At 32.2% G+C, this 120,379-nt stretch overlaps 13 protein-coding genes and 1 pseudogene across 17 annotated transcripts; 5 read left to right on the top strand and 9 right to left on the bottom strand.

The window, feature by feature from the left end:
• Window positions 1–4,375: 4,375 nt before the first annotated feature.
• On the top strand, window positions 4,376–8,397 carry LOC113865577 (cyclin-A2-2-like). The gene is made up of 12 exons (XM_027500245.1): window positions 4,376–4,621; window positions 4,857–5,013; window positions 5,074–5,139; window positions 5,591–5,724; window positions 6,068–6,160; window positions 6,436–6,569; window positions 7,050–7,125; window positions 7,234–7,310; window positions 7,408–7,441; window positions 7,548–7,697; window positions 7,794–7,928; window positions 8,302–8,397. The coding sequence occupies exons 1-12, from the start codon at window positions 4,376–4,378 to the stop codon at window positions 8,362–8,364; spliced, it is 1,365 nt and encodes a 454-aa protein (XP_027356046.1). The 3' UTR covers window positions 8,365–8,397.
• Window positions 8,398–10,365: 1,968 nt separating this feature from the next.
• Window positions 10,366–13,492, bottom strand: LOC113865276 (serine/threonine protein phosphatase 2A 57 kDa regulatory subunit B' kappa isoform-like). Its single transcript, XM_027499719.1, has 2 exons — window positions 12,035–13,492; window positions 10,366–11,121 (listed from the first exon to the last, which is right to left on the bottom strand). Exons 1-2 carry the CDS (start codon window positions 13,202–13,204, stop codon window positions 10,783–10,785), a joined length of 1,509 nt encoding a protein of 502 aa, XP_027355520.1. The 5' UTR covers window positions 13,205–13,492; the 3' UTR covers window positions 10,366–10,782.
• Window positions 13,493–17,977: 4,485 nt separating this feature from the next.
• LOC113865277 (E3 ubiquitin-protein ligase At1g63170-like) lies at window positions 17,978–21,564 on the top strand. Its single transcript, XM_027499720.1, has 5 exons — window positions 17,978–18,196; window positions 18,337–18,873; window positions 19,633–19,758; window positions 19,880–20,165; window positions 20,948–21,564. The coding sequence occupies exons 2-5, from the start codon at window positions 18,359–18,361 to the stop codon at window positions 21,179–21,181; spliced, it is 1,161 nt and encodes a 386-aa protein (XP_027355521.1). The 5' UTR covers window positions 17,978–18,196; window positions 18,337–18,358; the 3' UTR covers window positions 21,182–21,564.
• Window positions 21,565–23,244: 1,680 nt separating this feature from the next.
• Window positions 23,245–29,694, top strand: LOC113865275. Of its 3 annotated transcripts, none has more exons than XM_027499717.1 (6): window positions 23,245–23,356; window positions 23,451–23,495; window positions 23,836–26,179; window positions 27,562–27,682; window positions 28,339–28,395; window positions 28,480–29,694. In XM_027499717.1, the coding sequence occupies exons 3-6, from the start codon at window positions 23,880–23,882 to the stop codon at window positions 29,437–29,439; spliced, it is 3,438 nt and encodes a 1,145-aa protein (XP_027355518.1). In that variant the 5' UTR covers window positions 23,245–23,356; window positions 23,451–23,495; window positions 23,836–23,879; the 3' UTR covers window positions 29,440–29,694. The 3 variants fall into 3 exon arrangements, with proteins under 3 accessions (XP_027355518.1, XP_027355517.1, XP_027355519.1); XM_027499718.1 differs by having other exon boundaries at window positions 23,312–23,356; window positions 23,865–26,179; XM_027499716.1 differs by having other exon boundaries at window positions 23,290–23,495.
• Window positions 29,695–31,814: 2,120 nt separating this feature from the next.
• On the bottom strand, window positions 31,815–34,103 carry LOC113865564 (dnaJ homolog subfamily B member 1). The gene is made up of 3 exons (XM_027500221.1): window positions 33,907–34,103; window positions 32,861–33,210; window positions 31,815–32,253 (listed from the first exon to the last, which is right to left on the bottom strand). Exons 1-3 carry the CDS (start codon window positions 34,063–34,065, stop codon window positions 31,815–31,817), a joined length of 948 nt encoding a protein of 315 aa, XP_027356022.1. The 5' UTR covers window positions 34,066–34,103.
• Window positions 34,104–36,380: 2,277 nt separating this feature from the next.
• LOC113866210 (polyadenylate-binding protein-interacting protein 5-like) lies at window positions 36,381–37,474 on the bottom strand. Its single transcript, XM_027501090.1, has 3 exons — window positions 37,169–37,474; window positions 36,559–36,623; window positions 36,381–36,480 (listed from the first exon to the last, which is right to left on the bottom strand). The coding sequence occupies exons 1-3, from the start codon at window positions 37,472–37,474 to the stop codon at window positions 36,381–36,383; spliced, it is 471 nt and encodes a 156-aa protein (XP_027356891.1).
• Window positions 37,475–39,153: 1,679 nt separating this feature from the next.
• LOC113865063 (psbP domain-containing protein 5, chloroplastic) lies at window positions 39,154–44,001 on the top strand. The gene is made up of 11 exons (XM_027499418.1): window positions 39,154–39,252; window positions 39,378–39,535; window positions 39,983–40,091; window positions 40,346–40,395; window positions 40,820–40,887; window positions 40,970–41,068; window positions 42,104–42,163; window positions 42,472–42,531; window positions 42,620–42,674; window positions 43,054–43,103; window positions 43,627–44,001. Exons 1-11 carry the CDS (start codon window positions 39,194–39,196, stop codon window positions 43,723–43,725), a joined length of 867 nt encoding a protein of 288 aa, XP_027355219.1. The 5' UTR covers window positions 39,154–39,193; the 3' UTR covers window positions 43,726–44,001.
• Window positions 44,002–45,168: 1,167 nt separating this feature from the next.
• Window positions 45,169–68,838, bottom strand: LOC113866209. Its single transcript, XM_027501089.1, has 23 exons — window positions 66,962–68,838; window positions 66,418–66,616; window positions 66,267–66,326; window positions 65,425–65,529; window positions 62,756–62,896; window positions 60,882–60,944; window positions 60,204–60,434; window positions 60,029–60,112; window positions 59,293–59,450; window positions 58,551–59,082; window positions 57,733–57,903; window positions 57,528–57,587; window positions 56,455–56,577; window positions 55,656–55,931; window positions 53,472–53,537; window positions 53,151–53,279; window positions 52,252–53,070; window positions 51,852–52,132; window positions 51,459–51,682; window positions 47,244–47,467; window positions 46,947–47,114; window positions 45,866–46,138; window positions 45,169–45,309 (listed from the first exon to the last, which is right to left on the bottom strand). Exons 1-23 carry the CDS (start codon window positions 68,836–68,838, stop codon window positions 45,169–45,171), a joined length of 6,405 nt encoding a protein of 2,134 aa, XP_027356890.1.
• Window positions 68,839–71,991: 3,153 nt separating this feature from the next.
• On the bottom strand, window positions 71,992–75,741 carry LOC113864928 (general transcription factor IIF subunit 1). Of its 2 annotated transcripts, none has more exons than XM_027499175.1 (3): window positions 74,991–75,741; window positions 74,094–74,352; window positions 71,992–73,733 (listed from the first exon to the last, which is right to left on the bottom strand). In XM_027499175.1, the coding sequence occupies exons 1-3, from the start codon at window positions 75,303–75,305 to the stop codon at window positions 73,345–73,347; spliced, it is 963 nt and encodes a 320-aa protein (XP_027354976.1). In that variant the 5' UTR covers window positions 75,306–75,741; the 3' UTR covers window positions 71,992–73,344. The 2 variants fall into 2 exon arrangements, with proteins under 2 accessions (XP_027354976.1, XP_027354977.1); XM_027499176.1 differs by having other exon boundaries at window positions 71,992–73,712; window positions 74,991–75,724.
• Window positions 75,742–76,929: 1,188 nt separating this feature from the next.
• LOC113865164 (syntaxin-32-like) lies at window positions 76,930–82,332 on the bottom strand. Its single transcript, XM_027499549.1, has 5 exons — window positions 81,681–82,332; window positions 81,348–81,598; window positions 81,090–81,265; window positions 79,193–79,390; window positions 76,930–77,337 (listed from the first exon to the last, which is right to left on the bottom strand). Exons 1-5 carry the CDS (start codon window positions 81,919–81,921, stop codon window positions 77,178–77,180), a joined length of 1,026 nt encoding a protein of 341 aa, XP_027355350.1. The 5' UTR covers window positions 81,922–82,332; the 3' UTR covers window positions 76,930–77,177.
• A 1,536-nt stretch (window positions 82,333–83,868) lies between these two features.
• Window positions 83,869–88,410, bottom strand: LOC113865163 (syntaxin-32-like). 2 transcript variants are annotated; one of them, XM_027499547.1, is made up of 5 exons: window positions 87,838–88,410; window positions 87,539–87,797; window positions 87,279–87,454; window positions 85,963–86,160; window positions 83,869–84,168 (listed from the first exon to the last, which is right to left on the bottom strand). In XM_027499547.1, exons 1-5 carry the CDS (start codon window positions 88,110–88,112, stop codon window positions 84,009–84,011), a joined length of 1,068 nt encoding a protein of 355 aa, XP_027355348.1. In that variant the 5' UTR covers window positions 88,113–88,410; the 3' UTR covers window positions 83,869–84,008. The 2 variants fall into 2 exon arrangements, with proteins under 2 accessions (XP_027355348.1, XP_027355349.1); XM_027499548.1 differs by having other exon boundaries at window positions 87,539–87,789; window positions 87,872–88,410.
• A 7,053-nt stretch (window positions 88,411–95,463) lies between these two features.
• Window positions 95,464–102,311, top strand: LOC113864327. The gene is made up of 5 exons (XM_027497922.1): window positions 95,464–95,702; window positions 95,850–98,346; window positions 98,554–100,296; window positions 100,917–101,172; window positions 101,256–102,311. The coding sequence occupies exons 2-5, from the start codon at window positions 95,926–95,928 to the stop codon at window positions 101,831–101,833; spliced, it is 4,998 nt and encodes a 1,665-aa protein (XP_027353723.1). The 5' UTR covers window positions 95,464–95,702; window positions 95,850–95,925; the 3' UTR covers window positions 101,834–102,311.
• Window positions 102,312–108,807: 6,496 nt separating this feature from the next.
• On the bottom strand, window positions 108,808–110,379 carry LOC113864329 (annotated as a pseudogene).
• A 4,457-nt stretch (window positions 110,380–114,836) lies between these two features.
• LOC113864328 (molybdate transporter 1-like) lies at window positions 114,837–116,576 on the bottom strand. The gene has a single exon (XM_027497924.1). The coding sequence runs from the start codon at window positions 116,502–116,504 to the stop codon at window positions 115,065–115,067; it is 1,440 nt and encodes a 479-aa protein (XP_027353725.1). The 5' UTR covers window positions 116,505–116,576; the 3' UTR covers window positions 114,837–115,064.
• Between the last annotated feature and the right edge of the window lie 3,803 nt (window positions 116,577–120,379).

Here is a 120,379-nt window from a genome sequence, read left to right as displayed (position 1 = left end):
CTGCAACCCCTAAAAAAGAACTCAGATGTGACTTCTCTATCTGAGACTTGAAAGATACGTCTAAGGTTGCTTTTACTCAACAAAAAGAGATAAAAACAAGGTTGTTTGAAATTATTGCCACTTTTTTTCTTTATGGGGATGAAACTCGAAGCCTTTCATTCATTGGCCCTTCTTCAAAGGCACACAAGATGCCAATCCCTCCCTTTGCAAAAGACCACACTTGTACCCTCACATTGAAATCAATTGCTTTCGCAGATCATTCCACTAACAAATGTTAAGCTCTCAAATGAAATTAATAAATAAAACATCTACTCAAATTTCTTATAAAATTAAATTATTATTGTTTTAATTAAATAGTTAATTTATATTTCATTCCTACAAAAATTGTACAATTTATACTCAAATGTGAATTTAAAAACAAAATCGAAATATCTTTGTCATAAGACATTTACTTCTTATTTGTCTTTTTCTCCCAATTTTTAGTGCTCTTCCCATAAAATTGTTCACGTGAGCATTATATACATCAAAATATCCCTGTAACTTGTACTGTGAACAATTAGCACCTCAGGTTGCATGTAAGGTGTGTTTATTCTCACCTTCCAAGATGTTCATTATTAGTTTTATCTAAATGATTAAATTTAAAAACACTCGTTTATCTTCATTATAAAAATGGGAGGGAAGTGAAACTCTAGCTAGTGTGATTAGCTCTGGTGTAGTTGGCAATTACGGTGGCTTGGGCTTTGTTGGGGTGTCCATACATGAATTTTATGATTTTGGGGTCACTATTAATGTAGTTGGAATAATTCAATCCGATGAATCTATCGGTTAGAAGTTGGAAACTCTTTGCCAGGTTCCGAGTTTATGCTTTATTTTCAAATCTACCCACCTCCAATACCTTGTTCATTCTAATTTCCATCACGTTTAGGTGGGCCAAGGCCAGTTTCATACTCTCATATATATGTACAATAAAAATTGGGCAAAAATGCAATGAAGGAGTCAATTATATAATAGACATAATTTTATTAAATATTCAAAAAATATTTAAAAAGAGATAGAATCTTTTTATACTGAGAGTATAAATTTAAAATTTTTTATATCTGAACCTTTTATTTAACTTATATCTAATAGTTACTAAAATAATAAATTATAACTTGTTAAATAAAAAATTTGAATTTATTAATGTGAAATTTTTTTTAATTATTTAAAAATAAAAGAAAATCAAATTTAGGCGGAATGATGTTTCAAAGTTTAAACAAATTTAAACTCACAAGGAAGTTTTCGATGCCTGATCTCTCCCTCTCCCCCATCCTTAAAAAAAAAAAAAAAAAAAACTCTCTCCTTGTTGGGAATTTTTTATCACTGAATCAACGGTGAGTATTTGAACATTGAAATTTGAATGTTAAACATTGTGCATAGTTGACGTGTTTCGAGTGCTTTATGAGACAAATCATGCTTTCACAACTTTTTTTCTATCTGAGTTTCTATTCTGGGACTTATCGATATGATAGAGACAAAAACATTATACAAGGAGTCGTTAGATTGGTCAAACCTTGGGATTTTCCATTTGAACAGTTGATGCGAATCAAAGGTTTGTTTGTTTTATAGTTAAAAAACTATCTTTTACATTTTTTTAATAATAAGTAGATTTTTAATTAAAAGAGTAAAAATTACATTCAACAACTGAAAATCAATTATACTAATTTTAACCAAACAAACATTAAATCACAAGAAAGTAAAAAGTTAATCACAATTTTTTTATGGTAAATAATTGGTGCAGTTTATAAAATTGTAGATTATCTAAAACCTTTTGTACTTAGTTTGAACACGCGAAACAAAATTGATATAGACTGGAGCTAATTAAGATGTGATTATGAAAGCCACTCATCAACGTCAATTTTCTCTGTTAAGGAGGGAAAGCTCAAAATGTAATTTCTTCAACTGTGAAATTTTGAAACCATACTAGCCAGGACACAAAGATTCATTTAAACAAACATGGTTTGATTGGTTCAATGAAACTTAACATTTTTTAATGTAGAATCTAGTTATTTAGACACTTAGGAGCCACAGCCTACTAGGCCTGTTTTAGACAATTCAAAAACTAATCAAATAAACTAATAATCAGTCACAAATTTGTAAAAAAGAAAAAGAGATTAGAGTTGGGCTAGCTAGCATCTTTACATTTTCAATAAACACCAGATAGACATGAGTAAAAATGAAAAGCGAAAGAACAGTTTAAAAATACTACACAAAATATATAGATATTCAATTGGTAAGAAAAGCAATCAATGATGTCATTTATAAGGTTACATTTTATAATGTTTTGGGTTTTAAATTTTTAGTTTTTTAAATACAAAGTTTAAATGAAGTGTGTTTGACTGTGATGGAATTGAATTATTTTAATCATGTTTTAAAATAATTTAAATTTAATTTTATATATTGAATTATAAAAATATGTCATTCCATTTTCTTGATCTCTTTCAAAGAATTTATATTTTACTATTATTATTACTTTCACCTGTTGTCATTATAAAATTTATTATTGTAACCATTTGTACCGACTACCATTATAAGTTTCGTTATTATTACTATTATTAATTCACCGTTGTTAGCAAAAGTAAAATGTAATTATAATTGGCAATAATTAATAATAGTGAACAGTTATTGTAGAAATAATGGTTAAATCGTCTCTTAGATCATCTTCGTGTTAATCACATTTGGCGGGTCACAAACTGTATTATGTTATTCATTCACCATTTTTTGGCTTAAATGGATAAGCAATTTACTGCATGTTTGAATAAGCATCTGTAAATTTATATTTGAATAAATTTAATTTCATAAAATTTAATTTTTTTAAAAGTGAATTTAAATTATTATTATTATTTTATTTAAAATATCTCTTTTAAAAATAAACTTGTAATAAAAACCATTCTGAATTTTGTTGACTTAACATAAAAGTTACAATTAACTATTTTAATTCAAATGTGAATTTAAAAACAAAATCAATTTTAATATAGAAACATTAAAACATTAATATTTTTTAAAATAACATAATTTTATACTAATTTAAGATGCAGTCAAACATGTACTTAATGGTATTTTCATACATGCCTTTTTAATATTAAACACTTATTTTGATGTTACATTTCGGTGGCTTTTGCATTCCACGCGTACATGCTTAACATGTGTCCAAACATGCATTAAATTTACAAAAGCCTAGAAAGGTTAAAAAAAATGACCACATAGATTTCACGCTGTTCAATGTTGGCAAAATAATAATTTATATATTCACCAATATTTTTTTTAAGAATAATAATATTATTCTTATAAAAAATTTATAGTATTTTTTATAGTTTATTTCTTATTTATTTATTTTCATCTCTCGCTTAATTGTAAGAAATGGTGTACAAAATCATTATATAAATAAAATGGTCATTTTAGAATTTCATTTCTGTAAACAATTAAACATAATAAAAAAAGGTAAAGGTCAAAAAAGGATTTGAGATAATTTACTTTATATTATTTTTTAAAACACAGTTTTTCTTTTAAACCTCTTAATTGAATCTGACTTTTAGTTATTGATTATAACATTATCAAAATATTTATTTATTTAATAAAAGTTTCATTATATTTGTTTTAAAATTTAAAAACATTTCATGAAATTTTCAGAATAAGAAAATAGTTATAACTATATTATACTGACTAATATAGTTATTTTCCCAATAAAACATTTATACATTTAACAACCAAATACTGGTAAAATAAAAATTTGTACATTCACTGATAGTATTTCATAAAAAAGAAATTAATATTATTATAAATATATTTTGCAATACCTTTTATTTTTTTAATTTTCTATTACATTATTTAATTTATTTTATGCATTTCTCTCTTGTAAGAAAGTGTACAAAATTCTAACGTAAATGCACTCTGTCTTTTCAGAATTTAAATTGTGTAAATTATTACACGTAATGGAAAAGTGAAACGTCGCTATTTTTCACTTTTCAAGTTTTGAACTGTGTCTCCGTCCCGCTCATTGACGCTCCTATGCTTATATCATTCACTCTACTCGCTCTCTCTTACACGCCATTCCAAGGTAACCACACTCTTGTTCTCTTTCGAAATTCAATTTCGTTGTTTGTTATTAGAACATGATTTTAAGTTTTTTCAATAACCTTATTGAGTTTTGTCTTGGTGTATGGATCTGGAACTGAACTGTGTTACTTATTAATTTTGTTTATTTTTTATTTTGAAATTTTAGGGAATTCATTTTGTGATTTATGTGATGCTATTATCTTATGAATGGTTGTTTGAAGAACAGGCATGAGCAAGATTTTCATTTGAAATAATTGGATTGCTCTTCTTCAAGGCACACACAATGGATAGAGTAAACACATTCTGTGCCAAAGACGAAGAGCGTCCACTTCGAATAACCAGAGCAAGGGCTAGAGCATCGAGAGGGATTCCTCCCAATGCAAAACCTTCTTTGCAAAAGGAGCGCAAAAATGCACAGTGCAAAAGAGCAGCTTCTCCTGTTCTTGTTCCAGTTGTTCTTCAGTATAAGAGAAGGGCGGTGCTTACAGATGTAACTAACATATGTGATGATAAGGCATCGAAGTATCGGGTAAATACGAAATACTCACTTTGTCGCACGTTTGAAAATTGTTAATATTTTGTAATTCTAGTGATAAGGAGAATAAATTTTATTTGTGGGTTATTTTTGTTTGGAAATGAAAAAAAAAACATTTTATTCTGTGTCCTACAAAATGATTTTCATAATTATACAATGCTGCAAATTCATTTACATGTAAGTCTCATAACTGTTTGTTGGTGATGCTGATTGATAATCCACTATGTAGGCTAAAGGAGTTTATGAGAAGAAAAACACAAAGCTAGCTTCAGGTGTTTATATTGAAGTTTCGTCATCGCAAGAGGATGTTAGAGCAAATTTAGCTGAAGAATTATCCGCAATAAGGATGGTAGAATCAAATGAAACCATTGCTGCAGCTACTTTGGGCAACGAAGAGGCAGCAGGGCATTGTATGTCCAACAGTGTAAGAGAATGTGTTATAGCAGCAGACACTGTGCATTCAATGCAAGACTCTCTGAATTCTGATGAACTCCTAAGCTTGCCAAACGAAGGTTTTTCTATAATCCCATATGTTACTACTATTATGCAAAAGACTTTAGGTATATAATATGGCATGCTAAATTACTTTTTGTACAAATGAAATTCGTGTAACTCTCTGATTGAACATGCAAAGTACTAAATGTTACTCGACTCAGGCTTTAAAATTGAGGTTAACTAGCCTTTTACCTTACAGACTCTGCCTCTTGCTCAAAAATAGGTCTGTTCCTTGTGTTTTTCTTAATTGAACAGTATTTCTCGTGATATATTGTTGGAGAATGCAAAATACTAGCATTGTTATACATGGAACGTTTGAGTTTAAGGAGTTACAGTGTTACATGATTGCTCTTTTGATTGCACATGAAAAAGATGTTATGAGAAGTAACCCACATATTCACTTGACAGATAGTCTTTGATGTAAGGATCCTATAATTACTGTTTTATTCTCTTGATTGGATTGTGCAGACATAGATATGATTTGTGAGAAGCTAAGAACTTCAGACTGCCTGACCATTGTGGACATTGATTCAGAGTTAAAGGATTCTCAAGTTTGGAGTTCTTATGCCCCTGACATATACAACAAAATTCGAGTCACAGAGGTTTGTGATGTAGTAATGTAATTATTTTTTTCCTTGAGTGTTGCTAATGTACTATTAGTTTGTGTGGCTAGTGACAATTTCAAAAGCTTCTATTAAACAGTGTTATGATGTAAACCCCAACTGCTGCTTTCTCTACTGTTGTCAGTTTACTGCATTATAACACTAGGCAAGTATTCTTGGATAGTAGCCAGCACATTTTATTTAGTGACATAAAATAGTATAATTATGATATTAACGTTGCTGCTTAACTTCACAAAGCAATACTGTTTTAATGCTGAGAAAAGAGAAGGATACTTAGGTTCAATACAAAAAAATTAACTGAACTTTGGTGAAATCTCTCCAGCTTGAAAGGAGACCATTAACCAACTACATGGATAAATTGCAACAAGATATTACTCCAAGGATGCGTGGAATTCTGGTTGATTGGCTTGTGGAGGTTTGTCTCATGGCTCTGGCATTATGTAGATTTCAATACTTGAGCACATCTAAGCTTTTCCTTTTCGTTGGTGTAATGAATTCTATGTACTTCCTTTCAACCTAAATACGGTTGAATAGTGGGATATTGACAACGTGCTAGGTATCTACCATTCATTATGATTATCACATTCCTTCTATAGTCACATTTAAAATACACAATCTGTAATTACTGTCTAAGTTGACCATCAAGCTTTGGTTGTGGGTTTGCTGAAGGTTTCCTGTATTTCCTTTCAGGTTTCTGAGGAATACAAGTTGGTCCCGGACACTCTTTATCTCACGGTGAACCTAATTGATCGGTGTCTCTCAACAAAATTCATTCAGAAGCAAAGGCTCCAGTTGCTTGGTGTTACTTGCATGCTGATTGCATCGTAAGTACCAAACTTTGTAATTGTCCTATGATGGAAGTTTCACAAGCTCGAAGTTATACTTCTTCATGCTTCTCTTTGAACTATGAACTGGGGTTTAAGGCTTCTAAAACGATAAAATTGATAACGACAATCAGTTTTTCATCCTCCGTCTAGTATGATGGTGATAATTTTTACTTTTTCATAGTCCTGTACATAGTTATTTTGCTTGTTGGTATTGGACTTATATGTGTAGATAATTTTACATATTTCTCATCATATGATTTAGTTCTCGTTATTGTTTCCATAGTTTTGTTAACTAGCTAGTAAAGAAACTTTATTTGGACATTTATAAATATGAAATGAACTGCTAATTTGATTCATGGAACTCTTGATTTGGAGTGTATTCGGTGATACTGATAAGTGTTAATGTAACACATCATATCTATTTTTTTTCTAAATCAATTAGTCTTAGATGTGCTTCTTTCTTTTCATGGCTTGAAGAAAGTATGAAGAGATTTGTGCGCCTCGAGTGGAGGAATTTTGCTTCATCACAGATAATACATACACAAAAGAAGAGGTAGTCCGGTCGGATCCTTCATCTTTTTTTTTTCTTTTTTTTATTTTATTTTCTGAGTATATTCACGATGACCGATATACAATACACCTAATCAGTGTTATTTGACAGGTATTAAAAATGGAGAGTGAAATTCTAAACCTTCTGCATTTTCAGCTTCTTGTTCCCACAATCAAACCATTTCTCAGGTATGCACTATATATACTCGTATATTCCAATTCTTTTTGGAAATATCACTTGGTTAAGAACTTCATTGAACTATGACGATCTTTTCTTGGGTTCCAGGAGATTCATCCAAGCAGCACAATCTTCTTACAAGGTACTACAACTGTTATCCACCATTCGCAATTTAACTTGAGAAAGTGATTTTACTATGATGCTGACAGGAATGCAAATCAACCTGGTAATTTTATCCCCTTGTACAGGTTCCTTGTGTTCAACTGGAATTCCTAGCAAATTATTTAGCAGAGCTTACTCTAGTAGAATATAGCTTCCTCCAATTTCTACCTTCCCTTGTAGCTGCATCTGCTGTGTTCCTGGCCAGATGGACCCTCAATCACTTAGAACATCCATGGGTATGAACTGTTGACTACCTTAATGCAAGTTAACTATTTTCCTTTGACTTTGTGTAAACATAAATAAATTTTCAGTGTCACGTGCATTTATTTTAGAATCCAATTTTGGAGCACTACACAAACTACAAAGCTTCAGACCTCAAAACTGTTGTTCTAGCCCTGGAAGATCTGCAACTTAATACCAAAGGCTGTTCCCTGAGTGCTATACGTGATAAGTATAAACAACAGAAGGTTAGAAGTGTGCATATTACATAACAGTCTTATCCTTCTTTCAATTGACTGAAGTTTTTAAACCCCACGAATCACACCAAATTGATATATATCAGACATACATAATTTTATTGATTATTGAACGGTTCAAACAAATATCTTTTTCCGCCCCCGTTTTTGTCAACGTAAAACGTGTTGAGTTTGGAATATATATGTTAATTTGTATAATTCTTTGGACAATGGGAGTGTTAAATGAGTTCGTATTCTGCTTTCTTTAACATATATTCTCCATCTGGTTAAAGTATATAAACCGGCAAAATAATACGCATGTCCTTATCTTTGCTGAAAAAGGTATTGAGATAATTACATCAGTGACTTCTGCTTCCTGTGACAGTTCAATTGTGTGGCAAACCTCTCTCCAAAACCGATGAAGTCACTGTTCCAAGTTCATGTGTAAATGTTTTTCGCTGTTCCATAAAGACTAAGGACTAAAGGATGACTTCATAATTTATGGTACAGTGATGGTTGATATCATCATCTGTTGGATATATTATACCAAAATTTTTTTCTCATTAATCCCCACAAATTCTGGTTCTGCCAGATCTCTCCTTGTAACGTGAAATTGTTACCTAATGATACAACAAGTAGTGAGTTGAAGTGCTAACAATAACACCGAGTTGGCTTCATTTTGAGGTTGCCATTATGTAACAAAGCCGTATAGCTGCTTTCGAGATTACTTTTGTATCAAAACTTCAGTTTTGTAATAAAAATTACTTATGCTCTACATTTTTTTGGTGATATATAAATGCAGTTCATTTTTATTTATATGTATCTTATAGATCATGCAACTTTGCAGCAATGCGTCATAACTCAAACACAAGGCATGATGCAAAGCGTCCCAAGGATTTTACGAATTGATTTTTTTGACACATGATAGAAAAATTGGGTGTAATAAACTAATAATTCTCCTGCCGTTTAATTTTAATCTTGAAGGATTTAATTTTGAACCAATTGTGTAAAGTGTAAATGGTAATGCATTTCGAGTTGAAAAATAGAGACTTTCCAGTGGGAAAAAGAAGGGAAGGTGGGGCCAAGTGGCTAATGCAAGTCCAGCCTTTCCTTTTGACACAAAAAGAAAAAGAGGCTTTTCACTCAGGTGGTTGCTTTTTGTACCACCTTCCAAAATTTAAATTTTAAAAGTAATTTATTTAATGAACGATGCTAAATTGTACGAAAATTTTGAGTACGAAATTCGACGAAATCAATTGTGTTAGTTTTAGAATTTTAGTTGTTCAAATGATAAATTAGAAAGTAAATAATAAATCAATATTTGACGGAAATGAAGGGTGATGCGTGTTCGTTGGTTTTCGTGAATTACATTTTGCGTACTCTTAAGCAATTTCGTTGTTTAATTTCTGAAAGTGAATAATATCTTTCAAATTTTTATTTTTAAAAAATATGAAAAAGTGGTCTGACCATGATAAAAGAAATACAAAAACCTTTGACTTGTAGGGCTCCAAAATTTCCGATTAGAATTCTCTTTATGTAAATTAACCTGATAATTAGTTAGGCACATTAAAAATCAGTTGCGATTAAAAAGAGACTCCTATTTAGTTAATGAATTGTGTAATAGGAAAAAGTAATACATTCTTTATTCCCTTGTAATTAACATTGTAAATTTACTAACTTTTTTCTTATTTTTTATTTAAATAATATTAATCATGAAAAATAACCAAGAGGATTAGAAAAAAAATTCCTTAATCACTATCCTCTAGTTAAGGCTAATCTCACAACTTATTCAAAGACAAAAATATAAAAAAAATCTGCCTTGTTGCATTGAGTATTTTCAAGTTTTAATAAAACTTTAAAATGAGAAAAAAATATATTTAAAATTATAAAAGATGCATTTGAATTATTTAAAATAAATTGAATTAAAAAATTTTAAAAAAATGTTATTCCTTAAAAAAGTTAAATCACTTTAAAAATATACTATTAATAAATATCTCATTTATTTTATTAATATTTTAAATTAAATAAAATTTTAAAGTAAAGACATAAAATAGATCAATTTTTTTGTTTCAGTTAAAAATTAATGTACCCATCTTAATATTCTTTAGAAACATCCTCATCCAACTTCGTAATAAGCAACTAAAAGTTATAAAGAAGTTTTTATAAATTAAGAATTAAATGTTTGTCTCAATTAAAATACTATCATACAGTAGAAGATAATTAACTAAATTATTCTTGAATTAACTTATTTTCAGAAAAATATTCTACTTTTCACTTTTCTTAAAAAACTTATGAAAAGTAACGTAAAATATTGTTTCTGACATCCTTCAATATGAACCATTCTCACCTGTAGCCTCCATCTCCATTTAATTATCTTTCCAAATGCACAAAATTGTGAGATGGGAGAGACATTGGAACAAGGCTTAGAAAAGTAAAAACTTCTACCTTAGTCGTGTATATAATTCATTAATTAGTTAATACCATAATCTGCAATGCCTGTATAGCAAACCATTCCTGGTTATCCAAGCTCAATTGTCATAAGGGCAAGGACAGAAATAGTGAAGTGCACACAGCAGATTTTGGAAAACAAGCTTACACAGAAAAGGGTTTGATCCGCTGCATGGTCCTTCTCATTACTTATCAGAAGGAGGCACGTTGCTACCATACAGTTACAATCAAAAGCATGTTACAAGTTACAGCATCTGGCTGCCATAAGCATCATCAGCATGTGTGATCCAAAAAGAAAAAGCTACCCTTAGTAACAGCCATTTACCACATTTCTTGTGGTTTTCCACCATAAAAGGAGGAAAAAGAGATAAGGATTGAGGGTCTGACATACATAGATACATACATACATTACATGTTATCATATTGGAGACACTAAAACTGGGGTATTTCCAATCACCGGCTGAAGACTGGCTGCATGCTCTAGTTGTTTCCAGGCTTCCTTTCGCTTCTCAGCTGCTGCGTTTAGCATGGCTTCTTCGTCTATAAACTGCGAATGACACGTTAGGAACAGCTTCTCGTCCATCTCCACGAACATCTTTCTAACATTATGAGTTAAGTTGAGCACTGCCTGGTTCCAGTGGCCTTGAGAATTCTTCTCTAAAGCTGGAAAAACGATGGGCAGGATCACCTGACGGTTGTGAGCAATCAAGTTGACAATATGGTCATTGTTCCACAAGAAAAGAGCCCTTTCAGCTACCTGAAACAATCCATGTTGAAAAAATAAAGAGGTTATCTTTCAGTAATTAACAAGCCTGTCTAAGGAAACAACTGATTCTCAGAAGATACACAAAAGAAATAAAAAAAATTGCAGCAATTAAATCGCTGTTTTAAAAAAGGTAAGAAAGATAGCTGCCATTCGTAAGAGGAAGAAGTTCAAGGAACTTGGAAGTACAACTCAAGAAAATATGGAGAGCTCTGAAGAAGCTAAAAAGAATATCAACTACTTTCACGTCCTATCGGTGACCTCTCACCCAAAATTAAGGCAATAAAATGAATCATCTTTGCAGAAAAATCTCCCAACAAAAATTCCAGTACATTTTAACTTTGAAAGTTGAAACTGTAGCGAAGAATTATTAGTCTCTACCCTATGATGTAGAGGAGTTTAGTGACTCACACCCAACCAACACAGGACTCACTTGTGCATCAATCCCACTACGAATGGATAAACCAGGCTTTGATACCAGTTGAAGCAGAGGAGACAACCCCCTAAACCTTTGTAAAAGTCAGGCTGTGAAAACATGGAATGACTTCAATTTAAATGTGAGTTTGGTGTCTTAGACCAAGCAAATCACACACTTCAATCGCCCTAGTGTTTATGGACTATTCCAACCCAACGGGAACGACATAGATGCAAGAGTCCCATATTGGCTGGGTGTGATGAAAGACAGAACCCCATATTCATAAAAGAGGCTATCTTCTACATCTTAGAGAGATTATACGGCTGTCTTTGCTAGTTTTCTTAACAATGTAATGCCAGAATATGACGGTTAAAGCAGATATACAACAGCACAGAAGCTATAGTTATAAAGCATGGATTTAAAGCCATATAGAACTATGCAAATAGAGACAATTCATCAAACGGATTCATTAGAAGTGAATAACAACCATACCTGAAAGTGTAAACTGTTAATGCAGCATCCTACTCGCCAAAATAAGGGGACCATGACCCTCTGGAACTCAACCATGTTGATTGTTTCCAAAATTTCTTCCAGTTCACCCAGGAACATCACCTCTTTCTGACAATTTGTTATTGGCCAATACTTCAACAAACCCCTTATAACGATGCTCGCCAACTTGGGCTCCTTCTCTATAAACTGCGTAACACAGTACGACAATTGCTGGAAATAGACCCCCATAGACTTAGGCTTGTGCAAGGGGACCAAAACTCTCCACAAGAAGATTTTGTGTTCCTCTTTCAAAGGCAAAGCAAATCCACTTATTATGCTCCCAAAAATCTCCAACAACTCAGCAATACCATTGTGTTTCTCGGTCTCAAACACAAACCTATAAAACAAGTTGTTAATAGATTTTCTTATATAGGGTCTATGCACCATGAACTTCCCATAAACCCTATGCATAATTGTCTTCAAACAGTCCCTTTCCCTAGGATCCTCCGAATCAAACAACTCCAACAACCTTGAAATAAACGAATGGTCAATATACTTCTTTGCAACCTTAGCATCAAGGCACGAAGAAGTGATAAACTTAAGAAACAATTCATAGACAAGTTGCAAGTGGGGCCAAGCAGGGTCAAACGCTGGCTCATCATCATCATTCTCACCGCCACGGTTAGACCTGTAATTTGGCGGGAAAACTCTAAAGAGATTAATAGCACACATTCTACACATAGCAAGAATAGCAGGTTCACCAAACCTCATAGATCCACAAGAAGCCACAAAATCAACCACTTCAACCAAGGTTCTTCTTTTCACCTCTTTCTCCACCGTGTTCTTACCAGGGTCCGTGAAATCGAACGTCACGCAACAAAGGCTCAACTTGCTCACGAACAGGTTCATCTTCTCCGAGTTTGGAACATCCTTAAACGGCACCAACGGTTCAATCACCGACACCGTGCTTGCCGGGAAAACCGCCGACGAGGAAGTTCGTTTCGCAGCGTTGGAACTGCCACCGACACTGCCGTGAGACCTGTGATTTCTCCCGGCGGCGCGCGGCGATTCATCCCGGGAGGAGCTCGAGCGCGACGAGTCGCCTCGGCTTGACTCGTCCGGGTCGGGTTTCGATGCCTTACGAGGCAGTTTACTGAGGAATTGCTTGAGCATGGCCACCCAGAAGCTGAAAGCTACAAATTTCGAAGCTTTAGATGAAACCCATGAAGGAAAAAAAATCAATGAGGCACGAAAACGTCGGGTTCTTCTTCTACGAGTACCGAGAAAGGGAACAATGTGAGAGGAACAACACGAGAAACCCTAGATCTCGGTCATCCAAAGGAAACGAAAATTCCGAGCAATGTGAGAGAAGCAGCATGAGATTGAGACAGGAAATTTAAAAGGGTGGAAAGAAATTTGTGATTTTGTGGCATGCATTGGTGAAAAATCAAATCTTGAGAATTTTGGGTTATGCCCAAGCGCGGAAGAAGAAGGAAAAGGGAAAGAGAAAACGCAAATACAATGCAAAAAAAGAGGGTGGGGAATAATTAACATTTGAAACTCGCCATTTCTGATTTTTCTCGGGAATATAAGAAAAAAAAGAGAAACGAAACTTATTAAGGTTGAATGTAGAAAAAAGGGAAGTTGGTTCTATCTAGGGCACAAATCAAAAGAAGAAATGGCATGCAGATCACCAAGTTTTGTGCTGTGATTTTGGGCAATGAAACCCTCTGAGCTGTTTCTTCTGTTGTCTATGATCCACCGCCATGAAACTCAGAAATAAACAAAAAAAGAAAAAGTACAATGAAGCAAAGGCTGGTTTTAACTTCTTTTTCTCTTGCTTTGGGAGAAAATAATCAAAATATCAAATAATAATGTTACTCCTTATATTATTGCTTTGGCATATATTTAATTGACATAATGGCCTCTCATGATTAAGGGTAATTTTTTGGTTCTGAGATGCATTGTGAAATTTTGTATATATTGGTAATAATTGAAGGAGGAGAAAATGATAGAAGCATGGGTAGAATTTGGACACCAACACGTGTAACTGTGCGTGTGTAAGAAAAGAAAAAAGTGAGAAGAGTAAGCCTGTAAAACTGGGGACATGACATAGTTTGGTGCCCGTGCATGTACAGATATATGAAAATGCAGATACCTATGATGTTTTCTTAGCCATTTTTTGGGTATTATCGTTATAATACCAAATAATTGTTACACCACAATTGTGTGTACAAATCCTTTATTCATTTTTCTTCTTCTTTTCTCTAGTGGATACACTATACAAGGCTTATTTAATGCTAGATAATTTTTTTTAACTTTTATCATCAAAGAATAAAATTTTAACCTCCTCATTTTTTTATAGCCAATAAGTACGTTCCTAATTTTTAAACACTAATGCTAGTATGAAAATTGTGCAGATATAAATTTATTTTATTAGTTAAATAATAAATTTTAAAATAAATGAAAAGTAAAATAATAACGGAAATCAAGCCACGTTTTGTGCAGTTCCATTTGGTACTATTTTGCATTTTCCGTTTTTTATAAGGAGAGGATCAATTTGTAGAGTTTTTTTTTTTTTTTTTTTGGGTGAAGAAAATTATATTTTAAGTATAAGATTAATAAATAATGTTTTGTTTGTGTTTTAAAATTAATTTTATTTTAATTATTTTCTAACTCTTTTTAATATCATACTCGATATAAATAATATGCTGGAATCAACTTTTTAAAAAACACTTCTTTTAAAATTAACTTAAAAATTCTAAAACTATAAATTGATTACATGTCAGTACTTAGAAATTGGATAAATAGATATTATTAACTATAGTAATGATTACAATTTATTTGAGTGGAAGAAAAGTAAAATTGAGTGTTTATATCCATAAAAGTAATAGGCATTGATTATCATTGTTAAACAATTATTTCACTTCAATCAAGGGAAAGAATTCATTAAAATTTTGAACTTTGTTCAGCTGTTTCTGTTGCTGGTTAATCTTTAACCATGTTATGTATCAAAAGTTGGCAGATTATCAGTGTTGTATACAAAAATCACCGAAATCATAAGAATGATGCGTTACAACTTACAAGTGATAATGGCAGATGATAATTAGATATGAGATTTGTTATTTAAAAAAATTACTTTTATATTCTAAAAAAATATCTATTTTTCATTTAGATAATGTAGTTTTTAAATTCTTATTGCTTTAACACTGTGTTTGCTGAAATGTAAACCAAAAAATTTAATTATGTGTTAGTAATTATAAATAGAATAAAGCAAATTTTAAATATATGTTATATGTTGAAGTATTTCTTTCATATATTTTCCCTGACATTTAAAGTTTTATACAAAAACAAATAATAATAATATTATTTTAAATTACATAAAATAATATTGCTTAATTTTTATTACACTATTTATATTAATTAATATTCTGTTTTTTTTTCTATCAGATAAACATTGGTTATTAAATATAAAATTATACAAAAATATTAAATTTTATAAAATCAAAATAACAAAAAATAAATAAAATCATTAAAGCACTAAAGAAAAAAAAAGAAACTGAAGAAACAATTATTATAATTTACTTGACTGAGGGAAAAGTAAACATGAGTGTCTGTATCCATTAAAGGTATCCACGCATTGATCATTTTTGTTAAACAATTATTTTTTCTTCAATGGAGTGAATGAAGTGATGATCATTTTCAACACTGTTCAGCTGCTTTTGTTTATAGTTTGTCTTTAACACACGTTACTTAAGAACCATGGGTTATTGGGTAAACTTGTATAATATATTGTGTACTGTATGATATAATTTAATTGAAAATAAAATTATTAAATAGTTTGGGTTTTAATGTAAATTGATTTTGTATATGAATGTAATTTTTTTAAAAGGTGTTGAAATCCTATTATCAATTGTATTATATAATAACATGGTTATTAAATTATTCATCTCAAAATCACGAGGGCTTGAATTAAAAAAAATTAAAAAAATAGATCTTAATATGTTATATATCAATATTTTCATTAGATTATTTATCATCTCATGCATGTTTGAATATATCTAATAGGAATTGACTATAAATGTTCAACAAGGCAAAAAAATGAAAAATATAATTTAATAAGACTATTTCAAAGTGAAAACAAAAAACAAACATAAAATAAAAAATTTGAGTATGAATGAGAAAAATATTTGCAAAAAACAATAATCTTCTTAAAATATTCCATAATGGTGTATTACAATATATACATAACAAAAAATATTTATCACATTTCTCTTTTGTAGCCATGCAAAACTCATTGAATTTTTTTTCCTAAAATTATGTTAACACCCGAACGTGTAAAAGCTTTTTTAAAAAAACCCTTCAACAATTAGCTTAAACTATCCAAGGCAGCAAAAATCATTAAAAAACCTTAATTTTAAACTATATATTTTTTATATACACTTATTAAACTACATGACTTAAGAAAGATAATAAAGAAATTACATGAGACTATTTGACTTAAAATGTTTTATTTTATTTTATTTTTATTATCATTCACCTAAACTTTGAGGTTCCATGCATTTAATACACTTCAATGGTATTCTTTAACTTGTCTCATCACATGTCTATTTTTATAATAACTAGCAAATTAGACTACCTTAATTCTAATAAAGGCGTATCCAAATATGATTATCTAATCTATTTTGGTAAACTCATAACTCCATAGTTAAACATTTACCCATTACAGCATTACAAAATCACCCTTCTCACCATCTTAAAAGCATCCAATGTGAAAGCATCACATTTAATTTTCGTCTTACATTAATATAAAATGCTTTATCAACATTAAATAACTCGCTAGGCTAAAGAGAATTGAATTTAAAAAAAGGGTAAATTCTTTTTAAATCAAACTAGAATCAGACTTAATTTAGTTCAATTTCTTATATCGAATTTATATTTTTCCTTAAACCCCAATGAAAAGGACAAAAAGTCTTTGGGCGACCAAATACAACGTTTGAAACCCTTTCACCCACTAACAGCCTACCGTCAAAGCCCCTTACGGGGTTAATTAAATTATAAGCTCTCGTTGTTGTTTTTAAGTTTATTTTAACGGTTTCACGTTTCAAAATTAATTTCGATGTATTTTAAAAATGCGTCTAGAATGCATTTTGAACTACCCAACCTAATTTGATATATTATTTTTTATAATTTTTTTTAAATATATGTTAATAACACTTGTTACTTAATAAATATCATTATACTAATATTAATAATTTTTATTTAAAATTTATATTAATTTTTCTTAAATTACAAATATTCTTTACTTAATTTTTTTAACTAAGATAACACTATAAATTCTTGTAAAGTTATAATGCGTACACTAATTTCTTGTAGTCTAAATTTATCTTTAATAAAATATTAATATTTAATAAAAAAACATTATACATAATAAATTTTTTTATTCAAATATTTAGTATAATTATAATAATTGAAAAATAATATTAATATTATTTATTTAAAAAATATATTTTTCTATATCTCCTATATTTTTTATTAGGAGCAATTTTTTTGAATTGAGAAGCAATAAAACTTTCATTTTAAGTATTTAATGAAATTACATTAACTAAAACGCAAATTCAATAACAGATTAAATAAAAACATCTCTTACAGGTTGATTTGTGTATTTAATAATAAAATATATACTAATTTGCAATATATAATTTAAATATTTATCATGTTAAAATGAATACATTAGGTTAATAAATTAAATTGACAAAATCGTATCTCAAATAATATTAAGTCATGATTAAGTCAAAATTAACTGTGAACTTATTGAAATTTCAGATAAAGTAAAGATAAAAAAAAAAAAAAAAACCTGTGGTAAAGTTACCTGCTTCTGTTCTCAACGCTAAGTTAAATGGAAAGAGTGATCTAATCAGAAAAAAAAAAATGCAAACAGTAAACATTGACCTCATAAAAATAAAAGGGGGAGAGAGAGAGAGAGAAGAAATAATGAATTGAGAAATTATGAGGCGATTCAGCAAATGAAGAAAGCAGGGCGGTGGGAAGAGAGGAATGAATGCCACTCTCTCTTTGCCTTTGCCTTTGCCTTCTCCGTCAACAGAGATAAAGGGCCCACTTCCGTGATCGCCAAGAAACGCTGCCGTTTTCCCCCTTATCATGGTCTGTTGTTCATTTGATTCATTCCTCTCTGTTTAAATTGAGATTAAAAATTATAATTATTCTTTGAGTGCAGGATCGTTTTTGAATATGAGTCAACGCGTTAACAAGAATCTAATTAACGTGTAATTGTTTGTTAACAGAACATAAATTTGAAGTTGAGGAATGTTAATGGACTTCGTAAGACCTGAAGAAGCTCAATTTGACACTTACCCGTTGTTAATGGCGCGACCCACGCACCACGTCATTGACATAACCGGAACGGCAACGTTTGAAGCTGCTGCTTCTTCTTTTTCAAATTCTAGAACGAGTAGTAGTAATAATAATAATAATAATACACGTAGGCATAGGAGTCCCTTGAATTCGGGGCTATGGATATGTATTGAGCTAGTCTTGACGTTAAGCCAGATTGCTGCTTGTGTTGTTGTTTTGTCTCTGTCAAAGCACGAGCACCCACGCGCCCCTTTGTTTGCGTGGATTGTCGGTTATGCTTCCGGTTGTGTTGCTTCCCTTCCTCTACTCTTTTGGCGTTATTATCATACTAGTCATGTTCGAGACCAAGATTCCTCTTCCAATTATGATCCTTCTGGAACTCTTCTTTCCAGTTCCACCGTTAATGGAGAGGATGGTGTTATGGTGGTTTCTAGAAGCAATCAAGATTCCTGGTTGATGAATGCCAGGTAATCATTTTTTGTTTTTGTTTGTTTGGGATGTCTTGAATTGTAGGAAATTATTGGCTGTTTTTTTTAAACCCATGTATGCGGTCGTGTTTGTGGAATGCTGAAAGGGATGAAAGTTCTTGTGGTGGATTCACTGTGCAGTTTGATGTTTGTTTAGTTCTTTTTACCATTGTGGAAGAGGGGTTTCAGAGATTGGGATTATTTAAGGGTTTTGATTTGAATTTTGGCCGTTGTTTCACTTTCATTCCCTCGCTTTTCTGTATTGCCAAATACATACATGTGTTGTCAAGTGCTGTTGTGGCCGTGAATCCGTGTCCCTCTCTCCTGTGGTCGTGGTGCTTTCCTTTCAAACTAATTAAATTGTGATGGATTACTTTGATCCTTTGGTACAATCATTGTCTTAGTTTGAATGAGAAATGATATATAAATGGACGACAGGCCTTGTGTGTATTGATCACGTTTGGTAAGGGTAAGGTCTTCCTGATGCTGATTTGCATTGCATCACTGTTTCTTGTACATCCGGAAATTTGGAGGTTGCATTTTTTTTTGTTTTTTTGGGTTGTCTGGAGAGGGCATTCTTGAGAAAATATGATACTATTTCAGCTTAAAGAATTCAAGAGACTTGGAAACCTATATGTGACAATTAAGGAAAGAATTAATGTTGTTTGTTGACTTACTCTACTCGAGAGATTCATTTTTGAAAATTTAGGGTTCATTTAGCTTATGAAGTTGCTAAGCTTGCATGCACCTGTTTAGCAGATTGAAGCTACTTGTCGAATACTTCAAGATTGCCGTAGATTGCTTTTTTGCTATATGGTTTGTTGTTGGAAATGTATGGATTTTTGGTGGACATTCATCTGCTGATGAAGCGCCTAACTTGTACAGGTATAGCCTTTCAACAGCTCTTCCATTGAGTGTAGGGTTTCTTACTTTTAGCTGTATTACCAATTTTCTGATTTTTGGAGCCTCCAGAGTCTATATTATATCTGCTTCCTTTGGCTGGCAGGTTATGTGTAGTGTTTCTTACTTTTAGCTGTATCGGTTATGCCATGCCCTTCATTCTTTGTGCAACAATATGCTGCTGTCTGCCTTGTATAATTTCCATCCTTGGGGTTAGAGAGGATCTGACTCAAACCCAAGGGGCAACCTCTGAATCCATTAATGCACTGCCAACTTACAAGTTCAAAACGAAGAAAGATAAAAGCAGGGATGAAAGCAACTCAAATGCCAGTGAAGGTGGAATTGTGGCTGCAGGTACTGAAAAGGAACGCATGATTGCCGGGGAAGATGCCGTGAGTATAACCTGATCTTCATTTATTCTGGATACTTCAGTAAAACTTTACAATAAACTAGCATTGTTTCGTTGTTTGTTTACTGTCTAGCTACACCATATCCATTTACTTTCTCCCTATGAAAAATCATGGGTCTCATTGCACTGGACTCTTTGGATTTGTCTGTGGAGGAACAGTTTTAGGCTTGTAGGTTATACTTTGTAAGCCTGCTCAAATTCTCATTATTTTGTTTCTTCTAGATATTTAGTATTTGGAAACTTTTTCCTGACCATAGAATCTTAAGAGTTTTTTTTGTCATATATACCAAATCCATTAGGTAATGAGTGGTTAATTTGGTGTTAGTGCTATTTCCTCAACTTTTCATAATTGCAGGGAAAAACATCTCTAGTTGCATGCTTAGTTTCTGTAATCATTTGATATTCTGAATTAAGAGCCAGTTTTGTGGGCGGGTTGCAGTTTCATGATGTAAATTGAAGGGATGAAACTTCTGGACTAGTTTTGCCCATCTTATCTTCTATAATTTTGGAATTGGGGCAATCATTAGATATTGTCTCTTCTCCCTTCTGTGCATTGGTGCATATGCTTACTGGAAATTTGGAAACCCTGATTGCTTGCTACCTCAGCTGTTTATTGAATTATACTCTTAATTTTCAAGTTTCTCTGAATTAGCCTCTCGTGTCCTGTGTCTTATATGCCTTCTTCTTGTACCAGGAGTTTGATTTTTTTTTTTTTTTTTGTGTTGGATGAGTTTGTCTCCTGATCTTAACTGTGATTGTCTTCAGGTTTGCTGCATCTGCCTGGCAAAGTATGAAAATAACGATGAGCTGAGAGAATTGCCTTGTTCTCACCTTTTTCACAAAGACTGTGTAGACAAGTGGTTGAGGATAAATGCATTATGCCCCCTTTGCAAGAGTGAGGTTGGAGAGAACGTAACAACAGGATCAGTCTCTAGGGATGATGCCAGCCAGCATCAGGGTGAAAGCAGGGATGAGAATGGCATCGCCAATACCTCATAATTTGGTTTATACGAATACAGTCATATACAATCTTGTAGTGTTGTAAAGCTTTTCCTACGCTACCCTCTTCCTTGGATGGATGTTTGATTCTGAGGTCATTCATTCCATTTCATTTTTGTCGATATGTTTGCTTTCTCTTGCTGCAATTTAAGTTGACTGTTACGGGAATTATAAGTGAATGGAAATTATACTTAGGCAGGGGCTTTTGTTGTTTTAGCTCACAAAGTTCAAGTGGAACTTTGATGGGAGAGAGAGAATGGGGAGGAAGGGAAAAGAAAAAATGAACGATATAGACGAGGATAATGAATGTTAATCTCTGAAGAGTATTTAAATTTTTTGCGGGTACAAAATTACTCATAAAGTGAAGTTTCTTTACATTCGTACATCTGGGAATTGATATTTTGCCATTTTCATTATTATTGGCCATTATCTTCCCTCCATGAACATGTTTTTATTCCGAATCTTCTTAACAGTAATGCTAATTTCACTGATATTTCTCTCAAAAATATTGAAGAATAACAGAGATAGGGAGAGAAGAAGGAGAAGGGTGGATTAATTGTGATATGTAAAGAGAGAGGGAGAGAAAAAAAAGTGTTGTCAGAATAATATTTTTCCTCTTTTAACGATAGAATAATTATAACAAAACTACAATTGTTATGATATCAAGTGTAATTATTTCAGTGAAATAGAATACATGAAATATTAATGAAAACAAATTACGGCTGGTGATAAAAAAATGTTCCTTTATATTATAAAAGTTGTTCAAGGAACAAAATTTTTGAAAATGTGTATCACGTTCGATGGCCATTTTGTTTGTGTGTGGATTGTCTTTGTTCAAACTCAATTTTTTAAGCATTTGACAAAAAAAAAAAAAAAAGTGGCTAATTTGAAAAGGTAAGAAATTTGAGGTTTACGGGGTTTGAAGTTTAGGTTAGGCACTATTAGATACTTGGATTCACGGTAAAATGTTGTGGAGGAAGATTCATTTCAGTGTTTTAACGATGAATTCATTCTAAAATGAGTGCGGACAAATATTAAGTTAAAAAAATTATCATAATTGAAAATGAAACAGAAAAATTATAATTTTATTAAAATATTTGTTTCTTATATTATTGAAAATTAGGTCATGGAAAATAAATCTTTTCGTTGTTTATCCAAAAATTTAAAATATAATACTTAATAATTTTTACTTAAATTATTTCTTATTTTTTTACCATTAATATTTGCATATATCTATTTTATATCACTGTGTAAATAAAATAAGCTTAACAAGTACTAATGGCAGCATTAATTATTGATTTTGACAAAAAATAATATTAATGAAACATTAATTCTTAATATTAATCGAGAAAAGCACATTTTAAATAATTAATGACACTATATATATTAATCATCAAACAAATTTTTTAAAATAATTCTCAACCCTCCTACTCTTTAATTATTAAATGAAGAAATATTTAATATATTATATATTTTTAATACAATAATAAATAATTTTTTTGTTTAATACTTACCTTACAAAGTACTAAAAGGATTATTAGAAGGATATAGCAAAAATCAAAATTTTATATTCATTAAACTATTGAATGTTAAATTTTTTAATGAAAATATTAATTAAAATCAAATTATTATTCAAAAAATAAAAGTTCACATAATTTTTTAATTTTATGTTTACTGACTAGTTAACAAATTTAATAATCAATATTATTTCTCATAAAAAGTTATCTCATTTAATACAAATAAACACATGTACATGTACCACACTCATGCACACTTTTATAAACCGACAGAAAGAGTATATTTATTTAGTGTGTATAAATTTAAATTTGACACAAATACTATGGTAATAAAGTAAAATTAATTCATACAGTTATTAAATTTCGAATGCATTTATTTATTATATTTCATAAAATGATTAGTATATTTGTATTTATTCATCTTATATTTAATTTTTTTACAGTGTTATTTTAAAAAAATATAAAAAATTCAAAATTTAAAAATATAAAAATTAAAGATGTGTTTAAGCTATAAAAGATATATTTATTAATAAACACGTAAGATTTAGGGCAATTATTGTTTTTTAAAATGTAGAAAAAGTTAAACAAGGTAATGCAACGATGCGTTTAAGGATAAACTTTAGAAGAATCAAGAACGTTGAGATGCGGCTAATATTGGGTGAGTTGTTCATTTCTCTCGCTATCGTTATCGTCTTCTTCCATTCTCCGTCGAACATCGTCTTAGGGTTTGCACTGACGCACTCTGCTTTCAGCGGCGCACACACATAGCAGCTTCCATTCACTTTCGCGGTGTCAAGGTACCTCACAATTCTCCTTCTAATTCATTCTGTCGCTTCGTTTTCTACTTTTCTTCGTTACGAGAAGAAGTAACTCTTTTTGATACCATCGATAATGCTTCTTGCACTTCCCTGATATTGAATTAAATCACGGGGATTGATTTGCGGGAAAAATTACCATATGTTCTTTGATTTTATTCAATGAATTACTTCTTGGTGTAATTTAATTTTCTTGGTACTTTAGGGCTGGGGATGATATTTTGTTTTATGTTGAATGATGGTGTTTTAGTGGTTTCGATGAAACTTGTGTCGTTTATTCGTGGTGTGATTTGTGCTGGCAATGTGTTATGAACTGTTTCAGGTGTTTTTGTTTGTGTTATTCATGGTTAGTGATACTGGTCTGGAATGTCCAACAATCTGGTTTCGGAGCCGATGCCGAGTATGCCAATGGCTCGGTTGCAGCCTGTTTTGAGCAAGGTTGATTCATCGGGGAGACAGATGGAAATGGGGCTCTTGGGTCCTGTAGCTAGTGATCTTGTGTCACAGCCACAGGCGACCTCAAATGTTGGATTACCCCATTCGAGTATGCAAAGTGGGCGGATAGAAGCACAAGCAGGTAATCCAGGAATGCATCAGTTTCTTTTGCCTAACAGACAGTCCGTGCAAATGGGGACTCTTCCGAATAGCACGGGGTCACACCAACAGCCAATGACTCCAAAGCGCAAAGCACCGATGGAATTATCATCTAGTAGTTCCATGACGTCAAGCAAGCGGGCTGCGCAAATGGGAAATAGACCTTGGTTGCAGCAAGTACCTAATGCGTCAAATAGAGGTTCTCCGCAGATGCAATCCCCATCAAATGCCTCCAGGACACAGCACTCGGCAGCTTCTAGTAAGAGAAAAACACAGATGGATAACACTTCCGGTAAATCTGGGACTTCTCGGTCCTTGAATTCCAAAAGTCAGAATACACAGATGAAACAATCCTCCAAGGTTCAAACTGAACCATCTGAAAGTGTTAGGTCCAAGATGAGAGAGTCACTAGCTGCTGCTCTAGCCTTAGTTTCTCAGCAAGGTAAATCTCAGGTCCCTAACAATAACACGTCGAATGATGCTGCCAGTACTCAGAGTAAAGTAAAGAACAGTTCTCAGTGCACTCAGCCAGCATCTGCATCCATTGATACTTCTTTGGAGCAAAAGCAAGATGTTTCTCAATCTGTTAATTCCTCTTTTGCTGCGGGTGAGTCAGTTGACCACGTTGCAGGAGAGCAGAGACAGAGTACATTTAATGAAGATTTTTTGGATAAATGCAAGGATTATGAAGTGGGATCCACTAATGTATCAAACAATGAAAATATACTGAGTTCTATGCAAGCCTTGGACTGTGATAAGCAAGACTTCCAGTCAAGTTACACTTTGACGACTGATGATGTTCCTTTCAGTGACAGTTTCTTTATGAAAGATGAACTTTTGCAGGGAAATGGTCTTTCCTGGGTGTTATCTGATATGGTGGATGTGGGAAATCAAAGGGAAAGTGAAACTAATATAGAGCAGAGGTCAGAACCTCAGGAAACAGGTGGAGTTTGTAGGGAGGAGGTCCCTTTGCATGAACTTTTAGCATCAAGGATAGAAGCAGAACTCTTCAAACTATTTGGAGGTGTGAATAAGAAGTACAAAGAGAAGGGGAGGTCTCTTTTATTCAATTTGAAAGATCGCAATAATCCTGAACTTAGAGAAAGGGTTATGTTTGGTGAAATTCCCCCGGAACAATTATGCTCCATGACTGCCGAGGAACTTGCTTCAAAGGAGCTCTCTCAGTGGCGGATAGCCAAGGCTGAGGAGCTTGCTCAAATGGTGGTTTTACCTGATTCAGATGTTGATATCAGACGTTTGGTCAAGAAAACACATAAAGGTGAGTTTCAAGTGGAAGTTGAACATGAAGACAATCTCTCAGTGGAGGAAGTTTCAGCTGGCACAACCTCAATTGCTCGAAGCCAAACTACAAAAAAGGATGTAGAAAGCACTTCTCCTTCCAAATCAGATGTGATCAAAGGTGATGCGAATACTGATGCTGAGAAGAGCAAGTCAGAGAAGGATAATACATTTTCCATTACCATTTCTTCCAATGATGGTACTGATCCCATGCAAGGGCTTATGACAGATGATGCATTGAAGGACCCTGACTTTCTTCCGCCAATTGTCTCTCTTGATGAATTCATGGAATCCCTTCATTCTGAGCCACCATTTGAAAATTTACCAGTGGAATCTGGAAAAGTGGCACATTCGTCCGACAAGGATGATTCTGGGGCTGGATCTAAATCAAGATCTTCTGCTTTTAGTTTAAGTGCGCAAGCTGATGTCACTCCTGATAAGAAGTCTGAGAAGCTTCAAAGCACATCAGGTTCTGAAGAGGGAAAAAAGTTAAATGCAGAATCTGGGGCCATTTCTTCTAATGCAAGATACAGTGATAGTCAAACTGACGTGAAGCTGACAGATGGTCGTACCAAGGAAAGGTCAACTAATGATGTGAAGTCATCTACTTCCAGTGATGCTGAGTTGAAAGCCAGTCTGTTTCATTTGGAAGAGAGAAATCGCAATAATATGTATTTGAAAGCTACACTCCCCTCTAAGGGTGAATGCCTCTGGGATGGAATGCTTCAACTGAATATCTCTACCACTCATTCAGTCATAAGCATCTTTAAGAGGTAATCTACTGTTTGTTTGAGTATATTTTTATGATATAGTTGGCTTTTTGCTGTAAACTTCTGTGCATGGATTGATCTGATATTGATTGTTCCATTTATCCATCTTCTCATCTACCATGTTTTAGTGAGGAGCTAAGGATCTTGAAATGAATAGTAACAAGTTATTTTTGTCTTGCACAATAAAGGGGTTTGTGTTTTCTTAAAGGAAAGCAATTTCTAAATGAAAAATATATATTTTTTTTAATAATGATATGTGTTTATGAAAAAAAAGAAAAAATCTAACAAAGTTGAAAATAATAGCTTCAGTTTTTTTTTTTTTTTTTTTTTTTTTTTTTTAATAAATTGTATCATAAATCACTTTTAAGCTTAAACAAACAGTCACAATGTTATGGAAGATATTAATGTGTCCATACATGACAGCAGTAAGACAATGGATGGGATGGGCCATCTTGTGTTGGATGGGATTATTTGACTACAGATGCAACTTCTTTGCCATGTATATCCTGCTTCCAGTTCCCAATTGATATTGGAATTTGGAACTATCTATGTCCCTTCCTCATTTTTTTATGCTTCTGTCTTTTAAATTTTGTTTGGCATTGACTTATCATGATTTTGTTTAAGCCTGCATGTAATCTTTCATTTGATATTTTGTAATTTATTTAATGTGATCTGTTGTGTACATTTGATTGAAATTTTGTACGCATATTGAACTCAAGGTCAATTGGGTATAAGCATAGTTTAGTCTTGTGCAGACATTTATGAAAAAAGTGTCTTGCAGTTTCTCTACAGTCTGGAATCTCAGTTGTAAAATTTCCTCCTTTTTTAAGTTCTATGTTTTTTACCTTATGAACTCCTGCATGCTATCTTATGAAAAACAAATTAAGTTTTTGTTGATTGGGAGTTTTTAGTTTAATATGGTTTTGAAATGATTATTACTGTCTTTGGATATGGGTATTGTCTTGTAAATATCCAAGTATCATTCTAAAATCCCTCCTCCCCGCCCCCCAAAAAAAAGAAAGATGTTAGAAAAACTTCTTTCCTTATTGTTGCTGTGATACGTGTAAACATGTTAAATTTGGAATATATATCATTATTCTCTTTTTTTTAATGGATTGTGTGTGCAAACTGTCCAAAAACAAATTTTCTTTCTGATTGTGTTGATAATTGTGAATAATATTGTCTTTAGAGTTGGTTTTTCTTGTGTGTTTTTCTTCTTTTTCAGTTGGATAGGTCAGGGTGGTGGAGTACCTGTCTTATGCTGTGGACCTCTTGTCATTATTTTTTACTAATTGAAAATGTAGTTTTGATACGTACATGTACTTTCTGAAATAAATTAATACTTCTGCCATTTTTTCTGATTTTACATTATGTTCTTTGTGAAGTGGTGAGAAAACTTATGCTAACGACTGGTCTGGCTTTCTCGAGGTCAAGGGAAGGGTTCGACTTGATGCATTCGAGAAATTTCTGCAGGATCTTCGTCTGTCAAGAAGTCGTGCAATCATGGTATCTCAAGTTTCCTTTTGTTGTGCTAGAGCTATAGCTAGGCTTGAATCTTGTCTGTTTTGCACACCATCCACACAGAGAGAATGATTAAAAGGGGAAAAAATTATGTTTGCGGTGTGATACTAATTCATTCGTTTAACCACGTTTGAAGAACCTTGCTGACGAGATAAAGGAGGCAGTGAAGTGGTTGGTGGTTGTGTGTGACAAATGACGCACATATTTTAAGATTGGCAGGATTAGGTATTTTTTGGAGTGAGAAGTTACGAAACCATGAAATGAGTGGTTGAGGGGTGGGGGTGGGGGGATTGAATATTTGGATCGTGATTGTTTCCATGCTACGAAAATTTCAATATTTATAGTATTTTGACACAATGAAACATGGGGTGTAAAAAACTGAAGAATGTGTTTAATGAAAATCTCCCCAAAAATCTCTCCTATTTTAAGTGGAATAACTTTCGATGAGATGCACGGGAACATAAGGATGATGTAAAATAGAATATAGATAAGCGTGGTTAACTGAATTGATTACAACTGAGGGCGATTGCTGCTTGGTGCTAATATTACCTTATCAGAACAAATCTGTGTAATTGATGAAACTTCCTCACATCACTCTTTTGGGCCCTGTAAAATTGAAAAAAACCTTCATTGTATTGCAGGTTTCACATTTTGTTTCCAAAGGGTCATCCCCCGAGGAGGAATCGACTCTCCGTGAGGTAATGATAATGATATTAGTTTGATTCTCATCTCTACTCTTTACTGGCAGATTGTTTTGATTTATTAGATGTTTTTGCACGCAGGTGGCTGACTCGTACATTTTGGACGAGAGAGTAGGATTTGCTGAGCCTGCGCACGGAGTTGAACTTTACTTTTGCCCACCTCATAAGAAAACAGTTGAAATGCTCAGCAACATACTTCCAAAAGAACAAATTGAAGCAGTTAATTCTATCGATAATGGCCTAATTGGTATTATTGTATGGAGAAAAACTAATTTAACTTCGACTATATCACCCACCACTTCATCACACCACAAACATGGCTCTAAAAGACAACACTTTAGTAGGAGACAGCAAGATATAAATGTGAATGCCAATTCCACCCACAAAGCAGTGCCCTCTACGGGCTTTAAGACCCCCGAGACTGGACCCCCATGTGATGATGATGATGATGATATTCCTCCCGGATTTGGGCCACCGGCGGCCCGAGTTGAGGATGACCTACCGGAGTTCAATTTCTCCGGCAGTTCAAATCCATCACAGTTGGTCCAAAAACCCATGGGACCAGGTATGGTCCCATTACACTCGGTTAACCAAGCCCCGTCACGCCCTGTAGAACAAATGAGGGAACTTGTACACAAATATGGGCAAAACAAACCAAATGTATCTTCAGTTAATTGGCAGGATAAATTTGGGGGAACAATTCAACCCTGGAATGATGATGATGATGATATACCTGAATGGCAGCCCCAAACCTCGCAGAATCAGTTTCCTCCCCAACAACAGACAACGATGCACAACTTTCATCTTCGACCTCACATCTTGAATCAATCATTTGCGGGTTCACCACAGCAGTCGATTATCACAACACAATATCTGCAACCCCCTATGAATGTGACACATGGCCAACGAAATTTTGGCCCCCAGTGGGTTTCTTCTACCCAGGGTAGCAGAAACCTGCGGCCAAGCGGTGTACAACCCCATGGAACTTCTTCGCAAGGCACCACCTGGCCTCAACATGTGTCTAGAAGTAGGGGCTATTAGTTTCTTTTAGTATAAAATTTAGGGCCCTTTTTAATTAATTTTTTGATGTCTTAACAGCTGTAGCGTGTAAGCTCATTATAAAGTTTCAAGCTATTTCTTTATGTAGCGCCAATACCGCCTAGTTTAGACGAATTACTGTTTTTCTCCTGTGTTAGTTTGCCGACAGTAGATGTTCCGCCGAATAAATATGAGGGACAACATTTTTGCTTGCTTTAGGTTTTGCGATGGTTTTCTCAATTTTCATGGTGCTTTCGTTACTTTGGCTGCATTATATGCAATGCTACGTCTGACTGACGCCTAACTTGCCGTCGGTTTTAGCATAAATAGGGGTCGTTTATACAGTTAAGAAAAATTAACTTCAATTAATTTTTTTTTTAAAGTTTGGGATGCGTATTCAAATTAAGTTTGAATTGTTTGAAATGTGCATCTAAATTAATTTCAGCCTTTATATTTAAATATGTATTTTTCTTAATTAACAAATGTAAAAATTATTTTAACGCCAAACAAATAGAGGCATGGTGTTTAAAATTCTCGTGCTCTGCTTGGTCTTTGGGATATGCAATAAGGAATGGAACTAGTAATAGGTTATCATCACATGTAATAAGTTTTTATAGCTCATTTTTTTTCATCTCTTTTCTTCCTATTACTCGTCTTTTCCATCATTTCTCCCTCGAATTATAAAAAAATTTATAATTTTATTTTTTAAGAGTCTCATTACTCTTATATTTTCATGCGTGGTTTATAACACCCGTTCTTATGCATCTTTCACTTTAAACTTGTTTGTCTAAACACGGAAGAGAATTTTTAAAGGGGCATCAAAATGAGTTGTTCACCTTGAATTTTACAAAAATATTTGCAACGTGGAATACAATTTCTTTCACAAGTAACCCGATGCAATAAAAAAAAAGGTAGATTTCAATATCGATAAGTTGACAAAGTTGGTTGGTTTAGGATCATATCTATCTTTTTGAGAATTTTGCATATGGTCTCATAGCCAATCTCAAATTCTAGTAAAGGAAATTTATTTTAGGCCATTGACAACCAGTATAATGCTTTCTGAAACTCATACACAAATCACTGATGATAGTATTGTCTATTCTGTATCATAATGTAAATGTTAGGCTTTAAATGGATAGTACGAAAAAAAAAAAGTAAGAGTAGCAAAATAAACATATTAAGATATACATGTGGTCACTCGAGAAAGAGTAAGATAAAAATACCATATACAATAAAATATTGGAGTAATGTTTATTAAGGAGAAGATGACAAAATCAATTTGGACATATGCGAAGACCAAATCTCGTGTTCTTTCGTCTGTGGGTATAATTTGTGTAATTGTAGAAATTCAAAAATGAATTACACAACAAATACTTTAATGATTCTTGCACATTAATATGTAAAGCCCGTTTAGTATATCTTGAGTTGGTATGAAAATGAGACTTTCAACAGCTAAAGATAAGAGGTTTATGTGAGAAAACATAATTAATTGAGCTTATTCATAAATTGCATGATTTTTAGAATTGTTAAAAGATATAGATGAACATAAAAAATATTAAAAAGAAATCATTAAATTTTATTTATTATAAATAGTATTTTAAAAATCTAATTTTTAATCAAGTCTAATAGCAGTCGCATAATCTATTTATATTCTTGATTTTACTTGGTGGGACGGTACATGTATTTTGAGTTAGCTGGGCAAGACTTTTATTATTATTATTATTATTATTTCCGTACATGTATTTTCACACGAGATAACTTTTTTAAACTAACATTTATATGATAATAAAGCTAATTCTCTCAAAATAGTCTTTTTCATAAATAATACTCTAACTCGAGAGATTGCTTTATTCAGATTAACTCCCCAGTGATCTATGAAAATCGTGTTAATTCTTTTCCGAAGAACAAACTATTGTGCATAATATTGACGTAAAAAAGTGTTTTCAGTAACCAAGATAAAAGAAAGACGTCTCAGAATAGCAGAGATTAATATAAAGAACCACAATTTAGCATCGGAATCCATACGTGGCCTCAATGCTGTTCTGCATATGCCCGAATCTTATATCTCCAACAACTGGAAAAAAAACAAAATCTGACAAAATAAAAACAGCGGAAAAAGAAAAGCAAAAGTTAATTTCTCAATTACAACCCAATTGTCGTGTTAGAACCCGAAGAACCATATTACAAGACGTATATGAACACATTTTCTTTCGACTGCTATGTGCAATTTAGAACCTTTTGTACACTACTCTTTACATTTTTAGCAAATAATACAACAAAAAGAAGGACCCATCACCCAAAACATGCACCGAAGAATTATGAACCGTTGAGTAAAACAAACAAACGATTAATAACATGAAAAAGATTGAATAACATGGTCAACTTCCCAATGCTCTCTTGAGTCCTGCTCGTTGCTCTGGGGTCAATCTTGTAGGGAACTTAACATCAAATTTGATCCTCAAATCACCCCTATGACCAGGTTCCTTTGTTATTGGCATGCCTTCATTTGCAACAACTAGTTCATAACCGGGGCTCACAATGTCATTCACTGGAATAGTTAAACTACGTCCATCAAGTGTTGTGAGATTTATTGAAGTTCCTCCAATGGCCTCAGCTAGTGACACCCTTTTACTCACAATGAGGTCATTGCTATCTCTCTTGTAAAAATCATTAGGCTTCTCATCAATCACAAACACAAGATCTGCTGGTAGTTGATTTGGTTGCTGATTCCCTTTATCTGGGAAAGTAATCTTTGTCCCTTTCTTCCAACCAGGCTTCACATCAATGGTTAATATTTCTGTTTCTGGAATTGCCTGTCTGCAATTTTTGCCATCATAGAGAAATGCACCTTAGAAGAATTGACAATGTTTGTGACAGTATTGTGACAATTATTTGAATGATACATAGACTTGTGTCTTAAATAAAGGTTCTAACATGTATCCCATGTCATGCAAAACATGCATTCATCTTTCTAAGGAGGGGTTCTGTTCAATTGAAATATTGGATGTAATGTAACAATGGATTTAAATTACATATGAATTGATCAGGAAGTAGTCAAGAACTTGGAGATAAATAAACCCCAACAATGAAAGGTTTGAGATCACTACTTACAGCTTGGAATGAAAGCCTAGGGAAGACAGACCAAATAAGAGATAATTTGAATAAATTTCTCAACTAACATTTATAAAAGGAGAAATTAAGACGAATCAGACTTCTCATCTAAGTTATAATCAACTTATGCATTTCAACTTATAGAAAAGTTAGACAAGGGAATTTTTAAAAAAGTATAGTGTGTGAATTAATTTGTGAGAAGTTAGAATTACTTAACATCTTTGATTCCTTTAAGTGTTTGTTGAGAAGCTTATCTAATCTGACTATAAAACAAAAAAGAATTAAAAGTAGAGGTTAAGATGACTGTACTTACCCATTGGCATCCATGACAGTCCTTGAGATCTTCATTTTCCTGGTAGATCCAGAGTATAATTCCTCCAAACTGCAAGGCAATTTGGTCTCCACAGGTGGTGGCTTCTTTGGCATACTTCCACTAAATCCACCAAATGTTGCCGCTCCATCAGTGTGGAACATCTTGGACCTCCCTTGCCCAGATGATCCAAAACCAAAAGGGCTACTTCCAAAGAATTCTGCAAAAATATCCTCTGCATTTCTGGGATTAAACCCACTTGATGATGGTTCATTACCGGGTGGTGGCCTATCTTTCAACCCTTCCTCTCCATACTGATCATAAATTACCCTTTTCTGGGGATCACTTAATACCTGAATTCACCAAAATTCTCTCAGAATTTCTTCAGAGCCAATCCCATTAAATCTCAAACTTGACATTTAATAGTACACTATTTCTATTAAAATTGTAGAGACACCTGTAGTTAGAGGAAAAACTTGCATCAAACCGAAAAGTAGTATATTCCGGGTTATATTCTAGTATTAATACAAAAGAAGATAGTTTTTTTTTTTTTTAAATTTCTTTTTCCTTTAAGCATGGATTTGGATAAGAAAACTCAATCTCAAGTGATATTAATAGCACCGACAACAATTGTGAGTGAAAACGTTTTCCATTTCTTTATAAAAAGTTCACATGTAATAGAGCTGTATGATACTTTTACCCAATAAAAACACCTGCAGAATGTCCTTCCTTTACTTGTTTTCCACCATGAATTTATAACAATACTTCAATGCATAATCCACACAGAACAACCCTCAAATTTGATCGTTATTGCCATTTCATTTTTCTACTATGAATATAAAATAATCGATTTTCCAATCATATATATACATTCCTAACCTTTAAAGAATTAAATAATGTGTAACAAGAAACAAAGAGCTGAAAAATTGATTATTCTTTCATTATTTCATCTTCCCTATTCCCATCAACCAGTTTATTTCAAGCGCTATTATAATTCTAATTGCTAAAGAGACATAAAGAGAAAACAAAATATGGGAATAGTTTCTTGCCTCGTAGGCCTCAGAAATTTGTTTGAATTTGGCTTCAGCTTCTTGTTTGTTGGTGGGGTTCTTGTCAGGGTGCCATTTCATGGCCAATTTTCTATATGATTTCTTCAGATCATCCTCTGTAGCATATCTGTCAACCTTCAATATATTGTAGTAATCCATATTTTCTTTTTCCACAAAATCTGAATCTTGCACTTGTTACAATGAGTATCGAATTCCAAAATATCAAATCTTTAAATTTAAATTATTTTCATGGACACCCGATTATGAAATTCAACCATTCTTCCACCAAAGTTCAAAACTTCATCGGAGGGTCCATTGAATATGATGAAGTGACAACAAGAATGGACCAATAAAATCAAATTACAACTCAGAAATCCGAGAGTTTATGAATTGGATTGTAGCGTTCAATGGTTTGGGTTTGTACAGAAAAAAGAACTGAACGGGAAATACATATCAATTGGTTCACAAATCAAACTGATTAATATGCATGCATTATTTTTTTCCCTTACATTTTCAACAGATCAAGAACTCGTTGAAACTAAACGGAAAATTGAGGATAATAAGTGAGACCGCGAATGACGGGAAATATATACGTAATTGAACTCTCAAATTTGCCCAACGGGCATACGCATTAATCGTTGAACATGCAAAACTCTATCTTAGTCTTTATATTGGTTCTTGTTGAAAGATAATGAGAGTTTAATACTTGAAGATCAATACAATATATATATATAGCATGGTTTAGTATTTATATTTGGCCTTTTAATAGACTAATTACGGCCTTCAAAATTTGGAACGAAATATTGTATGTTTAATGCAGCGTTAAATTCAACTTAAAGTAATTTTTAGACATTTTTACGCGTGTTTATAAAATTTTAATGCCAGTCCAAATTCACTGGAAGCCAAGATACGTTCACGTTGCACATTATCGGTGACAGCATGAATATGAAAGCGGTTTTTACACTCATTTTTTTTATTAAGTTTTATAAACAAGTAATTTAGTATGATCTACAATTGTCGACAATATGCTTATTTTTTTCTCTTTTAAATACAGAATTCAAAATCTTAATCATAGTGAATCGACATATATAACTAGAACTATTCATACATTAGCTTTATAAATAAGAATTGAATTCAAGGTTTGAGTTTTTAAGTTAACGACTTTATGGTAGTGACTGATAATATATTTGCATTATGTAAGTTCTGCTGAAACTTGCATATTATGACTTTAAAATATAAAAGCATCCCTTTAATTTCTAGAATTCTTTCTGTTAAAAAAATGCAGGCTATAGCATCCATTGTGGGAAAAATAAACATATAATTGCAATTGTAACTTTTATTATTCCTGTAAATGGTTGTTAATTCAGTTATAGTTATTTCAGTTATGCCTCATTAGTTATAGCTAGTTGTGATTGCGCTTTTTAGTTTTTGGTAGCATTAGTACCTGTTGTAGCAACTGCATATATGTCTCATGCTGTACCCATTTCTAATCAAGGAAATCAAATCAAGTTCTTTGTTTCACTTTTACATATTGTTCACTTGATCAGAGCTTGAATTATATTTTATTGTTACCACAAGAGTCAAAGTAAGTCCACTTTGGCTATAACTCAAGAATATCAATAAGCATGACAATATCAACGAATATCTTTTATTCAACAAGAAAATTGTAAATATATTGGGTGCAGTGGGGGTCTCCGATTGATGACAAATTGACAATGAATATATTAAAGTCATTTTTTTATGGACTGTCAAATGAATATGATCTCATAATAACTTGATCATTTTAAGAACTGATCCATATACATTTACCGAAATAGAAGCATTGTTAAACTTGTATGGTCACATTATCTTAAACTGTTATCATAGATGATTGCACATTTTACATCCATACAACATCCTATTTTAAATTTGTTATCCAGTTATATGTTAAAGTTGAATAACAAACTTGTAGCCCGATTAACACCAAACTAAATATTTGAAACTTAAAAAGTTTTCAGCTAATACAGAAAATATGATCCTCAACTATGCCATTTTAACCTTTTAAATACAGAACATGCAACATTAACTAAAAAGAAAAACAGGCTAATGGTACTTAATGTTGTCCCTTTACTTGATTCCACTTGATTTTGTTAAAGGAAGGAACATCAATAAGGAAAACATTTCGTAAGCGCCTGTAATGGTGTATGGTTAGGAATAAGTTTAGGAAAATATTTTTTTTTTCAAAATAATCCTTTAAAAATTGTAAAAAAAAGTAACTATTTCTAGAAATAATCAAACTAAGCACAAACAAGTTTTGAGAATTACTAGCATGTATCCTTTTTGACATTGCGCCTATCATCACCACACCATTGAAATATCGTAATAGAATTGTCACCATAATTTGGATTTTTATTCCCTTTTATGTTTTTCGGTCTTCCATTTGTAGAATTGTACTAGTGTAACCGACACAATTAATTGCAGAGTCACAAATTTATTCAATGCTTTCTGGGTGTCTTATGGGGATTTGATGATGAAGTACTAGCTTCAGCTGACGAATTCTTCCGTTTGGGTGAAGCAGAATCAGGTGATGAAACAGGTTGATCCTGTTTCGGAGGAACATTTGCTGTTCCAGAACCTGAAGTATCCTTTTCCGATGTAAGAATTATTGTTCCACTATCTGAAACATCTCCAATACCCAGTGTGTCCGGAAGACTTCCAGAAAGGTCAACCCCATCAAACTGTTAAGGTAAAAACAATTACCCCTCTAAATATACAACATAAAGAACACTGCATATAAATTGGATTTATTTCATAATGTGTTTTTTATTATGTGAGTATGACTACCAAAAATATGCTCTCCTAAGCTAGTGATTGACCAATTGACCAATGTTAGCTATTAATTGTATCAGGAAACAAATGGACCATACATTAACAGGAAGTACTTATAACATTTAACTCTCATTATGATCAACATATGTAGCAGAGATTAACAGTATAGTTGCATTTACCAAATTTCCAAAGTAAAATAAGTAAAATAATAAAAGGAAGAGGGAGAACAGAAAAGCATCAATTAGTTGTATCTTTCTGTATTAGTATTTCACTATTTCCAACTAGAAATAGTCTCACACATAAATTTCCACTCAGCATCATATCATACGATCAAGTAATTCATTCCACATTTGCACAAGCTGAACAAAAGATATATATACTGCATAAACGCATGTCAGCAATGAATGAACAAATTCAATTCAAAGCCATGAAATCTTGACAATTGAAACATTACCTCAATCTCAGAGAGCATGTCAATAGAAGCATTGAGGTCACCTCCGCTTACATTGTAGACATCTACAAGGGACTGTTCAGAAATACCAGGAAATGTCATCTTTAGGTAGTCAATAACCATCTCAGGATCGTCCTCCATGGATTGGTTATCGTTATCTCCCTCGTTCTGCGAAGAAGAAGGGCCAGATTCGGGCTCCACCTTCACTTCTGAAGCTCCTTCACCCTGAGTTTTAGATTCATCATTCTTCGAATCTTTTTTTGATGCAATAGCTTTGCATCTTGACTTCTTTCCAGACCCTCCTCCCATCGTGGACTTATTCTTCGAACCCCATTTACACAAAAAGAAACTAAATTCAATCAACCTAACAAGTTCTCAAACACATTTTGGTGATGTTCTTACGTAAAATTTTCAAGTAAACAAGAACTATGAAAAATGCATTATCTTTGACTCAGTTCTAGGAACCCCATATACCCTAAACAAAGAATCAGAAAGCAAAGCAACTAAATTGAGTCGACCTAACAAGTTCTCAAACACATTTTGCTGATGTTCTTACGTAACATTTCAAGAAATCAATAACTTTGAAAATGCATTATCTTTGACTTGATTCTTGGAACCCCATATACACAATAGTAAATTGAATCAACTTAACAAGTTCTGAGACACATTTTACTATTGTTATTCCGTGACCTTTCCAAGAAAACAAGAACTTAGAAAAATGCTTTATTATTTGACATACCCACTACGCTAAAAAACATGGGTTCGCAACCAATAAAATGGTGTTCGAATCCAATGGACAGTGTTTTTAACGAAGGTGAAAATTTGAGTTTGCACATGCATGGATGATATGAACGGAGAGAAGAAGTAACGAACCAGTTGAACGCGAAACCTTGATTGATGATTGAATTGAGAAAGCTCAAGAAATTCGGAAAAGGAAAATGCTTTTACGTAATTTGTTTGTTGTGGCAAATGAATCAATCACTAGTCACTAGTGTTTATATAGAGAAAAATATATAATAAATAAATAAAGAGTCTACATGTGGTAACTATCCACTTGATTCCCCAACCCAAATGAATTTAGGTTAAGCTAATAAAATAAATACAACTCGTATCAATTTGATTGGTTTGCACAATGTTTTCCCCAAAACTCAATTTAGCTCAACCTAAAATTAATTACCATCTAGTTAAGTAGTGTAGTTCGTTCGTATTTTACAACATTTTAAAATTATATATTTATCCTTATATTTGAATATTTGGTCTTAATATTAGAATACAAAATATATCTTTATACATCAGTTTTTATTTTTTAAAGCATGCAATAGTTTTTTTTTTCAAATTTAATTTAAAATATGTTTTAATTTATGTTAGCTACTTTCAACAAAAAGTATTCATGCACTCATATAATAATTAAACTAAGATAAAAAACAATAATTCAAATTGTAATCAATTCACCCAATTAACCTTCAAATAATAGTAATATTTTCACAGCTTTTATTTTTTTAGCACGTACAACAGTTTTTAAAAATATAGAATCTTAATTTTAAAAAATTATTTTTTAAAAATAATTTCAAAAGTTAATTTTTAAAAGTATGAAACTTAATTTTAAAATTGTAAAATATCATTCTGAGCAATAAATGATTATTTTTATAATAAATTGTATGAAGAGTAACGATGATAAATGCATTAAAAAAAGTGATAAAAGAATAATAAATACGAATAAAGAGAAAGAATAAAATGTGATAAAAATAAGAAATGAAAAATTAAAAAATATTTTAAAATTTTAAAAATAGAGAAATTTAATGATTGTTAAATTTTTAAAAATATTTTGTATTTAATAATTTAAATTATTGTTAGAAACATTTTGAGAAAAAAATTATAAAAAATTAAATTAATGCAGAAGAAAAAAAAGAAATGTAAAAAGCAACCCGTTACACTAAATCTACTCCATCCTGTGTTGTTAGAAAAGCAAGTGTCGAAAGTGAGATAATGTTACAGTGTGGTGGTGGATGACACAAGTGAGAGCTAGCAATGGTTTTACACTCTTCCACGCTCTCCTTCTTCTCCACTCCTATTCTGCTCCCTAACAGGTACTCTTACTTACCCTTTTCAATTGATTTTATTTATTTAAGTTTATATTATTCACTCTCTTCTTTCTAAAAATATTATTTACCTATGTTAATGTTCATTTCATCATGAACAATTCCAATACCAGGAGCAGGGTTATCCTTAACCAACACAAATGCCCATTATCCGAGGAAACGCCCCCCTTTTCATGTCGTGCCCTAAAACCCACTTCACAAAACACGATTTTCAGAAGGGATTTGCTGCTGTTTGGTCTCACTTCAGTGTCTCTAACATTGCCACTTTCAGGTATCTCTCCCTCTCTCTGTCGCATTCTCCTTTAGATTCAGTTAGAGTATACATTTCATTGTGTTGGATTTTTCAGTTTAGTTAGTTAGCTGTTAACAACTACTACATGACAGTTGGATTGCTGCACAGCTTAACCAATATATAATATTGGTTCTCATGTATTCTGAATAGATTTGACATTAATTCAAAATCACAATTTTAATATTCTCTTTAATTTCTCGCATTCACAAGCTTTATCGCATCGGTTTTTATGTGTATTTGATTTAGCTTGTTCAAGAAAAATAATCGTTTATTTTTGTCACCAGAGAGAGGGCTTTTGAAAAATAAGTGATTATTTCCTAAAATCCATCTATTCTTAAACAAGCACTTAATGTGGTAGAACTGAGACATATTTGCTTGATCATTATTCTTTCTCATGTACCTCTCAACTCTTGTTCTGTCTTGCAGTGACTCTTGCGGAGGAAGAGCCGAAAATGGCTTCATTTTTAGATGAAACAAATGCCTATTCTTATTTGTACCCCATTGAGTTGCCGTCTGATAATTTTTCCTTCAAATGGTATGCCAAGTACATACATTTTGTTTATATTTGTATTTATAGTAAATAAAATGATAAGGGGCAGCTTCAACTTTAAATTTTACCAATTTTGACCACATTCAACAGTATCAGTAATATGTCAGGTGAGCTTCTTGATCTGAGGGGATTTAGTGCTAGCGCATTTAAAATAGCTATATTTGTTTTCCAACTCCATTTGTTGCCTGGAAATTTTCCTTGATTATTGTAGGAAGCTAACCCTTTTCCTATATTTAAAGGGTAGAATCTCGAAAGCCAGAACGGTATTCATCAGCTGCACCACTTTCTCGTAAGTTTTGCTGTTTTCCTTTGCATGGCAAAAGTATATCTTATCAAATAATTTCAGAATTGAGGTTATGATTCATCATGAACTTGTTTCCATTGCCATTTAAATTTAATAGCTATCAGCTCTTTCGTTGTGCATAAAATATCTTGTAGAAGTCTCACATTGGTATAACCAAAAAAGAACATATAAAGGTTAAGACAATCCTGACCTCATAAGCCAGCCTTTGAAGTTGAGTTAGGTCAGCCCAAATTTAAGATGGTAGAGTTTATCATAAATCCAATATTGGACTACCCTTGATTTTAAAATAAAAAACTTGAACCCATTGATTTGGCCTCGTGCTTAATACTGATTTGTGCTTAATGAGACTGGATGATTGCTTTGTGATTTTCCTTTTCTCGATGAAAATTGCTCTGCAAATTCCATACAGCTGATGCACGTCTGCGCATTGTGTCTGAGCGTGTTGATATTATTGATAATGCCATCATTTCTGTCACGGTATTTTCCCAACCTCATACTACTTGACGGAGTATTAATATAATCTATTCAAAGCTTTATCAGTTTTTGGTACTAAATTCAGGTAGGTCCTCCAAATTCCCGCTTTATAAAATTGAAGGATAAGAGCAAATGGAGTGCAAAAGATGTTGCTGATTCAGTTTTAGCTGACAGATCTTCACTGGTAAACTGGTCACTCCTTCATTACTGCAGGATTTTTGTGTTCATGCTTTTCTTATTGGAGACAGAATTCATATTTTGTAATCAATTCGAACCACAAGAAACAGCTAACATTTCTCAAAGTAATAATTAAAATTCAGAGATTTGGTATTCACTGATTACTTACTAGAGATTATCACTACCTGGCAACCAAGGAGTAGGAGAACCAGATAAGCCAAGGTAATATGGTCACAGAAATGCTGGATGGTGGGTAAAACTTTTTATAAAAGAACGGAGGATACGCATCTAATTAATCTTCTGTTTTGAGGATTTTTCACAGATCATAGAATGAACAATGGCTCTCCATGAGGTTAAAAACTTAAAATATAGCTGACCTCTGTTTCATAGCTCATGCTTCAAAATTACGTGTTAACATAATGTTGGAGTTTGATTTTTGCTTGCAAAATTGTCATGAAAATGTATGCTCTGTTATGGTTACCATTTCTTGAATTTATGCTTGAGCTTATCCCAACTCCAAAAGCTAGCTTCTAATGCGAAGATTGTCTTAACTTTTATAAGTTCTACTATAGCCATATCTATTTTGTCCCATGTCTTTTCGGTGAGTCTACTTGTGTGGCTTTTCCAATGAGCTAGTTTTTGAGGTGAAGTTAGACCCAGCCTTTATTCAAGACCATTTATATTCTCGGGCAAGAAGTCTAGGGGAAATGAGATATAATAGTTTGTGTTTCAGCATGTGCAGATGTGATGTCCTACAACTGTTTAAATATTAGTTAGCCTTGTTTTTTTTTTTTGGTCAAAAATATTACTAAGCCTTCTAATCAAATAGCTTTGGTTTGTCATATTTAAAATGTTTCATGTTGAGATCAATATGAATTCTAATGAATTATTTCAGCACTTATATGTGCAATATATCATGGCCTTTTGAAATTTATTGTTTGGATGGGAGTAACACCCAACTATGTACATCACAAAGTTGCTTTTCTGTGATTTGCGTTGAACATTTTTTTCATTTATTTCTGATAACTACAGTATTTTGCAGCGAGTTACCTCAAGTCAGCGCTTAGCAGAGAGTTCAGTTCTTAATACCCATTCTGGTGAAGTGAGCCTCATAAAACGATCATTATTTCTTGGTTTCCAATATTTGACAGATATTATATGTGATCTCATGATAAAAATTAACTATTTATATATATAAAACATGTTAAATCGAATGTAAATATTTGCTGATTAAAAGGCATTTAATTTAAACAGATGTCTTCAGATAAGAACAGGAAGATCTCCAAACATGTTTTTGTTTGTTAATGATAATGAGTACTCCAGAGATTAAAAATTGTTACTACATTTACATATTATCTATTTACGTTGAAGTTTATGCATAGTGGAGCTTATCTGTCTATCTCCTCACAGATTGATGGTGAACCTTACTGGTATTATGAATACCTTGTTCGCAAAGCTCCTATGAGAATTGTAAGTACTTCCTTTTGGTACTTTTTTTTAATGGAAAGATGTGGTATATGTAATGATTACTTTTGATTTGCAAACCATGATTGTACAGACTGATGAATCAAGCGTTTACCGGCATTATCTTGCTTCAACTGCTGAAAGAGACGGTATATCCTCTCATTTTATTTCATTGGTATTTGGTATAGGTTATTTCTACCATTTCACTTCTAACTTGAGACTCCTTTGCATATTCATACAAACTGCTTGAAAGCTTCCGTTGGAAATGATTTTGTTGTCTTTTCCACTTCTTCCATTCAATCAGAATAAAACTTGTTTTGTACATACTAAGAAAAATCCAAAGAAAAACAAAACAAGACAAAAATATAATTTTCTTTGTTTGTTATAATTTTTTGAGATCATCAACAAACTAATTCACATATCATTGCATCTCTTTATGCTACTGCAGAGATTTTCAAGTTACATTTTTGTTTTTGGGTGTGGTATTTTAGAAATTCTCATATGCTTTTACTGAGCGCTTGATTGCAGGTTATTTGTATTCTGTCAGTGCTTCAACCATCAGCCCACGTTGGGAAAAAGTACCTTCTCTCTCTCTCTCATGGTGTTTGCATGTGTGATGCACATTCATTCAAATGATTATGTATTAACCTGTAGAAGCAGGCATTAAAACATAGCTAGCAAACGAAATTTAAAATAACTAGCACTTCCTTAGTCAATGAAGTGTGTCTAGTTCTTTAAATTGACTTGAGAATAGTTAGGTCATCCATATCATCATGACCGAGAACTTGTCACACTTTTTTATGTTTCTAAAAAAGAATTAAGAATAAATTTGTTCTTCTATCAAAGGATATTGTAGAACCTGAAAATTAATGGCACTTTTTTTAAAAAATTTAATTGGAATACACTGATAGCGTGAAGGTTTTTTATATTATCATTCAATCATTAATCATCACATAAATAAAATTTCATCTTTTTTTTATGATTTTCAAGGCTTGGAGTCATTTGCTAGGAGAAATTAAACTTGCCAATAATGCAATCCTAAATAGAATTTATTTATTTTTGGTCTGGCTCTAACTATATGGCACCATATATTTGATGCAGTTGGGCCCTTTCCTTGAAAAAACGGTGAGTTCGTTTCGACTTCTTAGCCCCACAGAAAATTATGTTCCTCCATACAAAGATCCCTGGAGATTTTGGTGAAAACCAAATTTTGTTTTTATTGTATTCATGTGATGAATTTTTGTAGAGTGAAATTTATGTAACCTTGTAATGTTCTTCGAAGAAGGAAAATTGAAATATCATGCCATATTCTTTGGGTTATCTCTTAAATCGGAATTCTTAGATTCTTGCAAGAGAGATCAGAACTTGACATTGGTAATTCCTTTGCTAAAAGTTATGGAATGTGCTTTCAATAGGATTAGAACAAGGTGTTTGCTAAATGTAAATTTGAGAGGGGATAAAATGGTTATGATTTTTTTAATATGAAAGTGTATTAACGTCTTTTCAATTGAATCACTAACTTTATTATTTATTCATATAAAATTAATAGTCAAGATTGTTTCACATATAAGAAAAAATATCAAATCCTCAATTACAAGAGGTATCATAGTTTTACCTTCAAATAATCCAAAGCGAATAAAATTTAATTTTTTTTAATCTTTATTTTGATTGTAAGATTTAGCTCTTTTATGTTTTTTTTTAGATTTTTCTTAGATTAATCTTGTTCTCTTCAATTCTCTGTATAAAATTATTTCTTTTTTTTTAAAATTTAGATTTTTTAATTAAACACAATGATAAACTTCCTCTTAGGACCTGTGAGTACTACTTTTAAGAACCAAAGGACTTAATAAAAGACATAGACTAAAAAAATTGAATTTTACCACAAATTGAGGATGATTGAATTTTTTTCTTCTCTTTTATTAATAACTATAAAATATCATCTTATTCATGTTATAACTCTTAACTTTTAAGATTTTGTCAAAAAATAGTGAAAATAATTTCATTTTTATCATTTTCTTTGTAATATTAAAAAAAATTATACTTGCACTACATTTCTAACAAGAATCAAACATAGACATGAATGATTCAATACTTGTATTACATCTCTAACAATAGGATTATGGCTCTGGCTTCTGAGGCTGACAGAAACACAGCTAAACTGCATTTAGCATTTAATCAATTAACAAGCCCAATATGAGTAAAAGAATAATAATAGTACACATTTTCATTACTTTTAAATATACAAAGAGTACCCCAAAATATTTCACTTCCCTTTTGTTGAGAATCTCTGTATTTCCATTATTAATATAGTTACCTTCTTTCCTTTTATATATAAATCTGATTGATTATGTAAATAAGGTAATTAGGGGTCAGCTGTAATTACTCAATCAATTCCTATAATCAAAGGATTCAGTTTGTACAGAATGTAATTATAAGGACTGCTGAATGACAATGAGAATACTCAGATTTTACCCTAATTATTTTCTGTATTTCTCTCTCAAGTCCTTTAAATAGAACACGAGGTAAGTTTGATATGTAATGTATTTAAGCTGCATTTTTCAAGGTAAGACAAATTTGCCATAGAGCTGCTGGGAACAGTAATGCAAAAGGAGGGTGCAGATGCTATTCAGATGCCAGTTAATCCTAGTATGTAGCAGAATATTCAAAAAGAATGCATTTGGATAACCCGTACTTAAGGCACACGTGTAGGCGATTAGTAAGTTGATATGTCAAGGACCAATCCATTTCCATTCGTGACTCCTTCATTTGCCTCACAATTCTTGCCTGCAAGGAAAAACAATTGCTTTAGATAATAATAAGCTTATCAGTGAGTGAGTAGCATTAGAACCAGCAGTTCAAGCATTCACAAGATTTGACAACTAATGGAAGCTTCTACATGTGATGTGACAACAACTAGATGATATGTTAACTAGTTCAGGATGTATGGTTGATGATAACCAACCATTTTCCCATGAATGACAACCCAATGGCCAGGACAAAAAACAATAAAGAAAATATCCCAGTTTAGGAATAGTTAGTTACTCAGCCAATTAATGATGTCTAAACTCCAAAGAGTGATTAATGAGTCAACACTTAATATTCCTAAACACGTTTTCATATGATGAATTCCTTCTATGTTCATTTCCCTTGTATTTTAACTATCATGATCAAAGTAGAGTTTTTGACATCTGTTGCTTTATTCATATAGAAATATTACAAATAATATTTTCCCTCCAGTAATGCTAATGCAAATTGATTGACAAGAAAATTGGCTGAATAATAGAAATCCAGCTCTTGGAAAACAAAGCTCTGAAAGATGAATTAATATTATTATCATTACCTGAAGGTGTTTCCCAAGATGAACTTCAACATCGGCACCAAAGGATAAATTATCAGCAAGTAACCTGAAAGGATCTTCTGTAGGACCAGCAAAAACCAAAGTAGGAATCTGAGGCACGTACACCATCTTCCATCTAGCCTGGCCAAACTCTCCCTTCCCTTCTATTCGTGGCATTAATTTTTCAAGAGTAGCCGTTGCAAGCTTGTCAAATGCAACTTGACCATCTTTTTTTAAAATGGATTCTGCGAACTGACTATCAAGTCTTCTGGCAACCTGCATTAGTTAAAACAATTAATAAGACCATGCTGCTAGAACGAAAAACCATGAGAGCACTGATCTTTCACGGATGAAACTATTGACTTCAAAACTAAAATTGAATAGAGCAATTTTTAGATCCAGCAGCACGTGGAGGAGATTTTGTGACCATAACATAGTGAATACCTTAATATCCACACACAATGGTCCAAGACTGAAGTTACTTGTTTGGTTTCAACTCAGAATTTTTAGAGCTTAATTGGGTTGGCGGTTAGTTCCAAACACCATACTGGACCACTTAATCCTAAACCATAAACCCAATAATGAGGATATGGGACCGCAAGTTTCAAATTTGACTCCAACTCTTATGTGATAATGGTTATATATGTCACAAAAATAGCTAAATTGGCTCATACAATTGAGATTTCATTCTTTTAGTAATTGTTGTGAGATGAGTGAAATAGTTGTCTTGCCATTGAGAATGCCTGTACTTGATTTATTCCATTTCATTAATACAGAATTAAATTTACAAAGCAAAAATAAAAAACAAAATCAAAGTTTGGCAGTCACAGCAGAAGGAGCCAGGAGTCTCCTAGAACAGAGAGAGCAAGAAATCTGCACATTAAAAAAATTACAAGTGCAAATAAAGGTCATTGGAGGCAGCGCTATCAAAATAACAGCCAAAGTTGCAAGGCCGCATAATTTTTCAAAAAGATAAGCATACAGAGACTTTATTCGTGTTGAGTTTGACAGTCACAGCTAAAAGTTGAATGCAACACTTAAGTTTTGAGCTCCAAATTGATCAAGCAAGAACAATGTCTTTTACCTCAATTGATGATAGTGTATCATGTTCTACAAAGTCTTGCCAATTGCTAGCTCGATGTTGAATTCTATATTGCCTCTCCGATCCAACCAAGGTTAAATCTAGCATTGGATCAAGTCCATACTCAGGCTCAAACTTTGCAATGTTCAGATGCTCCCGTTTTAACCTCACCTGCATTTTAAATGAATTTATCAACCTAAACAATGAGTTTAGAAAGTTACAGACCAAACTAAAATAAAACTAGTTGAGAAGAAACAGCAGGTTAAAGTTCATCGTTGCAAAATAAAAAATCACACAAACCTGTGTTGCCACTAGATCAACTTCACCATTCTCAAATGCCAGTACGCCTCTAGGCTTTATACCTTTGGGATGGGCAAGACCATTCAACTCAAGCTCTCCACTAACAGCAAAATTAAGAATCAAAGGATAAACAATCTTCAACTCTGGTCCAAGCTCAAGCTTCAAATCACTGAGGTAGATTCCTATATTTGGGGTTATCTGCACTTCCTCCATGCCCTTTTCCACTTGAATTGACTCACTGACTGCCATGTGTTTTTTTTTTTTTCAAGAAAAATATCATCATATAACAACAAAAAAAGCCATTTTTGAAAACATAACCCCGTAAACTACTAATTCATCAATATCATAAGCATATGTATAAATAAAGCATCTCCTGAATTGTATAATGAACCACATGGCACAGTTAAAAATAGTCGACAATAGTCCAATTGGGATCAGCTTCTAATTCTAACTTAAAGGAGCTTTTCAATTGTAAAACCCCACTTAAAACCAAGTTCTGTTAAGTTTACAGGTGTTTACAAGAGAAAGTAGATGAGATTTTTATAAAAAGTTGAGAGCTTATCTGAAAAGTTTGATTAATTTTATGTTCTTGATTCATTTTATTTTCTTCTCTCATAAGTGCTTGTAGATAAGTATACCTAAACTGACTTAATATTCTTCTTCTTTAAGCAGCAATGTAGTGACAAAATCTGCAAGGATAGTTTCTTGCCAACACTATAAAACGATCTTCTTAGCTTCTTTGTGGTGCTTGATTAGTGGCTGTTTAGACTTATACTATTAACTACTTTCCTAGAATAGAGCTATATTACAAAAAGCAAACCTATCCAAATGAAAGGAAATAAACAAGGAGACTGTAAAGAGAAAAAAAACAGAAATAGACTATCCTAAAGCAGTACAATCTACAATAATATAACAACTAAGTTGTTAAGAAACTTGAGCTTAACTTACTCTCAAAAGTTAGTTCATAGGAGGAGGACTACCCTAACGCTTACAAAGAATATTCTGACTTTGTTTCTAACCAATGTGAGACTTTTTAACACACACCCCTCATGCCTAAGATTGGACATCTGGTGTGTGAAATTTGCAGGATTGAACATTTGCGAACAGTCCAACATTCAAACTGAATAGACTCTGATATTATGTTAAGAAACTTGGTCTTAACTCACTTTCAAAAGCTAGCTCATAGGAAGAGGACTACCCTAACCCTTAAAAGGAGTATTCTGACTCTATTCCTATCCAATGTAGGACATTTTAACATAAGTTTTATCTCATTAGGTGAAGTCGGCTACATGAATCACACAATGTCATTGAGTTCGGTCAAAAATAAATCTTTAAAAATTTAGTTATTCAAAATGTTTCATTTAATAACTTTGTCTAAAGTATTTTTGAATCTCCCTTGACCCCTCATAACCAGATTAAGAGTTATGCAATCCACTCTCTTTACTTGCAATTGTAAAAGTCTTCTTTGCACATGATCAAACTACCTTGTACAATTTTTAGTTATTTTTTTTCATTATAGGTACTACTTCAATATTCGCTCGTATACTATTATTTAGTATCATATCTTTTCTCATGTGTCTGATCCACTTTAGCATTCTTATTTCTGTCACTCTCACTTTTTTCTCATGTTGTTATTTTAAAGTCCAGTATTCACTACCATATAGGATACCTGGTCATAAAACTTTCTTTTTAGCTTGATATGTACTTTATAATCATAAATAATTTTTTATATCTTTCTCCATTTTAATCACTCAGCTTGTATTCTGTGACTAACGTCTTCATTAATTTTTTTATTATTTTGTATAATCGATCTCAAATACTTGAATTTGAAAAGTTGTAGTACAATATTGATAAATTTATATTTTACAATATTTTTAACATAGTTTTTGTTAGTAAATAAGGAGTTAAATAGTAAATAAACTTGAAAATATAATAAAAATTGCATTAATATTCATAATTGTATAAATGGTTTAGAATTTTAGATTTTATTCCAATTCTAGACAATTTTGCTTAAAAAGACTTAATTTTGTGCAGAAGTTTGAGCTGAAGATGTTTGAATTAAAAATTGAAGTGAAAAAAGTAGAAGAATTGAGCTTAAAAGATAAAGAATCAAGTGTTATGTGTTAGGCATAGCCACTTTGAGTGCATAAAGTTAACACTTTGAAGAAGAAAATCCATGAAATTCAAGTGAGTAGCAACTCTAAGTACTAAAAGTGAACACTTCAATAACAGAAATCCTGAAGAGTCTTGCGCGTGTCCACTCTAAGCGCTGAGAGTAACTACACCCAAGGCTAATTCACTTACGCACAGTGCGCGTAGCCACTCTAAGCGTCGAGACTAGCTACGCAAAGTGTGCATGTCCACTCTAAGCAATGACAATAGCTATGCGTAAGGCTTTTCCATATAGAACACTTACGCGTGGATACTCTTACCACTTAAAATGTCCACACAAAATAACAGAATTTTAAAAATCACTTTTAAGTATCGACTTTAGATGATTTGAGTTCTTACCTTAGCTATAGAAGCTTCTAGAAGACCTTTGATGTTATAATTCTCAGAGATTAAAGTGTAGAAATAGAAAAGGCAAGAAAAATATTATAAATAGAAGTTAAGAATTCAGATTTGGAAGTCTTTTATCATTTTTTTTTTCTTTTCATTTCTACACCTTAGAAGAGTTAGAATGGAAGATTGGGAACGACTTCCAAGCTTTAGATCTTGAGAAATCAGGCTGGAGATTAGATTTACGAAAAAATTCTACAACTCCTCTTCTACTTTTTTTCTCTCTTTCTTTTAGGAACATATTCTGATTTCTTTTTGTTATGGATTGATGGATCTGATTTTGATATTATAAATTGATTGTGGATCTGGATTTTAAGATCTTGATTGTATTGAACGTTTAATTCTTTCTTTAATGCAATTGTAAACTAATTATTCATTCAATTGAACTTAGAGGAATCTTCATCAATGAAAATTGAGTTTATTTATCAGATCTGAATTAAATGTCAAGATTATAGATATTTTAGGGATAAGAATTCATGATCTTATGATCTCTTAATTTCTAATGTCAAATGCAATGTTTGATTGAATTACACCTAAAGAATTAAGATAGTTTAGTTAGATATAAAGATCAATGAGGCAAAAAATTATCCTTTGATTAATCTAGTAAAATTGATCATAAATCAATTAAGGAACTTAGAGTTTAGATCTACTTCAGTTTTGCAATTGATAAAGAGATGAAATCAATCCTAACTTAATTTATATATCATTTCATTTTTAAATTAGTAGTTTTATTTTGCTGTATTTTTTAGATTTTTGCACTTTATTGTTTTTATTCTCAAATGATTCAAAACATCTCCAATATTCGTTTGATTCAACTAGTTATTAATTTGTGAAGTGGTAATTGATAGACCTAATTCCTGAAGGCGATACTTAGGATTCATATTGATTTTTAAATTTTATTACTTGCTAGAACTATCTAGTACACTTGTTAGTTAGTATTTTCAAATTTTTGTGACAAATATCCTCTTTAAACTTAACTTTCAACACAAGATCCTCATCTTTATTTTTGCTAAACCTACTACAATAATACTTAAAAGAAATAAATGTCATAATAATAAGTAAATCTACAATAAAATAATTATTCCCTTTATATTACAACCTAAAAAGACGTAACTTTTTTTTCTATGGTTTCCTTTTTTTTTTTTATCAATACCATGTTTCTTTCCTCGGCCTTCATAAATTTTCATTGTATCCCTTTTCCTTCTTAATAAGAAAAAGTAAAAACATGTTAATAATGCTGTATCAAATAGATATTTTGATTGGCAACACAATGATATTAAATTTAAACATGTTAATAGAATCTTATCATCCTGAATTATTGTGAATTGACGACTAAAGATTAGAATCTAAAAGCTATATATGATCACAATGGTTACCTTGATTTATAACAATTAACAAATAACACTAATGTCATAGTTGGGTAGTTAAACAAAAATAAATTGAGCAAAGATGTAAATTCATGATTTAAATTGAATGCAGAGTCATTAGATTGAAAATGCAATAGTGCAGAAATTCAGAGTCAACTCTAATGTATATAAAGTGTATGACATGAGAGTCTTACATTTACAATAATAATTAAGTCAATTTTGATTGTAGAGCATTTTTAAAAGGAAATGGGACAAGATCATGCTAAACAATGAACATGCAAAGCATTACCAGAGCTAGAGGATTGAGAAATTTTAGTTGTCAAAGAAGAAGGTTCTGAGCTGAAGTAAGGGGAAATATACTTTGAAGCAAATGTTTCGCCATGAAATCTATTTGAAGCAGCACCACCCCTATCATGTGGCAAACATACTTCTCCATGACTGAGTTTAATATTTCCAGAAATGTTAGGTTGCAATATGGAACCAGCTATTTGCACATGGGAGTCAACCCGACCACTGACAAAAGTATAATTTTTTTAATAAGAATCATGTATAGGCAAATAAAATAAAATTACATTATCAATAGTCAATAATATTTAAGATTTAATGGTCTCATCAGCTAAATAGTCCATGAAAAAGTCAAGACATAACCTAGATCATTTGTCCCAGAAGTTAAAAAAGCAACCTTAAAATATCTTTTGCTCGCACTTCTAGACCTTCACACTTCAACTCAATCTTGTCACTAAGAGCAGCTTCCTTAGTTCTGAGAGGTAGGTTCCCTTTTACCAGCAGCTTCCCTTTTCTGTCTAGCCTACTTTCCAGTGAAGTGATGGATAACCTGTTTGATTTCATGTGAACAGATCCACTAAAGTTAGTTAGTGGCTTTTGGAACACAGGTGAAGATATAGATGCCCTGTGGAATGATGCATATCCATTAAGCACCGGTTGATCAACTGTACCTCTGACCTGTTAATTCAATCAATATGACAAGACTTTAGAGAAGACTGACCTGTTAATTCAATCAATATGACAAGACTTCAGAGAAGAAAAATAATTATTTGACAAAATTTTATTGACTCACCCACCTTAAGCATGATATCAGCTTTGCCATGAAGCCAATCGGCATAAGGAGATAAAGCTGTTACCAGCATCATTCCCCCATCTTTTATATCAAGATCAACCGTGACTTCTTTAAGATCTAGAATTTGCCAATTTAAACCTTTTAGGCTTTCTGCTAATTGAGTATTCCAACCTCCTTTGTTTCCATGTCTAACAACTCTTTTGTCTCTGGCATCATCAGTGATCCCTCTCTTCTTGTTCACCCAATCAGGAACCCAAGTGGCCCTACTCTCATCTAATTCTACATCTTGCTGTAACATGTTACTTTGTGATAAAGTAACAGGAATGGTTCCTAGAATTAGTACATGACCATTTTGGGTCAAAGGCTCAAATTTTGCATTGAATAGAAAACGACTGGTTGAGGTTAGAGAAGCAACAACTTCTGCTCGTTCAAGATCAATTCCACCAATGGCCCCATCAAGGAGTCTTATTTGCACATCACATTCTGGTTTTGCTAAACTTCCTCCAAGATCTCCTTCCATATGCAAGTTACCCCTAATGGGTGCAAACAATTGCTGCAGAGAATGAACACCACCTGTTGCTGAAGATTCAATGATCTGAACTACAGTTGGGATCAGACTAACAGGAAAATTTAAGACAGAAAAATGAAGGTCGGTTTTAGGCCCTAATAAAGCTCCACCAGCATGAACGGTGGCATTATCCTGCTGGATAAAAATTTTCTCCAGGCGAAGACCATCATCATTACTGTAAGCACCAACTGCCATGACATGCTGGGTTTTATATTCTCCCCATTCCCAATCCTCCCCATGAAAGTCAAATTCTGCCTGAAAGGGAATTGAATAAGAAAGTCAATCTTCAAAAAGTAGATTTATGCTAACTACAATAATGCAAACAATAATTTTACCAGGGTGTCTCCATTCCCTCCGCCACTGGCAACAAGAGAGCCATTGCAGTGACCTCTGAGGTCAAGTAAACCAGGCAGACTCAAATCTTCAAGATCATCATTTGATGGACCATGATGCCCCCTTAATAACTGCAAGTTGAATACCATTAATGCCAGACAAAGTAACTTCAAACATGCAGTGAATATCATATGTATCATTAATGTTAAGAATTAATTAAAAAAAACATTACATGCACACTTCACGCTATGAGCACAAACTCAGATGCATCCAGTATTGTGACTTTCAAAAGGAATATAAACAAAATGATCACTTGATAATACCTCAAGCAGTTGCTGAGTGCTTGTAGAATATAACCCCATCGAGTGCAAACTTTGAATAAAAAAATCCTACAACAAGTGACATGGAAACATGCATAATCAGTATTCTTTTTCTTGAAAAAATAGATGAACTGCAGGTTTTAAGGTGAAGTATACAATAACAAGCATTAGACATACCACATCATTTTCTAAAGGCCTATGTATGTAATAAACAACTGACAGGCATTAAAAAGTTCAGCAGATATAAACTTGCAAACATATATAACATACAATTATAGGAAAAAAAATAGTACGTCAAATATGATATTGAAACTTGAATGTTTTTCTATTTTAACAGTTATAACTCACAAAACATAGGCTGATTAGAAACAGAAGCACGGTGAAATATGATGTTTATATACTTGGGGGTTCTGCATATCTATAATTATTAAGATGTCACACATCAATTAGGAATATGGCCAAAATACTCCATCTAAGCCTGGGACAATCCTCCTCCTATAAGCTTGTTAGGCAGTCTTGTTTCTTAATGTAGTATCAAAATCTGTCTAGTTTGAATGTTGAGTCATCCACAGATTTTTTGTCCTGCAAACTTCACTCAATAAATGTTCAGTCCTAGGCATAAGGGAATGTGTTAAGATGTCCCGCATTAATTAGGAATGTAGCCAAAATACTCTTTATAAGCCTTGGGAAATCCTATTCCTATAAATTAACTTTTAAGAGTGAGTTAGATTCAATTCTTAATAAAAATATATTCCTCAACGAATGCCAAACATATAAGTAGTCTTATTGCACATAGGAATGTAGGAGAGATTACACCAGAAGATGGTTAACTCCCTACCCCAGAGCCATGCTCCAGAGAAGAATTATCTTTGCCCAAGCTAGAAGTCAAAAGGAATAATAGAAAGGAAAATAACAATCCTTGTGTCTTACTCCTACATATAACTACCCTCAACTAGTGGTGCAACCCATACCAAAACAGAATCATCACAGACTGACTAACCCACGCATCCTGACCTACTCTATTTATTTTTGTTTCTTCTAGTGTAAACCCTCCATATCCTAGGCCCCTATCCTTGGCCAGCTACTAATCAGCCTCTATTGTTCTTGTTGCCCAAATTGAATCAGATATGCACTTTCTTACATACAGTCATACAGATTTACTATCTGAAGCACAAGGAAGCTTAACAATTTTAATTATGGCCTCCATCACTTGTTGAGCTTCAAAAGAATCTTAGAGAAACAATTTAGGATGTGGATACTTGTTTCAGTAATAATAACAGTAAAATACCAGAAAACCTCCAAAAAAACTAATAGTTCACATATGAAACTTGCAGACAACAAAATACACTAGATGAGGTCAGTTAACATTAATGCATCAATAACAACAATAATAACTACACTTGATAGGGTTGGCAAAATCTTATTAAAAAAATTATCAATCGCTTCCTAAATAAGGATGGATATAAACTAAAACCCCTTTAGTAATTCAGCCCTCATTTACCTGGATTTCACTGTCTTTCAAGCCTTTTAGATGGTAGAATTTGACAACTACATTTTTAAGATTTAATGTTCCAAATTGATAGGAAATCAAGGTGTAAGAAGTCTAATTCCATTTCTGTAGGACATAAATATTCTTGCAATCTTATAAAGTTATTTAACTGGTTAAAACTTCAATTTGATACAAAGGTCCAATAGAATATGAATTATGTATATGCATTTTTTAATCAATAGTGCTATTTTTATTATTAGATCAAAAATTAAAATCCAAGGAAAAATTTTAATGCTAGGCTTTAAAACTTTCAACAAGCTAAAATTAAATGTCAAAGTCAAACTTGTATCTGATTCAAACTCAATCAAAAGGAAAAACAAACAAGCCACAAGCATGAAGAACCTAAAATTGAATTTGGCTTTCCTTAGCTTTTTATTTGTATCTACCCATTTAAAAGAAAAAAAAATGCTTTTGGGGGTGGCTTGGGGCTGGGAAATTAAAGTGCATTCAAATATACTTGAATTGAAACAAAAAGAAAAAAAAAAAAGATGACCTATGGCTTTCAAGAGCACCAAATAGACCTTGTGCCTAGACTCCTGAATTAACAAACATGTTATAAAGATATAGTCATCAGCAAGGAATCTAATTCAATTGATTTAGACTCCAACAATTAATGACATTTAAGCAAGTAATACAACCTTTGATCTTGAAAGAACAGCAGGATCCGTGCTTCGATAAAGAAGCCTTGCAAGAGGAAGCATCTCAGCAACTTCAGCTCTGCAAACTTCAAGTTTCATTCTCCACCTTCCCATTGAGGATATAACATCACCAAGATGCCCAGGGATGATCCTTTTTAAAATGTCATCCTCTTTTATGTTAACAGGGTTATGATCTCGGGTACCAGGTAATATATATTCACCTTGCATTTCATAATGACTGTTGCTTTGTTCAAAAACAGTCTTTTCAATAGTGATCTGAATAACAGCACATCAACTGACAATCAGTATCAAACATAATGTCATGTGCAGTTGCAAAGAAGTTTTACCAGTGCAACATAACCAAAATGTGATGTCATTGCTTATTACTATAACAAAACAATGATTAATAAAACGGTGTTGTTTGTGTTGCAATATAACGAAAAAAAATGACACCAAATATTGATAAGCCTAAGGTTCATCACAGTAGAAGACATTGAACTGTGGAGATAATGAACCAAGCAACTATAGTTTTTGTTAAGATTAAAGGGATATTGTAATGAATTCAATTATTAAAAAAAATGAGATTCCTGAAACGATTACAACCTGGAAACTGATAAATAAATGGTACACACCTAGACAGTTGCTAACATCATGTTGACCATCACAAGAAGTAAACACATTCATGTCTCGTTAATTTCTAGGTCAACTCTGGTCATGCTAAACAGTAAGTTATTTGATTCCTGGGATAGCAACTCAAATTAAGGTGCAAAAAAATAAGAGAATGAACTTAAGCACTCACAACATCTCCACTCCACCTAGCTGCCACATCAAGGGCTTCACCAAGCACTCCACTGAACTTTGGCCTAAGTACAGATAGGATTCCATGTCCTCTTCTTTTTTGGAGATTAAGCTGGATTTCTGCCTAGGAAAAAAAAAGCTATCAGCTGGAAAACACCATATATTCTTTTCATTACATGATCACTGAATAATGCCTTGACTAAATCATCATTCAGACAGGACTGAACAGAAAAAAGGGAGAGGTGAAGAGGAGGAAAAAAGCAACAAAGTTGATAGAAAAGTCAAAACTTACATATTAGAATTAATTGTCATCTAAACTTTATGCTACCTGTCCATCTGTCATCTATGTGCATCTTTTCTATATTTTATGTAAGAAATATCTGTACTACAATAGAAAGGGATTCCTAGATTTGACATCCACTTTCCTTTTCCCAGAAAAAAAAAAAAAACAGATGTTGATTTTTATTGTAATTGAAAACAGAGGATAAAATCATCATTTTAAAGTAACCACAAAGCCCATCTTAGGTACAGTCCCTACTTTAAGGAATATTATTTAATAGATATTTTTAATAAATTATGGTTTATAGGTCAGTTTTCAAATATAAGAGAAAAACTGTCATGTCATTATATAATTAAATAAATGTAGATTTTTTTTACTACCATCACTGCTACTTCCTCTCGTATTAATAAAAACATTATGGGGCTTCTCCTAACAACTTGAGCTTTTGGGATGCTGGTCCTTAACACTGATTAGAACCTACTGTTTTCTGTCCGTCCTTTAAGCGCAAAGGGCTTTTACATAAGAGGGTAAAGATATTAACTAAGAATAACCATTGCTTGGCCTTCTCATAGTAGCTTAAGATTGAGATGATTATTAACTAGTAATAATTGTTGTTTGTCTAGAAAGCTGGTATAGATTTAATCCCTTTGCAGAACAGAATATTGAAAAGTTTGTCTAATCTCCTTGACAAAATTGGATCAATTTCATTATGATCAAAATGTGCATAGGAGGGCACAGCAAAGGACAAGAGTGATAAGGAATCATGAAGTAAATAGTTAACTAAGATGACTTACCCTCTGTATAGTTCCCCTGAGGGAAGCAAGCTCCAGTTCATCAAGTGGAAAATTTCGTACCTACAAGTATGCCCCAGAAAAGCAAGAAAAAGGGAAAGAATGACTTTCAATATTAACTTTTGGACTAATATGAAGCGTCCAAAATATGCAATATAAACAAATAGATATGAATTCAAACATTGGACCCAAAATTTAAATAAGCTACCTCCAAGCTAGCTGAATGGCCTGGTTGAAAATCTACATTAGCCCTTAATTGTCCCTTCTGAAGAGAAATGGACAACAATTGTCCGCTTTCCAGACCACCTTCACCACTGAGCTGTAGCGGCCCAACAAAATCCACTTTTAGACTTTCATCTGGCCTACCAGAGGCATCCAACTATACTCCAATAAAGAATGGAAGTTAGAAAAACTAATATATATAAAATAAAGCCAGGCAATCTGATTGTTTCCCATAAGGACAGCCAAAACTTGAGGACATAAATATGTACTCCATTCAGAAAATAACTATATTTTAAAATATGGAGACTACAGGGAAAAAATCCTTTAGGAATAAATTATAAATATAAGTTCTTTTATATACTGTACAGAGGAGAAATATGAAAGGATAAGACAATTCACATGGGGATGAGCTGATCTAGACTTATAACTATACATTGATATCAATCATATCAAACATAATAAATCAATGGATATTACATAATATTGAAGGGATTTTAAAAGGGAATTCATGGTAAAAATATTGCTTGTAAGGAATAATTAACCGCTCAACTGGTTAACTAAGTCATGTGGTTACTTATCAACTGCTCTTTGAACATATAAGCCAATTCAGAAGTTAATTGCTCATAAATTACAACTAGCTTTACCAAGAATCCCACCCCTTCCCCCACAAATATTAAATTCCAATCTCTTAAGTAGAATTCTTGTCCGTGATCATACTACAATGAGATACAGCCAAGCAGCATGTTGAATTCATGATATCTTAAAATGAAACATTTTTTGGGAAGAGAAAGTTTTATTCATTACCTTGATAAACTTGGGAGAAACTCTCATCAACCCAGACAGCTCAGGTGCAAGCATCAATTGATTCAATTTGAGACCAGAGATTGAAACCTCACCAACAAGACTATCTACACTTGCTTTCTCCAACATTTGCACATGCTGCTCGTTCTTGTCAAAATTTTGTTCAATAATAGTGGTAGTAGGTTGACTATGTTCTGAAACCTTTCCCTGAAACTTAATTCTTCCAGTTGCTTTCAAAAGCAAAGGTCTTGGAAAATCCAATGTATAAGTCGTAACCAAACTAAAGAATTCAAACTCACGCATGTGTAAATCAAACTCAACTCCATCAACAGTAAATGGAAGGGCTCTTGGTGCATAAGACTCTTCCCTTTTAATAGAAAAACTATCAGAATAAGGTGTTTGAAGTCTCATATACAAATCAAATGCAGCAGAAGTAGAATTAATAGTAATGAAATCATGCGTGACTATGATATCTCCTCTGGCATCACTGAAAGACCCTTCTGCTGTAGGTGCAGTCCATTTTAAATCAAACTTCCTGCAGTTTTTAAAAAAAAAAAACTATATAAAACAACTCAAATCAAGATAGGAAAGAAGAATTGACAATTTGGCACGGGCCAACTTGAAGTACAAGATCCATAATCAGGACTGGAGGAATGGTTGAAAATATAAATATATAATAAACAACAATATCATGGAATCTAAATCAATAAAAACTAATCAAAATTGAAAAAGTGTATAATCTTACGGTCTTAAAAGGGATCCTGAAAGTTTTGTATCTCCATTTAAATCCCCAAATTTGAGTGGCATCAAATGATGATAACTGGGAATGTAACGAAGCAAGATTTTTTCAAAGGCCAAACTTCCAGAGAAGTTTGCATCTATTGCTGTCTCATCATCCTCAGCCTGAGAACCAAATAGTGTACATTAGCAGGGATGGGGGACAAACTCCAGAGAGAAATGTTGTGAAGGCATACACATGAGAAAAAATATTCACATTCTAAAACTCCTTAGCCAAATCAACAAAAATTGCTAATTTCCGGAGTTATGTGTGTGAAAATCACTACCCTTAAGTGTGTGATTATCTCTTGACTGCATTATGTGGATTACGGGAGACATTCATAGCTAACAGAACAGGTGATAGAAAATGCAAATAATTTATTGATAAATTAAAATTCCTCCCCTACCTGAAAAGAGGGTCATAAAATGAGAGTGTATAATGGTGGCAAAAGTTCATGACTGTGCCAAAACTTCCAAGTCTCCCCCCCCCCCCCCCCAACTAACTCAGTCCAAATAAATTAGTTAATTAAGCCCCATAAAGTGGACATAATGGTGATCCAACATTACATGATTGTGGTAACTGTAACACCTCTCTATATTCTAGAAAATGGTAAGAAAAATGACTATTTGCTTAATAAAAGCATGCTACCTCATGGCTAAGAAGTTAAGAAAAAACCATTAATAGTTTACAGGTAGCTAAATACCTCTGAGCATATCCATACAGACCCAGCCCCTCGAATTTCACCACCATCCATGAGGCTCGCCCTAATTCCATATAAATCAGCAATCTGTGCTATGAAGTGGAAGTGTTACCAAACATTAACAATGAGTTGCTACTCTGAACCACCCTGTGAAAAATTACTACCACTTTCAACTTACACTGTTATCAGTGTTGAAAGTGAAATTGGCAGACACATACGAAAATGGTACACGATCAAATGCTGCCAGTGCTCCAGCCTCTTTGCTTTTAGCAAGTACTTCAGATGCTACAGATGCAGGAGTGTCAACATGCAAAGAAGAGAATGTCCTCGAAACCATTCCAGTTCCCACAAATACAGGAGTATCCAATGGACCTTCACAATTAAACAGGCCAGTTATCGATCCTGCTAGCTGCAATCAATGAACCTTAATTATGAAAAAAGAAAATAGAAATGCAAGGGTTGATATTGGATTGATGGAAAGAAAGTTGACCTTATGGGTTTGTCATGTCTCAAATTTTGAAAATCTATAATGTCACTCTTATAATGAGTCACAGATAGCTTTCCAGAATTTTGGAAAATCTAGGCCTAAATTTTGTCAAAAGCTCGCTTATTAGCTATGAAGTATAACACGTATAAAGAAATGAAGGTACTTTAAAAATAGTAAGGAAACAAAGAAGCAAAATGAAGGAATTTTGTGAATGATTATAAGGTAAACTTGCATAAAACTTTAATGTTCCTGTTTTAAAATTAAAAAATTGAGAGATACAGAATGAAAACAAAATATAAACATGAAAATGATCAGTTTATTCAAAACTATGAACTATTAAGCCAATGCATAGAACTCAAGAGAACATACCGGGAACAAGAGAGATCTCACATTAAAAGTTCTCATCAAAGCATTCACTTCAACATTGGGAACCTGGAAAATTGATCAACAAAGTATTACAGGAAAGTAAAAAAAAATCCAACTATCTTTCCTGAAATTCAATGAGATAGGAATATGTGAAATGGATCGTAACAAATCTTGCTCCTTGGACTGAGTATTTACCATGTTCTGCCATTGACTAGCTACATCAGCAATATCAACTGTGCAGCTTTGCACATCATAAAAGGGTGAACCATGTTTACTTTATATCATATAGCTCATTGAACTTCAGCTTTCAACTACATCATATATTGGGATGAAGATTTGAAAGATACATAAAAAATGGCTCCTACTTCCTACTATATGTCACAAACTTGAATCAAGTGTGCAATATGATTATGAAGTTCACTTTTGATTTAGTAGGATGTAAGGGTTTTCTAAATTAAAATTATTAGGGAATGAATACTTAAGGCCTTGCTTGGATTAGGAGGAATGAAACATAATTGAGTAGGATAGGATGGAATAAAATTATCAAATGATTGTTTGGATATTTTATGATAGCCTTGAAGCTATAACCTGCATTCAACAGGGTGTCAAGGTTCCATCCTCTCTCAGCATGGTAGCAACAGATTGCAGTCGTCTTGCCCATGAATTTCAAGCTGCATCTTTCTCCCACAAAAACGTTAAAAAAATTAAATGGGCCATATAATCAGTTGCTCTAATGGTTTGGATTTTTTTTTTTTTTTAGTGGTTTTGTTTGGATCTAGTTTGGGTCACTATAACCAGATTTTTTGTAGACCCCTATCAACCACTCAACACAACCCTTTGCACATGCCCAAGCCAACAAGCAACCAAGCACCAAACTAGCCACCCACATCACCTCAAGTACCAAATCATGAAACAGGCATGTCATAAAAACCAAAATTACGCCAAATGGAATTGAGTTCTGAAGACCAGAACCGTAAAAATCACAAAACAGCATAAAAAATGCAATGTCAGTACAAAACAACACTCATCAGAGACTTCTCCACAGTGACAGTCTTCACAGAACCCTTAACATATAGATCCAACACTACCACCAATCCACCATCCACTACTCCACCTTTCAAATCTCCTCCCAGCATTGAGAACCAAGACCAGACATTGCCAGTAATGATAGGTAACTCAACTAGTTAGTAGAATAAGTAGTTTGTTGGGCTGGGACTATTAGAGAGGATTTTTGTTTCTTATTTACAGGGTAGTAAATATAAGGAACAGTATAAATTATAGGAAGGGAAAGAAAGAGAGCATGGGAGTGAGAGTTGTGGGAGATTTCCTGGTTTCTCAAATATCCAGGAGAGCTATTGTTGTATCATTTTCCTGATTTCATGTTTTTCTTCCACTTTGTCTCAATAAAGATTCACTTTTCTTATCATAGGTGCCAGTTTCTATAAGTTACCACAACCAATCACCCATGGGCCTTGAAAATTTCAAAAAGCAGCCACCCTAGGCTCTGAAAAGTGCAGAACATGATCTTCCCTTTTTCTTTATTTTCTAAATTCAAACCAACACATGAGAGGTGAAAGCAGAAGAAAGGATAACACAAAAGCAATAGGAGAATATAAAACCAAGTTCCATGAACTCAAGACAGCAAGATGGATAAATACTCCTCAAGGTGAATGGTATTGCTCTAATGCCATGTTGAAACTTCAGATTTTATACCAGAAAAACAAAAGAACAGGTAACAATGTATTATGAGATTGATAGTAAGATGTTATGTTACACACCCTAATACAATAACCTAATGCAATTAGTTATACTATATTAACTACCATACTATCTTCTAACAAAATAAATAAATATGTAATGTCCACACACAAAAGTACCTGACACCTAAGATTAAGTTCTCCTTCGTCAGGATGAATGCCAAAATCTCCTGAAGCTTCTAGAGGAATGCTACCAAACCAGCCACTTGCATTGTGTAAAAATATTCTTTGACAACGGAAACATAAACTTCCTGATATGTTCTGCAATAACAAGCATACAAAGTTCAAAACACAGGAGAGGAAAACATCAAAAACTTAATTTTGAGTGTGCCAACTACAGAAATATTTAGTATGGTTGCAGATCAATATGCCAAAGTACATGATATGCAACCAAGGACCCAACAGTCATCAACAGTTGTTTATATGCAGTTGTTACTCACTAGTAGAAACAACAATTTAAAAAATAAATAACTAAAACTTGATAGCTGGGGGTTGACCAACACTCACACAGGTGATTGACACCAAAACTAGCACCCTACAAGCATTGGATAACACAAATCTACAACTCAACAAAGACATAACCTATCAAGGTAGGTATCAAGGAAGTTTAAGCCATGTACACCAACTGAGTACAAGATTTAAAACATATTAGAGGAAGGAAAAAGAACCCAAGAAAGCAAAGTATCAGTCCATATAAACCAAAAATTCTAGAACTCAGGTTGAAAAAACTAAAGCTTGGCCTAACGGATCTCCACCATATGAATCCATTGTAGAAATCCCCTCTAAAAGTCAATTTTAGAAAAAGAGTAAATACACAATTTAGTCCACGGGAGATATATCTCATCCACTTTAGTCCTTGAAAGTTTGGTTATGGACAATGACAAAATAGTCTCCAAAAAACAAGTTAGCCCTTCTGTCAACAATAGATCTTCAAAAATCCTAGTGGAGAAGCTGTTTTGGCATGTTAAGTGCACATGTCTCCCCCATAGTGTTACATGTGTACAACTGTGCATTCATTATGGTTTTCAAAAGGCCAACTAACAGAAGGACTAACTTGATAGTGTTTACAGAAATTTGGGGGACTACTGTGTGTTAGCAAACTTTTAGAGACTAAATGCACACAAGGTATATATTTAAGGGACCAACTTGTGTATTGACTCAAAGAAAGAGAGAGATTTAACAACATATTGCTTGTGACACAAGCAAATATTGCTTCTAAAACTGGTAAACTACAATCCTTAGACTAGATTCCATTTTCTTGTCATAAGCAGCTGTGAAGTCAGCCACAGTCCTGGTACACCAAGTCATCAAACATTGAAAAGAGAGAGAACCAGCTTCCCTACCTAAGAATCATACAAAAGAAAATGCTATAAGACATATGACCCATTCAGTTCCTTTTTATAACACAAAGAAGTACCAGCTAGTCACCACTCTTTTCCAATTTCTAACAGCTAAACAGGAAATTGGTAATGGAAATCCAAGGGATAATTATTAGGGAACATGATATAAGACCACATTTTTGTTAGTTTAAGGCCCTCAAGATCTTTGCTGCAACAATAAGAAACTTCATTGAAACGTATAAACTCAGCCATTTTATCCACTTTTCTGATACTAACTGGAACAATGTCTATCCTTCGTAGATATGTAACATCGTTTAACCAAAATCATTCTATCTCTACAAAGGCTATAAATATAATCTCTGAGATTACTTATTTACCCTAGCAAAGGGAATGAAAGTTATCAAACAGAAAAAAAGTAACACACCACTTGAGCTTTAGCTCATTGGTGGACAATTTCTGCAACAGAAGTAAAGAATGCAGGTCAAATCCCCTTACCCTGGCACACTCCTCTCCCGGCTAGCAGCATACATCTCCTCCAGACCCCCCAAAAGGGGAGGGGGGTTGGTCAATCAAAGCCAATTTTGAAATAATAAATGAACAGATGTAAACAGGAGATCTCAGAAAGTTCATGCTCTAAAAGAGTTCATGCCATGAAGAAAAAAGTTGATTTCCACATGGGCTCTACGTATTAGCACAACAAAGATGACAAAATTAGACCAGGAATAATTCATACAAACAATTGTAAAGAAAAATATGCACCCATGTATTTACATTATACAATAAGTGGCAGGGCCATAAGGGTGTATATGATTACATGATATATATCAAAGGCAAGAAACTTCTATATTTAGTGAATGCAGAAGTAGCTATCATACAGAATGAAAACTAACAGAATTTATGATCTAAGTTTGAAATAACCTATGAAATTATAAATGCTAGCCCATCAAGAACAATAGATGAAATTAGAAATTTCAAACTAAATTACTAAAAAGCGTAAGGATGGACCCCTCAATCCTCCAAATATATTTTGTCTCCAAATAATAGTTAGACTCCCACTCAATGCACCACATCAAACAAGAAGGGACAATTACCCACACAAATATCGGTACTTTCTTCCCAGCCCTCACTAAAATTCCTTATTTGTCAGAAAATAAAGAGATAAATTATTATTTTTGGTACAACAATTTCACATATTTAACTCATAAATATAGCTTCTAACATTTGATATTTATTAATCCACAATGATAGATGAGGACCTGATGAATATAAAGCTCATCAGTCGTGTATCACCTTGAACATAAATTATATTTTGCTAGTAATATAAAATACAATTCATATATAACGGTTCAGTGGCCTTACAAAAGGGTAACAAATATATTGCAAAGGAAACTTCAAGTGTCAAAATGGAATTGCATAAAGCATCCAAATACAGTCGAGAGGAAGACATACAGAAAAACAAGATGGAGCATCTGATAGTTGGAACTTCAACCCCATTACATCAAGCTGTCCATGAAGATTTGGAAAAGTTTCACCCTTCGACATGCACAGGTGAACCTAAATATAGGAAAAAAATATATCAAGCAGGTGAAGCTATATCAATTCTTAATAATAACTAGCAAGAAGCAGCATGCAATTGCCAAGATAATTATAACAGTGCAAATAACTTGATGTAACACCGGATTCATAAATTTCTAAAACCTAAGCCAAAAGATACAGAACTTTTTTTATTATGAAACAACATGGATTCAATATTGAATGGTCTTATATAAAGTTGAATCTACGAAACAGTTGAGGGAAGAAGTTTCCAATGACATGTCCAAATGAAAATTACAAAGGACCTGCAAGTTTTAAGTATTAAACATGAAATACACTTGAAAGACATTATAACACAAAGAAAGTTTAAATAACCAATAATCAGAGTAATGATCGGGGCCACTGAAGCTTCAGTAGCCTGTCCAATCTAATGCCAAAGAACATATCTTCTAGGGCTTAAGCAAACCAAAAAAAGCCATTGAAACCAGCAAGTTTTACTTAAATTAGAAAAAGAAGAAATCCATTGATGAAGGGAAAAATAACAGCCAATCAGGACAATTGTTCAGGTGACTACTCAAAACTAATTGTTCCAGTTTAAGAGGCAGATTTTACGTTTACAGCCCCACTAAAAATCACCAAGTATACTTAACCAATATACTAGAATTCGATAAATGATCATTCCCACAACTGAAACTAAAAACAAGTTTAACACTTCCAAATAGAATTTGAAAGTAACTGAATTTAGGTTAGAGAAGCACCTCACCGCTGGCCCTCCCTTTAGACCATGTAATTGGAATTTCTAGGATCCTTTCAAACATCTGCATGGAACATAACCAGGCATAAACTAAATAATCATCCATAAAAATCCAATGGCAAAATATTGAATTTCCAAGTTAAGATATACGTTACCGGGACAAAAAGATGGTCAATTTTCAAATTAGCATGCCATTTCTCCTCAACCGTGTCGACAAAAACATTCACAGACAACCAGCCACCATCTTCGCAAATATCATCTGACCTCCATGTCTTACAATTTCCGCTAAGTTTTACATTTACACAGTTGTAGTGGTTACGGAATTTCACATGGCCATTGACATTCTCCATCTCCCTGAAAGTAAAACATAGATAAGAACACTTAAATCGATGCAGATCATCATTTTTCAAAATAAGACTTCAGTTTCCAATATAGAAGCATCCCTTCAATATTTAAAACCATTATGACTTCATCTCCCAGCCACTAGCTTACAATCAATAGTAAAAAAATATTATACTATAAAAAATCGCACCTCTCAACTTTTAACTTACAGTATGAAGATTAACTACAATTATAAAAAATTCTAAATCATTTGAATGAATCCAATTCATGATTAACAAATATTGTACTCCTAGCCTTATTCTAATATCCAGGTTAACTTCCCAGAGTGATTAAATAATAAATGATAATAGCTCTTACCTAGCTTCCCTGTCACCATATGTAAGTAACATCACAGTTGCACCTCTAAAATGAACAGAATCCAAAGTAACAGGAAGAATCATATTGAAGCCTTCAGACTGCATAACATCAACCCCATCTACATGTTCTGCAACAATATCTTCAACTTTTATACCTACTCTAGACGTCAACTTTTCAAATAGGCCAGAGAGGAGGCGAGATGTCAATTCCTCAATATTTCTGAAAAATGAGGTTAAGCCAACTTTCATAGTTAAGGAATCAAATGAAACTTGAAAATATGTTACCAACTGAGGTACCAAACCAAATCTTTGGCCCCCAGTTGCGGTAAATTCAGTTGGACTGTGTGCAACATGAAGTCCTAACTCCTCATTTTTCTCTGTACTACTATTAGCATGAGCATGTTCTGCAACATGCACACTAGAATGCAAATCTTCATATTTACTCTCCCTTGTCTGTGAAGGGAGATCACTGACCAATTTTAAATAATCACCATTAACATTTTCATTTGCCGAAGGCAACGATATTCCCAGATCTCTGAATCGCGTTTCAATTTGGCTATCGTCACTTTTATTATCATCACCACTGGCAGCAGATTCTGCAATTTTGCCAACCTCACTTTTTTCAAAATGCATATCATGATTTGTAGATCCCAAACATCCAGAAGATGATGAAGGCTGCCCAAACTCCCCATGTGATTGATTGCAAAAGTATGCATGTGCTGCAAATGCACTGCGTTCGAGAATTCTTCTTTTGGTAGCAACACCCGATGCACTAATGTCACTCCTCTTAGCCTTCCTCTTAAATTTGTGTTTGCCTCGCCCTTTTATTACTTTCAACCAATATTTAAGTCCTTTTCCAGGGAACTTCACTTCAAATGATTTTTCCAAATCTCCATGTTTCATATCATAATCAACACCTGTGTCCACATGACTATGATCGTGCTTCCCCTCACTCATGCAGAAAAAGGAGTTGGAGTTTGCTGCTCCCTCTGAATGAGTTGCAATTTCCTTTAAATCATCGTCACCCTTGGATGGATCACAATTCTTCTCGGAAACAAAGTACCCTATCTCCACAGCTTTCCTGGCTGCATCATCCCTTTCTCTTGCCTGCCGCGCAGCCACTTCTTCTCGTGCAAGCCTCCTCACTCTAGTTCGATAATTGATCCCTTCTTCAGATGACAAACGCTTCTGAACACCTAGCCCTTCAGACGACGGTATCCCTAACCAACTATAGTCCTTCTTCTGCACTACCAACACACACGGATGTGACAAAACCGCATCAAACACAAACTTCCCCCTCCTCAAACTTGCAAAAGGTAGAAGACGAACCTTAACAGAGGGAGCCTCACCACAAGAAAACTCCTCTTTATGTGGCCCAAATGAACATGACTCCAATGTCACACTCAAGGGTGAGATTTTTACAACCTTGCCAAAGTTAATGTCACGCTGAATATAATCACTGACTACTGAACAAACAGAAGGTAAGAGATTGGTTTCAACAAAACCCTTGGCTTTATTCCTACCAAACCAAACCAATAAACACAAGCCAGAGATAACAACAATGTAAACAGAGGCTCTCATCAAAAGAAGCCCCTCATTCCACAGTGAAGTAAAATAATTCACACTGCGAGAAAAAGGTGGTTCCACTTCCTTGAAGCATTTCAACCTCGACCCTCTTGTGAAAACAAGGTGTTTCCTCAACAAGTTCACATTTTGCCCACAAAACCTAAAAGCTTGCCTTAAAGGGTAACCATGTTTTGCCAAAACAGTGCACTTTTTGCATTTGGGGAAAACCCTTTTCTCCAAATGATTGTTTTTTAAAGCGTTGGTGCCTTCCAAAGAAGCACGAAGCTTAATCCCAAAAAACGAGGTGCTCATTGTCTCATAAACCTGCATCAATGGAGGGACCAAGAAGGTGCTCTTCTCAGTCCCTTAACAATTCAGAAGTTCCCGCGCATGCGGAAAGGAACGTAAGGATTGGGAACTGAAGTAGACAGCAACAATGTTGTTTCGTTTTGTGCGGGAAATGAGTGTGAAATCTTTGTTTGTCGTGGAGTGACTAAAATAGAATAGAATGTTTGTTTCCGAAGGATGAAGAAACGAACGAGACACGAGGAATATTACGTTGCTTGCCTTGACCGTAATCGAATAACAAGCTGCCTTCAACGCTGTCGTTTACTGACATCTCCCCGTAGGAAAACAAATATATAAAAAAATTAAGATATTTTTAATACATAGTTAAATTAAGCGTTGATTTAATAAAAATTTATTAGAATGAATAAAAAATATTTTATTTCAATAGATTGTACTAAAAATTAATTAAAATAAAATTATAAAAAACATAAAAATATAAAAAAAAAGTTGCTTAACAAGTATTTAAAAAAAATAGATTGTTTCTAATTAAAAATATTATATTCTTTTATTTTATTTAAATTTTTAATATTTTGTATAAAATAATTAAAATTTGTTTTTACTATTTATTATATAAATATTTAAAAATTAAAAAAGAATAATTTTATAATTAAAATAAAAAGTATTCTTTCAATTTAAATATCATTAATGGTTTAGTAATTAAGAAGTTAACAATACTTATTTTCTTGTTTTAATCTCTTCCAATGTGCCCTCGTTCTTTTTATCTTGTTTCTTTCAAATAATTATTCATCATAATTTTTTTTATCCGACTTGCAAACAGAAGGTAATTTTGCTTGATTTTTTTAATTATAATTCTTTCAACGGTTTACACTTTTTAAAAACCATTGAGTATGGTTTATTAAAAAATTAATTTTAAATAATAGTTAAAACAACAAAAGAAAAAATCTTTGATGTAAAAATTGTACGATTGATAATTCAATACGATTTACAGGAATAAAGAAATATATGTGTAGCATAGGTCAAAAATCGGGAGCATTATGATTTAACAATTTGACCCTGTTGATCACAACATTGGCTAAAGCAGTAAATCACTATTTGAAAAGATAAAGCACGTATGGACAAAAATACATTATTCCTCTGTGAGAAGAAAACTCTAATTTATTTTTATGTTTACAAAAAACACTAGTAATACATTATTTGATTTTCTTATAAGTACTTTTTATTATAAAAAAAAAAAATGCAAGTGACACCATACAATGTGAACCTCACCCATTATTTATATTATGTTTTAAGAAATTTTCTAAACCGTATCAGTGAACATGTGATAATAAGTTTAAAAAAATATTAAAAATAAGACTATATATAGGTGTGTGTAAAAGAAATTTGTTTAATGCTTTTTAAAGTGATTCTAAACAGATAACGGTGTGTTTAATGCTTGCACACCATGTACTAATTAGCAAACAATAGAAAACCTTTTTATTTTAAAGAGTAGCAAGTGAAACTAACATTATTTAATGAAAATCACATAAAATTCACTCAACAATAAAATATGTTAAAAAATATATTTATTAAAGTGCAGAAATAACTTTTTTTAAAATTATGATTTTGATAAGAGAGTATTGAAACTTGTTGTTTTTTTTTATATAGTAGAAAAAATAAATATTATATCCAAAAGATCTTACATTTTTAAGGATTTTTTACCAAAATAGAATAAAAATAAAAAAATAACTAAAATAAGGTATTTATGAAACATTTTCTCTATCTAAGATATTTTTTGTCACATCAGCATAAGTGTTGATCCCATAAAAATTAACATTTATTTTCTTAATAATAAAAAAAGAGTATCAACTTTTATATAATTGATATTTATTTTTTTAATGATAGAAAAGAGTGTCGATCTTTACATAAGCTGACGCTTATTTTTTTATTTTTAACTATATAAAGGTCAATACTTACATTGTATTTTATTAAATAAATAATCTACATATTTTGAAGCCAATCAAAAGCCAACATGCTAATACTTGTAATAGCATGCAAAAAGTTAAAGAGGAAATCAAATTGTAGAAATTTGGATCATGTAATTAAAATAAATAAAGCCAAAAGTGAATAGTATCACATGAACTTTTAGATAGAGACGTGTTAGAGGGGAAAAAAAAAAACAAACAAACAACTAACAACTGGTTGTATCATTCACCAGAGCATTCATGTTTTACTGTAAAAGTCTTGAACTCCACAAGATGCTTAGGATAAAAATTGGAAGAGAAAATTGTAGGAGCATTGCGAGAGATGAATGTCACAGGATCAATAGAGGTATCATTTTATATTGGGAAGCATTCAATGCCTCCTACCGTAAATATCGGCCATTATATAGACAATATTTTATTATTATTATTAAATAAATAAATGTTGGTTATATAAAGTCGACGCTCTTTTTATATTATTAAATACAGACCAACACTTACACTGACGTAGGAAAAAACACCATAAACTAGAAAAATGTTTCATAAATACTCTATTTCAAAAATATTTTTTTTATTTCTACCCTATTTTTGCCAAACAAAAAAAACCCCACATTTTCATAATATTTGAAATGATAGAGTTAACAGAGAAAAATAAAATAAAATTGGCAGGAGATAAGAGACAAATGTCAAAATTCAGTGATTTGAACGAAGTAAAATACGAGGGAGAAAAGAAAGAGTACAGCCTACTAAAATGAATCTATCCCCTCCACAAGAAGAAAAGTGATAATCCACCAGCTTTCATCATCTTTTTTCTTTTACTTTTAATTAAATATATTATAATTACAAAGACAAAGTTATTTTTATATATACAATGCATTAATTATTTTATTTTATTTTCATTCACCTAAAGAATACACCTTCTTTATTATTTTCTATCTCTATCTTTTCTTTCCACTTTCTTTTATCATCTAAACAAAGCATAAATAAACTTAAATTTATAAAAAAAATAAGTTTAAAACCCTTTGCTACACGAGATTAAAGCAAAAGAATAAATCATTGAAATTTGAACTCATTATTACAAGTTTTTTTTTTAATTAACTAATACGAATTCCTGCTGGCTAATGAGTCGATAAAAAAAATAATGAAAAACTTATAAAAATAACTTATAATTTTTATTTTTATTTTATTTCAACTAATTAATTGATATATTCTATGAAAATAAGTTATTTTAAACTTATTTAAATAAAATCCATAATCCAAAGTTATGTCACAAATCTGCACGTCATAAAAACTCATTTAACAACAACTTAACTAAGTTATTTATCAAAGTTCACCCAAAATTCATGTCTTATGTGATATGAATTTGTCTTATAAGACTTATATTAAAATGTAAGTGCAATACTTTTAGTAATATTGATTAACCACGATTTTACTTCAATAACTTACAATAAAAGAAAATATAAAATTTTTATTGAAGTAAAATCTTAAGTTTTTAATAATATCATAAGCACACCCAAGAAATAAACCTAATTTTTGTCGATTGTTTTATGATTAACTGTCTGTTGACAACCATTACAATAAACATTGTAGTTATTCTATACATGATCTATATAATATATTTTAAGCTAATTATTATGTTCTTAAACCTTTTAAATAACCCTTTTTTTAAATCCAATATTACGAATAACCTTACCCTAAACTGGAATACAGAATATTTTTGTTGTAAACGAAACTTTACTAAGTGCGAATCTAATTAGCCTGTTTATAATAAAAAAAAATATGATGAGCTTTTTGACAAGGAAATATAACAAGAGACCCCAACTTAACTTTTCTGAGAGTATCTAATCCAAACCTGCTCCAAGAAACCCCAAGGGAGATTACCCCTAGATGAAAGAAATCAAATCACTACGCCCAAGCTTAGTTTGCTAAACACACATCACCTCGTATCTATACAGTTTTCACCATCTAATGACAACTAATCTCTCTCGTTTTTTGCATATCAACATTCTAATTTTGACACCTCGGATGCGAGGGGGTTGACTTGATGTGCTGTCACCAAGCGCATTGCTAATCTAGAGTGATGGTGACAACTGAACATCTGTATACTATAGTATACAAGACACCGAAGCTAGATAACATACATAGAGCATTCTCTAACAAGATTCCGATTGAACCGAAAACAGCGACGCCAAAACAATTGGATCAAATCTCACAACGTTTACATTACCTCTTAAAAGCAACACAACACTTTCTACGAATAAACTTCGACTTCTCTCAGTCAGAACTAATTGATCAGCCACCAGAACATATAAGAACTACGATACACAACTATGTAGTTCAAGGTAATTTTTAAAGCTAAAATTTTCTGTGCCAAAATAGCAAGTTCAGAACAATTGAACACTAATTTCCCAAAAAGCTAGAAGAAAATTTCCAGGTCCACTGGAATACGACTAGAGTCACCACTCCCCAGAGCCCTTACTGTTTATTCCGCATCATCATATATGAACAAGAAATACAAATTCCTGTATTGATGTTAAGGAGCAGGGTTCTTTTACCGCACAGGCTGCTGGTTATAATGGTTCTTCTCCTTTTTCTTCGCTGCAGCAAGCCTTGCACTCCTCGCAGCAGCCTCTTGAGCAGCAGCTCTTGCAGCACCATCCATTTCTTTACTAGATTTCTTCTTCTTTGTAGAAGCAACCTTCTTAAGACGCTCTTTCACATCCACAGTAGGTGTATCCTCTTCCACATTTTCAGTGCCTGGAGCCAAATCAGGCCCATTGTTTGTGTCTGATGTGTTGGATTGATCTTGAGATTCTTTCACCTCCTTGGAAGCTTTGTCCTTCTTTTTCTTCTTCTTAGCATTTTTAGACTCTGCAGTGATGTTTTCTTTCTTTTCTCCATCTGCATCAGTCTCAACTCCTTTCTTATCCTGAGATGCACCTGCAAACGCAATTTCACAATATCTTGTTTGAGCAAGAATCAACAACAATAAGATGCCTTGCGTGCTTGCATCTTCACATGCACAGAAAAATTACTTTTCTTGGAGAAAGAATACAAAATAAAAAGGAAGTTCAAATAAAAATTTGTCTTTTTGAAGTTAAATAGAAAAACCCGTTGATGCAAGAAGAAGAAGAAAATGGAGTTAAATCTTTGGGCAAAAGTGAAAAAATTGCTAACCAAGAAAAGTCGATAAAGAAAAATAAGAAAAATGTGTCAGGGCCAATCAATAACCTAAACTCACAAAGCACATAATAAACAATAATCTTGAAAATAATGCGGCACAAAGTTCTATATATTCACCTTGCGACTCATCTTGACCATCGTTACTTTGTTTTGGTGTTACTCCAAAATCAGCTAGAAGAGCCTCAAGCTCTGCAAGCTCCTTCTTCTTCCTTTCCTTTTTAGAGAGCTGCCGTTCTGCCTCCTTTGGTGGTGCAGAAACTTCAGGTTGCTTCTTAACTTCGGGTTCAGGTTTCACAGCATACTCTGGTTCATGATCATGCTCTTCCTCCACCTCATCGTCCCCTTCATCCAAAATATCTTCCTCGCTCTCGCTATCCTGTAATCAGAAAACATCAATTTTAAAGAACCAAATCTGGAACAGTATAAGAATGTTCCATCCATTTGATTGAGCAACAACAATACTAGGAAAAAATATAGATAAATCATCAAACAATTACATGCTGCATTGAGCTTATAAAAAAAACCAAATATATAAAACCAGGACAAACTAAAAGACAGAAAAAAATAAAACTATAAATTCTCACCAAAAACAAAACACAATCACATAAGGAAACACAAGTACCATCAAGATCCTTTCCAAAGAATAATCATACGATTCAAAACCAAAAGGACAATCAAGTTCCCTACACACAATGGACACATCACATAAAATAAACTTCAACATAACGGACAGTGACAGACAGCACTCACTAACTTCTTTGCAGGATGCAAACTGTAGAAAACCTAATCACGGATTCACACTAGAAATATTTCACTAAACTGGATTCACATGGAATCCACAACAACAATAATAAAGAATGTTGAAACTTTAATTAGGCTATTCTTGATTGTACCACGTTATTGTTACCTACCCACGTATATCCTGTCATAGGAAGTAATCGAATTCAAAGGAATAATCACGTTATCCACAGTGAAAAAATAAATTAAAAATAAAAAAGGAATAAATCCCCGCACCTCAAAACTTCCATGTTTGTCCTTACTCTGATGAGTCTCGGGAACGCTCCAAACGGACTGAGGCGGTGCAGTGGTGGCGAAATAGTCATCGTCATCGTCAACATCGGCCCAAGATTTCGCGTTCAACGGCGCTGGCGCCCAAAACACTTGCGATTCCGTTTTGGTGGATTCACCTTGCGATTTCGTGGAAGAACCTTTGCTCTTTCGCTCCTTATCGGACTTCTTCTTCTTCTTCAGAGTATCGAGCGCCGCAAACACGTTCGTGTTGTTCAACATCAACGAACCTTCCTCCCTCCTGCTTCCGCCTCCAACCATTTTCTCCTTAGATCAACCAACTCCTTAAGGTTTCACACTAACACCTGAAATTCTCTCGCGACGCTGGAAATTTCAAATTCTAACGCTCAGCCTCACCGTTTATCGATTCAAATCAAAATAGTAACTTAATCGAAGGAAACTAACTTTTCTCGAATGCAAAGTAGGCGAAAACGCGAAACGGTTCTTTGCGATGCTATAAAAATTAAGCCAAATTTATTATTTAATGAATGAATGAAAACGAAAGCGGAACTTAGAGATCTGGTATTGGAAGTAGAATTGAAATCGAGGAGAGAGAGAAATCTATATTAGGGTTTGGAGGAAAAGAGAGAAAGAGGTGAATGTAAGGGCGGAAGAGAATGACGGAGACGCAAACAATGGGCGAGAGATGCGAGTTGTCCCGAGCTAGGGTTATAACAAAACGGAGAAGATAACGAAATGGAGGAGCGACGCCCAGAACAGGGCTTTTATAGGGATTTTTATTTTATTTTGTAATTTTAACGTTAATTTTTTATTTTTTTATTTTTGTCGTTGAACTGGGAAATTACGATTAAAAACAGACACACCTGATAAATACGGACCATTTTTTTCTTTTTCTCTTTTTTTTCCATAAAATAGAATTGATTATTAATTGTTGAAGTTCGTTAAATTGTTGTTGTGAAGGAATATAATAAGAACAATTTTAAGTAGAATTTTTATTGTTTTTATTTTTTAGACTCATGTATAAAAAATATATATATACAATATCAAAAACAATGCTAATTTTGTATTGTTCAAATAACAAAACTGTAATACTTGTTAACATTATTAATGAGGAAATACACAACTTTGCTCCTTGCTTTCAAAATAAACAAATTAGCATGTTAAGAGGAAAAACACATCTCAGGGTACCCCTAGGAGAATCATAAATGAATACTGAGAAGATGAACGGTTTAATTAAATTTATACTTAATCAATTTATTATATAAAATTTTGTATATGAACTTCAGCGCAAGTTTTACTGAAAAAGAAATAAAAATGATCATAAATTTCATAAATCTAAATAAGTTTGATATAAACTCCTTCGTACAGTTTTTAGCTTATGGAATCATAACGATATACAAGATTTTATAATAATAATTCGTATCAAGATACTAAAAACATTTTTTATTTTACATTAGAATAAAGACAGATTTACTTCAATCCTATTAATTATAATCTCTACGTTAGATCTACGTTTATAAACTTTCTAACTTTTTTCCAAACACTAATCTTAAAACTGCAATCTTGTTCTGTTCAAACTAGTCGAAAACATTCAGCCGAGTGAACAATTAAATTTTACATTCGACCATGCAAAATGTTTTATATTTTTTGACTGGCACTTGAGCTATTTGCAACCCATAACGCGTGAAAGAAATTACAAGATGCATTATTTTCGCTTATAGTTTTATAATAAATCGTATTAATAGATTGCAGAAGCAGAAAATATACAAGGAGCATGAATTGCAGTTGCAATGCAACACAATCTGATCCTACTTTACTACTATGTTTTCCTGTGATCAGCTCATGAACTATCAAGCCATTAGTTTTCTAATTATCTTTGCTCCAAGTACAGATATATGCGTAATTATTGTTACAAAAAGCCTCCACTGAATAAGAATCATTCACAATCAGAGAGAGATAAATGAAAAATATGCTGTGCACACAGTTCTTATCCTCGCTATATGTATCGTCGATACGTACAAGTATAAATTTGACAAACTTGATCCTAAACTAAACTCTGCGGGAATGAATATAGGTCTACAGAAACAAATATTAAAGAAATACAAAAGGCTTATAACCAGTAAGAAGGCCGTTATTTGTGTCCTTGTTTTCATTTCTCTGCCTTTAGAATGACTATGCCACAAAAAATAAGAAAACCATAAGAAAAAATATTAATACAAAGAAAATCTTGATCATCAGCCACCTATTAGAAGATATGCTGTTCAGATACTTCAATAAAGCCCCTTGTGCCCCCTCTACGTTTGCCAATGTATCGTCCATGTTTTCATCAATCCTGCAAAATAAGTACATCTATCAACCCCACCAGTCTCTCAATTGGCCAGTGTAAAAACAAAAATCAAGCAAAAGTCAGCAAAAAAAAGTATGGTAAGCAATTGTTCATGCCAAATTACAAGTTTCAAATGATTGCAGCAAGGTTGTCAAAATAAGTTCAAGTGAAGGGACACACTCAACACGTACACTCCCACTCTAGTTAATGATTTGACAATCTCACCCTAACCCGCGAGTACCCAATTTGCCTCACCCTGCATGGGACAGATATGGTGGATTAAAAACCTGCTCGACTATAGGACACGGCAGGTGTGGGTTTACGGTCAATCTGCCCCACAGTCCTTGTCAACTTATGTATTCTGCTTATCCTAGCAACCAATAAAGGGTCTGTTTGTTTAAGTAAGGTAACAGAGCTTACACAATAATTGAGACAAAAAACTGTTTCAACAACATTTTATAAAAGGAAAAAAAAATCAATTCTTATATTAATTCATCTTTCCTAGTTTAACACTAATTGTAAATACATACATTATTTTATAGAAGATAATTGATTAATTTTACGATTATGACTTCAAGTGTTGTATGAATTTAATTCAAAATATTTTATAAGGATGGGATGGGGTAGGTACAGTGTGGGTTCTAATATATATTATGACTTCACGATCTTCTTCTGCGGCTTTGCTTTGTTCTGCTGCTGTTGTGCCCTGTTCTCAGTGTTCTGCAGTAACTACGCCCTGTTCTGCTGTTGCTACATCCTATTCTGTTCTATCTGTTGTTTGTTACTGGCTGATGAAATATGTATGACCTTATGGAATATGGATTACAAATTTAAGTTTAAGTTTCTTCTAAGTCTTTTTATCCTCTTATATATATATATATATATATAGTATCTTACAATCCTATGATTTTAGGATCTTTGGCCGCCTTCCTGATCCTAAGTAAGATTTCGATTTTAACTACCTTGCTGCTGTGTGCTCCTACCTGCCTGTTGACATGCCTAACTGATAATAATAAAATTATATCCATAATAAAAAATCATTACAAAGATTAAAGAAAAAAAAAACTAAAATTATATTGATACATAATATCTAATCATAAAAAATTGATAATTACAAATAGTAAGTTAGCAACAAAATTTACATCTTCATAATCATAAAAAAGGAAACAAATACCAACCCCAGAAGTGTAAAAGTTAAGTAAGATCTTCAAAACAAAAAAAATAGTCATTTTTCTCAACATTTTACAAACTCTACCTTGAGTTAGAGACCTTTTGGTAACAAGTTAACATGTTTCACAGGTAAATTCACAAGTTAACCAGTCATCTCACAGATTTAATAAAATGAATTACAGGACTTCCCTCACTTCTACTTTTGTGTTCATGATTTTTTCTTTATAGAAATGACAAAAATTAAGAATTTAATGAAACAGCTGCATTCAAAATCAGGAGAATGCAATCAAGACAAATCCAAGCATTAGATGGCACAAGCATTAGAAAAAAAAGCTTTCACCACCTCTAGTGCTTCCACCAGAAAATATCATAAAATCAATTATCATTAAAGGTTCAATAAGGAAAGTTACTAATTAGTTTATAGTATCCTATTCCTATGTATATCTGAAGTCCAAGATATCCTCAAACAAAGTGATGACTTGGTTCACCTAATACAAGCTACTTAGAGTCAAAACTCAAACTAGTCTCATGCTGTCAATATGACAGGTATAGACTCATTTGATAACAGAGTTTCAGACAAATCAAGTAAGTTTCTATCTAATAATAACATGATCATATATTACTAATTAAACAAAGCAATAAAGGGCAAAAAGATATATCTATAAAGCACACAAGTGAGAAATATCAAAACCTGATCGCAATCTCTCCTTGTTGGGAAACAAGTGTTGCTAGTTGATTAAAGATGCTGCTGAGCTCATGAATAGTGGACTCAACATTTTGAAGAGCTTCAGCTCTGCTTTGCATGTAACTGTCTTGCAATGGAACTACCTGCTGCTGTTGCTGCTGCTGTTGTTGCAGCAATGGTTGACTCTCCCCATCCACCTGATTCCTGTGGATTTAAAGGCAAAAGATAATAAAATCGTATGAAAACATTGTCTCATATATAATTTGCTGAAAACTGAAACAACCATAAGAGCATAACAAAAGTTTTAATTATCATTTAGAAAAGGATCCAAACCATGCCTTGTAACAAGATTTCTAAGTTAGGGCCAAACTCACAATTTTTGTGGGCCAGAGCCAGACCCAACATTTCAACTCCCAATTTGCTTATTTAGGCTCTTTGAGATATACTAAAAACTCAAAAATTTAAAGAAATGAAATTTTAGCATTTTCATTGTAGAGAGGTGTATGCTATAGCTTTGTGTATAATGTAATTATATGGATTTTATTCTTAAATAATTTTCTAAAGATGGTGCACAAATATGTGAACTACTATCTTATTTGCTTCTCCAAGGTCTTTTAGAAGTATTGAATATATTATCTGTAGGAAAAAAAGTCTTCTTATATTTTACTTAGTCACTCATAAATTCCAATATTATTGTTGTTTAAATAATGGCAATATCATACTTTAAATTCTAATGATAGATATGAAAAAAGTTTTAAAATAAACATCAGGCTATGAGATGTTGAATTTGAAAAGCATAAGATTGAAAATTTTAGCATCTAAAAGGGATTTGATATGAATAAAAATTATTTTAGACTAATCCTCTCTTATTTTTTATCCAGATCAATCGGCAACTGAGTTGCTAGCTGTTAAGAGTTGCAACCCTTCCTAGTAGTTTGCTTCTTTGTTAGGCCTTCATTGTTTTGCCAGTACTCGCTATATTTGAAACTTTGGGCACTTGGCAACGACATAAGAATAGTGTTGAATTTATTATGTATTGGATTAAAAATTTAATATAATAAAATTTATATTGTGTTGTGTTGCTGCTAGTGGGTCGTTTTGACAGGTGATTATTTTATTTTTTTTGGGATGTTGAAATGACAAAAGAAATGATGCTAAAATTTTAGTAAATCTAAAGTACAAGTGTACAACTTGAATTGAAATATTTTTAAAAAATATATTTTGGCAATCGATCAGTTTGCTAGATCAAGTGGCATTAGGCTAGCTTAACTTGTGCATTGGCCATGGGTTGAGCTTAGGTCATGACACATCTCCCATTCTTTTTCTCAGTCAAACCCACCCCAACAAAGGACAAGGAATAGAATAGACTAGCCTGCTTTTTACATGTATTTTGGATGGCCAGTTTGAATGACCAAATTCTCCTGCCAACCAAAGTTTCATTGGCAGCACAGTTTCATGGGCCAACCCAAGCCAGGCCAACCAAAAAAAGTCTGAACGAACCCGCCTCTTTGATAGGTCTAATTGTAACAATACAACCATTTGAATTACATAAATTAAATGAATTGAAGGAATTAATTAACATACTAAGGTTGGTAACTAATGCTTGTGCAAAGTGATCTCAAAATACTATCACCACAACAACGGTTAAAGACAAAGCTGGTGAATGAAATTAATATTGGTACAATAACTATGACCCGATTCTTAAAAATGGAGTTATACTACAATAACAATTCCAGAAAAACAAAAGGCAGAAGGGTATGTGACCCCAGTTTTAATCTATTCTCCTTAATCAATCAGGCCTACTTAGAATGACTAGTTTCTTGGAACAAATATTACGCACCTAAACAATCTAATCAAGCATAATAATACAAGTTCGTTTGATGAAAAAAATAGCATAACTTACTTAGGAAACGACTGAGATGAAGATGGTGACCCACTAGCCCATGGGGGTGCAGGGGCATTAGAATTACTAGCAGCCGACCTTGTAGTCAACGGGCGTTGCCGGACAAAAGGATTTGAAGATTCCTTAGAAGCAGAGGACGAAAACAATTGCCTCCTATTCTCATGCACTTTCAAGTTCTTCAAAGAAACAATAACATAACATCAGTATCCGCAACGCGTGAACAAGACATATACAAGCACACCAACACCAATACAGTACCTCAGTTCGCATAGTGAGAACATCCTTAAACTCTTTGGTGGTGCTCATCAACCGGGTCTTGAGGTCATCAACAACCGTAGTTGAATGGGTAGCTGTGTCGGTTGAAGCATTTCCACTCTCATTTCTAGAGTTGCAGAGTAATTGAAGATCCACAACCGCAGAATTCAGCGCAGTAATATCTTGCTTAATAACACCGGTAAGCTCTTGGATTTCCATGGTTGGGTCATCAAAAACCGAAGTTCTTTTAGCCACTGAAAATCAAATCAAAATCTATCATATGGTTGTGAAATCAAAAAAATAAAATAGGCCTAACATTCAACTAAAATTGCTTACACTTTGCGAGCTTGGCGAGCTTCTGAGACGTTTGGTGAATCCCATAGCCAATTTTGGAAGCTCTACGATTAAACTCTGATTGGTTTGCAATAGCAGATCGTTGTTCCTCCGATCTGGATGAACTAGTGCTACTACTGCTGGGTCCATTTGGCGCCGTTCCTGACTTCTTCAATCTCTCCGCAATGCTCTGGAATTCGTGCGTCCGATCCCGAAATGATGACTGCGCCGATTTGATGTGCATTTTCTCGATATATGAGACAAAATTAGCGAGATCCGCGAAGCCGGCAACGGAAAATTGGTGTTTCTCCGGCAGGGGTGGGTGAATGGCAAGGAAAGAGAAACCCTAGATCTAATTGGAATTGGATCGCATTAACGGTGGTGTGTAGACGAATGGATAAACGGAAATGTTCCTTACTAAGGAGAAGGAATGTCCTAACGAGTTATGGAAACGAAAACGGTGCATGGCAGTGGCGCAATTTTCCTCTGTTTTGACATTTTACCACGAGGTCTCGGTGTAGGATCTCATGTTTAGGCGTCAACACAAGATGATGGTTGATGGATGATGGATGTTACGACTAGTGACAAATAAATTAAAAACCATAATCAATAATTTTTGTATAAATAAATCCTAATAATAAATAGGGATGCCGATGGAAATGCATTTGGCTGTTCGAGGGTCTATATCTATCTCACTTTTGGCAATTCAGGTTAAGATAGACTTAACAGGTCAAGATATCTATGTAATTAAAAATAATTTTATCAACGTTAGTCTAGATACTTAATTACATTTTTTTAAATAAATTTTTTACATACTTAAATTCAGCTCTATTAACAAAACTGAATTATATATATATAATAGGAGCTATTGAGGACAAAAATCTTTAGGTGGTGTTTGATAAATGAAATACTTTATTTTTTAATAAATTACTTTCTTGAAAACTATTTTTCTTGACTAAGATATTTTTAAAAATTTATAAAATATATTTGGTTATCACCTAATTTTCTTAAAAAATGATTATGTCTAACAAAGTTTTATTCTCCTATTTAATTTGAATAAAATATTTTGAAAAAATATATTATTATATTCTAAAAATATCTTTAATTGAAAAAAAATATTAAAAAAATGAATAATAATAATAATTAAAAAAATTTGTGATAATAATAATAAAAGAATATTGGTAATACCGGCAATGTAATCACAACATAGCAATAACAATTACAGTCACAGTAGTATCAATGACGATGAATGAATATAGTCATGCAAGTAATAATGATAAAATTTTAAAAATGTATTTATAGAATTAAAATAAATAATGACTTTGCAATTATTTTTTTACCAAAAAAATAGATTCTTACTTTTGGTAGAATTTTTTTTTTGTTTACAAACTAATACTGTCATAAATTTTGTGTAATAAAAAATTATTCTCTCCTGTTAAATATTTCAAAAAAAAAAATTTTATGTCATTTTATCATGAATATTAAAATTTCCTGTTCTAAACGCTATATTAATGGGATTTAAAAGAAAAAGAAAAAAAAGTCATGCTTAATGTGTAAATAAAAGATCAAGGAGGAACATTTTGGTAGATCTTACCCTCCTTACTCCCGTTTGACTGTATTTTCCACTACTTGCTTTTTCAACGTTATTTGACTTTCACCAATTCTTTAAGTTTTTCATCATTACCCATCTTTTAAACGTCTTTAAGGTTGAGCAACTAATAAAAATAAATATTTATTATATTAAAATATAACAAATACGAATTTTTAGTAAAATTTTATTAAGAATAATTATTTATGCTCAACTCTTAAAATTGAAATTAACAAAACCAATTTTTAAATAAGAACTCAAAATTTCCTCGCACAATGAAAATTCAATATAGATAGTGAAAAGTTAAGAAATTAATGCACTGATCTTCCATATTGCAGTTTTTTCTTTATCTTTTTCTTCTTAAAGTGTAAGTACACAATAAAAACTTAAGCAAATATTATTAATGAAAATTCTTTCAGATTACTTATTAATTAGTATTTTTACGAGTGATAGGTTCATGAACACATTATCAAGCCATTGCATGTTCTCAATTTCGATATGCATAAAGTAATTCAGAAAGTCTCCACTGTAGTATAAATAATCATCAAATCATGACCAGATAAACTATATGCAATGCACAGTTTTTAACCTCGTTATATGTATCAATACGTACAACTATAAAATTTGATAAACTTGGTCTTAAGTTAAACAATGCAGGGATGAATATATATTTAGAGAAATAAATATTAATGAAAAACAGGTGGTCACTTGTGTATTTGTATTCACTTCTGTCATCAGAATGACTATGCCACAAAAAATAAGAAAACCATAAGGAAAAATATTAATATAAAGAAAATTTTGATCATCAACCACCTATTAGAAGATATGCTGTTCAGATATTTCAATAAAGCCCCTTGCGCCCCCTCTACGTTTGCCAATGTATCATCCATGTTTTCATCAATCCTGCATATTAATTACCTCTATCAATCCCACCAATTTCTCAATTGGCCGATATGAAAACAAAAATCAATTCACCATATCAGGAATCAAAGTATACGTATGTCACGCCAAATTACAATGGTTTCAAATGATTGCCAACCAAGCAAGTTTCACTAAAAATGTAGACGGGCAAACACAACTGCTAGGTAAGCTTGAACTTCAGTTAATAATAGCTGATAACATATATAGATACCCATTAAAAAATATAGCTACAATAATTTATAAAAAAAATATTATTATTATTTCACATAGCAGTAAAATTTATAATTTCATAATCATACACAAGTAAGTAAATCCCAATTCCCAACATCAAAAGGAAGAAAATGAATGTAGCCAAGTTTACCTCATGTTTGAGGATAACCATTTTGGAAATAAGTTAACACCTCTTTTACAGGTAAATTTCAGGAAATCGACAACAGGGTTCCATGACTTTCTCCCTTCTATTTTCTGTTCATCAATTTTTTTATAACAGGAATCACACATATTAAGAATTGATTAAACACTGGCATTCAAAATTAGAAGAATGTAGCCAAGTTCAGGACCATGTATCAACAAGTTGTGCAAGTTTTTCCCTCCGGAACCTTTTTTTTTTGGCTTCCATATCATTTGATTGTGTAAACCATGGTGTTTTTCACCATGCATGTGTACTGGTTCTGCTTCTAGTTTAAGATTCATCAATTTATTAACTTCATCCTACTCCTGTGTATATATCCCAAAATATATACTCAAGAAATAAAAGACAAAATAAGAAAACAAGAAAAATTAAGAAAAGTCAAAAGCAAGATCAGAAAAGGAGATAATCTATAAACTGAACACATAAAACAGTCTCCCAACCAAAGAGGTGAGAGTAATTTTAACTGTCACCAAATGCATTGAAACAAGGAGGAAATGTCTATATAGCAAGAGCAGTACAAATCCAAAGGAACAAATAGGATCAAGGAATTAATTAAAGCAATACTGGAAGGCCAAAGCATGGATTGCATGGATTTCATCAATGCGATTTAACTCCTCTAACTGAAAAATTTTAGAGAGTAAAGAGCATGTGAACAACCACTAATTATAAGACATTAAAGGCTCAGAAACTTTTCAACTGCAATCACCAGGGTACTTGTCCATAATGTTATCATGACATAATCTGTTCAGTTTTTCATTAACAGTTATCCAATTATGCATTAGTCCCTAAACTATACATTGTATCATTGAGGTGGCCAAATTCTTAGGCAAGTCAATTCTCCAAGCAATAAGCACCAAAACAAGCAATTTAAACAGTGTGCTAATATCCACAGCCATATAGCATCATGAAGTAAACAACCAAATCATCTCCTATAAACAAGTAACATAAATTCCTAATCTGCACTTCACTCTCCAAGGTTCACCTACTACTTTATAAGATCTAAATTCTTATGCAAGTTCTCTGCTCAGTAAGCAGCAAAACAAGCAATTCAAACAGTATGACATCACAACCTTTACCTTATAGTCAACAATACATGCAGTAAATAAACCAATCATTTTCCACAGAGAACCAGAAACCAAAGTAATAGTTTGCTAAACATTATACAAGCTCATTGAAGTCAAGGCCCACACTCATGACTCATTTGAGTGTCAATGAAACTGGCAAGGTTCATTTGATAGTGGAATTACACATAAAGCAATATACTTTGGATCTAATGGTAGCATGGATTGTATATCATATTGGAATACGGAAATAATGAACAATAAGGATGTATTTATACAGCACACAAGTGAGAATATAAAAACCTGATGGCAATCTCTCCTTGTTGGGAAACTAGTGTTGCTAGTTGATTAAAGATGCTGCTAAGCTCATGAATAGTGGACTCAACATTCTGAAGTGCTTCAGCTCTGCTTTGCATATAACTGTCTTGCAATGGAACTACCTCCTCCTGCTGCTGCTGCTGCTGTTGCAACAACGGTTGACTCTCCCCATCCACTTGCTTCCTGTATATTTAAAAGCCATGAAAAAGTTTAAAACGAAATTGGAAAGAAGCCAGAACTCCAGATAGAATTTAACCAACCTGAAACAACCTTAAAATATTAGAGCATAACAAAAAGTTTTCACTATTAAACGGAAAGGATCCACAAATCACGCCTTGCAAGTTGTAAGTTATAACTAAGCTCTCAATATGGACTCAGATGCCCACTTTTTGCCAGGTAGGCTTGACATTTCCACTCCTTTCCCTTTGTTGGGCCAAGCCAGCCTAGCAAATGAAAATGGTTTAAGTGGGCCAGCCTGCTTTTCTACATGTATTTTAAGCCAGCCTGTTTGACTTGCCAAATTCTCTTGGCCTTAGTCCTACAATTTTGTTGGACAAGGCAAGGCAAACAAAACAAGCTCTGTAACAGACCAGCCTGTTAATAGGTCTAGTTGTTACCAAACAAGCAATTGGTGTCCACAAGTTAAATTAAGCAATTAAATTAATTAATTCAGTAGAGCAGGGGTTGTGAGCGTATCCTTGTTTGATGCAATCACAATAGAGGGATAAGACAAAGTTGAAATTAATATTGCTACAATGGTTGTTATAATGCAGCAAAATTGAGTTATACTTCAATAAGAATTAAAGGAAAACAAATAAAAGAAGTGTGGAGTGTGTAACCATGCTTTTACTCTATATTAATAAGCCAGTCTTACTTAGAATCATCAGCTCCTTTGAACAAAGATTATGCACTTAATAATCTAACTAAGCATAATACTACACATTAATGTGATTAAAAAACATATAAATTCAAATTATCTTGCAAGTTAGTTTAGCTACGTGACAGAAAAATTAGCAAGGAAACAACACATGCTTAACTACAAGCCTACAGCCAACAAAAGAATACTTGGCCAAGCCTTTTCCTACAAGGAAGGGTCAACTATATTGGTCCGAAGTTGCAGAACGATGCTACGATGTTCTGTCATAAATCACATCTATAGACAAACTATTGACCTCTAAATACTGCTTAATACTTTTTCGCCTATAGTTTTTCTTGGTCTCTCCCTGCCTCTAGCAATTGTGCTACCCTCCATCTGGTCTACTTAACAAAAGAATAAAGGGGCAAAGAAAATAATAACTTACTTAGGGAACAGCTGAGAAGAAGATGGCGACCCACTAGCCCAGGGAGGTGCAGGGGCATTAGAAGTACTAGCAGCCGCCCTTGTAGCTAATGGCCGTTGACGGATGAAAGGATTTGCAGAATCCTTAGAGGCAGAAGACGAAAACAACTGTCTTCTATTCTCATGCACTTTCATGTTCTTCACAAAAATAACAACACAACATTAGTCACACCAACAAAGCCATAAAACATGCACAACAAACAAACAAATACAACATATCACCTCAGTTCGCATGGTGAGAACATCCTTAAACTCTTTGGTTGTGCTCATCAATCGTGTCTTGAGGTCATCAACAACAGTGGTTGAATGACTAGTTGTGTCGGCAGAAACATTTCCACTCTCATTTCTAGAGTTGGAGAGCAATTGAAGATCCACAACCGCAGAATTCAGCGCAGTAATATCTTGCTTAATAACACTAGTGAGCTCTTGGATTTCCATGGTAGGGTCATCAAAAACCGAAGTTCTTTTTGCCACTGCAAATCAAATAAAAAGCTATCATACGGTTATAAAATCAAATAAACAAAATAAGCTTATAATTCAACCAAAATTGCTTACACTTTGCCAGCTTGGCGAGCTTCTGAGACGTTTGGTGAATCCCATAGCCAATTTTGGAAGCCCTTCGATTAAACTCTGATTGATTTGCAATAGTAGATCGTTGTTCCTCCGATTTAGATGAACTAGTGCTACTACTGCTGGGTCCATTGGATCCTGATCCCGATTTCTTCAACCTCTCTGTAATGCTGTGGAATTCTTGTGTCCGATCCCGAAACGACGTCGGCGCCGATTTGACGTGCATTTTCACGGTCCAGAAATTAACGCAAACCGTCAATTTTTGCCTCCAGAAATGCGAGATCCGTGGTGAATAGCAACGAGAGGGAAACCCTAGATTCAATTCGAATTGGATTTGGATTGCATTTGCGATTGTTGAGTGTAGGCCAATGAATGCATTTAAATCTTTAGTTGGTATTCTAAGAAGACACAGATACGAACGAGGAGATGCGAATCGAAACGATTTTAGAAATGAAGAAGGAAAGTTGCAGTTGTGTGGTGCTGTTTTTGGGTATTTTACATTGGGATCCCTCAGTTTGATTTGTTTCTTTCTGACTTCAGTGGTGTAACAAACACTGTTCTAACACCATGTGATTAATTTAGAATGAGATTTTCTCCGATCTGAATTATTACAATTACAATGTATACGAGAGTTAAAATTGTTGTTACATTAAGATAAATAGTTGCTTTATTTCGGTCTCGAATAACTTTGAAGAGTAATGATGTACTTTGATTGTATTGCTTTTTAATTTTAAGTCATCGATCCTAATTTTAAGGAGTTGGTTAAATAATCAATAGAAGAAATAAGATGCATAAAAAATATGTTTAATTAAAAACTATAATATATTATAATGTAAATTATTATAACATAAAACTCTATTTGAAAAGAGATGTGTGACATTATTCCGAATAAAATAGCCGCTTATAAAAAATATTTACAATGAATGTATATGCTATACATGGTGGAAAGATTCTTAAAAAAGGAGTTATTACTTTGTAAAGTGCATTTACATAGTAAAAATTTAAAATTTGTAACTTAACAAAATTATTTAAATTTAACATTTAAGTGCAAAATAAAAACTCAACCTACAAAAATATAAGTCTTTTTTGTATATCTGAAATAAAAAACTTAAGACATGTTATATTTTGGTGAAAAACTCAAAATATATTTATTGGAAATAGATAATATTGTTAAGGGTAAAAATAAATATGAGAGGAGACATAAATAAATACGAAAAGAAGTGTTAGGGGAAAGATGCATGTTTAGAGAGAAAATTGATGAAAATAATAATAATAATAATAATAATAATATAATGCATTTATGTTAAACGAATAAATCACAAAATGCTTACTCATAAGAAATAAGAAATTAGCATGATAAGAACATGTGTCTATGACCCCAAAAAAGTTTCCAGAGCTGGATGACAGTTAACTAAACGAATGATTAGTTGTTGAGCAATAATAAAGTATAATATCTTGTCTTGTTTATTTATGTCAGAAAATAGTCTTATTTATAGGTAAAATTAAAAAGAAACCTCATTCAAAATCAAAGATATGTCGCTTCAATTTTCTACTCTGCAGTTGTAATACTTAGAAATAAAAAATATAATCAATGAACCGTAACTTTAAATAGTTGAGGTGGAAAATTATGAAGTATCTTGACACTATTAATAGTTGTTGCATCAACAGTAAAGAAGAAAATGTATAAGAAACAAAGGGATAGTGAGTAAAGACATATTTTCATTTTGTAAAAAATAAATAAATGTATTTTATAAATTTTATGAAGTTAATCCTGTAATTCGTATAATGGTGGTATGATTTAAACTTTGCACATAAGCTGTATAAGAGTAATATAATTTATGCACCAAACTGAAAAATAAAACATAAGTCGTAGTGTGACTCATGTCATACATACCATTAGGTGGCTTGTATATTTTGTGTAAATCTCTAACTTTATGCATAAGTTATATCACCTCTGAGTGACTTGTGTGTTATATGTAGATCATTCAAACTCTTAACAAATAAACTTTATTTTTTTGAATTGTGAGATTTATGTTTTGCTCAAGCACTAATTTTGTACACTAGTTAAACTATTTTTACACAACTTATGTATAAAATTCAAACAACACCATTTTTATACTATGTGTATAATAAGACATATAGTTTCCATTGAAATTTTTTAATTTTTTATATTTGGTAACAATTTCAAAAATTATGTAAAAAGTAGAAACCCCTTTTTTTACATGACATTTTTTTGTGTATTTTTTTTATAAGATGAAGTTATCTTTAAATTATTTATTTAAAAATTTTTCTCTACAGTTCTAATAATTTGATGTTACAATGATTTTGTTTAGTTAGATTTTGTGCTAATTTTGGTTGGATTTGACTAAAGTGAATAAGATCAACAAAAATATCTAATTAGACCACCTAAGACCACACGGATATCAAATTTGAATTAAAAATCTTTGCCAAAAAAAAATCATTTTCATTTTTTACTATTTAATTTAATTAGTAAAAAATTTTACACATTTTTAATCCTTTTGTAAGATTATTTAAATTATTTTCATGATTTTTAACGTTTTTTAATTAATAAAACGAGAAATATTGCAAGGAAAATTTTCATATATTGTCTTATTTTTAATATTTATTTAACCAGTGAGGCATGATAAACTTATTTTACAGATTTATCTTAATACATTTTCTAATGTATAAATTTTGTAAAAAAACCGAGATAAAAAAATTAAATAAAACAATACAATACAATTTATTATCTTAATGTATATTAATGGAAAATAGAAAGCAATACAAGAATCTATCTATTATTATTTTATTATATTTTTATCTATTTTTTATGTTCACTAAATAAGTCATTAATAAAATAATATTTACAAACTTTCAAAATTATTTATAATTTTTTTATATTTATAAATATAATAATATTTGTTACAAACTTTTAAATTTGTTCTTACCCAGATAAACTTTATTACATCCTCACAGTCAAACTTTCAAAATTTACTTGCATAAGCTTGTTAAGTTTTCAGCTTTCCAAACCAAAATGTAGGCTAAATAAAAAACCAATTAATAGAATGGAATTTAATTTTCAATTTCTATTTTTTCGTGAGTAAGCCGTGAACATAAATCTTATCGCCCAAGCCTCGTGCAACCACTAGAATGTTTCCGAGTCTTCGTGCCAAGTCGCAGGTTTTTTTTTTTTTTTTCATATTGAAGTAAATTTTTAAGAAAATTTATCAAAGTACAGTGTTAAAAAAATAATTTTTCTGTGTAAGAATGTCACTTGCATGACTGTCATCCACGTAAAGAACAATGTTTACGATGACGTTGCACGAGTGTCGTCCAAAAAACGGATAACACTTACTATGATATTGTGAACACAATTAGGTAAGATATTTTTAAATTTTTGTACGGACTGTATTATTCAAACTAAAAAATTAATTACATTTATATAGAAAATGCGAGAATAAAAAAAAAATTGTCACACCTCCTTATAAATCGTGCGTGATTTCCTAAGTCATGAGCTAAATTTTAGCTCTCACTCCCTAAAGAATGGATCAACAACTGACCTAATTTTATTGAAACTAAAAATGCTTAATACTTGAAAACAAAAATAGAAACTAACAAAGCTATTTAACTTCTAACATTCTTTCTCTTAAACTAGATGCTAAAGCATTTAGTTTACTTATGATGCTTCAAATCATGCCCAACATGCTTTTGAGTTTTAAGAAATGCTCCATTTGAGTGGCTTAGTCATTATGTTGGCCAATTGATTTTGAGTGCTGCAGTAACTCATCTTGATGCTTCCATCCTTGACAAGATCTCTTAAAAAATAATGAAATCTAACATCAATACGTTTACTCCTTTCATAAAATATTGGATTTTTAGACAGCTGAATTGCTGTCACATAAAACCAGAATATTTTTTTATTTTTTGAAACCAAAAGTCTCCAATATTCTTTTAATCTAGATACATTGAAATGCAAACGATGCAGTGGTTATGTACTCTGCTTTTGTTGTAGACAATGTTACTACAGGCTGCTTCTTGGAAGACCATGAAACTGCTCTAACCCCTAATGAAAACATAAATTTATACGTGCTCTTCCTGTCGTCTATGTCTCTAGCAAAATCACTGTTTATATAAGCAACTATTTTTATGTTTTTCCCTTTCTTGTAGAATATCCTGAATTTAGTGGTCCCTTTTAAGTACCTCAAAATTCTTTTGGCTGCAGACCAGTGAGTTTATGTAGGATTGGCCATGAATCTGCTAATTAAGCTAACTCTATACATCAAGTTTGGTTAGGTTGCAGTTAAGTACATAAGGCTTCCAATTACTTGTTTGAATAAAGTAGCATCCACTTTAGTCCCTGCATCATTTTTAGACAGCTTTGTTCCTGGAACAATCGGATTCTTGACTGCATTACAATCCTTCATGCCAAACCAAGATAACACCTCCTGAGCATACTTTCTTTGACATATAAAAATTTCATGTGTATTCTGCAAAATTTCAACTCCAAGAAAATATCTCATCCTCCCTAGATCAGTCATGTCAAATTTCAACATCATGGAGCTTTTAAAATTATCACACATACTCTCATCATTTTCAGTGTATATTAAATCGTCTACATATAGACTCACAATTAAAATTTTACTTCCTTCTGTTGATTTTGGAAACAATGTATGTTCACAAAAACATCTTTCAAAGCCATTTTGCACAAAGTATGCTTCTATTTTGTTGTATAAGGCTCTTGGTACTTGTTTGAGCCCATACAGTGCTTTTCTCAACTTGTACACCTTCTCTTCTGTACCCTTCTTCATAAATCCAGCTGGTTGTTGTATATATATCTCTTCTTTGAGCTCTTCATGAAGAAATGCGCTTTTCACATCCAACTAAAAAATGTTCCAGCCATATTGTGCAGCCATTGAAAGTATTATGCGTATAGTGTCTAGTTTAGCAATTGGTGCAAATACCTCTGTGTAGTCCACTCCATAGTGTTATGCACAACCTATTGCTACTAACTTTGCTTTAAATTTGTCAATTTCTCCATTCTTTTTGAATTTAGTTTTGAATACCCATTTCACTCCAATTGGCTTTGCTCCTTTTGGCAAATCAGTCAACTCTCACGTTTGATTTCTTTCTATTGCCTCCGTTTCTTCTACCATTGCATCTCTCCACTTCTTGCTCTTAACAGCCTCTTCAAATGTCACTAGATCATCTTCAGTCACTAGCCAAATCAGTTTTCTCCTGTGCCTTCTAGCCCTCCCTTCAACTGGAATCTCAAATGCTGGAATATGAGTTTCGATTCTGAATTTTGTTCCAATACTTGGTATCTCTGTTTCGTGTTTCTGCTCCTCACTGTCTACTTCATCTTCAAGCTATTCCTCAGTGTCATATTCTTCATCTTTCCTCCAGTCAACAATGTCTTGTTGATTTTTTTTTCTTCATTTTGCTCCCAATTCCAATTCTTTTGTGCCTCAAAGATTACATCTTTGCTAATTATAATCTTTCTGTTGACTGGATCAAATAATCTGTATACCTTGGGTTCATCACTAACTCTAAACAGAACACATTGCCTACTCTTGCCATCCAACTTAATCCATTATTGGTTTGGTGTATGAACATGAGCTAGGCAACCAATACTAAAAAATAATCAACAGAAGGCTTCACTCCACTCCATGCTTCTTCAAGGGTTTTGTCCTGCACTGTTGCTGTGGGACTTCTATTCAGAATATGAAGACACCATTTTATTGCTTTTGGCCAAAAATTTTTTGGAACCTGTCTTCCAATCAGCATTGAGCGAACCATATTGAACCATATTCATGATGGTTATGTTTTTCCTCTTAGCAACCCCATTCTGCTGGGAAGTGTAGGCAGCAATCAATTGTCTCCTTATGCCTTGGCTTCTACAAAATTCTTCAAACGCCTTGGAAGTAAATTCTCCTCCCCTATCTATTTGTAAGTAGGTAATGCTTTCTCCAGCCTCCTTTTTCACCAGTACTTTGAAACTTTTAAAGAAATAAAAAGTTTCTGATTTCTCACTCAAAAAATATTAAACAATAAATTTATTATTTTCTTAATTTCATTATTCTTATTAATAATAATTTTATTTTTTAAATCATAAAGTTTATTTTAAATATGTAATGTTTTAAATAAATTTGATGACATTATTATTATATTTTATAATTAATTTTTTTATGAATCTAATATTTTAAATTGTTTATAATTATTATATATTTTGTTCATATTTTAGTTTTTCTATAATATAATTGTAAATGTTGTTTTTATCAATAATCTTAACAAAAATATTCTATTTACTCTTTTGCAAAATTAAATGTTATTTTTACTACATCTAATATTATTTATTTCACAAATAATTTTTTTATTCCTTAATCTACCATCAAAATACAAGATTTATTATTTTTCACTATATTCCATTTATATTTTTTATTACCATATTTTTACTGTATTTTACATGGACTCGGATCAGTTCTGTATTTGGTTAAGCGAATTTTGGTAAAAAGTAATTTTGACTTAAGTTAAAAAAATTGCTTAAGCCAATTTCGCTTAAGCCAGAAAAATTTGCTTAAGCAAATTTAGAAAGAGTGACAAAAAAACTAGAAGAAAAAGAGAGAAAGGGAAGCCGAGAGGAAGATCAGAGATGAGGGTAAAAGTATGAGAGAAAGAGAGAGAAGGCTAAAAGAATGAAGGAAAAATGGTTAGATAATGATAGAAAGGGAGGGGGATGAATGGGGTGAAGGGAAAGGGAGGAGAGCTAGACGAGGAGAGAGGAGAGAGGAGAAAGGAGACTGGGTGAGTTGAAGGAAGAAGAAATGGAGAAGGGAAGGAAAGAAAGAGACTAAGTGAAAGAGAGAGAGGAAGGAAGTAACTGGATTGGAAGGAGAGGAGAAGAGAGAAAGCTGAAGTAAAAGGAAATATTTTTTTTCTATGTATTTTTACTTAAGTGAATCCCTAAATCCTAAGTTTTAAAGCAAATTTAAATTCCCTTAAGTAAAAATATATAGAAAAAAAAGATGATACAATGTATTTTCTAAATTCGTTTAAGCAAAATTTTTTTAGCTTAAGCAAAAATTACTTTTTACTAAAATTTGGTTAAGCAAAATTTGGTTAAGCAAAATTTTTTCGCTCAAGTAAATGAAAAATTGCAAGCTATCAATGTCCATTTCGACACGTGATTATTTTATTAGTTTGGTCCCATTGTGAGCACTATGATAAGTTACCACATCATCGTAACTGTCGTCCGTGACACGTGACATTTTAATCCCATACAGAGAAATTATTTTTTAACACCCAATTTCAGTAATTTTACTTTTAAATTTACCTCATATGGCAAAAAAAAAACCCAAGTAGCATAACGTATTCAATCGTAGCCATCCATATCATCATCGCGTCTTCAGAAGAATTTATTCGCGCCTTGCTAATTGTGGACCTCGCGCACAGGATCATTACCCGCGCAATAAATTCACCGTACAATGCCACGTGTCGAATCAGATCAACGTTTCGTGTCTTCGAGCTATTTTTCCTATCCCATTTGTAATTTTGGTACTATTTTTCAATCTAAAAACCCTTACTCACTCGGCAAACCGAAAGAAACCCTAGTTCTCTTGCGTCTCTCGCGGTTTTGAAAAGAGAACAAGGAAAATTAGGGAAATCGAGCTTATCGGTGAAATTACTTTCTAAATTGACGATTACATTAGGGTTTTAAATCGCAGAGATGAGATTCAAACCCTAATTCATGATTCGTGATCGTGATTGAGATCGTCGTGTTTTGGGGCGAAATCGGCTGTTTCGTGTGGTGTCTGCTGAGGTATGTGATTTTGTCATAATTTCGTGGCTGATCTGTGTGGTGTTGTTTAGTGCAATTAGCCTAATGCATGGGGAAAATGGGCGTGATCTTGGTTTTTGGTTTGATTGAGGGATTATTTGTAATTTTTTCATTTTATTGGTGTTACAGATCTGGGATAAAGCGTACAGACATGTATGATGGAATGTGAACATTGGAGAATTTTGGTCTGTTCTGTTTATTGTACATGGAAGATAGAGGAGAGAACTCTCATGGTGCTGCAATTCCCAAAAAATCGAGATCTTTGGATCTGAAGAGTTTATATAAATCTAAAGTGACAAAAGAGACTCCAAAGAAGAACTTAAAGAGGAAAGGTAGTCATCCTAGGGGTGGTGATGAAAAAAGGAACAAGAAAAAGAAAACTAGAAAGGAAGTGTCTCTTAGTAGCTTAGAAAATGCTGATGGTGGCATCAAGAAGTTTGTTGACGAAGAATGTCAAAAGGGGTCTGTTTCTGCTAGACAGGATCTGTGTGAACAGAAGTTGGAGGTGAAGCAGGGATTGAGTAGCAGTACTGGGCTTATTAGAGGATCATTAAGTCTTGATGACAATCTTCACATTCCAAAACGAAGGAGGAATTTTGTGAGGCGGAAGAAATTTGATGTTAGTCAAGTTCCAAAACGGGCTGGGCAGCCTAGTTGTATAAGTGGACATGGTGATCAGATACCTAAGTTGAGTAGTGATGATTCAGACAGGAGGATTGAGTCTTCAGAGATTAAACAGAAGGGAGATTTTGATGAGTTCAAGAAAAGTAGGAGTAATGATTCAAATTCAGTTCAGCATTTCAACCCTCAATCTGTTGCAAATAGTGGCGATTCCTCTTTACAGAAGTCAAAAAGGAAGGATAGGAAGCAAAAGGCTTTGGCTCTCGATAGAAATAGGGTTACCAAGGACGCTAATTCTCTGGTTGATGGTGGTAAAATATCTGATTATGCAAGGGAAGATGATGAGGAGAATCTTGAAGAGAATGCAGCAAGGATGTTGTCTTCGCGATTTGATCCAAACTATGCTGGGGTTTGTTCAAGCAGTAAGCCTCCGACATTGCCATCATCAAATGGTTTGTCCTTTTTACTCTCTTCTAGTCGAAATATTGTTAGTTGTGGGTCAAAGTCTCCATCAGGTTCAGAATCAGCATCAGTTGATACTGCTGGTAGAGTCTTAAGGCCAAGGAAACAATACAATGACAAGGGTAACTCCAGGAAGAGGCGACATTTTTATGAAATTTCATTAGGTGATTTAGATGAATATTGGATACTGAACCAGAGAATCAAGGTTTTTTGGCCTTTGGACCAAAGTTGGTATGATGGCCTTGTCGATGATTATAACAAAGAAACAAAGTGTCATCATATCAAATATGATGATCGAGAAGAAGAATGGATTAATCTTCAAACTGAGAGGTTCAAACTCTTGTTACTTCCAAGTGAAGTTCCTGGAAAAGCAGGGGGGAAAAGAGCAGTAAGGAAAAATAGAAGTTCTGATCATAAAAGAGGGAGCTCATCGAGGAAAGAAAGGCAAATAGGAGATGTGATTACTGAGGATGATCACTGCAGTGAGAGCTGTATGGACACAGAACCTATAATCTCCTGGTTGGCTCGATCTTCTCATCGGTTTAAATCATCTGCTTTTCATGCTGCTAAGAAACAAAAAACTTCTGTTACACTTCCAAGTACAACTTCATCATTGTCATGTGATGAACCTGTAAAAGTACAGGGATGCTTAGCTGAGAGTTCCCTGAGGGAGGGTAAAAGTAGCCCTTCCAGAGATTCTGTATCACAATATCAATTAGGTGATGACTTTGGGAAGAAGTCCCCATTGCAAAGCTCCAATCGCCCTAAAGATGACAAACAGCCTATTGTCTATTTTAGAAGGCGGTTTCGCAAGCCAACTTCAACATCACATCATATTTGTGAAGATAAACATGTTAACATAAGTGCATCTTGTTCTATTTCCTCCAATCATGTGGTTGGTGGGCTTGTGGATGTAAAAGAATCAAATGATGGGAGGGTTGAGACAGAGGGGCCATTGTTCTTCACATACAACGCAGGAGTATCTAAAATTTTTTTGGACATGGAGTCAGCGGCGTTCAAGTTTGACTTAAACTATCCAATTCAGTTGGTGCTGAATGACTCATTTAAATCAGAGAATTTGTGGTTGCTCCATGCCGTTCTGCTACTTCAATATGGTACAGTTACGACCTTGTGGCCAACAATTCATTTGGAGATGCTTTTTGTTGATAATGTGGTTGGGCTAAGGTTCCTATTATTTGAAGGCTGCTTGAAGCTGGCTGCAGCCCTTGTCTTTTGTATCCTTAGGATATTTCATCAACCTGGTGACCAGGGGAAGTATATTGACTTCCAGTTGCCCTTTACATCTATCAGATTCAGGTTTTCAAGTATTTATGGCATTAAGAAACCTCTTGTATTTGCATTTTACAATTTCTCCAGAGTGAAAAATTCAAAATGGATGTACTTAGACTCAAAGGTTAAGAGACATTGCTTAATCAGTAAGCAGCTCCATCTCTCTGAATGCACATATGATAACATCCAGGCACTTCAAAATCAGTCCAGTGAGTGTCCAATTACTTCCATCAGTGGCAATCCCTTAGTCAAGGTACTTTCTCCGATTTTTCTGTTTCCTGATTGGTAACTCCATATCATTCACCTCATCTCATGAATGTATTGCTATATTTAAATTTTGTATCGTGTCAAAGCTTCCTGCGAATTTCAAGGTGATTTGTGTTTTTTTTTTTTTTTTTTTTTTTTTTTTTTTTTTTGTGTGTGTGTGTGTGTGTGTGTGTCAAATTTTGCGACTTTGCAGGAACAGGTCATGCAGAAGAGGATTAGGCCGGGGATTAATATTATGGGTGTTTCCAGAGAATTTTCTAAGGTTGATACTAGTCAGCCTTCTGATGCTGGCAAGAGGAAGGTTCCCCTGTTTTCACTTTCTTTTGCTGCTGCACCTACATTTTTTCTTAGTTTGCATCTTAAGTTGCTGATGGAAAAGTCAGTAGCTCATATAAGCTTTTGTGATAATGCACTAGTAGATGATCAGGAAGACTCTGGTCTGATGACAGATGACTGCTCTAGCATTGATGATTACTCTAACAGGAATGGAGAGGTTAATGTGAAGAAAAATATGATGGATTTTTCGATGGATGCTGTGTGTGATGGATTGGCTTGTGCTGAGTCAGATTTGTTAATTGGTCCATCTAATTGTGAAGGTCGAATTATTTCTCAAAATTACCAGAATAATGATCTTAGTGCTGATGAAATTTCTGGATCCAACGGTTTTGAGAGGCCTGGCTCTGTTCAGTTGCCGGAGTGGCAATCACATCATTCTGACCACTCTTTTCCTTCAAATTCTTTAACCCATAAGATTAAAGAAGATGATGGTTCCCATTCTTTCCTGTCTGATCTAAGTGTCCAAATTCCTTCAGCTGATCAATTTGAGAAACCTGGTGATGGTGATCTGCATGATGCTCAACACACTTCAGATTTTTCTTGGAATACAAATGGAGGTGTCATTCGCAGCCCAAATCCAACTGCTCCTAGAAGTTCTTGGCATCGGAATAGAAGTAATTCCTCATCATTTGGATCCCAGTCACATGGGTGGTCTGATGTGAAGGCTGATTCCCTTCACAACGGTTTTGGCAATGGACCTAAGAAGCCACGAACACAAGTATCTTATTCAGTGCCTTTTGCTGGGTATGATTATAATTCAAAGCAGAGAAGCCATTATCCGAGACAGAGAGGGTTGCCTCACAAGCGAATCAGAAAGGCTAATGAGAAGAAGTTATTGGATGTTGCTAGGGGTCCTGAAAAGAACTTGGAGTCCTTATCTTGTGATGCAAATGTGTTGATTACCCATGGTGATAAGGGGTGGAGAGAATCTGGTGCCAGAGTTGTACTAGAACTGTTTGACCATAATGAGTGGAAACTCTCTATAAAACTTGCAGGAATTACCAGGTATACTTACAAAGCACATCAGTTTCTGCAGACTGGATCAACAAATCGTTACACTCATGCTATGATGTGGAAAGGAGGGAAGGATTGGATCTTAGAATTTCCTGATCGGAGCCAGTGGGCTGTTTTCAAGGAGATGCATGAGGAATGCTACAACCAGAACATCCGTGCTGCTTCAGTTAAAAATATACCCATTCCTGGTGTTGTCTTGATAGAAGAAAATTATGATAATGAATCTGAAGCTACTTTTGTTCGGAGCTCTAAGTATTTCCAACAAGTTGAAACAGATGTAGGGATGGCTTTGAATCCGTTGCATGTCCTGTATGACATGGATAGCGATGATGAACAGTGGATTTTGACTATGCGAAATTCTGTAAAGGACAATGATTGCTTGAATGGGATCTCAGATGAGGTGTTTGAGAAGGCAATGGACATGTTTGAGAAGGCTGCATATGCTCAGCAGCGTGATCAGTTTACACCTTCTGAAATAGAGGAACTAACAGTTGATGTTGGGCCCTTCTGTGTTACCAAAATCATTTATGAACATTGGCAGAAGAAAAGGCAGAAGAAGGAAATGCCTTTAATACGGCATTTGCAGGTACTGTCTAAATAAGCCATCTAATTCATGATATTGTCATTCAAGTTTAGGAATGTCACTTATCCTGGTACTGTGTTCAATGACATATAAAACGATATACTATCTTTTTATACAGATATTTGGGAAGGGGGGAGGGGAGTGAGTTAATATTGTGGCAGAGGATAGATATTTACAGATTTACTTATTTAGCTTGGTTACACCTAACAATCAGCAATTTTGAAGGCCCGCCAAATATAATTCTAAGTGTTTTGAGCTGTTGCTAAGTCTTGCACAACATTTGTTGCTAAGTGAAAACCATGCATGCCTCTTATCTAGATTTCTGCCTACTGATTGAGATTTATTCAACTCATAAAAGTAGCTGTCTCCAATTCTAGAAAATCATTTGCAATGAAATATTATTATTACCAGATGATCCGGTTCCAATCATTATCTGTTGTCCTGTAATCTGTTTGTATATAACAATTATGGGTGTGATTTTGCAATTGATTGGCTTAAAGTATGTTGTGTGATTTTCCTTTTATTTCTTTTCAAGATTGTCTGTTTTCTTTTAGGCAGCTGATATTTAGAATTGGTTATTATTTGATTGGACTTTTACCTCTAATCTTTTATGTTCTGTTCAGCCACCTCTATGGGAAAGATATCAACATGAATTGAGAGAGTGGGAAGTAGCCATGACCAAGAATAATATTCCTGTTTCTAATGGTTGCCTGAACAAGATTGTGACTTTGGAGAAGCCGGCCATGTTTGCTTTCTGTTTGAAACCAAGGGGTTTGGAAGTACCGAACAAGGGATCAAAACAACGATCACAAAAGAAAATTTCAGTCTCAGGGCATTCAAGCAGTATTTTATATGAACAGGATGGATTCCACCCTTTTGGTGAGTATTTGATTTAATAGCCTGATTTATAACATTTTTTGAACAAATTATGAACTTCTTACATTTGACTGTCGTGAACTCAGGAAGAAGACTTAATGGACTGGCATATGGTGACGAGAAGTTTGCATACCCAGGGCATAATTATGATTCTGTGTATGATTCCCCATTGCCTCAGACCTCCCCTGCATTCTCACCACGGGATGGTGGCAGCATGGGATACTATTCTATAAACAACAACAGTTATGATAGAAATCATGTCCCCAAATATAACAGAAGCAAGTCAAGGAAATTTGGCTCATCTGTGTTTCATAATGATTCGCCAACGTCTTCCTATAGTCAGCAGAGAGTTTCACGGTCAGGAAAGAGAAATGGGGATGGTAGGTGGAATATGGGCTATTATGACTTGTCAGGTCACCGGCAGTACCTGTGGGATGGTCCACCAAGACACGGTACTGAACAATTAGATGGTCCCAACCTTGATGAGTTTAGAACGCGCGATGCCTCGTGTGCCGCTGAGCATGCGCGTAACATGGCGAAATTGAAAAGAGAGAGAGCTCAGAGATTGTTTTATAGAGCGGATGTAGCAATTCACAAGGCTATGGTTGCTCTTATGATTGCTGAAGCAATGAAAGCTTCTGAGGATTCAAATGGTGATGGGTAGATAAGACATTAGACATGAATATCTGACTCTGATAAACTTAATGGATCCTTCGACTTTGCAACTGAGCTGCATGGGCTTGGGAGTGAGTTTGCTAGACAAAGCTTCTGGTATGACTTTGTCAAGGGTTGTGATGACCTTTTGTCGTCATTCGGATATTCCATACTGAAAATAAGCATTGAGAGCTGAATTAAGTGGGACGGAGGAGATTTTGTTACTTCAAAATGCAACTCTTTTGCACTGTTCACCGGCACCCTCTCCAGCTTGAGATCTGCCTAGTATGGATCTATGGAATTTTGGCAACCTATATATTTGTACAGATTTTTTTTTCTCCCTTTACCCCCCTTCTTTCTTTTCCCCCTTAACCTCAGTTTCAAATGTTAAATATAAAAATAGAAATCGGCCAAATAATTATACAACACCACCTTGAATGGAATTACAGTTCATTATTTATGTCATGGATCTGCGCATGGTTCGCAAGATAACACTTGTGGTTTCTGGGATAATAACCCGTCGAGCGTAATTTCTCCTATTGCTAGCGCAAGAAAATTCTTGGTGCAATATTGTAATTACATTAAGTTTTATTCTTTAACTAAAATTAAAATTTTATTTGTGTTATTTATGAAATAAAAGTTAATATATATTATCAAGATAAGATTTTAATTTTAATTAAAAAATAATAGTAGTTAACTTTTTCCCTTCTTACCATGGCTTGCTAGATTTTATTGGAAATAAACCTTGAGAATTTCATGGGAATTACCTGAGTTTAGTTAATATGATATTTGTTAATAGTAAAATCATTAAATTATTTATTATCTGGTAAGCGTATAAAAAGATGTCTCTCATCTTCCAACCCTTGGGAAAAAAGAGACAAAAAGAGATTAGTGTTTGTATAAGTTATTTAATTGAATAAATAACTTTACTTTAAATAAATTAATAAAATTTTGCGTCTGAAAAAATTAATATAATATTTTTAACTTATTAATTTTTACAAAATAGAGTAATTTATGTAGTAGAGTTTTGCATAAACTCGTAAATAAATGTTGCACATATATGGTCAATTAAAATTGATGAATGATAAGGAGAGAAGAGAAAGATGAATAGTGACGTCAATTATGAGTTACGTGTGGAAGTGTGTAGGGCACGTCACACTGCCCGGTTCACTGATGTCTCGGTGAGAAGAGAAGAGTAATCCCTTTGGTTTTTGGGATGCATGTTTTAGGTTAGAAGTAAAAAGTTTGTAGTTTATTGATTTTGTCAATAAGTTAAACAAGTTATTTAATGAAATATAAAATAAAAAGATTCGTAATTTTTAAAGGTTAATTGTTGAAAAGGGTACTTGATGCAGTTTTTAGCTTTTAGAAATTAATTATCAATAAAAAAGATATAGTGTTCTCTTAAGATATAATATTTTTGCGGTATCTTTTTGTGCAATGTGATGGTAACTTATTGTATGTAATGGTAGTCTTGATCAATTTCTATTTGTGTGTCATTCATTTAACAAATTAAAACTATTTTTTGACGAGTTAATATTTTACCCGCATGATATTATGGACTTTTTTTTTTAATGAAAATCATGGTTAGAAATTTGATTGTCGATAATTGTCCTAAATTGTTCAAATATCTAAAATCAATTGTTCAAATATCAATTAGGATACGTTGATGGATATAGTGCCTGAGATAAGATTTCATATATTCAATAAATAAGATACTTGTTACACCTGAATAAAATTAATATAATTTATATACGGGATAAAATTTCTTATATTGATATAAGCCTAAAAATATTTATATTTAATTTAAGTTTTTATTTAAATCACATCTAAAAGCGAGTAATAAATTATAACAGGTTAAATATAAGTTAAATAAAATATTTAAATTAAATGTAAAAATTTTTAGATTTATATTAATTTTAAAAAATCCTTCTTCTACATATACATGTATAGTTGATGTTATTAAATTAAAATTAACATTTTATCTTAATAACTATTGTTTTCTTTTTTCTCTTTTCCTAAATGTTTAAGTTGTAATATAAATTATACAAATCTTTTGTACGATTATCATTTATTTTAAAAATTTGGAAATTAGTTCAAAGCATATGACAACACAAAATCAATACCACAAGAATTTGTAGTGCAACCATTTTTTATAACTATTTTCTTTTGTCATTAGCCTCAAACTTTTTTTGATTTAGTATCCTATATACATTTGTTCCACTTTCAATTGAAAAAAAAAAAAAAAAACATATTCCAGAGTCAATTATGCCCCAAAGAAGAAATTGTTGTTTATGATCAAATGTATGTTTGGTGACATGATAATGAAAAAACAAATATACCCACTTTTTTAATAGTAATTTTTTTTTTTTTACAGGCAAAACATATATTATTAGAAAGAATTTAAGGAACACTCAAAACTCATGTACACAGAGAAAAAATCTAATGCTTATTCAAGAAAATAAAAAGCAAAAACATACTTATACAAATTTAAGACGAATGTAATTTCGTAGGTTCAAATACTAATTAGCTAATAAAATAACTTCTCCTTTACTAACAAGTGATAGTCATTTTTAAGACTTCAGAATAATAGAATTTAAGATTTTCCTCTCATCCAAAACACCATTGAAAAACATAATTATATTTTTATGTAACCACAAAGACTACACTATACTTTCGAAAATAATTAATAAACATATATATTCTCTTTTACTACAATCATTACTAATCCAAGAAAATAAGTGAGTCCATAAATCTGAAAGTAAAACCAGTGAAAATCTAAATCAACTTGCAGTAAAGTACTAGATTTGAGATGAAACTAAGCACGTTAAAAATAAATGAGTTGAAAGTTCCTCTAAATTATGACAGAAACAACAAGTTATATCATCAATTTGAACACCACAATCAATCAGCAAACCTTTACAAGAAAATGCATTTAACAACAATTGTCAAGTAAATACCAGACACTTAAGAGGGACTTTCCCTCTTCATAGCCTTTGTAAGGCGTCTGCCGTACATTGATTTATACTATCAAAACTAGCAAAAAGTTTAAATAGTCATGAATATACAGATTGCATTAAATAACAACTTGAAGAATCTATCTTTCATACTCATTTATCTTTTTGTAGTACTTTAATAAAAACTCTATCTACAAGCTCCAACAAAAGATTAAAGTTTAAGATCTCATGTTGAAAAACTCCTCTTCACCAACTAACATCTCAAACACATTGATCTACACTATTAGAACTAGCAAAAAAATTTAAATAATCATGAATATGCAGATTGCATTGAATAACAATTTGAAGAATCTATCTTTCATACCCATTTATCTTTTTGTAGTACCTTAATAAAAACTCCATCAACGAGCTCCAACAAAAGATTAAAGTTTAAGATTTCATGTTGAAAAACTCCTCTTCACCAACTAACATCTCAAACACACCTAGTGCCACCATGAAAACTATTCTCTAATACACAAGATTCAACATTCTTCGCCACCGCAAACAATTGCAAAAATGTCTCACACAATCATATTTGAGAAACGAGTCATGTTACATTGTAACGGGTCACATTAAATATATAGGAAAGAAAGAAACTAATATGTTTGAAAAATGAGTCATGTTCTAACCTGGGTCATGAAAATCCACATCTTAAGACAGTATAGTAGAGTCGAGTGGTAACTTACAAAATTTTAAGTAATTATACTGAAGAAAATATCCTTAATTCTTTTTACTTTTAAGATTTTTAATTTCTTCTAACCTATTTACTTTTCTTAGAAGTGAAACTAACACAAATTAATAACGATCTAGAGTAAAAGACATGTTTTACTCTAATAAGTGTAGATGGGTCATGTTACAATAGACAGTTCAAAATGTTGCAAACAATTGTTTTAAGAGTTGATAAGAATGAGAAATACTTGACCCTGAAAAGAAAAATATTAACAATACACTTTTATTGTATTCTTTTAATTAACACACTTTTATTTGATGAAATTCATGTAAATTTATTAAATTAGATAAATTTTACTTCTTATAGAGCCAGTCATTCATGATTTTTAATTAATAATAAAAAGTATATGTTAAAACAAAGCCTGTAAAAAATATGTTGCTATTTTTTTTTCAAGAGTTCAAAGAACCCAAACCATATAACATGTCAATATTACATTGCACTTCAACTAAAGATCATATTTGAGATTGGAGTCTTTCTTTGAAGACTTATTCAATTACATATAAATCACATTTTGTTGATTGATTGCATAACTTGGGTGGGCATTAATTTCTTCTTTACCCTTCCTTTTATATATTGTGTTTTATCCTGTTATTTTTTTTTAATCTTCGCACTTTTTTACGAAAAGTGGGTGAACATAACTCTAGGGTAGTAATCTAGCTGAGTGGAAGATAAACTATGCGAATTTTTTAAAGCGAGTATGGGCATGTTTTGTGGTTAATCTTTCATTCCCAACCATATCTGTCGAAGCATATCACAAGGTCTTAATCTTTATTCTTATTCTTCACCATCACCAGTTCACCATGCCAAAGGGCATTAATTTTGGTGAGAGAATTGGTGAAAGCAAAAAGGGTTATTCTTGGCCATTGACATCTAATAATTAATATAAATAATTATTTTTATGTTTGTATTAACATCAATCTTTAAAATTTTTAAGCATATATTAACATTTTATTTATTTTAACAGTTTTGTTAATCTCAATTTAAGACTGAATTTAAGTATTTAAAAGTAATATTTTTTATTAAAAAAATTCATCACAATAAGTATTTTAAAAAATTATTACTTTCAAATGCTTAATTCACCCTAAAAATTTAGATTAATAAATTGTATTTTAAATTATCTTTATAGTTAAGGGATGAATCAAATAGTTGGAAAAGAGAAAGGGATTAACACTGTTAGTAATCGTAAGTTCCTTTTTATTGGGCGAATCGTGAAAGTTGGAAATGGCGTCATACCATCTTTTATTGGATAAAAATTTCTGTAGGCAGGTTAATCAAGGACTAAAGCCCTTGTCAAACTATAATCATTTAAGCATCAAATCTTCATATTTATTCGAAAAGTTGATATCATTAGCTCAGAGTAGAAATTAAAGCTGTTCTTTTTCTTGTTTCCTGCCATTGAAGAAGTGATTTTACCCAGCGACATCAATCATGTACATGTATATGAACACATACGCAATCAAGTGAACACACCCAAAAGTATTAGAAAGGATTACATTTTATGTACCATTAAAATTGAAATATTTTTAAATTTCTTTTTCATATTTAAAATACATGTATAAAAAATAAATTAAAATAGTATATAATATTATATACAATATAATTTTCTAATAATTCAACGTTACTTTTTAAGAAAGGATTATGCAAATGAAGCATTAACTTTTATAGATACTGAAAAGTACATGTTATCAAGGTTCATGTAAGCAGGCATAGGGAACAGAAGCTGCAACAGCTGAAGGATATTCTACACTATAATCACCAGAACCCCAAATACGCCATTCAATATCCAACTATTGAGAAAATAATATATTTTTTCCTTTAATATATCCTTCAATTTAGAAAGTTGATAAAGAAAAATTATTAAACAGTGTATGTTTAAATTTGACACCGAATGTTAATAATCCTAACTCTCTCTCTCTCTCTCTCTCTCTCTCTCTCTCTCTCTCTCTCTCTATATATATATATATATATATATATATATATATATTAGTTCTTTCTCAGTTATTTTCATTTTTTCAAAAAAAATAAAAATTAAAGAGAATACAAGGTTATTCAGACCCCTTAAAAAACAATGTAACAAATTAAATGTGCGAATATTCCCAAAAAAAAAAACACTTTTAGAATACAGCTTCATATAACAAGAAATACCCTTTCAAACAGATAAAAGGATTGTTACAGCAGTCCTAGCTGGAATCTAGCATTTAACATACCCTCTAGAAATTAGCCAACCCTAGCTTGAGTGAACATAATTTATCTTCTTTTATCATTACATGTTGGGTTGATTTTTATTTTTATTCTTTAACTCTCCCCTGTCACTTGACTAATTAAAAGGAGTGCTTTATGGTGGTGTGCCTGAATAGGCCGGTGAATAATTAGGTATATATATTGTTAGTGCTAATTAAATTGGTGGAGCAAAGAGAGGCTCAAGTTATGCCTCTTTGGATAATCACTATCATAGAAATGCAAGAAACACATTCTATAAAAAAAATTATCAATTTATTAAATAAATATTTTAATTTCTTAAAATATATAATAATAATAATAAAAAAATTATAAAGAGTACGTTTTGTTTTGGTAGAAATAGAACCACCAAAACAAAACTTGCAAAACCGTTCTTATGAGTGTTTACATCAGAAAACACTAGATTAAGCGATAAAAAGCAATAATATCTGTATATATTATTTCTTGGATAAAATTTGTTTCTGTAGTCAGGCTGTGGACTTGCCTTTGTCAAACCATAATCATTCAAACATCAAATCTTCGTATTTTATTCGAAAAGTTGATAATTGATATCATGAATTTGCTCAGAATGGAAATATATTCTTTTTTTGTTCTTCGTTGCTGACATAAAGCCAATAATTAAGTCAATACAATCAGAACACCTTTATAAGTCGTGTTAGTTTGAGTTTTTTTTTTTAATATTTAAAGATGTAATTAAAAATATAATCAATATATAGAAAAATCTACAAAAATTAATGTTTTTATTCAAAAACTAAAAAAAATAAAATAATCACTTTTTGTTCAAGACAAACAGACCCTTAAATTTTATTTCAGGTATACAGTAGAAACTCTTTAAATTAATACTCAATAAATTAATAAACTTTCTAAAATAATAAATTTATCCGGTCCCGACTTGGGCCAATATAAAAAATTGAAAAACTCGATAAAATAATAAGATAATAATTTTTCGGGAGATCCTTTTATAATTTTCGGTCCCAAGAAAATCATAAATTAATAATTCATAGAAACTGAAAAAATATATTACACTCTATTAAAATATGATTCAATAGTTGTCTGTTTTCCTTTAAAGTTCAAGTCTATTTGGAGCTCATTTCTAACTTTTCTTATTGCATCCAATAGCTCAGGTGTTGTATTTTTGTATTGTATCATAAAGTTGTGAAGAGTGTTCGACGCCATAAGTGCTTCCTTTCGCGTAACAGGCTCCAAAGACACTGTATCATCTTCGTCGTCATCCTCTGCATTGTTCTCAATGATAGTACCCACAATATCTTCTAAACTCTGAACCTCCAAACATGCTTCATTTTCACCTGGGTAGTTCATTAGATTGTCGATATCCATCTTATTACGATAGCCACATTGATTGATCATAGTCTCGAGGTCTTTAGTTTCTTCATCAAAAGTGGATTCATCCAAATTTCTTGCAACGTCACTATCTGAACAAATTTTACAATGTCGGAAGCAATTCGCTATTGTTTCTTTTCGAACATCTATCGTCCAAGCTGGGATTGCCAAATTGATAGCATCAAGGACAATTATCTTCCCTGGATCAGATTGTCCTACCTCATAACCTTCCAATATTTTGCGGTAAAACCTTCTACGGTAATGCATCTTGAAAGCTCTTATTATCCCAGCATCGCAAGGTTGAATCTTTGATGTCATGTTGGGTGGCAATAAGAACAACTCAACGTTTCTTAGCCCTTCAATATTTCTTGGATGTGCTGGACAATTATCCACCACAAGTAGAACTCTTCTACCATGCATCATTTGGTCAAATGAACAAACATATTCATCAAAAAGTACACTAGTCATCCATGCTTTTTTGTTAGCTTGATACTGACAATTCAAGCTATTCATGTTGACATTCTTGAAGCAACGAGGCTTTGCATATTTCTCAATAATCCATAGAGGGATTTTTTCAGAGCCATCTTCATTGCAACAAATAACTACCGTCAACCTTTCTTTATCTTGTTTTCTTCCTTCAAGTTGTTTTGTTGCCAGTGAATGATCAGCTTGTAGCCTATAAAACAACTCAGTTTCATCCATATTGAAAACATCTTTCATAGGGAACTGATCAATTTTCTCTCGAATCGATACCAATTTCTGCTTTATGTCTTGTATATCAACAGACCCACTCTCGCCAAAATGACGAAATGACTTTATGCCATGTCGGTGCTTGAATTTCCCAAGCCATCCTATAGAGAAGTTAAAATCTGAATCATCATGAGGGTACACGAGTTTCATTGTATCTCTTGCCTTCTGCAAAATTAATTTTTCTGTGATATTCACATGTTCTTGATGCTGGAGAAACCACTCATAAACAACATTCTCCATGTCAGGATATTTTGCTGGTTTGTGTCTTTTGATCTCTGCTCTTCCCTTTTCTATTTTAGCAAAGAGATAGTCATCTGACCGCTTAAGTGTGTTTGATATTGTTCCTTGACTAACTTTCAACTGAAATTTTTCCTCAAGCCATATCTACAAGTCTTTTTGTGTGCTTGCAGGATTATCTCTCTTATACTCACACAACTCCTTACGTATTTGATCTGACATAGTTGATTTTGTAACACCTTTTAGATGAGAAGCCATCTTGTGAGATATGGTTTGAATACTCTAACACATTCATGTAATTTATATATGCCAAACTTGCTTAAGAATACATTGAACACATTTGTTCCTCTTGTTTACATTTACTGTACTTCAAAGGTCATTATTGATTTCCAATGCATACATAGTGTAGTTACTAATTTACTGTACGTTGAGTCCCAAGGTTCGCTGCAACGTAATTCTAAGAGGCATAGATTAATTTGCCTTTTTGTTTGGTATGTACAGTATAATTACTTAAAAACTCTTTAAATTAATAATTATTAATTTATCGATAAATTAATAACTCTCTAAATTAATAAATTTCTCCGATCCTGACATTATTAATTTAAAGAGTTTCTACTGTACATAAACAGTAAGTTCAATAGTTTCAAGCATGTACTGCTTACGAGCCAAATCTATCATCATAAATATTAATGATCTATTATCAACCCTGTATTGTTTACAAATATCTTAACAGCTGCTACATTTTCAAAGTTAATAAAATGTTATTTAATGTCAATAATTTCAATATAGATTAAATTAGTATTTCAACAGTGCAATGCACTAGATTTTGATAAAAAAAATAACAATTATTGATGAACAAAATTTATTAAAAAAAGATTTTTATAATTACATATCATTAATATGTATAAACTAACTAAACATTTCAAAATTTTATTTAAAATTTTATCGTAAACAACATCAGTAATTGTATTTGAAAAAATATTTCCTCTATTACATATTAGAATCTTAAGACGTTTTTTTACTTTTAACTCAAGAGATAACCATATATAATTGTTCATTGTAAAAAATGGACTTTAGCAAATATAAACCAATATTAGACAAAGTTTGACTTTGACTTTTATTTATGATCATTGCAAAACTTAATGCAATTAAAAATTGTTTCCTACGACACATATCATCTTTACAAGCTTCCTTCGAATTTTCAATTCTATTAACTCTTCCCATGATATCTAGATAGTATTAAAATATTTATCAATGGCCTCACAAAAGTATATGAATATTAAAAGCACTATTTGTCACAATATTCTAAGTATCTAAAAAGAAATGACATACCAACCAAATGAGATAAAGGTAAACCAAAATTGATGAATAGACATCAATAGGCTCACAAAGACGAATGGAAGTTGTAGACTGAAAGTTGATCTTGAAAGTGTGCCTAGTGTAACGGTAATCTCTCACGTTTTGTCCCCTTCTAAAGTTACTTAAAATATAAAGTTCATCTTCACGAAACATATCTTTAAACTGATTTAGAAATATTTTCCTTATAGATGCTTGAATTTGACCTACGAGTGAGGTTGTTAAGAAAAATAAATTAGTTTAAAAAATTATTATTACCCACTATAAAATGATGACTAATTCAATAGTAATATAATTCACATGAACATCTAGCAAAACTATTTCAACAGAAGCAATATCATGTTCATTATCATATCTAGTCATATTTCATTTGTGAATTACCCGTTCCTTATTTTTCTATATTGATTTGAGTGGAATAATGTCGAAAATCTTATCCAAATTAGGAGTCATCTTTTTACGATCAAAGGAGTGTCAAAATTATTTACCAAATTAACTTTCAATCATTAAAATCTTAAAGGACAATGAAGAACATAACTAATTGTTAGTGTTTAAAAAAAAAGAAGAAAGCAAACTAGTACTATAAAATATATGAAGTATAAAATAAAAGGATAAAATCATGAACTACTTTGGATATTATTATGATTTCAAAATAGAATTTGAGTCAATTAGTACAAATAAGCAAATAGAAATAAAATAGGAGATAGAAAAAGCATAAAATTCTATAAAAATACTTGGCAAACCTCTTAGATTCACTTGAAAGCTGTGAAGAAGGTTTGCAGTAATTACCCATCAAGTGTAAACACATTATTTCAGATAAACAGATAAATATTGATCATTTAAGAACAAAGTGTGCAAACTGACTTTACAATATTACAATTAAGTTAAAATATTTAGATATTGTTCTTATGATTTTTTTATTAATTTTAATTATTATAAGTGCTATTAGTGTGGGTGTGACTATTATTTTATAACAGAATATATAAATATAGTCATAAAAAAATATAGAAAATACTATAATAATAATTTTATATTATTATTATTGTTTAATATAAAATATGATTTAATATTTAATTTAAATTATTTTTTGTTATTATAAATTTTTTAAAAAGAATTATAGGACATGCTATAATAATTAGTAAATATTATTATTAATCTTGTTTAAAGTATTTTATTTTGATTAAATTTTAATTCTAATTTTATCTCTAATCATGTACTGTTAAAGTAATTATAGAAAAAAATTTCTTTATCAAGCCTAATTAAGAAGTATATAATATAAAATTTAATTTAATATTTAATTTATTTATTTAAATTATTTTATTGTATCTTTAATTTAAAATTATTTTTATCATTAGAAAGTTTTAAAAAACAATACTAAATATTATTCTATAATTTTATTATTTTATAGTAGAATATATGAATATAGTCATCAAAGAAATAATAAAATATATTAAATAATAATTTTATATTATTATTCTTATTTTATATAAAATATGATTTAATATTTAGTTTAAATTAATTTTTTATTTAAATTATTTTATTATATCTCTATTTTAATATTTTTTTATTTTTAGAAAATTTTCAAAAAAAATAAAATACTAACTATTACTTTATAATTTTGTTGAACAATTTTTTTTAACTTTGTTGTATCTCTAAATCAAAGATTTTTTTATTATTAAAATGTTTTCAACTGATAGTTAGAGAAATTAATGTAATTAAATCAATTTACCCATTTACTATTAATAAAATTAAAAATAAAATATATTGTAGAATATATTATTTTTAAAAAATCTTAAAAAAATATTATGCCAGTGTACAAAGGTGCATTAGGTTTAGTATATTATATAGATATATCAACTTTAATACAATATAAAATAAATTAATAAAATAAAATATAAAACATAGTAAATAGTTTTACATTTCAAAATAAATAAATAAAATTAGAAAAACTTTAAAATTTATTTGAATTAAATTTAAAACGCCCAGTACGTCTTAAAATTTGTTTTAAATCTAGGGGATGCAAAAATCAAATTGTGCTTACAAAGATGGTAGTCAATTTTCTTTTTTAAACTTTGTTTCATTTTGTAATGAAAAACAAACAGACCAAATATATGTTAGGTCAACTGTATATATGTCCCACTATGTATGACTCGGACTAATATATTTTTGTATTATATCTTAAAGGTGAATTTAGATAAGCAATTTAATCAAGCATAATTATTAAATTTTTATTACAAGAGGGTTTATAATATATAAATAATTATAAATATAATGAAATAAGTTAAAAATATTTGTTTTAGTTAATTATAATAAAATGTCTCTTGAAATAAAAAATTTCAAAAAATATTTTTTTATGTTTTTTAAATGTTTCCTTAGAATTAATCTGTCTTAAATTTATGGTTTCGAGACATGAATTATTAAACTGAGAATCTAAGTCGTGATTTACTCTAAAGTCTAGCTTAGTGACTACTATTTTACTTAAAAATATACTTAAAAACTAAATTGTGGAAAAATCAGTTTTTTTTATGATTTATTATTTGAAAAAGTAAATTTAAAATTTACTAAATTAGTGGGAGTAGAGAAAAGTAATAAATTTATATACAACATTGCTATACGGTGTAAAAAATCTGAGCACGAATTTATACAATTTCAAAAGAAATAATTGTTTATTGGTTAAAAAATAAGTTAAAGAAATAAATCAGAAATTGGACAGAATGCAGCTATATAATTTTGTATGTTGTCGTCCAGAAAGAATTCGTCCCATCCATTATTTTTCATTTGTATCTGAAAAAGAGTAACTGTGTTTCTCTATTGATCGAGTTTTGCAAAATTTCCCAAACAAGAAGTGACATAAAAATCGAGAAAATAGTATAAAATGAAATGACAAATAACATAATTTAGAAAAAAATCAAAAAGAAAAATGTTATAAAAAAGTAGTGTGAAAATTTATAATAATCATAAAGTTGATAAAAATAGCTATCCAACTCGCATGGATTAGTACAATTCAAGCTTTGGAATTTGTTGGGCTGTAACCAAAAATAAATTTTTTATTCGGGCTTCAAAATAAAATTTAAATTTAATCCAAATTCACATTTTATACTTAAAATTAATAAAAAAAATAAAAATAAATACAATAAAAAATTCAAAATCAATTCCAACTTAAAAGTGAAAACACAAATTGATAATTCAATGGACTTGTTGGGGGCCATTCCGAATCATTTTTGACTTCTCTACTCTGCATAATAATAATAATAACTCAGAAAAAAGGATTCCGTAACCAAAAGCAATTTCTTTGGTATTGACAGTGACACTACGTACGTACACGTTATCAATGATCATGTAGCCATGTATATATGCGGGCACACAGAATAAGAACCAGAACAACTTCATACTACACACCTTACATACAAATAAGACATAAGAGTGAAGCTCAATAATTCAGCATCAAATGCCAGAACTATGAGAAAACGACCCCCGAAAAGGAAACTTGTGACACAATTATTGTAAGCCACACATATAAACGACTAGTATTTATACTACAATTAAAACACTGATATTAGAAGCAAGCAATAACATCACAGATAGATATTTTTCCTTCATACTTGTTCAGTGCTTTCAATTTCATTCTTCCAAACAGCAGAAAGAGGCTTAGAATTTGTCATATTCCTTAGCTTAAGAAGCATGAAAACAATCATTCCACACAAGAAGCCAAGAGCAGCACTTGAACCCACAAGCGACACCGCAGTACAAATGAGCATAACAAACGAATCTTCCTTACTATTCATGTCCCTAGAAGCCATAGCTAGTTCAACCCCTGCAAACAATAGCAACACCCCTAAGATCCCCACAGGAAACTCATTGAAAAAGTGAGCCAAAGAAGTGCCCAACACCAACCCCAACACCAATTTAGCCGCACCAAGAAGTGCAACACACCCTCCACTCCTTCCTCCAAACTTGTATTGCCCCGCTAACCCACCAGCCCCATGACAACATGGCATGCACCCAAACCACCCTCCAACAAGATTCATCAACCCTACTGTCACAGACAGCGAGGTAACTGAAAAATCCCTCCCTGGAAATAGATCAGATGATAGCTTGCAAACAGCTATAACCGAGTTCAAAATTGACAAAGGAAGTTGTGGAACTGTCCCCTTTATAAACCCTTGCTTCCATGCTTCTCTAGACATTTTCACGACGTCAATAGAAGATGGTCCAAATTTAATTTCATGAATCACACTAGGCCTTCTTATAAAAGCCAAAACCACACCCAACACAAACACTATAAAAGCTGAAGGAAGTGAGAAAATAACCTTCCTCATTCTCTTCTTTTTCCTTTCTTCAACTTCAACACTGCTACTGTTACTACCACTACTAGTTTCTACGCTATGATCCTCACCAGCACCGTTCACAACAACTATAAAACAAACGCATATAATGGCCAAAACCAACCCATCAAACCCAAACCAGTGTCTTCCATCCAAAGACTTAGACTTCGGCAAGTCCTGAACCTTCCTCACGTATTTGACCGCGGTCAACGTGAAGGACAAGCCTTGAGCAAGTTGAATGCCTCTTACAACACCCAAAGGAATGAGCTTGTAAACGAGCTGCATCAACCCGGTGGCACCCAAGACGAGCAAGGTGGCTCCGGTCAAGATGCCAGAGGCCATGATCTCCGGCACGGAAAAGGAGGGGTCAGAGAGGGCGACGGCGGCGATGGACTTCATGGGCTGAACGGGCATGGGGACACCGTAGATGGCACCGGTGATAATGTTGTAGAAGCCAGTGAAAATCAATGTGGTTCCTAGGTTAAGGTTTTTGGCTAAGGTTAGCGCTAAAACTATGGGTATGTATGTGCCTAGGTCACCCATGGCGCCGTTAAGTTCGGTCCATGTTGAACGCAGTAATAGGTTGCGTTTTACTTTTTGAACAGTGGAGAAGCTTGGTTCGGAAAGAAGAGAGGTAGGGTTGGGTTGGGGAACTTCGGGGTCTTGGTTTTGAATTGAAATCGGAGGAGGGTTGGGAATGGTTGGTGCCATGGAATTCAATTGAATTGAAGAGGTTTAGCTTTGGATTTTGGTTTGGGACACTTGCTAGTGTATATGGGGGAGTGGCGCAGGCATGTAAATGGCAATTAGTTCAGTATTTATAGGGGTAGTAGGAAAACTCAACGTGGGGACCAACCTTTTACTTAAAATTGTATTAATTTTTTATTAAATTAATAATTTTTAACGTGCATCTAAAAATATATGTTAAAAAAATTAATGAATAGGATTTTTTATAAATTTTTTTAATATATATGATTATTAATGCGTTAAATTTATAATAGTTTGTAATTTTTAAAATTTGATTAGTTTTAATCTTTAAACTTAATTTAAGTGAAAACATTTGTCAATAAAATATAAATATGTATATATATATAATTTCTTTATCTTAATAAATTAAATATTTATTTATCATAGATAAGATAAGGTACTATCATTCAACATATGTTTTAAAAAATTAATTAATTTTTTCTCTGACCGTTCGTTTCCTTGGGAATTGGGATTGAAATTTACTGTTGAATAATTAAGACACCCAGCCACTGATTTGACTTCTGTGCAGTGCTGTATCTTTAAAGGAATTTTAATATGTAAATAGCGTTGTTAGATATTTAAGAGTATTGATTAAAATAATAATAGAAGAAAATAATTTCATTAAATTTGTATTAATATATTTAAAATTAAATAAATTATATATTAATAAAATTTTATTTATTATTAATAATATTTTTAAATCATTTGTTAGTATTTTTCAAAAATATATTTCTTCTTAGATGAATTAATTTAAAATTAATTTTTGTTGTTGGATAAACTATATTAATGAAGATAGAAAATTATTTTTAAATTCAATCTTAACTTAAATTTTATGTGAAAATTCTTAATCTAAAATTTAAACTTTTTATATTGATTTTTAATTAATAAAATATCATCTCTTTGATTATATTTTATTTAATATAACAAAATATTCATTACACTGCACATACACTATTAAATTAAAACAAAGTTAAGGAAAATTTCTATGCAGTTTAAACAAATATTTTTATGAAAATTTAAAATCTGTGTGTATATCAATATTGCCTTATGTAAAATTGGACAATAGCTATCAACGCCGATTAAATTTAAAGGACAACATAAATATTAGATGACTAAAACATTTGATGAACTCATTTTCTGACTTGAGGCAGTGCTATAATTATCATGAACTGCTTCTAGGTATTTTTAATTGGTCTTGTGATGATTTAGCAATCTTTACTCATTCATTCATAACTTAAGCTAAAAAATAAGTTTAAGATGCCAATTTTTTTACTATAAAATTTATGTTTAAATATTTTTAAATCACAAAATTTCAGTTATCATTTCTGTTTTATTTAATATTTGTTTTTTAATCAGGATTAGTTCTTTTGAAATTGAGTTTGAATAATAAATATATTGTTCATTTGTGTATAACTTGAGTTATACATATCTTTCAATGTTAGATTTGTTTCATTTGAAATATGAGACATAGCAGACTCAGACTTTGTTTATAAGGCAGAAATTTATTATATATTACTATTTTTATTAATTTTAATAAATTATTTATTTTATTGTAAAAAATGTTATAAATAGTGCTTGATAATGGATGATCAAAATAAGATAAGATAACCTAACTTTTCATTGGAAAATTTTAAAATAAATGTAGTAATTAAAATGGTGATATTTTCCTCCAAATTCTCAACTCAAAATGGTGAGCTTTAAAGTGAAAAAAAGAAAGAGAGAAAGGGAGCAGAGTAGAGAAATAAAGAGAAAGCTAACACAAACATGGAAAAAAATCAGGAAGTAAAAAAGGAAGCAATACAAGATTAATTACAATATTTTATTTTTTAATATTGGATAAAAATCAAAGCTAAATTTTATAAATATCAAAATTTATCCTTTGATTTTTTTCTAATAACAAAACAAAATGTATTATAATATTTTGTAAAAAATATCTTTATAGTAAAATATAAATTTTTTATTTAATCTAATAAAAAATTACTTTTCCTTGTTTTCTTGACATAAATAAATTTAAAATAAGATTATTTGTTCTTGCTCTTATGTATTTACATCACATTTTTTTTCTACTCAACTTTTTTTTACTTTTTCTTCACTTTGAAAACAAATAACAATGTCACCAACTAAACCAGCCACTTACCATTGTCTGATGTTCATAGAGATTACTTGCAACGTTATCATCAATGCAATAATGTCCAATCGAAGCACAAAATATTGCTTATTTCCACTGTGGCCATGGATCTCATGTAGTGACTGATGACCATCTTACTTACATCCATGATTATATTGAATAATTATCTTTCTCATTGACCTATTTGTCACATCTATCTCAACCATCACCACCTTGCAAGGCAGAGTACACTAGCTATCATAAATATCAAAGCGTATCATTCATAAAGAATATGTTTTCTTTAACATCAGTTGATGCATTAATTCTATTTATATTCTTTGGAATTTTTTTTTTTTTACAGAGATGCAATGCAATTTGATTTATAGTTATTTGCTAAACTATAGTATAAATCTTAAAATATTTTGCTAATGTAGGATAAGGCATATTTATAAAATGCAGTTAAAAAGAAAGAAAGAAAAAGCTACGTTAGATATACGAATTTAATTAATGTAATTTAAGAAAATGAAAGTTAAATATTCTGCATCTAACTTAATTACGTGTTTTTTTTAACTGAAAAGTATTAAGTTGGAAATAAGATATTTGAATTCCAAAAATGTTAGATATGAAATAGAATTTAATCATCTCATACGTAATTTATATATATAATTTATTTTAAGAAAAAAAAAATTCATATACGGCTAGCAGGTTTTTATTTTATATTTAACATCGTTTGAAACAGAAGATAAAATGAAAATTATCTTTTAAAATATTAAAAATTAAGTAGAGTAAGTTTGTCAAGACTTAATCATAAATTAATTCTTGATTAACTTGCTATGCTTAATAATTTTTTTAAAATATTGAATTTTTTCAATCCATCTAATGAATTAATAATTCATACAAATTAGAATAAGTTTTAAAAAAATATATTTGATACTCAAACCCTACTTAGCTCAAATAATAAGTCTACGGGAGAATTTTGTCATCTATCTTAATTTTATCCAAAAACTCGAGTTTTACTTTACACCAAAATAAAATAAATAATCAAATTTTACTTTTAAAAGAAATAAACCCCTTTCATCTGTATACATGTTATAATCAAACCTTCTTAAAATGTCTCTATGGTTTAACCAACTATTACTTTTCCTGTTACACCATCATAATGCGTTCAACACCCATGGTTTAAAAACGTCAAAAGTAGATATATAAGGCGAACACACGCATGTATATGATCTACAAAATAAATATAAACTTTAAATTATGAGAAATAAATATATTTTTATGCCATAGGTTATAATAACTTTAAAATAACTGTGTGATCATTAAATAAATGTTAATTTCAACCATTTTACATATAATTGTATGATCAAAATTATTTTTCTCATTTTTAAATTATAAAGTTTTTCTCTCACACACAAATGATTATTTTATTTTTTGTAAACTTTATATCTTTAATATAATTTGTTTTTGAGAGAGAGAAAAAATGTTAAATTTAGATTTGACCAAACATTCCCTTCGCCCGTTTAAATAAAATCCGAAAATTATGATAAACAGTTGATTAAACACATACACTAAAAGAAAAGATTCCAATTTGGCACCCAAGAAGAATAAATTATGAAGGAAGACATAAAAAGTCAAATGCATTTTTTAAAGTATGGATTAATGTTGGATTGTAAGTTGTCTGTCCAATTAAAGCTCCCGCATATTTTTCGTCACTCAATTATGTATAAAATAT

Source organism: Abrus precatorius, unplaced genomic scaffold (genome assembly GCF_003935025.1).
Source record: "Abrus precatorius isolate BTA unplaced genomic scaffold, Abrus_2018 Scaffold4, whole genome shotgun sequence".
Lineage (NCBI taxonomy): Eukaryota > Viridiplantae > Streptophyta > Magnoliopsida > Fabales > Fabaceae > Abrus > Abrus precatorius.
Note: the sequence above shows the minus strand (reverse complement) of the source record. Positions and strands in the feature narration are given on the sequence as shown.

Excerpts from the sequence above, each read along its gene's own strand:
- LOC113864928 (XM_027499175.1), bottom strand. The coding sequence starts at position 75,305 with ATGGTTGGAGGCGGAAGCAGGAGGGAGGAAGGTTCGTTGATGTTGAAC. Across the intron at positions 74,353-74,990 it reads ACAAACATGGAAGTTTTGAG|GATAGCGAGAGCGAGGAAGA; the intron begins GTGCGGGGATTT and ends TTCTGATTACAG. Across the intron at positions 73,734-74,093 it reads TGGTCAAGATGAGTCGCAAG|GTGCATCTCAGGATAAGAAA; the intron begins GTGAATATATAG and ends TTGCGTTTGCAG.
- LOC113865577 (XM_027500245.1), top strand. The coding sequence starts at position 4,376 with ATGGATAGAGTAAACACATTCTGTGCCAAAGACGAAGAGCGTCCACTT. Across the intron at positions 7,126-7,233 it reads ATACATACACAAAAGAAGAG|GTATTAAAAATGGAGAGTGA; the intron begins GTAGTCCGGTCG and ends GTTATTTGACAG. Across the intron at positions 7,442-7,547 it reads CAGCACAATCTTCTTACAAG|GTTCCTTGTGTTCAACTGGA; the intron begins GTACTACAACTG and ends CCCCTTGTACAG.
- LOC113864328 (XM_027497924.1), bottom strand. The coding sequence starts at position 116,504 with ATGGCACCAACCATTCCCAACCCTCCTCCGATTTCAATTCAAAACCAA.
- LOC113865163 (XM_027499547.1), bottom strand. The coding sequence starts at position 88,112 with ATGCACGTCAAATCGGCGCCGACGTCGTTTCGGGATCGGACACAAGAA. Across the intron at positions 87,455-87,538 it reads TTCTCACCATGCGAACTGAG|AACATGAAAGTGCATGAGAA; the intron begins GTGATATGTTGT and ends ATTTTTGTGAAG. Across the intron at positions 86,161-87,278 it reads TCTTCTCAGCTGTTCCCTAA|GAAGCAAGTGGATGGGGAGA; the intron begins GTAAGTTATTAT and ends TTAAATATACAG.
- LOC113866210 (XM_027501090.1), bottom strand. The coding sequence starts at position 37,474 with ATGGGAGGAGGGTCTGGAAAGAAGTCAAGATGCAAAGCTATTGCATCA. Across the intron at positions 36,624-37,168 it reads ACATGCTCTCTGAGATTGAG|TTTGATGGGGTTGACCTTTC; the intron begins GTAATGTTTCAA and ends TTACCTTAACAG. Across the intron at positions 36,481-36,558 it reads ATTGGAGATGTTTCAGATAG|TGTTTCATCACCTGATTCTG; the intron begins TGGAACAATAAT and ends ACAGGATCAACC.
- LOC113865063 (XM_027499418.1), top strand. The coding sequence starts at position 39,194 with ATGGTTTTACACTCTTCCACGCTCTCCTTCTTCTCCACTCCTATTCTG. Across the intron at positions 39,253-39,377 it reads CCTATTCTGCTCCCTAACAG|GAGCAGGGTTATCCTTAACC; the intron begins GTACTCTTACTT and ends TTCCAATACCAG. Across the intron at positions 42,675-43,053 it reads TTCAACTGCTGAAAGAGACG|GTTATTTGTATTCTGTCAGT; the intron begins GTATATCCTCTC and ends GCTTGATTGCAG.
- LOC113865164 (XM_027499549.1), bottom strand. The coding sequence starts at position 81,921 with ATGCACATCAAATCGGCGCAGTCATCATTTCGGGATCGGACGCACGAA. Across the intron at positions 81,599-81,680 it reads GCTCGCCAAGCTCGCAAAGT|TGGCTAAAAGAACTTCGGTT; the intron begins GTAAGCAATTTT and ends TTTGATTTTCAG. Across the intron at positions 81,266-81,347 it reads TTCTCACTATGCGAACTGAG|AACTTGAAAGTGCATGAGAA; the intron begins GTACTGTATTGG and ends GTTTCTTTGAAG.
- LOC113864327 (XM_027497922.1), top strand. The coding sequence starts at position 95,926 with ATGGAAGATAGAGGAGAGAACTCTCATGGTGCTGCAATTCCCAAAAAA. Across the intron at positions 98,347-98,553 it reads GTGGCAATCCCTTAGTCAAG|GAACAGGTCATGCAGAAGAG; the intron begins GTACTTTCTCCG and ends GCGACTTTGCAG. Across the intron at positions 101,173-101,255 it reads GGATGGATTCCACCCTTTTG|GAAGAAGACTTAATGGACTG; the intron begins GTGAGTATTTGA and ends TCGTGAACTCAG.
- LOC113865275 (XM_027499717.1), top strand. The coding sequence starts at position 23,880 with ATGTCCAACAATCTGGTTTCGGAGCCGATGCCGAGTATGCCAATGGCT. Across the intron at positions 26,180-27,561 it reads GTCATAAGCATCTTTAAGAG|TGGTGAGAAAACTTATGCTA; the intron begins GTAATCTACTGT and ends TTCTTTGTGAAG. Across the intron at positions 28,396-28,479 it reads AGGAATCGACTCTCCGTGAG|GTGGCTGACTCGTACATTTT; the intron begins GTAATGATAATG and ends TTTTGCACGCAG.
- LOC113865276 (XM_027499719.1), bottom strand. The coding sequence starts at position 13,204 with ATGCTCAAGCAATTCCTCAGTAAACTGCCTCGTAAGGCATCGAAACCC. Across the intron at positions 11,122-12,034 it reads TTAACAGTTTACACTTTCAG|GTAGCTGAAAGGGCTCTTTT; the intron begins GTATGGTTGTTA and ends GGATTGTTTCAG.
- LOC113866209 (XM_027501089.1), bottom strand. The coding sequence starts at position 68,838 with ATGAGCACCTCGTTTTTTGGGATTAAGCTTCGTGCTTCTTTGGAAGGC. Across the intron at positions 60,113-60,203 it reads CTTTCAACACTGATAACAGT|ATTGCTGATTTATATGGAAT; the intron begins GTAAGTTGAAAG and ends TTCATAGCACAG. Across the intron at positions 57,904-58,550 it reads TTTCTCCCAAGTTTATCAAG|TTGGATGCCTCTGGTAGGCC; the intron begins GTAATGAATAAA and ends ATTGGAGTATAG.
- LOC113865277 (XM_027499720.1), top strand. The coding sequence starts at position 18,359 with ATGTTAATGGACTTCGTAAGACCTGAAGAAGCTCAATTTGACACTTAC. Across the intron at positions 18,874-19,632 it reads TCCTGGTTGATGAATGCCAG|ATTGAAGCTACTTGTCGAAT; the intron begins GTAATCATTTTT and ends CCTGTTTAGCAG. Across the intron at positions 20,166-20,947 it reads TGATTGCCGGGGAAGATGCC|GTTTGCTGCATCTGCCTGGC; the intron begins GTGAGTATAACC and ends GATTGTCTTCAG.
- LOC113865564 (XM_027500221.1), bottom strand. The coding sequence starts at position 34,065 with ATGGATTACTACAATATATTGAAGGTTGACAGATATGCTACAGAGGAT. Across the intron at positions 33,211-33,906 it reads AAATTTCTGAGGCCTACGAG|GTATTAAGTGATCCCCAGAA; the intron begins GCAAGAAACTAT and ends TGGTGAATTCAG. Across the intron at positions 32,254-32,860 it reads ACTGTCATGGATGCCAATGG|ACAGGCAATTCCAGAAACAG; the intron begins GTAAGTACAGTC and ends CAAAAATTGCAG.